A 144,179-nucleotide genomic window follows, 5' to 3' on the forward strand; every position below is an offset into this window, starting at 1 on the left:
AGAGCGTCCGAAGGAAAACAGTCATGTAGAGGGCTGCCGACAGTGGGGTTTGAACCCACCATCTCCTGAATACTAGCTTACAGCTACATGAGCCAAACCACGCAGTCAACTCACTCGATCTAAAATAAATTACAGTTTAGTGTTTGACTGTATTCAAATTATGATTACGGAGAGCGTGCATTCACTTCATGACAACCCATACTCTTGTACAAAAGATATAGGAAAAAAATTGTGTAGCTGCTGCCTTAGACTTCAACTTCTGTATTTGAATGATTTCTCTATGTATATATTTTTAGCCCATGAGGTAATGGAAATTTTGCGTTCTTGTTTAACTATTTACAGTATAGAATTTGGTTACTCTAACTACATTATTTACAGTCTAGAGTTTGGCTACTAAAATATAAATGAAGTACACTGTCGATAGCGAAGCGAATCAGGTAATCGGATTGAAAGATAAACTTTGTAATGAATTACGTTCCATTAGATAGTGTGCGAACTGATTGACGTCAGCTGTACAAAGCAGGGTCACACGGTACGGAATTTTAAAACCTGACCCGGTACGACTTGATGCGAGCTCGACATTAGTATTTCAGGTATAGAAGTTTCATCTTGTACCAAGTAGTAATTCGTACAAGCCTGATACAGTTTCGTGACTTAATTCAATGAACTTTATGTAAAATTCGGATCCAAATGACATGTTTGCATTGTAAACATTGTTGCTGGAAAACGCTTTGTTAGTTACAGGATACTGTACATTTGCTAATCTTAGACTCAATTACAATGACACTCGCTTCCACACGCGCTGCTTGAATACAGGAATCAGACTGTTTCCATACACCTAAACTTACAGGACTGATAAACCAGTAAGTCTGCACGTTTTAAAATAAATTAGCACTTATATAGTTTAATTTTTTGTTGAAATTCTGTTCAAAATACTGTGAATATGTTCAAATAAATAAATTTCATTGTTTCGAAGCGTGGGCATGTGAGCTGGCATAAAAACACACGGTACTATCGTGAATCCACGGTGATCAGCATTCGTTTAGATGTATCTCCCGACAGGACTTTTACGTTTGAACACAACCAAAATGTAGCATTTTAATTTGAATTCTCGCCTGTAATCCCTTACTGATAACTCTGATAACCAGTGTTGTTTCCTTTCGCGACCGAGCTCGATAGTTGCAGTCGCTTAAGTACGGCCAGTATCCAGTATTCGGGAGATAGTGGGATTGAACCCCACTGTCGGCAGCCCTAAAGATGGTTTCCGTCGTTTCCCATTTTCACACCAGGCAAATGCTGGGGCTGTACCTTAAATAAGGCCACGGCCGCTTCCTTCCCACTTGTAGGCTTTCCTGTCCCATCGTCGCCATAAGACCTATCTGTGTCGGTTGCACGTAAAGCAACATGTAATAAAATGTTTCCTTTCGTAGAAGACCTTTGTTTAGAAGTTAAAACTCACAGCATGTGAGAACAATGTTTGCCAAAACCGTCAAACCACAATCCACAATACAGGGCGATGATGAAATAACTATATCACTAATGAATAGAGGAAATATACCATTCCAAATCCTTTCGAATTCACACCAGTCTAAAAAAAAAAAAAAAAATCTTTGGGCATCGGCCGTTACCAGCACGGGCGTTAGAAAACGGAACCAATTAATAATGCGATTTAAAATCTGGAAACCAACTTGGATTTAGTATCTATAACGAAAGAAGGATATATTTTTCAGATAGAATTTGACCGTGTAAACATCATATTAAGGTTCTTCCACCACTTCTCTGGGGTTGGGTATATGGTTGAATTGTATTTCTGTATTCGAATCAAAATACATTTCGCCGGGCTGAGTGGCTCAGACGGTTAAGGCGTTGGCCTTCTAACCCCAACTTGGCAGGTTCGATCCTCGCTCAGTCCGGTGGTATTTGAAGGTGCTCAAATACGACAGCCTCGTGTCGGTAGATTTACTGGCACGTAAAAGAACTCCTGCGGGACTAAATTCCGGCACCTCGGCGTCTCCGAAGACCGTAAAAGTAGTTAGTGGGACGTACAGCAAATAATATTATTATTAAAATACATTTCAGGGGCCAGATTGTTATTCATTAAAGTTACAGGTCAACATCTTTCTATTTTTAAGCGCAGTCTTTGAAATGTTAAGCTTGTATAAATTGCTTTATGACGAATGTTCATCGTAGCGTCTTCCTCACTTCCCATTCAGCAGACGCGCTGAGACGGTGTTGTAAGCCTCTTTAATCCAACACATCAACTTGCGCGAATACCATCCTCTTAATGAATGTTCCCTCTTAGAAGTGTCTGGGGCTATGGATTTGTAATACCACTAACGACCATGTGACTAGAACACAGTTCTTTTCATACCGGAATGATAAACGAGCCCATTCTCAGCCAGTTTTTATTCAATGTTCTTCTCTCGCCTGTCACGAGGATCCGAGTAAGTTAATATTTGGAGCAATAATTTATTTCAAATTTATCAAACCGAGCTTTATGTTCAAAGAATGGGTTCTGACTGAATTCTGTTCGCGGTGATGAAAATAGAATTGTTCTGAAAAGCGGTACAAAAATATAGGGAGATGTTTTATTGGCATTTAGGAACGAAAATGAATTATTGAAGTATTGGATTTCGACATGCTCTTCTAATATTTTTGTTTCACTTCGTGTCTCTGTGTTCATTTTATTAATTATGCTATTGTTTTCAATGTCATCTATTGTGTTTTCTCATCAGCGGGGGATTTCTGCGTAGGAAGGAAATATATGTACTGTGATGTCGGGTTGACATTCAGGTGTTGTATCTTGCTTTCATAACCGACCTTGGAGATTGATGACCCATAGTCCCGTATAATAATAACAATAATAATAATAATAATAATAATAATAATAATAATAATAATAATAATAATAATAATAATAATAAGACATGTTCACCCCCTTTGCGGGAGATGCGGAATCAAATTTATACAGGAGTTAAAGAATAGAATAAAAATCAGTACACGTAATGGCATGTTAAAATCTTGTTTCCCACCGAAATACTGGTATCCAGCGTCAGTTAAAACCAGTCACAGTTGAAGATTTAGCAAACACATATTATTATCAGTGCTCCCTCGTAGATTAGTTGTACAGAGTCGGGCTTCGGATCCCGATTTGCTGTTTCTTTCACATCGCAACGACTTAGACAGATCTTCCGGCGATGATGGAGTAGGACGCGGCGAGAACTGAACCATGGCCTTAATTAAGATACAGCCCCAGCATTTGCATGGTAAGAAAATGTCACACCATCTTCAGGAATGCCGATAGTGGGACTCGAACCTACTATCTCCCGAATCCAAGGTATTTATACCCCTCGAAATGCGTAGCCAACTCGCTGGTCCGGATCCCAAGATAGGGAGTTCAAACTCGACAGAATTAATCGAAAGAGGGTGCAAGAAATTCTATTTCCACCACTCTATGTCGGATGGTGTTGATAAGTAAAAGGATATCTGGTGACACAATTGGTGTTTACCCCTTAAAATTAAAATTCACGAGGGGAAGCCTTAGCTCTGGAGTCACCGATGTCGTTCAGACTTCGGAAGGTTGATCTACTGTACGCTAAAAATAAAAGATACGTGACCTAGACTTTGTGCCATTCGCCCTCATTTAACAAAAAAAAAAATGGCCTTTTAAATTCATCAGACAGTATACCTGATGGCAATTTGCTTCTGAGTAGCTGTAGCACTGTTGGCCCAGTGGTCTGCATCTCTTGATTTCCACGCGAACGTCTCGAGTTCGGGGCACTCCAGCGCTTCGTTCTTACCTGATCCTTCTCCCTTTTCCTTTAACATTGTTTCTTCCTTCACGCGGACTTGGAAATGCTCACATTAAATATAAGGTGTATCATACACTCGTTTATTATCGCCCGGTCTTGCCATTCGTGCCCTTACAAATCTTTGCTTTTTCTGTTATTGTGATAACCACTGATGCAGATACTGTGCGAAAAGAGATGGAGAAAGAAAGAAAGAGAGAGAGACACTTTATATTTTACAAGAAAAAATAGATGTATATTGATACAGTTAAAGTAGTGACCACCAAATTAGGCGGGTCAGATAAATTGCGCTGTTGCTAAGGTTACGTAGCAACCAGCGAAGTCATGTCTAATATTGAACACATCATTTCGGAGCGCGAGGCAGTTCGTTCTCTTTCAAGCGCTTGATGTTACCTCCTACAATGATGCAAAACAAATTGTACAAGCTTCAGGAAAGGCTGCTGATTTCAGAGGTATAAGTATTTTACACATAATCATTAAAGTAATTATTAAGAATAATAAACCTGAACAAGTAAATTTAAATCCGTAAAATCATCTATTGACCTTTTCAGTAAGCGGTCACGTTTTTGTTTCTTCAACCAATACAGTGTTGACTGCGGGACATACGTAGAAAATCGTATAACTTAAATTTTTTTATCTGGAAAATTATTTCCCTGGGTCTTTTAGATTTACTGGAAAATGGCCCATGAAGTGGCCATATAAATGTTGCTAGGTGAGGTCGTTCGGATCGCACGCGCCAGCGCAGGACACAGGACACGATAAGTACCAGGTGTATGCATACGTCTTTTCCGGTTTCACTAAGAGATGGCGCCAGCGAACAGTACGCAGCATACGAATTTGACACATACGTCAGTTTGTTCGTCTGACATTAACCTACCAACACACACAACTTGAGTCCGCAAAACAACTAGCGTCTGTGTTGTGTCGTTCCGTGATCATGTCGACATTTGTGCCTGAAAAAGAACATTTGCGGCACGCATTGCTTTCCTTATTTAATCAAAAGTAAAAGGCTGTGGAAAATCATCGTTTGATGGTAGAAACATAATATGGTGAACATGCTCCATTGGTTAGAGCATGCGAGACTTGGTTTTGACAACTTAAACGTGGTGATATCAGTGTGAAAGACAGTGCGATACTGGATGATGACCCAACTCAAACTCAACAGCAATTGGCACAAGCATTAAATGTATCACAAGAAGCCATCAACAGACGTTTGACCGAGCTCGATAGCTGCAGTCGCTTAAGTGCGGCAAGTATCCAGTAATCGGGAGATAGTGGGTTCGAGCCCTACTGTCGGCAGCCCTGAAGATGGTTTTCCGTGGTTTCCCATTTTCACACCCGGCAAATGCTGGGGCTGTACCTTAATTAAGGCCACGGCCGCTTCCTTCCCATTCCTAGGCCTTTCCTATCCCATCGTCGCCGTAAGACCTATCTGTGTCGGTGCGACGTAAAGAAAAAAAAACAACAACAAAAACCAGATATTTGCTAGCAATGGGGAAGATCAATAAACTCGGTAAATGGGTCCCACACGATTTGAATGAACGGTAAATGGAAAATCGCAAAGTCTCCTGTGATATGCTAATTCAACGCCACGAAAGAAAATCATTTCTGCACCGCATTGTGACGGGTGACAAAAATAGATTTATTTTGAAAACCTAAAGCGGAGAAAATCGTGACTGTCACCTGGCGAAACCTGTCCTTAAACAACAAGGCCAAATCGCTGGTGGATCCAGAGCGGCATTGTGTATTATGAACTCTTAAAGCCCGGCAAAACCGTTAATGTACAACACTATCGCCAACAAATGATTAATTTAAATCACGCCTTGATCGAAAGACGACCGGAATGGACCAGAAGACATGGCAAAGTGATGGTGTTGCACGACAATGCGCCGTCTCACACAGCAAAACCAGTGAAAAACACCTTGAAAGTCACGCACTCGCAGAGCACTTCAACAATTTCGAGGAAGTTGGAAAATGGCTCGACGAACGGCTTGCCGCAAAAGACAAGCAGTTTTTTCTGGCATGGTATTCATAACTTACCTGAAAGATGGGCGAAGTGTGTAGAAGACGATGGCCAATATTTTGAATAAACAAATTACTTGAACATTACGTGTTTTTCTTGCCACAAAAGCAGGCAAAAACGTATGCATACACCTGGTACTTTTGGATTAGGCCTACGCATTGCTCTCTATTAGTTTTATTAAAATATTTATATTTGTTTATGGTTTACAATATAACTTTAAATACTTGAATACTATATATTGGACTGCGTCATACAGAAAAGAAAACTAATTTAAAGAATACTTGACCTGGAGCGGACCGGCTTCGACTAGACAACACTGCATGGTCAGCGTTGCGAATCCATGCTCAGAGGTAAGCGACTTTCGATCATTTGTCGCTTCGCCGTTCCCATATCTAGCAAGAGCACAGTTTTCCTCCCCCTCCCCCTAATTCAGTGGCCCAAGTTTAGTATTTAATCTGCACATTTCGTAACAGTAAGTCCACAAAGAAAATGGACTGTCATAAGTTAGACGAAAAAGGAAATTGAAGAAAAAAAGAAAAGTAAAAATTAGACGCCCACGCGGAACTGAGCGACGCTGACCACCAGAACAGCGGTGCTACATACGCTCATACCCAAATTGCCAACATGTATGCAGGGTGTTAAAGGAGCCATTTTTTCATTAAATAAGGGTCAATGGTACACACCCTCGAACACGTATCTGTTTACTTTTGACGTAGAACATCCGATTCTCCGCCATCTCGTAGATTAAAACGTAACGTCAAAATTGACGCACAGGCAGCCAATATGGAGTAATATCAGAATGCGTGAACACAGTGTTTGATATCATACAAATTAAATAATAGTAAATAACATTGTTGCATAAATAAATTAATAACATAATAATCATAATTTGTCATCATCTGTCGCTATATGTTGTCTATTGACACAGGGTAGAATAATATATCATTTTCACTGATATATCGGTCTGTATCGTGATGGAGGGAGTACGAAAGCTGCTGCGGTAAGGATAGTGACGAGTAGACTAATAACATTCAGGGCATGACCAGTGCCTATGAATACTGTAGTAATAGCGTCAGTGATATTGCAGTAGCATTCCCTGGATCATTAAGGGAAGCAACAACGAATCCATTACTGCACTTTATTGGAATTATCTCTTCAGCAGAGTGGTGGTGTAATCACTTGACTGCCAACACGAGTGTCCTGGGTTCAAATAACGGAGACCTCGGATGAGATTGTAAGTAGAACTAGTGCGTATCGGAAGGGTATCTATCTGTCCTTTTAACTCCCAGAAAATATCCAATCTGAAACTGAGCGGTTCACCACCCTCACCTAAACATGGAAAGACTGTATTAAGGAAAGTGTGAGGGAAGAACTGTTTTCATTTTAAAGCAATGAAATTGCTATTGCTGCAGTCAGGATAGCCCAACACAAATCGAGACACGCCTGATCTGAAACTGACCCTCAGCTATCTTAGAAGTGGCTTCCCATTCCAACTTCTCGAAAGCACCGAACAGTTTATCTTTATCAAGGCTGATTCCTTTCAATCCAAGTCCCAGTTATTTAACACTAACTGTGTTATACATCATGGACAGGAAGGATCATATTTCCACACGAACCAGATGAAATGGATATAAATTCAGAGCATCCCATATAGGTGTTGAAAAGGAGAAACAGAAGGCTCATTGAAGAACCTCTTTAAAAAAAAGCGGGTTTTGTGTTATGTTTTCTGACGCACAGAAAAAATGGTATCCCATAGAATGGTAGATCCATGCCTCTCTCACCCGCTGCCGATAGAACAACTAGGCGAGTTAGTCGAATCATGACGAACTTCAGGTCAGTTACTGGTTTCCTCCACAGCAAAGAAGTCCTATACGGCTTGTTTACACCGTAAACCGTAGTATATGTCAAAATCTCTAGCAATTAAAGGGAAAGAAATAACTGTTATTATTATTATTATTATTGTTATTATTATTATTAGTCTATTATTATTATTATTATTATTATTATTATTATTATTATTATTATTATTATTATTATTTAATTTTTGAATAGATAGTAGATAACGACGAAGAATTACGTTTAATCCACTCCAATATTTCTTATCAAATTATAAGCTATTTGCTTTACGTCGCACCGACACAGATAGGTCTTATGGCGACGATGGGATAGGAAAGGCCTAGGAGTAGGAAGGAAGCGGCCGTGGCCTTAATTAAGGTACATCCCCAGCATTTGCTTGGTGTGAAAATGGGAAACAATGGAAAACCATCTTCAGGGCTGCCGACAGTGTGTTCGAACCCACTATCTCCCGGATGCAAGCTCACATCTGCGCGATCCTAACCGTGCGGCCAACTCGCCCGGTAATCAAATTATAAGAAACATATGTATTCTGCTTTGTCATTTTTTTCTAGTATCCGTTCAAAGATCTGAAGTGGATACGTGCATATACATTATCGCAGAGAATGTGTGTGTGGACTTCATGCTTGACGTACGACTTTATTATTGCATGCTATATCCTTCGTAATATATTGCATTAAAATGTAATTTCATTTCGTTGTTAACGATATTATTTTTACCACTGTGAGCATTTCTATTTTCAGATGTTTTGATAAGGTTGGTGGCGTGGCTTATCTTCCTCTGTTTTCTTTCCCCCAGCCATCGTGTGTATTTTCTTTTCTCTCTGGCGCGCATGTTGTTAATCTCTTGTTTCTGTCACAATTGACTATTGTTAAGTGAGTGCTCCAGAAGATAACCGGATATGAAACAGTACGTCGATACAGGAAATACAAAAACTCGACGCGCACGCATTGCGAGCTTGTATTGAATTCAATCTGCGGTATCAATGCTCGCCGGTGGCTCTGGAGAGTTGGGTGGAGCAGTTAGAACAGCCACTGTGGGTGGGGGGAGGATAGGTACTGTAATCCAGCTTCACTTAACTCTCGCTTCCTTTGAGGAACTATGTTCAACAAAGTATTGATTTACATACGCTCAAATTTCTCTTCGTGTTCCACAATACCGTGTTATACACGGATAATTTACTGAAAGACTTCAATTGGCAGGGTCAAATTTAGTTTGGTGGGAATCTTGTAATCTGCTTGCTCATGATTGCTTGCAAGATTCGGAAGAAGTTTTGCGGTGTAATAGGTTTGACAGACATATATAGTTTGCTGCGAAGATTATTTCTTAAAAAGAGAGTCAAGAGGATTGAATACCTGTTTGGGCACAAAAAATTATAGGAAATGGATCATTTCAAAAAGGTCTACCGTGACTGCCTGTTCTCCCAAGTTAGTGGTGAAATGAGTCAGGGCAATTTAAGGGTTAAGAAATCTAATTCCGAGAGTTTATCTCAAAATGGTAGTATAATGAAAAATCGGATCGGGGTGTAGCAAAGCTAATGTTCAACTTGCTGACATCTCAGTTCCCTCAGGCGCTTACGCCTTATGAGATATACAGTATATGACTATTATAGTGCCTCACCAGCTACTGGCTTGGCTTCTCCTTACACGAGGTGGACTCCTGCTTACCTTTCCAAACTGCCTTTTTCATCTTTGGCCTTTTCCGATGATACGGTCTAGCGAATCTTACACTTCACTCCTTTCCTCTCTCTACCGGAAATCTACAGTATTCTTTACCATAATCCTGGCTAATAAATTCTGCCCTTTTAACACTAGAATCAACACGAGGGCAAAATAGTATCACTCTCTTTGAATCCAAGGATTTATTGAATCGTAATGGGGAGTTTTAATTCACTTACAAAGAATATTTACTCAGTGCTTGATACCGATGGACCAATAGAGATGTTCCGGATTGCTGTTACGAGTGTAAGTGAAATGTTGCAGGAGGATAGTCAAGGCCAACTTCATTTCTCCACTCCCGACAAATCACCGCGGTCCTCTTTGTCATCGTTACCTGAAGTGTCATTTCTGCCTGTTGCCGTAACGTAATCATCTGACGCGACGCCTTAAATAAAATTATTTCACATAGAGTTTTACTGTTGCTACTGGTGTAGCTGTATGCTTGCGTACGGGAAGTGATGGGTTCAAACCTCGTCAAGGCAGCCACCATGGTATCCCATGCCATGGCTGTACCTTAATTAAGGCCATAGCTGTTACCTCCCCAGTCCTACTCCTTTGCACAGCAATCTCAAAAGTTAAAAGTCCTTCGCTAATTAATTGTTCATAGAGTGAGTAAGACTATAGCTTTTCAACGTTGGACCTGCAGCATCTGCTGCTATTTTACTTAAATATTGTCTGCGAGTATAAAATACTGATGCGTTTTTTCCTCCTCCAAATTTCATCATAATCATCATCTCTGACGGCGAGGGCGGGCCACCTAGAAGGTAAAGCCTTCTCCCTGGCCAGGAGATTGGGTTGAGGTGATGTGCGGGATTGTGGAGGTGGGATATACGGACTGTAATGTAAAGTAGGTGTTGGTAGAGGTTATCGACTTCAGAGTTAAGTGTTTTTACAATTCTTTTTCTTTTTAAAAATTGTATTTTGTTTTACAGGGTATCCTAGTTATTTGGGTACAGGGGAATGAGTTACTCGTAGTTGTTGTATGGGTTATCAATCTATCTTTTGATGCTGCGCCCATGCCACCCTATCATGTGCTAACCTTTCCATTTCTCAGCAACTACTACGTCGTATATTTACTCGAATATGTTTGTCGTATTTATACCTTGGTCTACCCCTGCCATTTTTACTACCTACAGTTCTCTCAAAAACTTAGGTTCTGAACAAGGTCTGGGTGTCAACCCGGCAACGCCGTGCGGTACCATATGGTACCAGTGCGCCTTATTTCAGATTTTCTCATGCTGATCATTACTCGCGACGTAAATATGACAACTCCGCTTTTGAATGTCAAGGTGATACTCCCTACAGTGCCTGAAATCAATGTAGGGTTTTATTTTGAGCGTTTGTTTGCGAGAACTACTGCTTGGAATTTGAGATCGTGTTGAGAGGAATAAAAATGACTGCTCGTCTACGGTAAGTTGCTTTATTTTATTTATAAATTTTCACAATACAATTTTTATCGCGTGGTTTATTATCTTGAAATATCAGTCCATGATTGAAATAACAAGCGATTGGTCAGCATTTCTGTGTTAGCCGTTATGACACTATTTAGTCTGTTGGTACCGTATGGTACCGTACGGCGCTTACCGTACCTCTCTGTCCTTTTTCTCCTCCATGGTTCTAAGGGCGATTTTAAAGAAACAATTCATACTGTAGTTGCCAATAATGATTTATATGTGTCATTAAATTGTATAATTGTGGATTTTACTAGAAAATGTCCACGTTATAACACACGTGGCGAGCGCGATGTATCGCGTCCAATGATACGTGAACTTCATTCGAGTGGCTTGACGCTTGAAGAGGTGCTACATGTTATTGAAGAAGAGGATACTGATGCTGAAGCCATATACATTGAACCGCCGGAATGTAATGTATTATCTGATGAAGATCCGGCTGAGGAAAACGAGGGAGTCTCGCAGAAAACCTTACTGAAAGTGAACTCCGAGCACCAGCTGAAGTAGTGCTGAGCGAGTAAATTCCGCACAGGAGTAGAGAATCCATGTCCGATAATGATTAATAGCCCGCGAAGAGAGAAAATCATCACCTCGTACACCAGCTGTCCGGATGGCGGATAACCTAGTTCCCACAACAATCCATTACCCTAGTGCTAAATGTTCCAATTTACGAAATATGATGCTGCCCGAAATATTTTGAGTTTAATTTTAACGATGAAATTATGAATTTCTTGTGCTCTGAAGCGAGCAAGAATGCGCTTTTTAAATATGAAGAAGATCCTAAAGTAACCACCGAAGAAATGAAAGTATTCGTCATGACTTTACTTCTCAGTGGCTATGTGCAAGTGCCGCCATCAGAACTAGGAAGGTGCAAGATATGTAACACTATATATATGGGTGGTATTTTGAAGAGAAATAAATACAGTTGTTCACGCTTCTTTTCTTTTTATATTATCTGACACTTTGAGATTCAATGACCTACATCACTATATCGTTCCAACAAACCAACGCCGGCGCTGCGCGGCCGCAGGTTTCGAATCCCGCGGCCGCAAAGAACGCGTCCAATGTAGTGTGGCCGTCTGTGTGAACTACTTTTTGCCAGTCTGAACTAGTGAAAAGTGGGAATAGGTTAATAAAACCTGAAGTCTATAATAGTATCATTCCAATTTCCTAAAGATATGTCTCGTCTGACCTAATATTATTTTTCGGAATTTCCAAAGGGATGTCACAAATGAACCTATAAACACAGTTTTTTCTTTAATTTATTACTAAGTAATTTTAAGCGATATTCTGTGACAATATTAAGCATAAAATGTTATGGTATTCGAAGGAGGTAACAATTTCTACGTTTCACCCAAAAGGTATGTCAAGGGCCGTGCGGTACCATACGGTACCAGGCCCTCATTTAGAAACCAATCATCCAATTTTTAGAAACATGACTTTTAAGTGGTCTATAGGATGTGAATGCTGGGAATATTAAACAAAAATTTTAAAGCAAGAAAATTGAGAACTCCGGCGCTCCCGGGTTAAGATGTGTCCTTTCATTCTATCCCTTCTTCTGGTGAAATTTCGACAAGTCATCTCCTCTCTTGAATTCGATTCAGTATCTCTTCATTCGTGATTCGATCTACCCATCTCACTTTCAGTATTCTTCTATAACACCACATTTCATTCAAAAGCTTCTCCTTCTTCCTGAGTTAGTTATCGACCATATTTTCACTTCCATACATGCCACACTCCAGACGAAAGCAAAAACGGCTTTCTAATCACTATATGAATGCTCGAAGTGAGCAAATTTCTTTTCTTAACTTGTGCTAGTCTGCATTTTATGTCCTCCTTACTACTGCCCCACGAACCTACTACGCTGGCGTAGCAGGGAGAGAGGTGATATGGCGGATAGAGGGGCCCTAACCGGCTTGCTGACGGACTTGAGGGAAATAAAATGCCTTCCGCGGACCAAACACACAACCTGCTGTGGGTGGGGGACGCAGACGAAGAATACACCCACGGTATCCCATGCCTGTCATAAGAGGTGACGAAAAGGGGCGACCAAGGGATGATTGAATTAGAACCATGAAACTACTTGCGATTAGTACCACCACGCGGGAAACACCTTGGCTGCTTTTACTTGCGCGTAGTACCACTATGTCAGGTACACAAATAGGTTTGTGATTAATAGCAACAGAGTTCGTTGCCGGCTTTTACAGTACCTGTGATTAGTACCACTTTGGGAGCGACACCATGGTTCTGTCTTGCCTATGTTTAGTACCCACTATATGAGGAACACCACGAGATATCGCGAGTCCCTGTGGTCAGTATACTTGCGTGATGAACGACATAGGTTTGCGTTGCCTGTAAATGGCGCCGCAATGTGCGAAACCCCATAGGTCTGTATTACATGTGCGAATTTCATTACCTGTGAGTAGTACCATACTGTGTGGAATACCGCGAGTCTGTGCTACTTTTGATTAGTACCGCAATATGACAAATACCATGGTTCTACATTCCTAGCGATAATTACCATTATGAGGGGCCGATGACTTGGGTTTGGACCCCTTTAGACTAAAAGCATCATCGATTCAGTATTATGCTATAGACGCAGTCCCTTGGTCAGTAATACTATTATTTCACGTTAGTTTCTGTGAATGCGAGACATTGCCTTTCGGATCAACTGATTGTTTTAAATTCATATCCATCAATTCATTCTTCGTCCTCACGTTTTGAATTATGATCAGTGGAGGATTTTGGACTTTTAATTTGTCATTCCATTTCGTATCATTTCGTATCATTAATGGCCGATGACCTAGATGTTAGGCTTCTTTAAACATCAACAACAATCATCATCACCATCATCATCATCATCAGTTATTCCACTACCTAAGTAACAGTACTCACCTACTTCCTTTAAGACGTAATTTCCTAATCTAATATTTCCTGCATCACCTGTCTTCATTACTTTTGCTTTGGATTTACTTATTTTAATCGTGTGTTCCTTCGTCAAGGCTGTGCCCATACCAGTGAGCAATTTCTCCAGATATCTGGAGACTCAGATAAAATAATTATATAATCGGCAAATCTCACGGGTTTTCATTTTCTTGATCGCCTGTTGTGTGTGTGTAAACATGACAAGGAGACACTCGTAGCAATATTCATATTTACAAATAACAGATTTACGAAGAACACTTCAAAGTCAGAAAGAAACAACCAATTAAAAGAGGGAATGAATTTCTTGAATTAAAAGAAAAGGCGAAAAAGGAAAGAAGGAAAGAAATGATTTCCGTATTTATTGCAAAGCAGATTTTCTTTACTGCTTGCAAAGGCATCTCGCGGTAAGGTGGAACAAACTATATTCTGAGTTTAGAGCTTGTTACAATAATATGAGAATAGTTCATCATGTATTATATATTATCGATTTGGAATGGTCTTACAATACATCCCAGTAGCATGATATAAATAGGACGTTCTCTGCGCGCCGTGGGGGGTGATACATTAACTGGAAATAGATTCATCATGACGTAAGCAAGCATTTTGCAATTCCCGTGATTATAGCGGGAAACACCAACGCCATATTTATACCGAAATATTGCCAAGGGAGTCTAGAGGGAAAAAAAAAAGAAAAAACATTCTAAATTATTGAACTCCATTGTATGCGCATCAAAGAATAATCCCACACACACATTATCAGTATGCAGCTTTCAACTGAAAATTCATGTACATTTACACTACATAAACACAGTATTAATGACACATTATTCGTGTAAATGGGCTTATTTACATGTGACTATTGTTCACCAACATTGCAATAATAATAATAATAATAATAATAATAATAATAATAATAATAATAATAATACGGTCATCTGAAAAGAATGGATGGAAGAAAGTTAACTAAAGAAATTTTTCACTTTTTTGATTCAAACCCGAAAACCACAATTCCCTGGTTTAGAGATACCAAAGAAGACCTGCAAATGCTACATATCTTAGCTGAAGACACCGTTAACAGAGATCTCTTCCGCAAGAAAATATTGACGAACGGGCTAAACCGAGACGAGCAACCGAAGAGAAGACACGGTGCCCCTTGGACAGAGGAGCGTAAGCAGGCCCACTCACAAAGAATGAGGGAAATTTGGGCTCTAAAGAAGGCCAAGTTCAGTGTCAAATGCAACAAGACTTAACGTGGTCCTTGATGGCCCCAGCGAATTATATATATATAATATGTCCGCAGTGAGCGATCATGTTACCATATTAATTGAATTATCATCTTATTAAATATATGAACCGGGCTCGAAAATTATTATTTACTCAGAATATCAATACAAATGAGCTCCGTAATTGAGGCAACTCCTCATGAATCACTCGGTATGTTTTGCTATAACCCCGCATCATTACAGGTTGTCGTTTCACTAAGTTGGTTCAGAAGGTGAAGAGAGAACGACAAACAAGATGTCACCTTGGGGCGATGCTTGTTAGTGTGTCTGGAGAAACAAGTGTGATACATTGACGTCAGCTTCCATCTGCTTGAGAAATGAATTAAATATATCTGGTGCTGCTTCAAACGTGACGAGAGTCGATATTCAGATTGACTATTAACACCAGACGGAACGAGAGAACGGATTATCGTCAGATAAAGTCGGAGACTTACAGGTTTAGTATTCAGATATTCCAGGGATATATTATAGCGGTCTGATTGATGGCTGTCTGTTGTTCACTAGAATGTACTTTGTGCTAAGTGCTACGGTACACTGTTTCCCTTTGTCAAAGAAATATTTGTGAAGTTGGTGTTAGGGATACTGCATAATGTGGTGCCCAAGCTTTACAGTTTATGCCTTCTCAATACACATTGCTTTCTTTCTAATTCAGTTTACCGGTTTAAATGAACATGTTATAATAAACTGAAGTTCATAAACAAATAAACAAACAAACAAACAAACAAACAAATCCCATGGCAATATACCCCTGACGGACCTTGGTCTACCAAGGCCTGCAGACTACGAGGTGACGCATGATCATTGCGATGAATCCTCTCGCCCGTTATTCTTGGTTTATAGACCGGGGTCGCCTTCTCACCGTCAGATAGCTCCTCAATTGTAATCATGTAGGCTGTGAGTGGACCTTGAAACAACCCTCAGGACTAGGTAAAATCCCTAACCTGACCGGGAATCGAACCTGGGGCCTCTGGGTGAGAAACAGGCACGCTACCACCAAACCGCGGGGCCGGCATACTGAAGTTCATATATGCCTAAAAACGTCCTTAATTGATTACTCTATCTGAATATTGCATCGTGTCTGTGGAGCAATGTCACGCCATCGCTTGAAGAGTAGGGTGGCGGTGGGAGTTGTCTCTGGTTGTTGTATTACGTAGCGTCGTGCGCCACCTCCAACAGAGTGAGACTTGTTGTTGTTGTTGCTATTGGCTTTACGTCGCACCGACACAGTAGGTCTTATGGCGACGATGGGACAAGAATGGGCTAGGAGTGGGAAGGAAGCGGCCGTGGCCTTAATTAAGGTACAGCCCCAGCATTTGCCTGGTGTGAAAATGGGAAACCACGGAAAACCATCTTCAGGGATGCCGACAGTGGGATTCGAACCCACTATCTCCCGAATACTGGATACTGGCACAGAGTGAGACTCTCGCTATGATATATATTTTGCGTCGTCTCTGCTAAAACTTCTTTCTCATCTTCTGCTGGTTCATTCCACATTTCAATGATTGATTCGTTTGTAAGTTCATACTGCACATCACTCTTCATCCATTCGGTAACTTCGATTTTACTATAATAGCATCTTTACATCCGAGAAAGATCTGACAAATTTGGTATGTCATTATCATTGCGGTCGTCGGTGTTACTGTCAGACACGTGATTCTTCTAACCCATACAGTAGAACGTCCTTCATGGTTATATCTTGGAGGAAGTTCGTGATGTTTTCCTCACGTTCTGTTGCTTCCAGGAGTGAAAGTAGCAGGCAATGCCGATATACAGTATATATTTATACATTCCAAAACGCCCTGATCCATAGGTTGCATCAAACTTATTACGTTAGGAGGCAACAATAAAGCACAAATTCCATCACATACTAGTCTCTGTTCATCTGGATGTGGCCCTACGTTGTCTGCTTTAATAGGCAGACCCTTCTTTCTCAAAAACGCTTTAGTGTCAGGCACGACGACAAACACGCGCGTAATGAGGGGAGTCACAGTACAATGACATGGCGGGAATAAGCAGGGAATGAAATGCTGTAGAAAAGTCATTGTAAATTTGCGAAAATAAAATTCAACTAATGCTCGGATTTAACGGAGCCTCGGATTTCCGAGACTCTACTGTATAAGGTTAAACTGACCGCCTCTCGTTAATAACACTGTCTCTTCCGCTGCCACTCTCTTCTTGACTACGTAGCAATGTTGTAAATCTGTCCACGAGTTGTGTAACAGAAACTAAACCAATGGGCCTTGATCTACCATGCGACCAACTAATACGTGGCCAGCGCAACGAATCCACTGGGCCCTTATTCCTGGCATTGTAGACCGGAGCCGCTTTTTCACCGTAAGTTGGTTCGATACTTGTTCTCGCGTAGGCTGAACGGACCTCGAACTAGCACTCAGATCCAGCTAATATCCGTGGCTCGGCCGATAATCGAAGCCGGGTCCAGCTCTCTACCCGTAGACCGCGGGTCGGCTTGACGTGAGCAGCAGCTTGTAATAGTACACCTTAAGCTGTACCTCTCTTGAAGTAACTTTTCTTCCTTTTTTAAAAAAAAATTATTGTCAGTGTGATCATCATACGTGATCCAGGGTTCAAACACACATACAGAAATATATTCTTGGAAAAGGAGCTAATCTTGTCCAGCTTCAGTCTTGGTTTCATAACTATATAGAAAACGCTGCGTATTCGTACTGTTTGATTTGTGTTGCTTCCGCTTCGGCGAACAAAATAATATTAAAGGCAATCGGAAATCGAAGTAAGGTTCTGATCCATTCTCCATCTTTCTCTTCTGCACCGGAAGACGGCGAGCAAGCCTTATACGTATTTTCTTTTTCCCGCAGTGCTTGTGGGATGTAAACAATTGAAGCTGGGCTGAGCTTCGCTGGGAATCCCCAGCTCTGCACCACTGTATAGGCTAAGCTAAAAGAAAAGTAGCCAGAATTTCTTCCGTTTCCTTTAAAAGAGAGTCCTTGTTTTGGTAAACTTTGTTTGCTTATGGGTAACAGGTCCTTGCATACCTTTATTTAAGTGAAGTCTTAAGCACGTTGCACACACGATCAAATTTTTCGTCAAGTTTTTAAAATTAATTAGTTTATGCTTTTTTTTCGATCAAACTGATGGATGATGATCTTTCAGATGTTCGATCTAATAGTTCCTGTACAATGTAACAAAAGCAGTGGTATTAAACAGTCTTTCAGGACAGGAGAACAGTTTTCGTGACAGAGCTACATTGTAAACAAATATCCGTGGTAACATAATTTTTAAAACCTTTGAAGAAGAATGTATATTTATTGTGTACAGTCGAATGTTATGGTAAGCATTTTATGCGTGGTCTATGGCAAAGCCAGTTTGCATCAAACAATCATTCAGAACTGGAGAATAGGCCAGAGTTCTGTTTTAAATAAATATGTGGGGTGTAAGTTGGATTCACGAAGTTATTAATCAGTGAATATTGAAATACTAGACATATATATGCATGTTGTTAAGTCCCTTCCTTAAAAGAAATACGAGAATGACAGAAATGGAGTGTTACGAGATTTGGCGCCGAATACGAGCCGAATATGTATCGATGGTGACAACATTAGTAGTAAGATGATGATGATGATGATGATTACTATTATTATTAACAACAATCAGACAGTCAGTAATTATGCCCTCTAAAGTCTGCAGATATAGATGATAACTGAAATAGTTCCTCGTGACACAGCCGTGAAATTTCATGATGGAGAGATTGAGAGTCTACGAAGACTCTTTTTTTAACTTCTAATGGTCACGTTCCTGTAAATCAGCGACTGAAGTCACGTAGCAGCTTTCCCAGGTCTTCAAAAGATCTGAAATCAACTCCCAGAAGCAGAAGCGAGCACTTACATAATTTGAACGCTATGGTCGTTTTCACACTCTCAGTACACCCTGCTAGAAAACGCAGACCATCTTTCGCGTCTGTGAAAAGTTACCATCAAATATACCTCTATCACAGCAGATTTTTAACCAAGTGATCATGTGCAGAATTAGCATAATGATACGCCTTCGCAGTAAAAATTGGAACTGGTCATATCCGAGCCATAATTATTGTTTTATCTTCAGTAAATCAGTCAATTGTACGATACTGTATAGAAGAAGAAACAGAAAGTACACGCATACATACACGCATACATACATGCATACATACATACATACATACATACATACATACATACATAAATACATACATACATATTCTTTCATTATAGACTCATGCCTTTCAGCGTGGAATCTGCAAGCCTCTGTGAATTTACTAAATGCCGCCACAAGCCTCTATTTGTAACTAGCCCTGTGGCCTCGTTTAGTTCTGTAGTTGTCTTTAAATAATTAGAAAGCAAGTCGAACCATCCTCATCCTGCTCTCCCTCTACTTCTGTTACCATCCATGGTGGAGTTCATTATTCTTCTAGGTAACCTAACCTCCTACATTCGCGACATGACCCCACGACCAAAGCCGGTTTATGCGTACAAGTTCGTCAACCGAGTTCATTCCTAACTTTATCTCATCACCTAGTACCCTCCTGTCATAGTTCCCATCTGTACCACCGATCATTCTCGCTACTTACATGCATGTTACTTCTAACATGGATATCCTTAGCCTCCAAGCTTTCACTCTCTTGAAGCAAATTTGGTCTTAAAACAGACCGGTGTAAATATACTCGTTCGGGAGCGGACTACTTTCTTACAGAATATTGTTGATCTCAACTGCGAGCTCACTGCGTTAGCTTTGCTGCACCTTGATTCAATCTCACTTTCTATACTACCATCCTGAAAGACCTGCTGAAATTTTGTATTCCTAACCTGACATTCACTTGGAGAGACTAATTTTCATATCATACTAGTTGCACCAGTTTTCAAGTTTGAGGATATTCACGCTTTCAGCACAATCTGCCATTAAGACCAAGTCTTCGGCATAGGCCAAACTATTTACTTCGTTTTCAGCTAACTGAATACCTTTCAGTAGATGTTCCATGTAATTTATGAACAACGAAGGTGAAAGATTACAGCCTTGTCTAACCCTTGTAAGTATCTTGAACGAAGAACTCATTCTGCCATCAATTGTTACTGTGCCCAATAGTCAACATAAATGCCTTTAATTGCTTTGAATAATCTTCCCTTAAAACTATAGTCCTCCAGTACGGCGAATAACATCCCCCTAGTTACTCTGTATTATACCTCTCTAAATCTAGGAAACATAAACATAACTGTCTATTCCTCTCACAGCATTTTTCAATTATATGGCGCATACTAAAACTATGATCCTGACAGCCCCTCTGTGGTCTGAAACCACACTGGTTTTCTTCGAAACTCTCAGCAACTGAAAACACCCTACATGTCAAAATGCCAGTGAACACCTTGCCTGGCATACCTCGATAGCTCTTGCATTTCTTGCTGCTTCCCTGCTTATAGATAGGTGCAGGTACTGCTTTCGTCCAGTACCTTACTTATTACTCTGTGAACCCATTTCATCCCTGCCTTCTCATTACATTTCACCATTACAGGTCTAAATCTATTCCTGCTACTTTGCCAACGACGGTAGTCGTATTGAAACACGGGATCCCATGAGATCTTCGAAGTTAGGCAACATTGGGCGTGGTCAAGATTTAGATGCGTTGTCACGCGCTGTTGGTGGGGATAAGGGAAAGGAGAAGCGGAAAGGAACTGGCTACCCTACCGTACGGCAACTCCGACTCAGGTACACCTCTGTGGAAGTTCGGACCTGCCTTCGGGTAGAATAAACCCTTACCTTTTCATCTGCTACTTCATTACAGAGGAGTTTATTTCCCATCCTTTCCACTTCCTCAAGCGTAATTTCACCAACACCATTGTCCTCCTCCCGGTGAGACCGGTTGCTTGCTACGTCACCAGAGACATGTTCAAAATATTCCTTCCACCTGTCGTTTTCCTTTTTCTCTCCCGTTCTAACAGTCGTTATTAGTTATTACTGTCCAGGTTATGACCGAATTCTTCCCACGACTTCTTCTTGGATTCAACAGTAATTTGTTTCGAACTGTTTCTTTCATCTACGCTCAATTCCCTGCCTGCATCAGTCCTTGTTTGGAGCCATTCCTGACACGCCTGCCTTTTACTTTTATAAGCTGCCCTCTCTTCATCATTCCCCAAGCTGTCCTTGCTGTTTCTACTATAGCATCTCTATGCCACCCATTATCTTTCTGTATCTTGAACCTGCTTTCTGTCTATTGTTTGGAACTTTTCACTAATCATATACGTATACCTCTGTCTACCACTGTATATTCGTCCTGGAGATTTTATATCCTTATTCATCTGCAGACAGGTTTAACATTCTATGTCCTAGATGTAGAGATACTCAGTTAACTACAGATCAGATAGTGGTCTGTATCACAGAAAACTCACACATTCCTAACAAATTTCCTGAATTCAAAGTCGGTTAAATAATCTGTTATGGATCTGGTGCTTTATGCTTGAAGAATGTATTCGTAAGTGCTAAACCCATACCAGCACAGAAGTCCAGCAAACGCTTCCCATCCCCATTAGCTTCCATATCTTCCCCACATTTACCAATCATCCTTTCGTATCCTTCAGTTCTATTTCTAGTTCTCGCATTGAAATCGTCCATTAGCACTATCCTATCCTTGATGTTGACCCTGACTACAATGTTACTCAATGTTTCATTAACACTTGTCAACTTCATTCTCGTATCCACCCTCACATGGTGAATACACGGAGACATTTCTCGCCCTATGTCCTGCAGCTACCAAATCTACCCATATCATTCGCTCATTTATATGCCTAATAGAAAATTTATGATGCGTGCAATAGTATTCCTGACGAACAATCCTACCCCACACTTTGCCCTTCCCTTTTTAACACCCATCGTTTACACTTTATAATCTCATATCTCTTCCTCGTTATCTCCCCTTATCCGAATGTCATTTACTCCTAGCACGTCCAGGTGCATCCTATTTGCTGACTCAGTCAGTTCTATTTTCTTTCTTTCTTTCTTTCATAAACCCCATTAATATTGATAGTTCCCCATCGAATTCGATTTGATTCTCGAAGTTGTTTACAAAGAGTCCCTCACCTGCCGAATGCAAATGGAAATCCGTTACTCCCATACGTCCGAGGCTTGCTTTAAATGTTCTGAACTCGATAAATTCTGTGAAGGAGGATGCTACCCTACTTACACATAGTCCCAGTGAGGATATCTCCTCTAACGGGTCTTAGCCGTCTGAGCACTAGGAGGGCCATGACTCAGAATATGTCCGAGATGCCCACTCATATTCCATAGCAACTAGTATCCCGACTCTCAGGACTATTTGCTAGGCCACTCAGCCGTTACCCATGGTTCGCGCACTAGGACGTGACTGCAGTTAACTCACACCATGAACTATAAAAGTATTCTAGAAATAAAAGAAATCTAAAAATAATTTCTGCCCATTCTCCTTAAAAGGAAATAACTTTTGAATTCTGAGTGTTATTTAACCTGAAAAGAACTTTCCGGCGGCTTTTTTTTTGGTGACAGGGCCGAATAAAGTGAATTTAGCAATTTACATGTTGTTACCGAGGAGCAAAGTTTACGATTTACGTATCGATGTTTATGCTTCCAGTATAGAAATTAAGTAAAAGTAATCTGTTTTGTATTTAGTGGTGAAGACGACATCTAGGATGAGATAAGGTAACTCCATGATATCAAGTAATGTCGTGATAGTTTGCATTTCCTTTATCACGGTGTAGCTTGAAACACGAATGTCTCCAAACTCCATCACACCAGAAGGCAGAAGAATGCAGGACTCCTACAAGGTGGCAAGTACCCTCTGTGGGTGCCTGTGTGAGATTTTACAGAATCCACTATGAAAGTTTGAAGTGTCAGCACACCTTTTCTTTGTAGTGAAAGCAGTTTTGTGCATTTTAGTACATTACTAGCAGTTTCCCGCTGGCTCCGCCCGCATTGTACAAAGTATGGTGTTGTTCGTTACTATCCTCACGGATGTATTTGCACAGTTTCGAGTTAATGAAATAAAGCACATGATCTGCTGTGGTAATAGAATAGAATATTATGTCAACAAAACACTAGAAGGTACATCACACAAAGAAATTGAATTAAACGTTCCTTGGAACAACACTACGCGCCGAACTGTTAAAAAGTCCTTCAAAGATCTTCGTCATGGAGACAAGTGTAGTCATAACTTTTCTCAGAATCTAGCAATTTAAGTAGTTATTGCCTCAAAAGAAAGCGCTTGATCCACTGAGTGTTTTTAGACCAAAACGAACTGCGTACCTCAATTAGAACGAAAGATTTAATTTCTTCAATGAGAAAAAAAATGTTGAAGAAATGGGACGTCAAATTGAATGTGCACTCATAACTTTCCTCAGAATCAACCAATTTGAATGGTTAAAAGCCGAAATTAAAGAGCTTGATACACTCAGTGTTCTTAGGCCAAAATGGACTCCATACCTCAGTTAGAACCAAAAATATGATTGCTTCAAAGAGAGAAAAAAATTAAAAAATTAAATAATTTGAGGAAGGCGGAAGTTAAGTGATTTATACTACCTGATGATAAATTTGTGCATGAATACCTTTCAGTTTAAAAAAGAATGAAGGAAATCGACCGGATAGAATGGCCGGACTGACTGACTTTAGTTTTCATAAAAAAAAAATTAATATATAGATTAAGAGCAGTCTTAACGTGAAAGTTCGATTTTAACAATCGTTATAGGTAAGATACTAATAATTTAGATTTTAAAGTTACAAACAAATTGTGCTACAGGGTAGAGGTCAATGAGCTTAGCAATACGATTGTTTGTCTTAGGTTTACATATGATTATGGCGCTCAAGAAGAGTAAAGCGGCTCTGAAGTTATTAAATACTGTAAGCGGTGAGTTTGGTTAAGAACGAAGGCTGGACAGTTTACAAAGCTAGTAAACACGCTCAAGGATTATTGTGTTAAATTCTTAGCTGATCCTCAGAGTGCCACCATTGCTAAAATTGGAAAGCCTTTTGTCATGCCGTCTGAACTCGAAATTAAAATAGTGAATTATGTTACAACATTGCAATCTTTGCGTTTTGGACTTAGAGCTAACCAAGCCAGAACAGGCCATCAACGTCAGGAATGAAATTCACAACGTGGATCAAGCCGGAAGCCAAGTCTCGAAATAATGTTAACGGCAACTGTGGGGCATGTGGATCTTTTTATGCAGATAACGTCAGAAAGAAAAACGGGGCCAAGTGGATGAAATGCAAGTTTTGTCATGTTTGGTACCATGAAAAGTGTCAAAAAATGATAGACAAAGTGTATTTTATGTGCAATGTGTGCGAGATTTCTGACGACAGTGACTAAAACGGGCATTTCTATTATTCGTTTTATTTTAAAATATATAGGCCCTAAACTGTAATAAATCATAACTGCAACATAAGAAGCTGAAGGATAATTAAAATTAATATGCAGACCTATTTTATATTACAGACAAGTTTCTATTATGATGGAGCACGGTTCTTTGTGAGCATTTGTTGTCATGGAGTTACTTGAACCCTATCACGGATCAATCACTCAATCAATCAATCAATACTGATCTGCATTTAGGGCAGTCGCCCAGGTGGCAGATTCCCTACCTGTTGTTTTCTTAGCCTTTTCCTACATGATTTCAAAGAAATTGGAAATTTATTCAAGTCTCCCTCAGTAAATTATTCCAATCCCTAACTCCCCTTCCTATAAATGAATATTTGCCCCAGTTTGTCCTCTTGAATTCCAACTTTGTCTTCATATTGTGATCTTTCCTACTTTTAAAGACGCCACTCAAACTTATTCTTCTACTAATGTCATTCCACGCCATCTCGCCGCTGACAGCTCGGAACATACCAGTTAGTCGAGCAGCTCGTCTTCTTTCTCTCAATTTTTCCCAGTTCAAACTTTGCAACAATTTTGTAATGCTACTCTTTTGTCAGAAATCACTCAGAACAAATCGAGCTGTTTTTCTTTGGATTTTTTCCAATTCTTGAATCAGGTAATCCTGGTGAGGGTCCCATACACTGGAACCATACTCTAGTTGGGGTCTTACCAAAGACTTATATTCCCTCTCCTTTACATCCTTACTACAACACCAAAACACCCTCATAAGCATGTGCAGAGATCTGTACCCTTTATTTACAATCCCATTTATGTGATTACCCCAATGAAGATCTTTCCTTATATTAACACCTAGATACTTACAATGATCCCCAAAAGGAACTTTCACCCCATCAACGCAGTAATTAAAACTGATAGGACTTTTCCTATTTGTAAAACTCACAACCTGACTTTTAACCCCGTTTATCAACATACCATCGCCTGCTGTCCATCTCACAACATTATCGAGGTCACGCTGCAGTTGCTCACAATCTTGTAACTTATTTATTACTCTGTAGAGAACACCATCATCTGCAAAAAGCCTTACCTCCTATTCCACTCCTTTACTCATATCATTTATATGTATAAGAAACATAAAGGTCCGATAATACTGCCTTGAGGAATTCCCCTCTTAATTATTACAGGGTCAGATAAAGCTTCACCTACTCTAATTCTCTGAGATCTGTTTTCTAGAAATACGGTATAGTAACCCATTCAGTCACTCTTTTGTCTAGTTCAATTGCACTCATTTTTGCCAGTAGTCTCCCATGATCCACCCTATCAAATGCTTTAGACAGGTCTATCGCGATACAGTCCATTTGACCTCCAGAATCCAAGATATCTGCTATATCTTGCTGGAATCCTACAAGTTGAGCTTTAGTGGGATAACCTTTCCTGAAACCGATCTGCCGTCCATCGAACCAGTTATTAATTTCACAAACATGACTTAACTAGCATATCATGGAGTTGCCTATTTTCAATCGTAAATTTTGTAAATAAATTCTTGGTGTTAAATATTTGAAAATAAAAATCCACAGCCTGACCGGGTCAGGAATGGAATGAATGAAGCCCCCATCTAGCGGTGAGGATATGAATTGTGCCTGCTGCCGAAGCCCGTCGCTCTCCGCTGGGGCAATGATTGTTGAACGACAGATGGAATGAAATGATATTGGAGAATGTTGCTGGAATTAATTATGACATAGAAAATCGGAGTACCCGGAGAAAAACCTGTCCTACCTCCGCTTTGATTAAAGATTTGGCGTTTCTCAAAATTTTAATCGCAGTGTGCCCCAACACTATCCCTCTCTCAACTGAAGTGTGATTATCCCCGTGACACAAAATTTTAGTAAACAGAATCAGTAAAACCTTGGTATCACTGAGTTACCTTACTTTACCCTAACTATCTGACACACGAAGGCGTTATTATAATCTTACATCTTGGTTGGCTCTCTTCCTCCAACACGTTCAGCCTCGCCAATCTCGAAATAGATCATTACACCTTGTCCCACATCCCTGTGTTATCCAACGAAAAGCCTTACTACTGCAGTTTATGATTCTCTTAATATTTTAGTTCCTATCTCCTCTTCCAAAATTAAAGTAGTATGTGGATTTTCTGACATGTTAACTCTTTCTTCCTGTTGATAATCTGGCCAGAACTTAAGTACGATATTACTGCATTTTATTGGCATTGCAAAATTACTGCAGCTGTATGCTAGATTTTCATCCTGTAATTTCTTCATTTTCATTAAAATACTGTATATCCGTTTATGTGGATGTGTTGTTTCTTTTTTATTGCTCAGCCCTTGTTTTACATTGCCTTAATCTATACTATGTCATGACACCTATAAGTCCGAGTCTCTCTCAATTCAGGCCAAGTTAAAACATTACTGCACAGTGGTTAGAACAGAGTGCCTTTATGGAGCAGAAACCTTGACGAGGATGGCTGACCCAGTCCTTGAAAAAAGAGAAAGAAGATTCTTGCGAAAAATCTTAGGCCCTAGAAAGTCGACGAGTGACCCAAACACATTCCGGTTAAGATTGAATTTGGAGCTCTACAAGACAGTAGAAAGAATCACGACTGTGATGAGAAAAAGGAGACTGACGTTTTATGGACATATCAAAAGAATGAACCCTGAGAGATTGACCAACAGGATACTTCTTCTGCAGGAAAGGTGGAAAAAACAACCGGGATGGCTTACACACGTGCACAATGACTTGGCAGAAATAGGTATCAAGGAGGAGGATATAAAAGAAAGGACATCATTTAGGAAGAAGGTTGCGGGATTGAGGGATGCGTCTGAAGAGCAACATGCGATGCCACGGAACATCTCGGTGGAAGAACGAGCAAGAAGAAGTCAAAGACTCAAGAATCTTTGGCGAGAGTGTAAAGAGAAGGGTATCAGTCTGCGTGACAGAAGGAAGATTGTGTAAACGTGGCCCACAGGTGGCCGTATCGATTAATAATAATAATAATAATAATAATAATAATAATAATAATAATAATAATAATAATAATAATAATAATATCCTTTTAATTGCTATACCGAGTGACTTGCCCTCACGGTACATATCCTCTAGCTGTAGCTTACAATCGGAAGATGATAGGTTCGAGCACCACTCTCAGCAGTCCTAATTAAGAGTTTCTACGCTTGTCCACTTTCACACTGTGCAAAATTTGGGGCTGTAACTTTGTTAAAGACATGGGTCCTACCTTCACAGTCCTAGAACTTCATCATTCTGTGGCATCGGAAGTCTGCCTGTGTTAGAGCAACACCAAAAGGCTCGCAAATAATGTTACTATTATTAAGTGATTTAATAAAAGTTGGATGGTAAAATACGGGGACTCTCTGGCTACGAACGTACGGCGACGACGTAAACATTTTTATACTTCATGCAAGTAAAAAATTAAACGCATATCAAGCTTTGGTAATAGAAAGTTGATTCTTGTTTTATTTGGATAGTATCGGTGTGTGGATGTGAAACATGGGCTAGAGAGGAGAGCAAGAAAGAAAGAAAGAAAGAAAGAAAGAAAGAAAGAAAGAAAGAAAGAAAGAAAAGAAACAAACAAACCAACAAAGAAGTAGTTTAGGAAATTTATGTTTGTGGAATATTATTTTACCGAGAAATACTAAATAACTTTGATCTCTTTGAAATTAGAGAGAAAACAAAATATTGGCGAATTATTATAAGAAGGGAAAACGGTTTGACATGACTTCTCAGACATCCAAGATTTGATCAGATTTGAAAGGAAATGTCTGCGTAAAGTGTGTTAACTAGGTGACGAAGAGTGCATATAGCAAATATGATAACATTGTTATAGTAAATGTGATCTGTTTTATAAATACCCACATAGAGAAAGCAACACATTAACAGGATAGAGTAGCATTGAGTCTTGTATCAACCATTCATTGTACTGATGACGCAAATATTATTCCGCCTAAATCATGTCTGAAACATCATCTTCCGCCGCTTTTCCTACACTCTTGTGGGATGGCGGGTGCGAACTGTGTTGCACAGGGCAACTTGGCTTTGTTTTACGGTCGGATACCCTTCTTGACGCCAACTCTATGTGAAGGGATTTTTTCACCATTGCGTGATACTGTGGTGGTTGGTGGTGTGATATTTTGTGTGTATATGAAGAGGAGTGTATTGGGACTAATAGAAAAACCAAGTTCCCGAGTCAGAGGAATTAATCACACACGATTAAAATCCCCAACTCTGAAGGGAATCGTATTCCAGTCCGTCTATACCGAAGACCTCAACGCTAAGCATTCAGCCTAGGAGCCGGACAAAATTATTCTTGAAATATTCTAAATAATTGAAACAAAATGGATTGGTGAAGAGAGAGCTGAGAATAAATTATTTTGGAAATTACTTGAGCTAAACGAAATATTTTAACTCTCTTTCTCCGGACAGTCTGATAGTTAAAAAGTAGGCATGAAGATGTATTGGTATTTCTTTCTTACTTTAGTTTGTGTATGGACACAAATCGTTTGTGTATAAAGAAGATTCCTCCTGTAACTGTGATCCAGTATTCAGATTCCTCTCCGGTGTGCGATCCCACATCCCGCTTGTCATGTATCATCATCATTCATACAACAGTTTCCGGTCGTGCTGCCGGGCCCCTATCTGTTCCGGTCCTCTGGGTTGAAGAACTCCCGTCGCAATTGTCTGTGTGTAATTAAAATTAATTAGGCTAGTCATGACGTCATAATTAATGGCCTTCCTACCTCTTCTACTGAAAAAAAAACATTATAGCGTTTATGAATTTGTCAAATCATTATTTCTATGAGTCATTGCCCTTAAGAGTGCTCGTCGCAGTTGTGATCCTTGCGTTACCCTTGTACTTGTTTCAGTTTGCCCTACGTACAAGTGATGTGATCAATTTATTTTATTTCATAAGAAGTCGAATTTCATGTTTACGATTTCAAAATAATGTAGAACTTCGGGATCGTAAGTAAGGCACTGAGCCTTTATCAGTATAAATATATAACAGCAAAAACATTTTTCGATGCATGTAAAACAGTTAAATACCAGACGGCTACAGTGCGTCACGTGGGCGAGTCAGTGAATCCATCGACTGATTCTTGAATGATACCTATTATTTCATGGATGCGTCGGCTGTTTGAATTGTGGGCCCTGAACTGTACTGGACATAATCTCTTCATCTCAGTATTATTGTAATACAAATTAATTCAGAATAGTATAAAATATTGTACGTTACGAAGACAGAAGTGTTTCACTTATTCGTTTCTTAGCTCATACATAAAGCCCTACTTGTAGCCCTTGTAAGTTGACTTTATTTCATCTTGAATGCGGTAGTAGTTCTGAAATATTGGGATCTCACGATTCACAAAGTTACGGGAACATCGGAAATGGTCAAATGACTGACACAGGGAAGGGAAGGGAAGGGAAGGGAAGGGAAGGGAAGGGCGATCCACATTAGAACGGTACAGGTTTCGATTGTTGGTATTACAACTATTTCTCGAGAATGCATCATGCTTTGAGTTGCTTGACATTGTATCGAAGTATAAGATACTCATTTAGTACCCATATCATATATAGGCTATTAGTACGATGGGGTCGCCACTCCCAAAGTGATTTAGTAATGACTGATAGATGCTATGAAATGAGAATGGAGAGTGTTGCCGGAATGAAAGATGTCAGGGAAAACCGAAGTACCCGGAGAAAAACCTGTCCCGCCTCCGCTTTGTCCAGCACAAATCTCACATGAAGTGGCCGGGATTTTAACCGCAGTATCAAGCGGTGAGAGGCCGATGCGCTGCCGTCTGTGCCACGGAGGCTCTTACTCATTTAGTAAATACGACAATGATCTTTTCTAGAACGGAGGAAAGGAAATGGAATGTGCGGCAAGAAGGAAGTATGGAACTTAACAATATTTAAATACCTAGATACCTAAAATAATAGTTATTACCCAGGCTTATAACGTTTGGGAGAGAACATGAACACAATGCAATAACGGAATCATCCACTCATCAGTTAATTTTTTTTTTAAACTGCAATTTAGAAATTGGGTGTCAATCGCTAATAGGTTTAATTATAATGTTTAATGTAATAATAGATAAACAAATAGTAATAAGGAAAAGTATGCATGTATCAAAACAAAATTAGATTACACTAAATGATTACCCTCTCCCCAGCTTCAGGCGATTCGAAATTAGGGGATGGAAGTATTCTGTGTTGTTCAATTCTAAATTTAAATATGGGAATAGTAGGTATATTGCATCCTTAAATCACTCGATCCACATTGTGTCCATTTGACGTCATGCACATCAACCTCTGTTGGTCGTAACCTTACCGCTTAAATTGATAAACAAAATTCGGGTGTAGTAGTTGATGCATTCATTAAAATAATTGAGGTTTTCCTTTTGTGCACGTAATAACGACTGCCCAGCCTCCTCCTCCTTCAATCTTACCTCTTTCCCTTAATACTCGTATTTCGTTTTAGCCCTGTGGTTTCTTGTTTTGCTATTAGAATCAGGGATTTATACTTCTAGTCTTATATTTCTTGCTTATGCATTTTCGATATAAATTGCAGTGCAATCTTCTGCATCTTGTTAAGAGAAATGGGTGATATTTACTTTTGGGACAGGAGGTACAGGAACCTATCATCATTCAACTATATTTCGTTTCCTTTAATATTGTGACTGAACGCTTACTTACGTGAATATTCAGGATATTCATGGATAAAAGCATATTTATCTGTAATCCATTCCGAGTCAGACAGGCAGGAAGATATTCCAATACGGGCATTCTCCAGTCGTTTCTTTATCGTGTTTCTTTTCGACACATTCATGCACTTCACTTTATGTGGAAGGCAGGGAAGAATGTGATCTATTGCGAGAGAAGTCGCGTGGCACGAGAGAACCGGCAAGTTGTTATCCTTCTCTGTTTGTATAGTCTATTACTTACAGGCTTAAACTGTGGGGAACTTCATTTTTAATGTCTTGCTCTATGGGTCACGGGTCCGATATTTCTCGTTGTTAATTGTGGTAGTGATTGTTGTTTCAAGGTAAAATTAAACGAGATATTCATCTCCTCTATCATAAGTCTTGTCCCATTCAAAATCATTGACAACATTATACAGTGTTAAACACTTCTGTGCATGTATGTTTTAAAACATTCTGGGGATATTCTTATAAAAAGGAAATGTCATTCTATTATTAGTAAACTGTTTTTTCCACGTATATATTCGTGTTTGATAAATATTTGTCTTGCGCCCAACAGACTGAACACTTCAAGGTTATTTTATTCTAACCATAAAAGACAGATATAATATTAATAATAATAATAATAATAATAATCATAATAATAATAATCATATTAAAAAGGTGACAGAACAGACATGAATAACTACAGAGGGATTTCCGAGCACGCCCTAGGAGGTGCTGGATTTCCCTCCTTCAAGTCACCTACAAGATCCTCTCAGCATGTTTATTTCGAAGAACACAAGAACAGCTCGAACATAGGATCGGTGAGTACCAAGCGGGCGTCCGACCAGGACGTTTCTTGCGCTGAACAGATCCCTAATTTGAAAACGACACTGAAATATAAGGCAACCCGAAATTGTCCGATCACTTGCATGCTCTTCAAACACAAGAAGGCCTACGACGTGGTCGACCGACAGTCCCTGTTTAACATCCAAGAAGAATAGGGACTTGACCCAAAGACATTAAGCCTCATAAAGCAAACATTCACTGATACAAAATCAGCAGTGAAATTCATGGGCAAAATATCAAATTATTTTGAGATTAAGACCCGCGTCCGACAAGGCGACGGACTGTCACCACTCTTTTTCACCCTCGTCCTGGATAAAGACATTAGAGAACGACAGAAAGAACTAAAAAGTCAGAACCACTGGAAACCCACTCAACTCGAATGAACAAAAGTCTACATCAAGAACCGTGTGAATTCACCGTTCGGTTAGGTTCGCGCAGCTGTGAGCTTGTATTCGGGAATTAATGGGTTTGAATCTCATCGTACCGGGGGAGTTGGCCTTGCGATTAGGGGCGCACGGCTGTGAGCTTGCATCCGGGAGATAGTGGATTCGAATCCGACTATCGGCAGCACTGAAGATGGTTTTCCGTGGTTTCCCATTTTCACACCAGGCAAATGCTGGGGCTGTATACCTTCATTAAGCCCATGGCCGCATTCTTCCCACTCCCAGCCTTTCCTATCCCATCATTGCCATAAGGCCAACCTGTGTCGGTGCGACGTAAAGCAACTAGCAAAAAAAGAAAAAGAATCTCCTCGTCGGCAGCCCTGAAGATGATTTTCCGTGGTTTCCCTTTTATACCAGGCAAATTCTGGGACTGTGCCTTAACTAAGGCCACGGACGCTATCTTCCCAGTTCTAGCCCTTTCCTATCCTTCCGTCGCCTAAAACATTGTGTGTTAGAGCGACGCTAAACAAGTAGGAAAAAGTACATCAAGATCATTTGCTTGGCTTTCGCATACGACTAATGGACAATGAAATCACAGCAATCAAACATATAGAAGGAATGCTCTGAAAAAGCTGGGCTACAAGTCTCATTCGAGAAAACAGAGTTCATTTCCACTGGATTCCACATTCAGAAACTATAGACGAAATACGGACAGATAAAATGGGCTCCACATTTCAATCTCCTATGAGGTCCTAGAACCAACCAACAGGATTAGAAAAGGAAACATAAAATGTCCGCTACAAAACCTCAAAGGATCATATGAAAGAAAACGGGACATTTACAACAAAATGTGCATGTCTGCACTAACAAAGATCAGACCCTTACAATACAGTGATCATACCTGAAATACTGTACGCGAGCGAAACGCTGACTCTCAACAGAAAATGAGATCCGGAGAACACCTTGAAGCAAGAACGAAATATCATAAAGAAAATTCTTGCTAAAATACAAAAGCAAAACGGAAGACGGATACTGGTTGAAATATCGGGAAGTAACAGAGGAACTGTCCAGTCTGGCAGCAGACATCCGAAAACGAAGATTAACATTCTATGGACACGTTCAAAGACATCCAACAACAAGGCTTAGACTCAAGACATGACGTGCCGGTATACAAGAAAATTGAAGAGCACACAATGGATTCAACAAGTCAAAAAGAACTTGGAGGAAATCCAGATAGATACATCTGACATACTAGACAGAATCTGAAAGTCAAAAGGTAAACAGATGGGTAGTACAGTCAGAGAATGAAATTCCCAAGGGACCAGGAACCAAGTAGACTGAAGAAGGGAAGAGATCCCAAAAGAGGAATTCAGAGCCCTATGGAAGATTAGAAAGGCGAATCATAAAAGCACTGCGTGATCCAACAGGGTACATTCGCAAATAATAATAATAATAATAATAATAATAATAATAATAATACAGTAGAGTCTCGATTATCCGACCTAAACGGGACCTGGAGTATGTCGGGTCACCGAAATGTCGGATAATAGAGAACAACTTTGAAAATGAACTGAAACAAACAGGAAGGCTGTACTCTAGTACTAAAACAATGACATGTTTTACGGTACTCTATTTATTGAATTATCAATTCAATTGTGCAGTACATGGAGTATTGAACGAACATTCCAGATGACTTACGAAAAGAAACTTTTCTCCACAGATATTAAGCTGCCTAATGCCGTACGGTTTTTTCCACCGAACAAGCCACCCAGCACCGGCAGGAAAATTAGGGTCCCCTTCATTAAACTCCTTCTGGAAATACACAGCCTTTTCCTGCAGAATGGGGCCAGATATTGGCAGGCCGTTTTCACGGTGTTGAGGTAACCAAATAAATAGTGCTTCACTTACTTTTTCGTACTAACATTTTTCATTCCTTCTCTGCTCTGGTAGAGAACCACTTTTAAATTTCTTCCCTCTGTTTTCCCAGTCTCCCACTGTAACACATCCAATACCATAATCTGAAGCCACATTTTGAAGAATTTCCCCTTTGTCCAGTCTCTTTAATGCACTCAACTTGTCTTCCATAGAAACAATCACTTTCTTCCATTTACTTGCTATACTCATAGAGGATATGAAAACTATAACATCCGCACCCAAACAATACTACAATGAACAATGACTGAAGACTCACTGCACCTGTCCTTGAGAAAAAAAAACCTGTCCTACCGCCAGCGGTCAGGCCAATGTTTGTCCCATGGTTGCACCCTCCACAGCGGATGTGCCTGAATTTAGTCTCCACCAAAAGTTCAAATTAAGTCTACCAGTGTCGGATAACACGGAATGTCGGATAAGCGAAGGTCGGATGAGCGAGACTCTACTGATAATATAATAATAATAATAATAATATTGGTTTTACGTCAAACTATTTATACTTAGCGAAGCTAGGAGTTGGTCCGTGCCAGGGCATCTACCGACTCGAGGCTGACGTATTTCACTACGGTACATTCAAATACGTCCGCCTCTGTGGTGTAGTGGTTAGTGTGATTAGCTCCCAACCCCGGAGGCCCGGGTTCGATTCCCGGCTCTGCCACGAAATTTGAAAAGTGGTGCGAGGGCTGGAACGGGGTCCATTCAGCCTCGGGAGGTCAACTGAGTAGAGGTGGGCTCGATTCCTACCTTAGCCATCCTGAAAGTGGTTTTCCGTGGTTTCGCACTTCTCCTCCAGGCAAATGCCGGGATGTTACCTAACTTAAGGCCACGGCCGCTTCCTTCCTTCTTCCCATCCCCCCCCCCCCCCCCGCAAGGCCACTGTTCATCATAGCAGGTGCGGCTGACTGGGCGAGGTTCTGGGCATCCTCCCCAGTTGTATCCCCCGACCCAGAGTCTGAAGCTCCAGGACACTGCCCGTGAGGCGGTAGAGGTGGGATCCCTCGCTGAGTCCGAGGGAAAAGCCAACCCTGTAGGGTAAAAAGATTAAGAAGAAGAAGAGACATTGAAATACCACTGGACTGAGCCGGGTTGAACCCAATCAAATTGGGCTCAAGAAAAGGCCAACATTCCACCGTCTGAGTTAGTCTACAAAGAATGTAACTATCGTAAAAAAGAAAGAGAAGGGCTTTGAGACACGTAAACCTGATAAATAACCCGAGGGTTCTAATACCAGTGAGATAGGAAGGAAACATGACTTGACCAACGGACGTTGGCTAAGAAGTATGAAAATGAGGAGTCTGACTCGAATAACTAGATTAATTGCCAGACTCAGCTAGGAACCTCGTGGTTACCACTCCACGTTCTTCAGTTGAGAACCCTTGTGTTGGTTTTCTTGTTGAATTTTTTCCTTGCTACTCGGTTAACGTCGCACTAACATGCGGACGACTTTAGGCGACGGAGGTATTATTATTATTATTATTATTATTATTATTATTATTATTATTATTGTACGGGGCGAGTTTCCCTTGCGGTTAGGGGCGCGCAGCTGTGAGCTTGCATCCGGGAGATAGTAGGTTCGGTTTTTTTAATTTGTTTTACGTCGCACCGACACAGATAGGTCTTACGGCGACGATAGGGTAGGAAAGGAATAGAAAGTGGAAGCGAGCGGCCGTGGCCTTAATTAAGGTACAGCTCCGGCATTTGCCTGGTGTGGAAATGGGAAACCACGGAAAACCATCTTCAGGGCTGCCGACAGTAGGGCTCGAACCCACTATCTCCAGATTACTGGACACTGACCGCACTTAAGCGACTGCAGCTATCGAGCTCGGTGATAGTAGGTTCGAACCGCACTGTCGGCAGCTCTGAAGATGGTTTTCCATAGTTTCCCATTTTCACACCAGGCAAATGCTGGGGCTGTACCTTAATAAAGGCTACCGCTGCTTCTCATCCCTAGGCCTTTCCTATCCCATCGTCGCCATGAGACCTATCTGTGTCGGTGCGACGTAAAGCAAATATTAATGTATATTATTAGTATTATCATCATTGGGTGTCACGTGAAAGAATATGCTAATAATGAACTAGGACATGCGAAAACTATCAATAATTTAGTGATATTTTTAGTTTCTTCTTCATCGTTTCCCTCCTCCTCCCCCTTCCCCGCACCATATCAACATAATTAATTTTGAAACCACCCTCTTGTGTTTTCTTGGGTATTCGATCAAGAACATATAAAGCTCAGCCGCTTTTGTGGACTGCAATAACAGAGGAGAAGGGCAGATACTTGTGGTACGAACCCGGCTCTCGACAACTCGAGTGAAGAGAATAGGAAGCCCTTCCTCGTTCTTGTGTTAACAAGTCCCTACACATCTGTCCTTGTCTATCTCCTGACGTGAAGAAAACGATATACTCGCTGGGGGAGACGTTGAAGACGGACGGACACTGCATCTCAGGTTAGGTCCTCGACACAACGAAAGAGCTTTTATAAACCACAAGAGAAGGCTTTTGAGTGTAAAGTTTGAGAACACAGAAATTAAACCCATTCTTGTTTCCAGGCTTGAACTGATATTCCTAGTTTTGTATTTTGTATAGTACAAATCGCGGTAACCTAATCTTATCTGTATTCTTAAATCCGTATATGGATCAGGGGTAGAATGTCGGCCTTCAGATTTCTGATCACTCTTTTTCAAACCCGACAAAGGTAGTTGTATTTTTGAAGGACGAAAAAAAATTCTAACGATGCTTTATGTCGTACGATGTCGACATGTAAAAGATCTGTGCTGACACATTCGATGTTTATCCGACAAAGTTAATTAAAACTAATTAAAACACATGGTAGATGAGGCCATGATGATGATGGTAATAATAATAAAATTCATAATACATTAATAATTTATTATTATTATTATTATTATTATTATTATTATTATTATTATTATTATTATTATTATTAGAGTAGCGCCTCATTAATCCGGACCCCATTAGTCCAGACTTCGCTTAATCCGGACAGCTGTTTAATAATAATACAAGAATGCAATTACAGAAAGCTCTGAGACGGATGAATATGACCAGGATGAAGTAGATAGTATTATTAACCCTAAGCTAAATCTTAGTGAAATTAAGACCATCTAAACATTGTCATTAAATATATGAAAAGGTAACAACGATGAAAACATTATCTGCATACTGCGAATATTTGAGGCATCTGCGTGAGTTACTGAGTTAATTTATTAAATTAATTAATGTCAATGATAACAAAAATCACCAGTTAGACGAAGAATACACCCACGGTATCCCCTGCCTGTCGTAGGAGGCGACTAAAAGGGGCGACCAAAGGATGATTGTATTAGAACCATGAAACTACTTGTGATTAGTACCACCACGCGGGGAACACCATGGCTCGCTTTTACTTGCGCGTAGTACCACTATGTTAGGTACACAATAGGTTTCTGATTAGTAGCAACAGAGTGCGTCGCCGGCTTTTACAGTGCCTGTGATTGGTACCACTTTGGGAGCGACGTACGTGATGAACACCATAGGTTTGCATTGCCTGTAAATGGCGCCGCAATGTGCGAAACACCATAGGTCTGTATTACATATGCGAATTTCATTACCTGTGAACAGTACCATAATGTGTGGAATACCGCGAGTTTACGCTACTTTTGATTAGTACCGCAACATGACAAATGCCATGGTTATACATTCCCAGCGATAAGTACCATTGTGGTGGGCCTCCCTTAGACTACAAGCATCATCGATTCAGTATTATGCTATAGAAGCAGTCCCTTGGTCAGTAATACTATTGTTTTACGTCAGTTTCTGTGAATGTGAGGCTTTGCGGATCGGATCCACGGATTGTTTTAAATTCATATCCATCCGTTCATTCTTCGTCCTCACGTTTTGAATTCCGGTCAGTGGAGGATTTTGGACTTTTAATTTGCCATTCCATTTCGTCCCATTTAGTGCCATTAGGGGCCGATGACCTAGATGTTGGACCCCTTTAAACAACAAGTATCATCATCAGTTGCTTCAAACCAGCGTGTCAAGTGTGGCCAGTGAATGTGTGCTTTGATTGCCATGTTCTAATTCTGTATTTCACTTGTTATTCTGTATTTTGTAGAGCCTAATACCGAACTGCATTAGATCTTGTATATTAAATAATCTTTGTATTTCTTAAATTTAGAATACTGTACTGAACACGCCCTTCTTACTGAACAGGGTGTTTAAATACGTACCTTGGCTCATTTCATAAGTTGTTTTGTTTAATCCGGACTTTCAATAATTCGGACAACCTAGAGCCTCAGTTAGTCCGCATTAATGAGGTTCTACTGTAATATCATCATCATTATCATCATCATCATCTGCGTTTTGCGTGGGCTGAAATAGCGCAACACCTCAGCTGCTGTCTTTCCACCCGGACCGCTGAGATTCAAATCCCGATGGATTATTGGGTGGAATTTTCACGTGTTATGTAATGTAGCGTTAGAAAGTGCACCCTTCCTTAACACCAATGCCCAAAGGGCCGCCCCGATTCTAATTGTGGCCCAACGCGGATGGGAATTTTAAAATGCAAAACCATGTCCCTTAGGTTCGGATTTGACGTAAAGCTTGAAGGTCCGTAGCTATGAACATGGTATCAACTAACTGTCGCGTAGAAGTACAAAATTGTTTGCTTTTTTTAAAACAAAAAATGAGTCCGTGTAGGTCCACTGACCCACGAAATAATTGAGAAAAGCTGAAGAAGTTTAAGTAGTATTACTGTTGAGGTCTCAAAATCGTCTTAGTTGCTGTCTTTGAATGTCCCTCGCATTTAATATTTTATCAGATTTAATTTTAACTATTAAAGTATACTAAAAACAGTGTGGATCCCCACAACAGACATAATATCTATTGCGTCAATTGTTTCTGAGAAAGGTGCGCCTTCCTGGAACTTATACAATAGACTCCCATGCACTCAGTCAGTGCATTTAAAATCGACATGTTGTGAAGACAATGTTATCAGGGAGAATATTCGTATTTTAAGATGCAAATTGTCTAAAATCCTGAGACTTTTTAAAACCTACGTATTGGTTCTACAGTTATCAAGAGCCATTGATTCTTAGCAATCCTCCTTATTCTTTCGGTGAGTGATGACTAGGGCTCGCAAGTTGAAGACCTGTAAATTGCCTAAAGAAGACCTGTAGTAAAAATATCCAAAAATGAATCAAAAACTGGAAAAAGGATATAAAATGCGATCCAAATTCATTCATAATTTTATATTTATTTAATGACGGAGTATGATATTATAAAGTGCAAAATTCTGGTGATATGCAAAATAGAGTGCAAAAATATATGAGTGAAATACTTCTTCTTGCAGATATTATATAGTTTTAGATTAACAATTAAAAAAATAATTCCTCGTTTGTTAAAAAAGTACTAGCGGAATTTAGAATAAAATGTTTTATCCACCTGGAATTAATTCAGCGAACCCGCAATGGACATCCTGGAAAAAAGAAATTGAAATTAGTATAACTGGAATCATATTTGGCTTAACCACACTAGGGTGGCATAAACACAATTTCTCCTTTCAATATTTCACTTATCTTGCACATAATTTGATACCCCTGGGTTTATTTATTTATTTATTTATTTATTTATTTATTTATTTATTTATTTATTTATTTATTTATTTATTTATTTATTTATTTACTTTAATGTAATGAGCCATGAAAACCTACGTTCGTTAGAGAGTTTGGAAGGTTGAAAATGAGGAGGTTGGCGCAAATAAGTTTGAGCCTTTTTTTGTTATTTGTTTTACGTCGCACCGACACAGGCAGGTCTTGTGGCGACGATGAGGCTGTGGAGGAAGCGACCATTGCCTTAATTATTTTTCATCTTCAGGGCTACCGGCAGTGAGGTTCGAACCCACTGTTTCCCGAATGCAAGCTCGCCGCTAAGTGACGCAAACCGCGCAGCCATCTTGCTCGGTGTAAGTGTAAGCAGTGTCAGACTCAGCTATGGGACACCAACTCACACTCCAAAGTTGAAAGCCCCCCATGTAACAGACAGATGATACCATGGATGTATTCAACGTCCCTCTCTTTTCTTGCAATATACTTCTTATTCTTTAGGCTAATATCTTGGCATTCTCATGTTTATCATCATTATGTGCCAGGATTCTCGAAATAAATATTGTTACTAATTGGGAACCTCTTTGCCCTCTAACTATCTGAATGTTTAGTTATAAGGAAGATCAGCAACTGTAAGACAGATGTCACAAGGAGAGATTCTGCTCATTTGTGGAAACATGCCAAGTGACGACGGTGCGTAAGGCTCATAAGAGAGCATTGGCCGCACATGCTAGCACACTATCTACCGTGCTAAATGACTCTTGATATCAACAGATCGTATGATACTTGGGGTTGTTACCCTGAGGATTTCGTTCACTTCGACACACGGAAATACTCAGCACTACTGCATGACTGTGATCCACTCCGACTGCGGTCGTGCTAGACACGTTTGCACGTACAGCACATGTCACGATTCAGTCTTTGGTTTGTAACACGTCATTACTGCGGTGGTTTCAGAATAAAGAGCATTTCTATGACTGCCATCCAGGAGGAACACCTGTACATTTCTTAGAACATAGTACAAATCCTCGGGTGTTCTTCATCTTCGTGTCAATCAGTCTGTGTAAGTCTCTAAAAAAAAAAAAAAAAAAAAGCGTTACATATTATAATCAGACCTCGGGTGTTAGGTAAATACCTGTTCTGTTCCTCATGGAATATATGAAAGTAAATTAGTGTATACACGATTTATATAATTATATGGCCAAAAATGATAAACCTGTAGTTCTGCACCTACAAATACCTAAATTGATGTTAGAACCTATGTTTACCTATTTTACATATTTTGAACAAAAATGTCTTATCTCTTAAAAATAAGTGCCCGGCTCCATGGCTAAATGGTCAGCGTACTGGCCTTTGGTCACAGGGGTCCCGGGTTCGATTCCCGGCCGGGGCGGGAATTTTAATCATCATTGGTTAATTTCCCTGGCACGGGGGCTGGGTGTATGTGTTGTCTTCATCATCATTTCATCCTCATCACGACGAGCAGGTCGCCTACGGGAGTCAAATCAAAAGACCTGCATCTGGCGAGCCAAACCCGTCCTGGGATCTCCCGGCACTAAAAGCCATACGCCTCTCATTTTTTTCTTAAAAATAAGTGAACATTTATGTACAACCTTCTTCTTCTTCTACAGCTTTTTCCCACACATGTAAGGTCGCGGGTACGACCTGTGACACACATGTGGATTTGGCCCTGTTTTATGGCCGGTTGCCCTTCCTAAAGCCAATCCTATGATTTTACGTACAAAAATAATTGTTCATATTCAACTGTTCCTCAAGTATGTTTTTCACTCCAGCCTCAAACTATAGTTGTTGCAGATAGAAAAACCAAAAAATCTGGAAATAGTGAAAGAACACGTCCTGGAAGTGCCGGGCATTGTCTTTAAAGATTGGTTCATGTTAGGTTGGTAACCTCCAACAGTGAATACCAGACGCTGAAAAGCTTTGAAGTGGAATTATTTGAAGTCTTGCCTGTTGTGTTTGTGTTTTTGCCAGTATGCCGACAATATCAGCAGCCAAGTCGTCATTAATTCGACAGTGGATACGAGAATTTCCCGTTTTCTCTACAGACGGCGGGATTCTCCTTTATGACATACTGGCATTTGTGCTGTTGTTTGCACGGGAATTTGCAATGGATTACCTGTTTCCGTTATGAATGTATGCGAAGTAACTTGTCTCTATTCATGCGTTTAATACGACGTATTAAACTGATAGTTGTCTCCGCAATCACGTGGCAGTAACGTAAAGTGCAATAAGGCTGAACAAAGTCGAGAGAGAATGAGGAAGATTTCCGAATTTATTGTACGGTACAGTTACCGCTCGGAAGTTGTGCGACATTCTCCCTGTGCTTCTCAGTTACGTGTTGTGTGTCGCTTGTCACTACGAAGACTCGCTTATGATACCTCCCTATTATCTACTCTATCCTAAAGAATAAAATGGCTTTTTTCTTCTTCCCGTTAACCCACATTGAAGTGACATGCACGATGTGTCCCACGGGACTTGGACTAAAAATCGCATTTTTCGTACATAGAAGCATAAACGAACGGAAGCAACATATTCTTAAACGTTTGGTATATACACTCTTTTTATAGACCAAACGAAGACGTTAACAAAGATATTTGAAAATAATCTTCCTGCACTAACTCCATGAGGCGACCTTGAAGTCATATGCACCTGATAACACAATCCCGAATGGGTAGATTCCAAATACTTAGTTTGGTTGTTTATATATATTCAGTAGTTTTCCAGTTTTAGGAACACAAGCAGACATACAGACTGATAAGAAAGTGACAAGTCCTTTACATGAAAATTATCACTTATAAAACTATCACAAGGAAATCGTATTTATATAATGGATGTATAGGTAGGTGAGCCTTACAATTTTATGTATATAGATGATGTCATTCATAAGAGATTGGTATTTCCTCATATTTCCTCCGTGTTCAGTTACTTTCAGTGGGATTAATATCTAAGCCGGGCAAAAATTGTGCATCCTCTAATTTTCTCCGGTTATGGGTCCTTCAAATCACTATCCATCACTTCCTCAAAATCCTGCAGGTTTCGAAAACTATTTCTTCTGCAGTTTAACGTACAGCAGATGTTCTACCAGAGGTTTAGGTCATGAAACACATAATGTGGCTGAGTTCTCACACGACTGTGTTAACGACAGGATATCTGTGATTAGCAGGACAATTTTTCCAGTTCACTCTTCCTAAGATTTCTGAGTTTCCGTGCTGCTTGATTCTACCCAGACTCGTTCAGTTAGACAGCATGGACATCTCGGTAGACAAAATCATTTACTGAAGTTGAGCATGTTTTTCGAGTTTGTTTCTTTCACACTCTCATTGACCAGAGTGCTCGAGCAGGCGGCTTTGAACGAGCCTCGACTTCGAAATACTGAGCGAGACCCATCTCTTATGAATGAGTTTGAACAAGTCTACACGTGGTTTTGCACAGCTCCAATGTACAGTCACTCAAAATAATAATGAACGCATGCTATTGTATACGGTGCTCGCAGGTACACCTTTCTCAGAAACAACCGAACCAGTAGATATAATGTTTGTCGTGGGAATTCTTAGGGTTTGTATCTACGTGGCAGGCGAATTATATTTCGAGAATAATTAAGCCTGATAAAGTAATAAATGCCAGGAACGTATAATACCAAGCGCTATTTCCTTTTGAGCGATTATACATGTATGCTTTGTTTCTTTTGACAGTGTATATTGTTCGTAACATAATGACTGAATACATTCTATTCTCTTGTATTCTACCTCCATATACATAATGATGGTAAGCTTTTGTCCCGCAAGGCAGTATTATAATCAGGAAACAGTGAAGTGTAATACTACTACTACTACTACTACTACTACTACTACTACTACTACTACTACTACTACTACTACTACTACTACTACTACTACTACTACTACTACTACTACTACTACTACTACTACTACTACTACTACTACTACTACTACTACTACTACTACTACTACTACTACTACTACTACTACTACTACTACTACTACTACTACTACTACTACTACTACTACTACTACTACTACTACTACTACTACTACTACTACTACTACTACTACTACTACTACTACTACTACTACTACTACTACTACTACTACTACTACTACTACTACTACTACTACTACTACTACTACTACTACTACTACTACTACTACTACTACTACTACTACTACTACTACTACTACTACTACTACTACTACTACTACTGAGAACAACAAGTCTTCTGCACATCAGATCAGATGTCCATCTGACAATAGCCCCAAAGGGCCATGGTCTATCAAGCGACCGCTGCTCAGCCCTAAGGCCTGCAAATTACGAGGTGTCGTGTGGCCGGCACGACCAATCATCTCGGCTGTTATTCTTGGCTTTCTATACCGGGGCCACCATTTCACCGTCAGATAGCTTCCTTAATATTGTAATCACGTAGGCTGAGTGGACCTCGAACCAGCCCTCAGATCCAGGTAAAAATCCCCGGCCTAGCCGGGAATCGAACCCGAGGCCTCCGGTTAAGAGGCAGGCATGCTACCCTTACACCGCAGGGCCGGCCACTGGACAAAATTGTACATCTCATTTTTCGTCATCTGCTTAGTGTTCTCACTTTCGCAACTCGGTGTGCTGACCACTGAGTAGGCTAAGCCTGTAGTGCAGAGCCTCTCAGGGTGCATGCACCGGTGCATTGCACGGCGTAAAGTGCAAAAGACGACTTCGCCAAGTTGACCAGAGTGCAGACCCCAACTGCTCTCTCTATTTCCGTGCGCCTGTCTCGCTCGCTCGACCTGTCTCCCCTTTCCTCACTAGCTCCTCAGCGCTCTGCCATCTGAACAGAGCTGAAACGAGCTTACCCGAGCCACCCCAAGATAAAACGCTGGTCCGAACCGAGCCGAGTCGGACCGATGCAGGATGCACAGAACCTCTGCGCCTAGGTTTGCACGTGTGAGATTTTGGGCGTTTGGGAGGCCCTGCTGTAGTGTTACGTCGTAGCGATATAAACCGAATCGTTAGAATTGGCTCACAATCCAACTTATGTAGTCAACTGAAAATAATAGCCCCATTATAGTTTCGGTACGGTATGTAAATTTTAATGGATCACAAGCCCAAGATTTTAAATACCGGTACTGACAGAAGCATGCCTGACAGCTCATCCTGCCCTGCTGTAGTGAAGATAAAAATGAATCATCAGCATTCACTCACAATCCCGCGTTCAACTAGAAATAACAGACAATGCCTTATTATTATTATTATTATTATTATTATTATTATTATTATTATTATTATTATTATTATTATTATCATTATTGAAAGCAACGGGAAACAACCTCACTCCTCATTTCTCTAGTACGCCTCTTCAGTGACACCTAGGCCATCTATGACAGCTAATGGTGAACCTGTTGAGGATCCAACCAGCCTTCGGGCTGAATACCCAACACACACATTATTATTATTATTATTATTATTAGTATTATTATTATTATTATTATTATTATTATTATTATTATTATTATTATTATTATTATTATTATTATTATTATTATTATTATTGAAATCAATTTCTAGAAATGTTGTCTTTTCGGTACCCATGTAAATTCAACAGTTCACGAATCCAAGATTTTCGTTGCCGCTACTGATCCATTATCATACTGACAAGAGGTCATTAGGCTTCTGACAGCTCATTCTGCCCACCGATGTATCACCCACCGTACAACGCTGTGCAGTTCATTCTCTCTCTTGTGGATTTATTCAAGAGTTATCGGCAATCTCTCGGTAATGTACTACTACACATTTGCAATGCAAAACCATGTCCCTTAGGTTCGGATTTGACGTAAAGCTTGAAGGTCCGTAGCTATGAACATGGTATCAACTAACTGTCGCGTAGAAGTACAAAATTGTTTGCTTTTTTTAAAACAAAAAATGAGTCCGTGTAGGTCCACTGACCCACGAAATAATTGAGAAAAGCTGAAGAAGTTTAAGTAGTATTACTGTTGAGGTCTCAAAATCGTCTTAGTTGCTGTCTTTGAATGTCCCTCGCATTTAATATTTTATCAGATTTAATTTTAACTATTAAAGTATACTAAAAACAGTGTGGATCCCCACAACAGACATAATATCTATTGCGTCAATTGTTTCTGAGAAAGGTGCGCCTTCCTGGAACTTATACAATAGACTCCCATGCACTCAGTCAGTGCATTTAAAATCGACATGTTGTGAAGACAATGTTATCAGGGAGAATATTCGTATTTTAAGATGCAAATTGTCTAAAATCCTGAGACTTTTTAAAACCTACGTATTGGTTCTACAGTTATCAAGAGCCATTGATTCTTAGCAATCCTCCTTATTCTTTCGGTGAGTGATGACTAGGGCTCGCAAGTTGAAGACCTGTAAATTGCCTAAAGAAGACCTGTAGTAAAAATATCCAAAAATGAATCAAAAACTGGAAAAAGGATATAAAATGCGATCCAAATTCATTCATAATTTTATATTTATTTAATGACGGAGTATGATATTATAAAGTGCAAAATTCTGGTGATATGCAAAATAGAGTGCAAAAATATATGAGTGAAATACTTCTTGCAGATATTATATAGTTTTAGATTAACAATTAAAAAAATAATTCCTCGTTTGTTAAAAAAGTACTAGCGGAATTTAGAATAAAATGTTTTATCCACCTGGAATTAATTCAGCGAACCCGCAATGGACATCCTGGAAAAAAGAAATTGAAATTAGTATAACTGGAATCATATTTGGCTTAACCACACTAGGGTGGCATAAACAAAATTTCTCCTTTCAATATTTCACTTATCTTGCACATAATTTGATACCCCTGGGTTTATTTATTTATTTATTTATTTATTTATTTATTTATTTATTTATTTATTTATTTATTTATTTATTTATTTACTTTAATGTAATGAGCCATGAAAACCTACGTTCGTTAGAGAGTTTGGAAGGTTGAAAATGAGGAGGTTGGCGCAAATAAGTTTGAGCCTTTTTTTGTTATTTGTTTTACGTCGCACCGACACAGGCAGGTCTTGTGGCGACGATGAGGCTGTGGAGGAAGCGACCATTGCCTTAATTATTTTTCATCTTCAGGGCTACCGGCAGTGAGGTTCGAACCCACTGTTTCCCGAATGCAAGCTCGCCGCTAAGTGACGCAAACCGCGCAGCCATCTTGCTCGGTGTAAGTGTAAGCAGTGTCAGACTCAGCTATGGGACACCAACTCACACTCCAAAGTTGAAAGCCCCCCATGTAACAGACAGATGATACCATGGATGTATTCAACGTCCCTCTCTTTTCTTGCAATATACTTCTTATTCTTTAGGCTAATATCTTGGCATTCTCATGTTTATCATCATTATGTGCCAGGATTCTCGAAATAAATATTGTTACTAATTGGGAACCTCTTTGCCCTCTAACTATCTGAATGTTTAGTTATAAGGAAGATCAGCAACTGTAAGACAGATGTCACAAGGAGAGATTCTGCTCATTTGTGGAAACATGCCAAGTGACGACGGTGCGTAAGGCTCATAAGAGAGCATTGGCCGCACATGCTAGCACACTATCTACCGTGCTAAATGACTCTTGATATCAACAGATCGTATGATACTTGGGGTTGTTACCCTGAGGATTTCGTTCACTTCGACACACGGAAATACTCAGCACTACTGCATGACTGTGATCCACTCCGACTGCGGTCGTGCTAGACACGTTTGCACGTACAGCACATGTCACGATTCAGTCTTTGGTTTGTAACACGTCATTACTGCGGTGGTTTCAGAATAAAGAGCATTTCTATGACTGCCATCCAGGAGGAACACCTGTACATTTCTTAGAACATAGTACAAATCCTCGGGTGTTCTTCATCTTCGTGTCAATCAGTCTGTGTAAGTCTCTAAAAAAAAAAAAAAAAAAAAGCGTTACATATTATAACCAGACCTCGGGTGTTAGGTAAATACCTGTTCTGTTCCTCATGGAATATATGAAAGTAAATTAGTGTATACACGATTTATATAATTATATGGCCAAAAATGATAAACCTGTAGTTCTGCACCTACAAATACCTAAATTGATGTTAGAACCTATGTTTACCTATTTTACATATTTTGAACAAAAATGTCTTATCTCTTAAAAATAAGTGCCCGGCTCCATGGCTAAATGGTCAGCGTACTGGCCTTTGGTCACAGGGGTCCCGGGTTCGATTCCCGGCCGGGGCGGGAATTTTAATCATCATTGGTTAATTTCCCTGGCACGGGGGCTGGGTGTATGTGTTGTCTTCATCATCATTTCATCCTCATCACGACGAGCAGGTCGCCTACGGGAGTCAAATCAAAAGACCTGCATCTGGCGAGCCAAACCCGTCCTGGGATCTCCCGGCACTAAAAGCCATACGCCTCTCATTTTTTTCTTAAAAATAAGTGAACATTTATGTACAACCTTCTTCTTCTTCTACAGCTTTTTCCCACACATGTAAGGTCGCGGGTACGACCTGTGACACACATGTGGATTTGGCCCTGTTTTATGGCCGGTTGCCCTTCCTAAAGCCAATCCTATGATTTTACGTACAAAAATAATTGTTCATATTCAACTGTTCCTCAAGTATGTTTTTCACTCCAGCCTCAAACTATAGTTGTTGCAGATAGAAAAACCAAAAAATCTGGAAATAGTGAAAGAACACGTCCTGGAAGTGCCGGGCATTGTCTTTAAAGATTGGTTCATGTTAGGTTGGTAACCTCCAACAGTGAATACCAGACGCTGAAAAGCTTTGAAGTGGAATTATTTGAAGTCTTGCCTGTTGTGTTTGTGTTTTTGCCAGTATGCCGACAATATCAGCAGCCAAGTCGTCATTAATTCGACAGTGGATACGAGAATTTCCCGTTTTCTCTACAGACGGCGGGATTCTCCTTTATGACATACTGGCATTTGTGCTGTTGTTTGCACGGGAATTTGCAATGGATTACCTGTTTCCGTTATGAATGTATGCGAAGTAACTTGTCTCTATTCATGCGTTTAATACGACGTATTAAACTGATAGTTGTCTCCGCAATCACGTGGCAGTAACGTAAAGTGCAATAAGGCTGAACAAAGTCGAGAGAGAATGAGGAAGATTTCCGAATTTATTGTACGGTACAGTTACCGCTCGGAAGTTGTGCGACATTCTCCCTGTGCTTCTCAGTTACGTGTTGTGTGTCGCTTGTCACTACGAAGACTCGCTTATGATACCTCCCTATTATCTACTCTATCCTAAAGAATAAAATGGCTTTTTTCTTCTTCCCGTTAACCCACATTGAAGTGACATGCACGATGTGTCCCACGGGACTTGGACTAAAAATCGCATTTTTCGTACATAGAAGCATAAACGAACGGAAGCAACATATTCTTAAACGTTTGGTATATACACTCTTTTTATAGACCAAACGAAGACGTTAACAAAGATATTTGAAAATAATCTTCCTGCACTAACTCCATGAGGCGACCTTGAAGTCATATGCACCTGATAACACAATCCCGAATGGGTAGATTCCAAATACTTAGTTTGGTTGTTTATATATATTCAGTAGTTTTCCAGTTTTAGGAACACAAGCAGACATACAGACTGATAAGAAAGTGACAAGTCCTTTACATGAAAATTATCACTTATAAAACTATCACAAGGAAATCGTATTTATATAATGGATGTATAGGTAGGTGAGCCTTACAATTTTATGTATATAGATGATGTCATTCATAAGAGATTGGTATTTCCTCATATTTCCTCCGTGTTCAGTTACTTTCAGTGGGATTAATATCTAAGCCGGGCAAAAATTGTGCATCCTCTAATTTTCTCCGGTTATGGGTCCTTCAAATCACTATCCATCACTTCCTCAAAATCCTGCAGGTTTCGAAAACTATTTCTTCTGCAGTTTAACGTACAGCAGATGTTCTACCAGAGGTTTAGGTCATGAAACACATAATGTGGCTGAGTTCTCACACGACTGTGTTAACGACAGGATATCTGTGATTAGCAGGACAATTTTTCCAGTTCACTCTTCCTAAGATTTCTGAGTTTCCGTGCTGCTTGATTCTACCCAGACTCGTTCAGTTAGACAGCATGGACATCTCGGTAGACAAAATCATTTACTGAAGTTGAGCATGTTTTTCGAGTTTGTTTCTTTCACACTCTCATTGACCAGAGTGCTCGAGCAGGCGGCTTTGAACGAGCCTCGACTTCGAAATACTGAGCGAGACCCATCTCTTATGAATGAGTTTGAACAAGTCTACACGTGGTTTTGCACAGCTCCAATGTACAGTCACTCAAAATAATAATGAACGCATGCTATTGTATACGGTGCTCGCAGGTACACCTTTCTCAGAAACAACCGAACCAGTAGATATAATGTTTGTCGTGGGAATTCTTAGGGTTTGTATCTACGTGGCAGGCGAATTATATTTCGAGAATAATTAAGCCTGATAAAGTAATAAATGCCAGGAACGTATAATACCAAGCGCTATTTCCTTTTGAGCGATTATACATGTATGCTTTGTTTCTTTTGACAGTGTATATTGTTCGTAACATAATGACTGAATACATTCTATTCTCTTGTATTCTACCTCCATATACATAATGATGGTAAGCTTTTGTCCCGCAAGGCAGTATTATAATCAGGAAACAGTGAAGTGTAATACTACTACTACTACTACTACTACTACTACTACTACTACTACTACTACTACTACTACTACTACTACTACTACTACTACTACTACTACTACTACTACTACTACTACTACTACTACTACTACTACTACTACTACTACTACTACTACTACTACTACTACTACTACTACTACTACTACTACTACTACTACTACTACTACTACTACTACTACTACTACTACTACTACTACTACTACTACTACTACTACTACTACTACTACTACTACTACTACTACTACTACTACTACTACTACTACTACTACTACTACTACTACTACTACTACTACTACTACTACTACTACTACTACTACTACTACTACTACTACTACTACTACTACTACTACTACTACTACTACTACTACTACTACTACTACTACTACTACTACTACTACTACTACTACTACTGAGAACAACAAGTCTTCTGCACATCAGATCAGATGTCCATCTGACAATAGCCCCAAAGGGCCATGGTCTATCAAGCGACCGCTGCTCAGCCCTAAGGCCTGCAAATTACGAGGTGTCGTGTGGCCGGCACGACCAATCATCTCGGCTGTTATTCTTGGCTTTCTATACCGGGGCCACCATTTCACCGTCAGATAGCTTCCTTAATATTGTAATCACGTAGGCTGAGTGGACCTCGAACCAGCCCTCAGATCCAGGTAAAAATCCCCGGCCTAGCCGGGAATCGAACCCGAGGCCTCCGGTTAAGAGGCAGGCATGCTACCCTTACACCGCAGGGCCGGCCACTGGACAAAATTGTACATCTCATTTTTCGTCATCTGCTTAGTGTTCTCACTTTCGCAACTCGGTGTGCTGACCACTGAGTAGGCTAAGCCTGTAGTGCAGAGCCTCTCAGGGTGCATGCACCGGTGCATTGCACGGCGTAAAGTGCAAAAGACGACTTCGCCAAGTTGACCAGAGTGCAGACCCCAACTGCTCTCTCTATTTCCGTGCGCCTGTCTCGCTCGCTCGACCTGTCTCCCCTTTCCTCACTAGCTCCTCAGCGCTCTGCCATCTGAACAGAGCTGAAACGAGCTTACCCGAGCCACCCCAAGATAAAACGCTGGTCCGAACCGAGCCGAGTCGGACCGATGCAGGATGCACAGAACCTCTGCGCCTAGGTTTGCACGTGTGAGATTTTGGGCGTTTGGGAGGCCCTGCTGTAGTGTTACGTCGTAGCGATATAAACCGAATCGTTAGAATTGGCTCACAATCCAACTTATGTAGTCAACTGAAAATAATAGCCCCATTATAGTTTCGGTACGGTATGTAAATTTTAATGGATCACAAGCCCAAGATTTTAAATACCGGTACTGACAGAAGCATGCCTGACAGCTCATCCTGCCCTGCTGTAGTGAAGATAAAAATGAATCATCAGCATTCACTCACAATCCCGCGTTCAACTAGAAATAACAGACAATGCCTTATTATTATTATTATTATTATTATTATTATTATTATTATTATTATTATTATTATTATTATTATCATTATTGAAAGCAACGGGAAACAACCTCACTCCTCATTTCTCTAGTACGCCTCTTCAGTGACACCTAGGCCATCTATGACAGCTAATGGTGAACCTGTTGAGGATCCAACCAGCCTTCGGGCTGAATACCCAACACACACATTATTATTATTATTATTATTATTAGTATTATTATTATTATTATTATTATTATTATTATTATTATTATTATTATTATTATTATTATTATTATTATTATTATTATTATTATTATTATTATTATTATTGAAATCAATTTCTAGAAATGTTGTCTTTTCGGTACCCATGTAAATTCAACAGTTCACGAATCCAAGATTTTCGTTGCCGCTACTGATCCATTATCATACTGACAAGAGGTCATTAGGCTTCTGACAGCTCATTCTGCCCACCGATGTATCACCCACCGTACAACGCTGTGCAGTTCATTCTCTCTCTTGTGGATTTATTCAAGAGTTATCGGCAATCTCTCGGTAATGTACTACTACACATTTTCTACAACTAAGCATTTTTTAACAAGTTAACTGGGTGGTGCGCTGACACACTGGATTTATATTTAAACTGTTAATAAATGGAATTAAATTGAGGGTAACATTCGATGATATGGCGTGGAAGCTTTTGAATCGTCACAATGGCTTTCTCGCAAAAGCCGGGGCAACGCGAATTAATCACGACAGCCGCATGATGTAACAATACTGTTACTGCTTTTGAAACATGCTAACAACTTCTTTTGTGTCTGCTTGACAATCCTTTATATGACTTCATTCCGTTCTTTTTCAAGATGGGAAGAATGGAAGTAATTTACTATTTTCTTTTTGTATATTCCATGCTCTCGGATAGTCATTTATGGAGTCTATAAAACGTTTAATTTAAGAAGTACAACGGATTACAAACGTTGAAGACCATAGTTATCCTATATATGGCGCTTTCTGCTAGAAACGGCGAACATTAACTGTTTGAATATCGCGTAATTTTTCAGATCAATCAATCAATCAATCAATCAATCAATCAGTCACTACTGATCTGCATGCAGGGCAGTCGCCCAGGTGGCAGATTCCCTGTCTGTTGTTTTCCTAGCCTTTTCTTAAATGATTGCAAAGAAACTGGAAATTTATCGAACATCTCCCTTAGTAAGTTATTCCAATCCCTAACTCCCCTTCCTATAAACGAATATTTGCCCCAATTTGTCCTCTTGAATTCCAACTTTATCTTCATATTGTGATCTTTCCTACTTTTAACGACACCATCCAAACTTATTCGTCTACTGATGACCTCTCACGCCATCTCTCCACTGACAGCTCGGAACATACCACTTAGTCGAGCAGCTCGTCTCCTTTCTACCAAGTCTTCCCAGCCCAAACTTTGCAACATTTTTGTAACGCTACTCTTTTGTCGGAAATCGCTCAGAACAAATCGAGCTGCTTTTCTTTGGATTTTTTCCATTTCCTGAATCAAGTAATCCTGGTAAAGGTCCCATACACTGGAACCATACTCAAGTTGAGGTCTCACCAGAGACAAATATGCTCTCTCCTTTACATCCTTACTACAACCCCTAAATACTCTCATAACCATGTGCAGAGATCTGTACCATTTATTTACAAACATATTTATGTAATTACCCCAATGAAGATCTTTCCTTAAATTTATACCTAGGTATTTACAATGATCCCCAAAGGGAACTTTCACCCCATCAACCCCATAAGGTTCTACCTTATACATAGCGTACATGTTATTTTCATATATACCTTGTATTTGTCAAAATGTTATTTCATTGTAAATCATTGTGTGTGTGTGTGTGTGTGTGTGTGTGTGTGTGTGTGTGTGTGTGTGTGTGTGTGTGTGTGTGTATGTATGTATGTATGTGTGTATGTATGTAATACAAAAAAATGTAACTTTTGATTGTTATAAAAAGGAGTGTCACTCTCTTGCGTAATATGATATTTTAAGGTAAACTCTTCCATTTTCTTTTTAAAATATTCCTATTTAAGGCTTTAATGAATTACTATGTAATTTGCCAGTCTTACATAAGTTGACTACTGTAAAAGTCTTCCCAGCCTTAGTCTAGCTAATTGTACTGTATATAGATTCAATTCGGTTCTCTCCCTCATGTTTCTCTGCCGAGAGTACTGTGACTTTATGTCTCAGTGACGTGCTGCACACTGCTCGGGATTCGGAACGTGGTCACCCTGGTGAGAAGTCAGTGGTGATGTAATTCGGCTTTCACGCCCGTGGTGTGTCCTCGGTTGTTATCAAGATAGGTGTTGGTAACACCGTGGACACAGCACGGAAGTAATAAACATAATTTTAACCAACAACAATAAGTTTCCAACGGTGACCATGGTCTTAGATTGTACCTTAACTTCGCTCACTTGGTAATAAGCGAGGTCGAAAGGACTAGGAAGTGCCTACGTCAGTGTTAGAAGTCATGGACTCGTACGAATCTAGGATACTCTTGTTAAGGATGCACCTTGGTAATGGGTGAAAGTAACTTTACGAACACTTTTGATGAGAACGTGTATTGGTTGGGGTGCTGTTTACGACAGGTGTCATAATAATAATAATAATAATAATAATAATAATAATAATAATAATAATAATAATAATAATAATAATAATAATAATAACGGCGAATGGCCTCCGGAGAGGCCTGGTGCAGGTCTTTGGTTTGATGCTCGTAGGTGACCTGCGCATCGTGATGAGAATGAAATGATGATGAAGACGGCACATACACCCAGTCCCCGTAGCAGGGGAATTAACCAATTATGGTTAAAATTGCCGACCCTGTCGGGAATCGAACGCGGGACCCCTGTGACCAAAGGCCAGCACGTTAACCATTTAGTCATGGAGCCGGACTTTACGACAGGTGTGTAGAGGACATTTGAGTGTGCAAATATTATTAATATAACGGGGAATTTAACCCATAATTAAGCCATAACGCAAAATTATTGAATTAAATTATAGTATATTATTATTATTATTATTATTATTATTATTATTATTATTATTATTATTATTATTATTAACTCTTAAAGCTAATTTGAAGTGAATTGCAATATTTTCCTATTTTAACAAGCATATATTTAAGAATGTCTTACCGAGCGAGTTGGCCGTGCGGTTAGGGACGCGCTGCTGTGAGCTTGCATTCGGGAGAGAGTGGGCTCGGCAGCCCTGAAGATGGATTTCTGTGGTTTCTCATTTTCACACCAGGCAAATGCTGGGGCTGTACCTTAATAAAGGCCACGGCCGCTTCCTTCACTCCTAACATTCCCTGCCCCATCGACGCCATGAAACCTATCTGTGTCTGTGCGACGTAATGCCAATTGTAAAAAGAAGTCTTGACACTTCCAGAGCAGAATGTTATTTTCACTGAATTGAATAAATGCTTTATACACGTAGTACGGGTGTTATGTACTTGTGAGTGAACTGATTGGCACGTCGTCGGACTTGCAATCTACAGGTTTGCATTTCGTGATCAGAGTTTTAAGGTTTAAAAACCAGGACTGTAGGGTGATTAACACATATATATCCATGCCAAAAGTTCAGATTATACATATTTAAAGATTTAAAAACGTAAATTATTTGCAATACTCGGGGGAAAATGAACCTAACTCAGGAAGAAGTAAACTAATTTATGAATCTACTTCTCCCTTGCAGATTTAGGCTACTTCGAACTTCGAAGGAAAATTGTAAAAGTTACTTCATTTAATCCTAATCTATCGCTTTGTTAAAATATTCTCTGAATAAATAAATAAATAAATAAATAAATAAATAAATAAATAAATAATGTTTTACATGAGTCACCTTTGGTTTCTTTTATTCTTTATCGGTAAATAACATGTTCTAAATCACTTTGTTTAGTTAGGCCTAGCATGTACTTCGTCCGGCCTTTTGTCCAGGAGAATCGTGGGTTCGACTCCTGGCCGGGTCGGGGATTTTAACTTCCATCAGTTAATTCCCCTGGCTCGGGGGTTGTTCACCTTTAGAATTCATCTTGGGTAATGCCCCATCTTCGGAGTCGCGCAGGTCGCCTATATGGTGTCAACTCGAAAGACCTGCACCAGGCTTGTCCGTCGGCCACACGCCATTTTTTTCCCCATGTCTTTTAAATAAATTTTGGATTCTATTCCATCTTCCTCGCAGGGATACAATTTGTGAGCGTGATTTGGTGACGAGTATCTACTGTATCTGAGTATGGCCTTGCTTTCTTTTATCATATACGACCTTTTTTCGTCAGACCTAAATGGCATTAGGTTCATGAGGCCTTCATAACTCCTCCTTTTCTCTAATCGATACCTTCCTTCTTCGAAAAGCAGGACTTGTTCCCCTGTCTATGATTTCTGTTAAAAAGGAGCTACTAAACCTTCTTTCTTTACCTTAGAGGAGCAGCTACCCCCAATCCGTTGGCATGTATATTTTGTGTATGAGATTTCGGCAGTGGTCATCTCATATGGAGCAGAACAATGGGAATATCAGGTATCGTAGCCATAGCCACGCGACCTTCAGTTTTTTACTTATAATCCGAACTACTAGGAGGTGACTTTTCATTTCAAGAATCTCACATGTGTTGGCCGGGATTCGAACCGTAGCTGAATTATTGAGAAGCCAGTGATAATGGGACTCTGCCACCACGTCCCTTAGGTTGAAGCAATGTTAGACTGAACTAAGGACCTGCAGTCATCTCAGTGTGTAAATATCTTGGGTGAGCAGGAGAGATTCCAGACATTAGGTTTATGCAGTGCTGGATTGGTTTAAGAATCTGTATAGTTCTCGTTATGTTTCTCTTGTACTTTGTGCCCAAAGTTCCAATCTCGCTGGCCGGGACTAGTTTTATCTGGGATTAGTACTATGCATTGATAAACTTCGACTTCATTCTTTGGCCCAGTCCAAACCTAGAATCATGTTACTTACATCATTTGCTTTTCGGAGTGAAGTATCTGATACTGCTACTGTCGGTTCGGAATCTCCAACCTGGTATTTCCTTGCGCGGACGAATTATACATACTCCTGGCATTCATTAAGGGAGCACTCCAGTAGCCCTGCTCGTCTGCTTTATGAATGAGCAGTGAATGAATGACTGAATGCCAAAGAAAACGCCACTGTGATCCGAGTTTAATCTGCGTGAAAGATTTTAATTACAGAGGCTCTAATTAGAGAACCATACCCTGTGCCGGTCAGACGGATCGATCTGCTTCAACTACAGTACACAAATAACTTTAAATCCACTGTGTCGTTAACTTCATATTCAAATTGGAAAGCTAGGCGAAACTATTGTTAAATATGTATTACGAACCGTGTAAACGTAGAAGCTGAGGAGAACGTTATAAAATGTAAAAGTCTGCTTTTTTCTCACTCGGGTGAGAACTTCGTCGCATAAATTGACTTGGATCACGACAGTGACCATTCAGTGATCACACGGGACAAATTTATATATTTAAAGTAATAATATAAGGATTTTCGAAATAAAATTAGTCAAGGTTTTGTTAGTTAAACGAGTCATCACAAGGAAAAATTAACCCCGCAGAGGCGAAATATGTAGCCTATTCTCTACCTGTGATATGAGATGGCTGAAAGGGGAACCCCCGAGGGGTTTGCATCTTGGGAGCGTGGGTTGGATACCACAGGGCCTCTAGCTGAGTTTGGTATTGCTTCCATTTACTTGTTCCAGGCTCCTCACGTTCATCTTTCTTGTCTGACCTCCTTTGGTCTCCTCTTGTTTTCTTCCAACCCCGACTGTATTAGGTTTACGAGGCCAAGGGAGTCCCTTCCGTTCGTTCTGCCAATTTTTAAATGGATCAGACAGCTTCCAAATTTCTTCTGATTATTGTTAATGGAGGATGATTGCTCAATTGTAGTTCCTCTTAAAACATAAATCACCACCGCCAGAATTTGGTCGTTAAACTGTGAATTTTGTATGTTTGTGTATATTGCACCCATAACGCGACCATCAAAAGGGCACAATGTGTTGTATATTGGTTAGCTGTTTTGTGTTATTTGTTGCTTAATGATGAGGATAATAATAATTATAATATATAATTTCAGTGGAAATTAATCATGACCTAATAACTCCGATTACTAGTCAGCTTATATCAAACACATACTTTCCAGGCGCTGCATAAACCTTTCTCAGTTATAACGTCACATATTGCAACGGGTAATTCCGTACGTTGAGAACAAGCCGCCAAGTTGAAGTGCGTTAACTACCATACGTCTTATGATGAAGAATCTATTTGGTCACAACCAACATCACTTTTTGGTAGATAGACTGCTCCTTAGGTCTCTCGGATGAGGAAGGCCTTTGTGTATGTGTGTATTAAGTATGACGCATGTTAGTGCGTGTGTAGAGGGGTCTGTTCTGTTATCACACTGAACCGCTTGCTGACGCCGCATGAAGTTGTTTGACTATGCAAATGAGTCCAGGTAACAGATACTACGTACGTGTTCCAAGACGTAGGCAAGGCCACTTAGCTGCTTTGTGTTCGTGCGGTATTGCTATTGACGTAATAGGAAAGTGGCTTCAGAGCAGTGTAAATAGTACTTTGCTTTTTTGAAAAAAAGGTGCGTTGTAGTTTCTTTCTGCTAGTATCACAGCAGAACATTTTTACATAGGTTTTCGATCAATTTCATCGCTGGTTGCTCGATGACATCTGCAGTGCCAACTTCAGCTGAATATCCGAAACAACTAACATTGCTGAAGTTGCTGATAATCTCGTTTTTTCCTTCTAAAAACAAAAATTATGACAACTTCAACAAGGAAGATTTTGGTTTGATGGTGTTAATTGTTTTAAGAGGATGTGCAACTGGGCAACCATTCTCTCTCAAGGGACGAAAATTGAAGAGGTTCGACCGTTCGAAAAATGAGGATATTGCCAAAAGAAAGGAAAGGGCTTCGAAGTTACAGGACATATGAACGGGAATGTCAGCCCCTTTAAATGAATGATGACTAATATCTCGTAGATTGATGATGTCGAGTCATGATACAAGAATGAAAAACATTGTCTCGGAAATATAAATCTGAGGGATATAAAAGAGCCGGACCCGAGGTGTAAGGGTAGCGTGCCTGCCACTTAACGCGGAGGCCCCGGGCTCGATTCCCTGTCAGGTCTGGAATTTTTACCTGAATCTGAGGGCTGTTTAGAGGTCCATCCAGCCTCCGTAATTACAATTAAGGAGTTTTCTGACAGTGAGATGGCAGCCCCCGTCTAGGAAGCCGAGAATAACGGCCGAGAGGATCCGTCGTGCTAGTCACATGACACCTCATAATCTGTTAGCCTTCGGGTTGAGCAGTGGTCGCTTGGTAGGCCGTGGCCTTTTAGAGTTGTTGCGCCATGGAGTTTGAACACCACTGCGCTACTGCACTGCTTGACTTTCATGACCGGGTCTGCTGTCTCTCAAACACATCAGCTCCTCGCGAGGCTGAGTTACCCTCGCTCCTGCTGTTGGCTCAGAATTGAAATCCTAGGACTAGATGGGAATTGAATCTGGGACTTATGATTAAGAGACAGGGACGCTTCCTCTTCACAATGAAGTTGGCCTCTTAACCAAATGGGAGTGTTGAATGTATTCATTATAAAGAAAAACGAGTCTCTTTTATCCAAAGATAATAACTAATAGTGAGCCTCTTTCATGTGGGTTCCCCGATCAAGGTAAGTCACTACAGGGGTGCAAAGTAAATTTCGAATACATTCTTTCCCAAGAAAACAAACTGCAGAATTTTTGTTGAACCGCACTAGCGCACCTATATAAAAATGTTATGGCCTATTTACGTACAATTATTCAGTAGCTTAGAAAATTGAAAGTTATTACAATATATGTTTCTAGTGCCTTACAATGACCTGGTCGTTCCTATCACTGATGATGAGGCATCCCGAGCAGGAGTTCGTTTGCGGTAGGGTGGCCACTTCCTTTTCGCTCCTCCTCTCGCCAACAGCACGTGAAATACTCATCCAAGATTGGCCACGCTCAATGTTAACCAGAGATCTCACAGGATCCGGTGTTTCGAACGGTGTCAGCTCACGACGACGTTCCATGTTACACCTGTCACATGCACAGCCACTGCTCACAAGGTCTATACAACTGCCGCTGGCACAGGGGGCGTGTGGTGCGCAGACAACGCATTAGTGCTCCGCTATCCCATGACATTTGCTCAGTTAGTGTATTCTGCATCCTTCCTTAGGGCATTAAGTTGAGCGTGGCAGCTACCTTTGATGGTTCTTGGAACCACTTTTGAAGTTATAAGCAGTAGTTGTGTCCCGCTGTTTATCTCTTTCATGTTGTTGTGTCATTGTTGTTTAACGAATTTGTCCGACGTCATACTTTCCTGTTCACGGAGGTAGATACCGTTCGTAGTCTGTTCCATTAAGACTGTATTTACAACGTGTGGCCTCTCATTATGTGTTTTGAGGATTACCGCTAGTAAAGCATGTAAGATACACATTGCGAGCTAAGCGTAATCTTCCTCGCACCCTGCTGCACTGTTCATTCCGATTTAAGCTCGCTCACCTCAGAAGGCTTGTTCTGCTTGTACAGAACCAACTTTGCTATTTCTCCATAAGCCCTGCTTTTGCGTCTGAGCTTAATGATTAGAATAAACATCTTTTAAAATTAAAAGCTGTATGCTAATTGTATCGGACCTCGATCATTCAGTATTTATCTATCTATCTATCTATCTATCTATCTATCTATCTATCTATCTATCTATCTATCTATCTATCTTTCTATCTATCTATCCACGCGAGCAAGTTGGCTGTTATCGGTCATCATGTACAAATACAAGGCAGACAGAGAACAGCCAATGAAATCAGAGGCTTTGATGTAGCAAATTAAAACATGTAGGTCTGCATTTAGATTAGCCAGGCTGAGTGGCTCAGACGGTTGAAGCGCTGCATTTCTAATCCCAACTTGGTAGGTTCGATTCTGTCTCAGTCCGGTGGTATTTTAAGGTGCCCAAATACTGTCAGCCTCGTATTGGTAGATTTACTGACACGTAAAAGATATCCTGTGGGACTAAATTCCGGCACCTCGGCGTCACCGAAAACCGTAAAGGTAGCTACTGGGACATTAAGTTAATAACATTAAATCTTCTTCTTCTTCACTTCTTCGTAAGGTCACAGGTGTACTGTGTAGCCAGCTCTATGTATACTGATGTAGTCTGTATTGCATTTTTCTGTTGTAATTGGTACTAAAGTGTGTTGTATGTAAATAAAGATAGGGTCCTATCTAGGATTATTTCTGATGTTGAAGATGGCAGCCCCGAGCAAGAGGAATTAACCAAATAAAGGTTAAAATCTCCGACTTCACTGGAAGTGAAACCTGGAATCTCTTGGATAAAATGCCAGTATGCTAACCAGTTGGCCATGTAGCAGAACATTATTACAGTAGATTGAACGGTACAGTGATTTACTACTTGCCTAGCATTATAGTTACAACACCATCACATAGATATTTATACACACTTACCGGGATACTGAAGAGAGTGGCTACCACTTTCACAATATCTTCCTACAAGTACATAGATACACATTTCACCTGATTTGCACTGTTTAGATTCTAACTATTGGATTGCACAATTTAAAAACAGTGCCTCCATAGACTGCGAATGGAGTGATTTCATAGAGCGGTGTGCGCAAATGACTGGTCATCAGCCAGGGGGCGCTGCAGTTGTGACACAATGTTGTATTGTCCGGTTTATAAAAATGGAGCTTGTGCGGTGATTGATAATGCTTGAATATGACATTAAATATTTAGAGTCCCACCCTCACCCCCACTAAGAATTTCTCTGATTGTGTGTTCAATTTACATAGTAATTTCTGCCCACACCCTTTTGCATAACTAAACAATAGGTACGTGTAAAATAGTAGTCCGGATAATTGATTTAATAGTCGCATAAACAAAGCCTTGTTTATTGTATAATACATACATATTTGAACCGATTTACGAATGGAAGAACATTGAACTAATCGTGCGATAATTGAGTTGAACCTGTAACCGTACTTAACTCTTCAGGCAAGCGTATTATTGTAGTATTTATGTTGATGTTATGTGAAACCATACTTGTTTGTATTTAATTAAATATTATCGTACTTCCGTGTGCATTTGTCAGATTCTACACTTTTGTTTGTTTGTCTGCGTAAGTGGGTAACCACGTATTAGCGCATATTATGGTCGTGAAAATTATTCTCATCACTCACGAAGAAGAGGATGATGTACAAACGAATCGATAAACATGAGGTTAAGGTAGGCCTATAGCTTTGTATAATCCTCCCCGTGTTGTATTTCTGCATTCGCAATAGGGAACATGCATGATCCGGGGTTTTAATTTAAAATATGCTAATCTGATTCAAAATTTCATGCAGAATTCAAAAATGTGATCAGAATGTACAAAAAATAACTCCAAACATGATAAAAATCTACGAAAATGTCACGTCACGCAAGTACGCGATCTCATTGGTCTGACGTCATCGTACAGGTTGACTGAATTAGCAGACGAAATAACACGTAGTGCGCTGTGAGAAGCAGGATACACTTCGCGTATTTCTACTTTACGTTAGTGTCTAGTATTATTAAATTCGAGGTCTATACATCGGATAATAATCTGCGTGGTATATCTTAGACTTAAAATGAATCCTGCGCAGACAGTGAGACAGAAAACTTATAAATGGTGTAGAGTTCCGATGTGCAATAGCACATCGCATACCATACCAAACAAATTGTTTATACATGTTCCAAAGACGCTAAAACTAGGGAGAAATGGATTTTGGCGAGCCGGAGAAATGCTGGTGATATATCGGGAAAGTCTACAGTGTATTTTTTTGAAGATTTTAACGTAAGATGAATTTGTTTGAATTTTCAAATCACTTTTCCATGTCCGCTGTTCTAGTGGTAAAACTTTAAATTTTAATGTATGATGCTTTATTTAAATGCTTCAATTACATCTTGGAATATGAAAGTAATAAACAGTGCATTAAATAATGCTGATTATTAAAGTATTCTCCAAACCTAACCTATGTTTTGGGTGATCCATGTCAAGATAATAAATCAAAGGGGTTATGAACCATTTTGACAGCTCTAATTCTACCAATATATCTTGGCATGGGACAGTTATGTATGTCTTTATTAATGAGCTTAATTGGTAAAGAAATTTAGGCTATATCTAAATACTCTATAAAGCAACAAAGCATAGGCGTGTACATCATGAAAGGAAACAACGTGAATTTAACAAATGTATAACTCTACACAAAACCAATGCTTGTTTGTTGGGGTCTTATAAGTTAACAATGCTCAATTATAATAATTATCATAATATTAATGAAATAAATACCATAATTGCACACAGGTGAAAATAGTGATGTAGGTGTTTAAAATATTATCCAACTTAGCCTAAGTTTTAGGTTATACAAGCCAAGTCAATAAACCGAAGGGTAAAAATACCGCGCGAGTTGGCCGTGCGGTTAGGAGCGCGCAGCTGTGAGCTCGCATCAGGGAGATAGAAGGTTTTGAACCCCACTTCTGGCAGCCCTGAAGATGGTTTTCCGTGGTTTCCCATTTTCACACCAGACAAATGCTGAGGCTGTACCTAAGGCCACGGCCGCTTTGTTCCCATTCCTAGGCCTTTCCTGTCCCATCGTCGCCATAAGACCTATATGTGACGGTGTGACGTAAAGCAAACAGCAAAAACAAAAAAAAAAGTAAAAGTCACAGCACCCAAAGACATTCCTGTATTGAGCGACTAAAATGTCACCAGGACACTTTTCTTTCCTGATATGCTCAGCTTGTTAAAAGCCAAATGCAATTAATGTTATTGGCTTCACGCCCCGCTAACTACTTCTACGATTTTCGGAGACGCCGATGTGCAGGAATTTAGTCCGGCAGGAGTTCTTTTACGTGCCAGTAAATCTACCGACACGAGGCTGACGTATTTGAGCACCTTCAACTACCACCGGACTGAACCAGGATCGAACCTGCCAAGTTGGGGTCAGAAGGCCAACACCTCAACCGTCTGAACCACTCAGCCCAACTTGTGAAAACTAGATGAAGTCATGTTTATCTTTATCATGTTTAACTTTTTCCCTCCACAAAGATATTTAATTCTCTTTCATGGGCCCCGGAAGTGGGTAGGCCAGTTGCCCCAACCATAAATATATTTTTTTTTTCAGAAATGATAGATTATAGACCTACAGTACTATGATCTTTCTTTCTTTCCTTCTTTCTTTCTTTCTTAATCAGTTTATCCTTCAGGGTTGGTTTTCTCTCGGACTCAGCGAGGGATTTCACCTCTACCACTTCAAGGGCAGTGTCCTGGAACATGAGACTTTGAGTATGGTGATGAAACTGGTGAGGAGGGCCATTACCTCGCCCAGGCGGCCTCACCTGTTATGCTCAACAGGGGTCTTGTTGGAGGATGGGAGGATCGGAAGGGATAGACAAGGAAGAGGGAAGGAAACGGCCGTGGCCTTAGGTGCCTGGAGGAGAAGTAGGAAAATACGAAAAACCACTTCGAGGATGGCTGAGGTGCGATTCGAAACCCTTCTACTAAGTTGACCTCCCGAGGCTGAGTAGACCCCGTTCCAACCCTCGTACTATTTGTTTTCAACTTTCATGGCAGAGCCGGGAATCGAAACCGGGCCTCCGGGAGTGGCACACATTAACCAATACATCACAGAAGCGGAGGACTAGTACTATAATGCTACCTATATGTTTATGTTAGTGCTGAAATCCGATTTCTTACTTTACTAATGCTGAAAGCCCGAAAATGTAATGTTATTCTTTAATAGGGGAATCAGTCTAGAAGGAAATGTTGAAAGTGATGTGATATCTATCCAGGTTCGTTGTTATCCTAATACTATGGGTTACAGTACATTGCACGTATATAAAAGACGCCACTTACGAACTTGCTTGTTATCCGCTAATTTCTGCGGCCACAAAAGTCACATTTTTCAAGAATGATGACATCTACACATGGTAGATTGTCTGACTGTGCTGTTTTGAACCTTTCTTCTGACATTTCGAAGTTATTCGCGATCATGAATAATAAACAATCGGCTTTTAGCAACGACTGATGCACAACGGCTGGTAGAGCTCCATGCGGTACTGGATCGTGACGTCACAGCGCGCCGCTTACGTCAGAGGCCGTTTCACTCGCCTAGCGGAAAGGCACTATTAAATATTTTTTTAATGGTATAAAACAAGGCAACATACCACAATGTAATACGTTTACGTACTATTTCATTGGTGTACTTTTCAAAAAAAGTATTTTTGAAATTGATGCATGTTCCCAATTGGAAATAAGTGAGAATTTTAATTTTTTAATTTAAAAATATAACTCCAATTCGAAATATTTGTTCCCTAATTTTCCTGGGGAAAATGATACAAAATGAAGGAACTGAAAATTAGTAATCCTCTGAATCATTGAATTGCGGGGGTGATTATTTGGCTGATTTCCCCATTAAACAAGACCACCCACCACCACTATATTACATTCAGTTCGGCAAACAGCGCCGAGCATGGCTATTATTATTATTATTTTGACAAGCGAATGAGCCACTAAGGATCACGCTACAACTTAATTTCTTTCTCTTCGTGCGAAGTTTTCTCTGTATCCAATACTCCTTCATGCGTTTACTGACCTGCTTCCGTTGTTCATCTGTCCAGGCTCTTCCGGTTTTCTTAGTTCATCCTGCGGCTTGAACACCTTCCAAATTCTTCACTGTGTTCCTAAACGTATTCCTTTCTAACAGATGGACTTCCGAGATGCTTAACCTTTCCATATCCTTCTTCGTTTCTTTAATTCATGCTGTATTGGTCTTTTTTCTCCAGAAGTAATCAAATATCAGTTTGGTAAGTGTGTTTGCTTTCAATCTGTACAGATGTCCAAGAAACGCCAGCCTCCTTTTCTTCATGGTCTCTGAGATTCTTTCCACCATCTGATAAACTTCTTTGTTGCTCCGAAGTTTCCATCCGCTTTCAGTTTGGACAGCTCCCATATTTTTTCTGAGGATTCTTCTTTCCAGGACCTCTAGCTTCTCCAGCTTGTAATTCATAGATAGGCATTCACTGGCATACATGCATTCTGTTTTGACCTCGGCATTATAATGTTTTTATTTGGAATTGCAGGATAAGCAGTTCTTCTTGTAGATGTTTTTGTCAAACTGTATGCTCTCTCCATTTTTGACATCCGATTTTCAACTGAAGCTTTTTCTAGTCCATTCTCCTGTACCGTCTCACCAAGGTACTTGAACTTCTCGACCCTTTCTATCCGTCCTTTCTCTGTTTCCAGGAATGTTGGTCAGTCTTTGATGGTCGTCATGAATTTGGTCTTTTCTGCTGAGGGCCGATATAGTTCAAATGCTAATCATTTCTTCAGAACATACTAATGCACATGTCCTGTGAATATGAACTTCCTATCTCTAGTCTTTCAAGGTGTTCTGTTTTTTATGAACATGAGTGTATTATTATTATTATTATTATTATTATTATTATTATTATTATTATTAAGAAATTGAAAATAAAGTTGCCTTTGTACTACTTTCGACTCTGAATAGATTTTCATTTTTTGAAACTTCCTATACTCTTTTTACGCTTTATTAGAAAGAACATATCTTAATATCTGAGGGAGAATTTTTCATGTATGTTGGGGACGTGCAGTGTCGATGGCGCTGTCCTAATTAGAGGTAATTTGAACACTCATTTGTCATTGGGAACAAGCGCTCTACGATGTTACCGAGAAACTTTGCCGTTGTAGACTGTGAGATTCGGAGCCAGTGCACTAACTCAAGTCTTAAAAGATCTCTTTCAGTTACAACCTGCTGCATATTCCTGCCACATTCGTCTGGGGCGATGGAATATTAACTTGAGTAGAAGTGATTAAGAAATCCTAGATGTGAAGAATATGTATATATGTACTGCTTTTTCTTTCTCCAGTGGAAACTTCTTATGCAGTCATCGTGATTTTAGGACGGCCTTCAGCGGCATAAGGTGACTGTCTAATCCTGTAATCCAGAAGAGAGTACAGGTCGTTTGACGACGGCTACACATCTAGGAAGATAATTTCCGAATAAGAGGCATTGTTTGTGAAGCAATTTGTTAGTAATTCGTGTATACACTGATATTTATTCCACTCACGTTTTCAGAACTTTGGTATGGAGGGGGTTGATATGAAGAGGGTTGGAGTGCTCCAGCCATAGAGTACTTCAGGGCCAGTAAGTAGGGATCGCGTATAATTTTTGTCCACCTCTGGTCTGAACTAAACAACACATGAGCTGGGTGGGTAGCATAGTTGTTAGACTCCGTTGTAATGGAGTTTTCCCCAGGAAAGAGGTCCCTTAATATGCGAACAAATATCCAGAGACGTGTAATTTGCATTTAGCTCTCCTAAATGCTATCTGACAGTTTACACAGCCAATCATGATAAAATTAAGGGGAAACTACGACAATTTCTACCATATGCATTGATCTGGATCAAGAAAACTCTAAAACTATTTCAAGCTCGATTGTCAGTATAAATTAAACTTGTGTGTGTCCCAGGAAACAGCTGTACTTAACTCGTCAATCTGCGGTGTCTTATAAATAGGAATTAAAGGAAGTGTTGCTCTTAATGGTTGTCTAGTCGGACAGATGTGAGGATATGAGCAATCAATCCTCCCAGTATGAATACTCAATGTCTGTGTTCGTGAGTACACCTGTGATGCTTTCTGGGGTAGGTTTTTTTAAAATATTCTTGGGAAATATCATACTTCCTGTCTAGGAAGCAAGACAGCTTTGTCCACAAATGGCGGTTGAAATGTTGAAAACAAGTTCCACAGGTATGTGATTCACCGTTGTTTTTATTTTCAAAATGTCAACAACGCATGTTTTGGAAGGTACCAGAAGGACAGTTTGGTCAATATTATGATGACATAACAAAATATGACACAAAGATTTTCAGAGCATCAAACAAACACACTCCAACCATTGGAGTAGTATGAGGTTCCCGTTATCTGTGCAGTAAAGTGTTTTGTAGGTTTGAAAATATTTTTAGTATAGCCTACTCGTCACATGCGGCGTGAGCGGACAATGATTGAATGCCTATTGAGCATTTGATATTACCGGTTAACTTTCCAAATAGCAATTGTTTATTGCGGAAATGTTAAAAAACTATTTTCAAAATTTTTCAAATAATTTTATAACGTTTGTTAGTTACTCATAGTAGAGAATAGCGATACAATTTAAAAGAAAAGATACTGCATTTCATTGTGGACAGCTTTCTCAGCTAGGTTTAAGTTGAAAGGTTCGATACTATGTTATAAAAATGTAATGATGTCCCATGGACCCTTAAGTTATCATTACGTACTTCAGCTATATGGTCCTATTCTGAACTAACATCATCTTTTCTACAAAACTGCATGTCACCCTCATGTCTTCACCATTCTCACCTGCTACACTTTCCTCGAAAACCAACTGAATAAATCCTGGGTGTTTGAAGATGTGCCCAACGAATTTATCTCTTCATTTGTGATCCGATCTACCCACCTCTTCTTCAACACTTTGCTGTTGCTCATATTTCATAGCCGCACATTCCCTTTCTTCTGCTTCAGTTAATTGTTCACGTTTCACTGCTATACAGAGCCACGCTCCACACTAAAGTCTACAGAAAACCTTTCTAACACGCATATCTATGTTTGAGGTAGGACCGAGCTCGATAGCTGCAGTCGCTTAAGTGCGGCCAGTATCCAGTATTCGGGACATAGCGGGTTTGAACCCCATTGTCGGCAGCCCTGAGGGTGGTTTTCCGTGGTTTCCCCATTTTCACGCAAAGCAAATGCTGGGGCTGTGCCTTAATTAAGTCCACGGCTGCTTCCTTCCCACTCCTAACCGTTTCCTCTCCCATCGTCGCTATAAAACCTATCTGTGTCGGTGCAACGTAAAGCAACTTGTAAAAAAAAATTGAGGTAGGCAAATTTGTTTCCGTAAGGAAATTAGAGTTTATGCCCCCTTTACTTGCGACATCACTGGTTATTCTACTTCTCAAGTAAAAGTATTCATTTTTATTCATTTATAATTCATTTGCAACTCTGGTATTTTCTGTTTCACCTGAATAATACATCTTGGAATGGCGTAGATAAATAAATAAATAAATAAATAAATAAATAAATAAATAAATAAATAAATAAATAAATAAATATACTCGGGGAATGAAGCTCATATTGGCAGCTGTCCTATGTGGGGATAATGTTTGTTTTCTCTCCACTTCTGCTAAAGAGGACCCTATATATCAACTACATGCATATAATTACCTCCAAATACAGTCTGTAAACAGCATCTAACACTTGTGCAGGTTTCAACTAACAGTTCTCTTCATGATTTTTAAAATATACAGTCAGCCAGCTAATTCATATTGGCATTTTCCCCGAAAACCGTAGAAGTGGTTACTGGGACGTAAGACCAATAACATTATTATTATTATTATTATTATTATTATTATTATTATTATTATTATTATTATTATTATTATTGCCGGCCCCGTGGTGTAGGAGTAGCGTGCCTGCCTCTTACCCGGTGGCCATGGGTTCGAATCCCAGCCAGGCCAGGGATTTTTACCTGGATCTGAGGGCTGGTTCGAGGTTAACTCAGCCTACGTGATTATAATTGAGGAGCTATCTGACGGTGAGATAGCGGCCCCAGTCTAGAAAACCAAGAATAACGGCCGAGAGAATTTGTCGTCCTGACCACACGACAACTCGTAATCTGCACGCCTTCGGGCTGAGCAGTGGTCGCTTGGTAGGCCAAGTTCCTTCAGGGCTGTAGATGCATGGGGTTAGGCTAGGTTATTATTATTATTATTATTATTATTATTATTATTATTATTATTATTATTACATTGGCAATATGACGGATGACAACACAATGTTGGGGACGGACTCAAGCTCATACGGAAGAGAGTGGGTTCGAATACCACTGTTGGCAGCCCTGACGATGTTTCCATAGTTTTCCAATTTCACGCAAAGACTATGCTGGGGCTATACCCTAATTGACAAGGCCGCTTCCTTCCCACTCCTAGCCCTTTCCTATCCCATCGTCGCCATAAAAACTATCTGTGTCGGTGCGGCGTAAAACTCAGGCTAATGCCCCTTGACCCTAGATACATCCTCTTCGGAAGTGTTAATACAGCTGTCGCACTGTATTTTTGCTCTCAACACTGGCTTTGTGATATACTGTAAGCTCTGCTCTTCTACTTGACCGGCTCTCCTCTCGCTCTGGTCTATCTTCTCTTCCACTCGACTGCTCCTGTGGCAGGGTGCACAGCCCGACAACACAATTAGTGAGTAACGTCTTCATACCATGTATCTACCTCTCTCCTTTCGACTAAAGCTTGGTATTCAAATCAGTTAAGTCTCCGCTCTACACAGTGTGAATTTGTAGTGGAACTCTGTCAAAGCGACATTTGTAATAGTGTTCTTACCCTAGTCACTTTTATGTTGTCGGCAATCAGGCTGACAAGTAAATGCACGCAATTGCCACTCTCCGATTTTAAAAGGAACTATGCATATCGACAGTGCTGTGAAAAATATTTGACATGTAGGTTATTCTTTAATTACACAATGTTAAGTGTGGAAATTACCCCTTGTATGTATGAAACATAGTGTTTGTCGAGCGTAACAAGAATGAGTGGGATGATTTAAAGGCACAGTAACATGAAAGGACCTGGTAACTTACACTGAGTAATCTCGGAATCAAACCGGTTACCATTGGAGCCGGAACACGTAAGATCTAGATCCTAACCAACAACTCTAAGGATGCTGCACTTGCTGTTCAATCCCTACACATAGTCGCTTAGGTGCGGCCAGTATCCAGTATTCGGGAGATAGTAGGTTCGAACCCCATTGTCGGCAGCCCTGAAAATGGTTTTCCGTGGTTTCCCATTTTCATACCAGGCAAATGCTGGGGCTGTACCTTAATTAAGGCCACGGCCGCTTCCTTCCCTGTCCCATCGTCGCCATAAGACCTGTCTGTGTCGGTGCGACGTAAAGCAACTAGCAAAAAAAGAAAGAAAAAAGAAAGCATTCCCTACACGAGACAGCGGCGAAGACACGGCTACAAATATCATACAAAAAGACCAAGAATTTTGAGAGTGAGCATCCCGGGAAAGCCCCTTTGATGACCATCTATGGAAAGATCGGAGAAGTCAGTCGATTCTGGTATCTTTGTGAATGGGTCCACCCAATTAGTATAGACGGAACGTCCTTCTTAGACGGGTGTGCCAAACTCCACGCAGTATAGGCCTACCAACTGTTGCAAAACCGTTACAAGTAATGGATTTCGAAGAACGCCAAAATATTGCCATTTCAAAACTATTGTCAGACCCCAGTTCATACATGCTACAGAGACCTTAGTGATGGGCAGGAAAAGCACCATAGAAGTAGAAAGACGTATTCTCCGGAAATTCATGATCCAAGAGAGCTATGGAACCTATCGACTGAAAGTGAATTCTGAACTGTACCAACAGTTGGAAACAGCTAACACTAGCATGCGACTTAGACGTCTGAAGTTTGATGGGCATTTTCTGAGAATGGACAACGGCAGACTTACGAAGACGATCTTCTCACTCATCAAAAGCTATAAGACTGGAAACATGTGGCTCAATGGAAAAAAAAAAAAAAAAAAGCTTCTGCTGAGATTTCTGATATCGATGACTCGTGGTCTCCTCTACCAAAAGTTGTTAAATCTCGCAAACCTCTTTCGCAGGAAAGAAACGAAAATCAAATAGCAGGGCTCAAGAGTTATTGAAGACGAAAGCTAGCATCCAAAAAAAAGCTCTCCCTACCGGGCTTAAATCGTCAATAATAATAATTATTTTTATGAAAGAGCACAAGAAAAAAGGTAATCGCTCTTAATTACAGTTATCTGCGAAATATTTTGCTCAATTACTATAATAAATTACTGTTCAAACAAGTAATCAGTAAAATTACAATACAAAACGCTAGTCTCAAGGAAATCACTGACATGGGACTGAAATTATTGATAATACAGGAACATTTATTTTTTCAGAGGATTGCAGGTCGTTTGGGCTGTGAGCCTGTCTCTCGACAAGCACTTTGCCGTAATGTGGCCAGCGCTCCTCCGGCACTGAGTCATAATGTTTTGGCATAAGATTTCGTGTACTTTATGAATGTATTATATATATACACACGCTAACGTAACGAAAATGGCATTGGAACAATATACTGAGCACTAAACACGTGATCACTTGACTAAACTGAAATTTACGCTGATAAAGCTCTCAGCAGACTGCAAAGGAGAGGAACTTGTGGCAGCGAGAAGCGCATCACGGCTAAGTGCTTGACGGGAGACAGGTTCGCAGCGCTGGTGACCGGCGAGCGACAATCTCCTGAACAGTTTTAAAAAGTATCTGTACAATGTTTTGTTTGTTCAGCATAGAGACAGTAAGTGGCTATCATCACTAGCTGAGACTAAACGTGATACCGTGGAACTTTCGAAATAATCTTTTCCCACATCTGTGACGTAGCGGGTGCGACCTGTGTCACACATGTGGATTTGTCCCTGTTTTACGCCCGGATGGCCTTCCTGACGCCAACCCTATATGGAGGGATGTAATCACCATTGCGTGTTTCTGAGGTGGTTGGTAGTGTAGTACGGTGTCTGAATATGAAGATGTTAGGATAAACACAAACACCCAGTCCCCGACCCAGAAGAATTGATCGGACACGATTACAATCCCCGACCCGGCCGGGAATCGAACACGGGGCCCTCAGAACCGAAGGCCTCAACGCTGACCATTCAGCCAACGAGTCGAACAAAGAATAACTATTACACGTAAAAATTACTAAGAATGTAACCGTTACAAGTAATTCTGTTACTTCTAGTCAGTCACTTCCCAACTTAGAGGTAGAACGCCGAATGCATGTTAATGGTGATTATAGATTTGTTTTGCTAGTAGTTAACGTCGCACTAACAAGTCGTAGACCGGGCGAGTTGGCCGGGTGGTTAGGGGCGCGCAGCTGTGAGCTTGCATCCGGGAGATAGTGGGTTCAAAACCCACTGTCAGCAGCCCTGAAGATGGTTTTCCGTGGTTTCCCATTTTCACACCAGGCAGATGCTGGGGCTGTACTTTATTTAAAGGCAACGGCCGCTTCCTTCCCACTCCTAGGCCTTTCCTATCCCATCGTCGCCATAAGACCTATCTCTGTCAGTGCGACGTAAAGCCACTAGCAAAAAAAAAAGTGGCAGGTTTTCGGCGACGCAAGAATAGGAAGGTAGCGTCCATGGCCTTAATTAAGGTACAGCCCAAGCATTTACCTGGTGTGAAAGTGGGGAAACCACAGTAGTTCCCGAATGCAAGCTCATAGCTGCGCGGCGCTAACCGCACGACCAACTCGCTCGATGGTTATAGTTTTAAAGGGAAGAATAACTAAGGAACCATCCTCTCTTAACACTAATGAGAAAGGAAGGAGGGAAAGGTCCGACTATACGCAGAACGAACGTATTGATAGAAGAAAGCGAAGGGCCACGAAGGGCATGAAATCTAACCGTCGAGATTGGAAGATAACAATAGTTGACCAAGGGATGATGATAGGGATGATGATGATGATGTTTAAGGGGCCTAACATCGAAGGTCATCGGCCCCTAATGAAACGAGGTGGATGACATGGTATATGAAGTTAAAATTTTAAAACGTATCCACTGATTAGAGTTAAAAGAATGGTGATGAAAAAAATGAGTATGAGATTAAAGCAATCAGTGGATCTAATTCGCAATGCCTTATTTTCTAATAAAATAAAAAATACAGGAGACAAAGGAATAAGGCATTGCTTGGTAGTACATATATATATATATATATGCATAATTCACGTTAGATGTTAAAATAACACATTAAAATACGCAACACAAACTAAAATAAAGTCAATAGGATAAAAGCGCAATTGACACAAATACACTAGGACAAAGGACATCATTACACACGATGACCACTATCCCTCATAAAGCGGATGACGAGGTTTGACCGAGGGTGGACAGATACTAAGGTGAAAGTGAGAAGCCTGGCCGTAATAAGTAGAAGCAATGTTAGCTTCTTAATAAGGACCCCGTGGTCGCTACACCACGCTCCCAAGTAGGAACGACGGATGACATAAGCATGGGACAAACCATAGGACGAACAAGGGTAACATCTATCTGTGTTCTTCTGTACACTGCTCTCCCGAATGATTTCATTTCTCCAGTTCTGCAGAATCTAGCAATGAGTGCCATTATACTTGTCTGCGGTACCTACCAGAGAGAATAATTTGATGATGTATGCTGCCAGAGGAAAGTCATTAAATAATAATATATACTAGCTGCATCCATATATCTGTTCATTAATTTTTAACATATTGTAATATTCCGATAAACACGAGAACGCTGTCTCAAACAATGTTCATCCTTTATGTGAGAAGTAGTCGCCATATTGGATCCGACATTCGGAATGTTGCCCATTTGACCTCCGATTTTGTTTCAGAGTCATCAAGCACCTTCATAGAGCATTTTGCGATTTTAATTATTCGTTCAAGCCTACAATGGGTAGTTTTCAGCATTATCATACAATGCCGACATAACGAAATACATATCGAATATTTTTCATAGCTCTGTGGTTATACAAAGTTTTATTAAAATCAGGGAATGACAGTTATGTAGCTGCCTTTGTGAGACAGCTCAGTGAAATAATCAGACCTGTCGTAGCTCACACCAAAAGATATTGTGCTCTCTTTTTTCCCCCGACTTCTGCCCGTATATTACTGCTGTTCTTCAGTAGGATTCGTAACAGATTTTGTCGTTGAGTTTCTGAAATTACTCAGAAGTTGAGATGTCTCAGTTCGATGGTTTAACTGCACGAGACTTTGAGGCGAGACTATTTTCTTTGATATGAAGTAGAGCGGGATAATTTGGGAGAAGATAGTTCACACCAGGTTTATGAGACAGCAGCACGAGAAAGAAACAAATGAGACTGAGAATTATATTCATTAGCGAAAAGGGTTGTTAAAGGCAAGGAAAAAGAATCAGGAAATTAAAATGGAATCTTTCTCCGGAAGCCGGCGGGAAAAGAAAGAGAGAACAAACAAAACTTCTGTTGCTGCATAATGATAAACCTGTAGGCCCGCTTGTCTGTCAAGAGGTTCGTTACAGTTTGACAACTCAATTTGCCAGGCGTACTTGGCTTTCAGACTGCCAATCGGTGTAGGAGCTGAATCATAGTGTACGTTATAGCTTAATAAAGGGAGCAATGGTTGTCATTCTTTTTATGATTGTGATCACCACCTACACGTAATACTAAGTAAACCATGAAATCGAATAGCTGTAATATACATAAATGAAATAAAGATTTTAGCATGAACTTTGATCAGAATTTTAATTTATAAGTGTAATCACCACCAAACCCTAATTCCTCTTTCTATAAGTGTTTGTCCACATTTGTCCTTTTTAATTCCAACTTGCAAACTTATGCGTTATACAAATTGATCCTCTTAAAGAATGGCCATAGAAATATTTACGATTGTACACTAGTGTCCAAAAGTTAAGCACAAGTTACGAGTAAGCAGGGCGACAGTAAATAGACCGCAAATTACACGACATATGCACCTACCAACCTTACGTGTTCGCTCTGTGTAGGAAAGGAGTGTTCTCTGCTTTGACTAGCGGCGTAACCGCGAGGTAAACACAGCCACTGCCTGCGCCCCATATTCCCCCAGTCGTGTTTGCCCTGTTATAGTGTGCGTGGTGAACGTGACAACATAATGGCACAACGACGCCATTTGGACCCCGTTTTGCAGGGTAGAATACTCGGCCGCCTGGAAGCAGGCCAAGACACAAACCGAAGTGCCGTATCCTTGAATGTGCCACAATGTGTCATTTTCAGGCTTGGGAGACGATTTCGAGACACAGGAGATGTTAGTCTTACGTCAGTACTAGGGCGACCAAGGATAATCACCCCACAGCAGGACCGATATCTGGACTTAACCGCCCGACGAAATCGGAGTGCACCTGAAAGGCAATTGTCGGCGGAGCATGCAGGCGTCTCAGGGGTTGCCGTTCCCCGGCAAACTGTGTACCGGAGGCTCGAAACAGCAGGGCTGTTTGCCCGTCGTCCAGCGGTGTGCGTCCCGCTCACTCCAGCACAGAGACGGACACCTTAACTGTGTTTACTGTGGAGCCATCAACATCGAAACTGGACCTTGAATGAATGGAGGCATGTACTCTTCACAGATGAGTCCCGCTTCAGTTTGCAGAACGATTCCCGTCGCACATTAATCTGGAGAGAACCGGGTAGCCGGTACAATCAGAGGAACATCGTGGAACGGGACCAGTATGGTGGTGGTGGCGTCATGGTGTGGAGCGGCATCATGTTGAATGGCCGTACGGACCTGCACATCTTCATGGGTGGTCCGAGGAACACTGTTAACGCTCGGAGATACAGGGATGAGGTACTGAGACCACATGTTCGAATCTTCAAAGGTGCGGTTAGTCCAGACTTCCTCTTAATGGACGATAATGTCCGACCGCACCGCGCTGCTCTGGTGGATGACTTTCTGGCTGGGGAAGACATTCATCGCATGGACTGGCCAGCGAGGTCTGCGGATATGAATCCTACAGAACATGCCTGGGATGCATTGGGGTGGCGAATTGCATCCCGTCAGCCTCCACCAAGGACCCTCCAAGACCGTCGCATTGCCCTTTCGGAGGAATCGACCGCCATTTGTCAGTAGATTTACTGGCACGTAAAAGAACTGCTGCGAGACTAAATTCTGGCACCTCGGCGTCTCCGAAAACCGTCAAACGTAGTTAGTGGGCCTTATATTTATTAAAGATCTTAGACTGTCAAGAAGTCTGTCACCGAGTCAGGTGACCAGCAGATAATGGAGCGATGATGCTTAACTTTATTCAGTGGGTTCTTTGTCTCTCATGTTGACCCTAGCCGGATGACCAGTAGGTGAGTAATTGAGCTACACTTTGTCAGCGTGACGACTTCCTCAGCGATGATGCTTGGCTCTTTTGAATGGACCTTAATTAAGGTCACGGATATTTCCTTCCCATTCCTAGCACTTATCCCGTCGTTGCCGGGAACCTCTCTCAGTTAGTACGACGTTAAAACACTGGCGAAGACCGGCTCCGTATCTAAATGGTTAGTGTGCTGGCCTTTGGTCACTGGGATCCTGGGTTCGTTTCCCGGCCGGGTCGGTTATTTTAACTTTGTCTGATTTAATTTCTCCGGCTTGGGGGCTGGGTGTTTGTGTTCGTCTTAAACGTATAAGTTCAATTCATCAAAGTCGATTCCTAATTAATAATCAGAAACGTACAAAATTGTAGCTGGCTAAATGGTCAATATGAGCGAAATCCAACATTTAAATTAATAAATTTAAAATATTACTATAAAATAAAAACACTGGTGAACAATAAATCTTGACTGGTTTCCCTGTGTCTTATCAACAGATGTGCTCGCAAGTCTGAGTGAATCCTATTCTAATTGTTAGACTAGGATTGATATTGTTAGATTACCTGGCTAACGAATACAGGGCTTCCAGATAGGAGTTACAGAACTCATAACTACAGTAGATTTCTGTCTAGTCCATGGCCGAGTGACCAGTGTCTTGGCCTTCGATCCTCGGCGCCTTGGGTTCAACTCCAGATTGTTTCGTGGGACTTTAATCTTTAACGGTTCCTTGGGCTCGGGAACTGAGTGTTTATGGTGTTCATAACATTCCTGCAACTCATATATCACACTCAAAACTATTCTACACCACAGCAACACGCAGTTTCCCCATGCACAACAGAGTCCACCCACCTGGATTGGGCGGTCTGCTTACACGGGCTGCATTCGGCTGTAATTATAGGCCTATAGTAATTAAGAATTTCTAAAAATGTCACTGCCTGTAATTGAATGATTTATGTTTTGAGGAATCGCGTTTCTAGATCAAAATATTATGCCATATATTGTGCAATTTCAAGGATTGGACAGACAAAGAACATTTTGGTCAAAGCTTCGTTTTAATATTGTTTCTCTCCGTGTGTGTGGTTGCTGTTTAATTGAATTTCGCAGAACCATTTACCCGAATACTTGTTAATTTCTGTTAGCTTTTATTGGAATCGTCCTCCAACCTGTAGTAAATATTCTTGGAATGAGAGTCGTTCTCGTTATGGCTGCTGGAATTGTCAAGTTTAAAATGTTCTTTGAAGTCACTCGCGTGACTGGAGCACGTGTTGTTGAGACTCGACGGACTTCCTCAACATTCTTCATGTATAGCAGGTGGGCTGGCTAGGTTCGAACGTAACATTCCAATCAGCCCACTGCTCGTTTGACAGTGAACTTTAACCCCGACATAGATCTGACTACCACACCCGGTTACACTCAGAGACGCAGTAGTAATGTTACTAGCTTTAAGATTAAATCCGAGTTGGTTAGCTGTATATGAATGCAGATGATACTGTGGTGTTTAGTTAACGGGATTTGACTAATTACGTGTATGAAGGGAAGGCGGGGAGGGGGGGGGGCGTTGCTTGATTAACTCAGTGACTCTAACCAGATGACCGAAGTTGTAATTTCACTTGATTATAGAAAAGTCATGCGGCAACAAGAAAAGGCACCCGGTAATTATTCAAATGAACCAGGACATCTTCAGCGAATACAGAAATTACTGGGATAAGCTGAAGAAATGTAAATGTTCACTACAGTATATATTTATGCAGAAATGATCACCATTATATGGCAGTTTCATTAATATATATTGCTATAAGATGTGTTCAGATCATTTAACTTTCTAGTTACTGCTAATAAAAGAAGCTAATTCTTATACTTTCCCCGCGATTCTCGCAACTTACATGGAAGAGAAGAGAGAAAGCTAGACTTATAGGATTATATAGAACCTATACGGCAGCATTGGGGGAAATACGTGAGAGGCTTCATTTGGAAAATCATTGTATCGGTAGGGCTGACCACACAAGTATAACATTAGACAGGATTTTAGCAGAAGCGATTGGGGTAAATTTTCATTCTTTAGGAAGGGAGTGAAGGAGCGGAACAGTTTTCCAGTGGAAGTGTTTGATTCTTTTCCAAAGTCTGTACAGATATTCAAGAAAAGAATAATCAGAAACAGGGAAAAGAAGTGAAATGTTAGAGGGCATTCGACCTGTGCAGGTTATTGTAAGTAAAGATTTTTTTGAATAAATTAATTCCGTCCCCATATCTATGGAGATTGGACAGCCGAAGTAGGATACTGCCTGTAGGGGTGAAGTACAGTGGGGACTTCGAGGGCCCTGGGACCGCTACAGTAGTTGTGAAGGCCCTACAGGAACTCGGATGATCTGTGTGTTTAATAGAAACATTGTTAGTGTAAATTATATAATACTGTATTTTAGGAAAATAACTTAATTTCGTTTTAATTTAAAATTTAGTGCTTGATAATAATGTATTTTCGTGTATCGTTTGCCACCGAGGTAGACACCGTATTTGCAAATAAAGTGAATTTGATTCGATTTAAACCCTTCCATTTGTAGGTCTCCGATCTGATTGAGATTGGGTACGACGACCTTGGTAGGAATGTTTTATTAAGCCATATCAAAATTAGATGCCCAGTCGTGTATTTAGTACCGGTTTTGAGGTGTCAAAGTTTGCTCGTTTAAGCACCGCATAGACCGGAGCGAGCGGCGGGAAGCAGGTAGAGGCGCCGTGGCTGGTCAGTTCATATGCCACGCTCTCACTCTATCTCTCTCATATACACCTTACTTCCCCAGCCTCGGCTTCCCGTAACTCACTCCAGTCTATGCGGTGCTCGAATGAGCAAATTTTGACACCCCAAAACATGTGCTAAATATAGGATTGGGCATCTAATTTTGATATGGGGACTTAAACCACGTCTGGTTAATTCCTCTGGCTCAGGGTTAGATGTTCGCGTTTGTCTCAATACAAATCTCTTCAAAGACATCGCACTACGCTACCTGTCACCACAGAAACAGTGAATACATCCCTTCACATGCGGTCTGCGTCAGAGAAAGCATCCGTCCGTCCACATCTGCGATACAAAAAAACACCACAGGTGCTACTGACAAGGAAACCCTTTCATCTGTAAGTCTCCGATCTGATTGAAATTTCTTAGTGACATAAGATAAATGGTGGACTCCCTCAGGGCTCTGTATTGGCCCCTCTTCTATTCAACCTGTACACATATGACCTTCCAGTAACCAAATCCAGAAAACTCATTTACGCAGATGACATCGCATTTGTCGCCCAACACCAACACTTCGATGAGTCTGACTCGATGCTTACATCAGACTTAAAAGATTCTAGACAGTTACTTTCATCAGAACAACCTTAGACCAAACCCTCACAAAACTTTTGTGTGTACCTTCCACTTGCGGAATAGAAGTGCTGGGTACAAACCAGCCATACCATTCAGAGGAGAGAATTTACAGTATTGTAGTAACCCAAAATACCTGGGAGTCACCGCTGACAGGTCCTTGATCTACAAGAATCACCTCTATAATGTGTCAGCCAAGATCAAGACCAGGAATAACATCCTTCAAAAGCTGGCAGGTACATCCTGGGGTGCTAATGCTCAAATCCTGAGATCCACTGCTCTTGCACTTTCTTATTCTGTCGCTGAATATTGCTGCTCTACCTGACTTAACAGTGCTCACACTGGATCAGTAGACTCCCAGCTGAACCAAGCAATGCGTATCATTACAGGATGCATCCGACCAACTAACACACACTGGCTTCCCACCTTAAGCCACATACCACCCCCATCCCTAAGAAGATTACAGTCACTGCTTAACTTATGGCAGAAAATAGAAAATAATCCTCACCTCCCTATTCATTCTGACATAGCAGCTTCTCCAGCTAAACGACTGAAATCTAGACACACTTTTTGGCGTACTGCAATGAATCTACAGGACACCTCCTTTAATGTTTCGGACGCCTGGAAAGAAGAATTGCAACAGCGATCCTCGTTACCACATCATCACATCATTGAGAACCCCTGCAAGTGCCCAGATGATTTTTCCCTTCCCAGACGGCAGTGGAAGACGCTTAAACCGAATTAGGACCGGCCAAGATACATGTGGAGCAACTCTCTTCAAATGGGGATGGAAGACATCACCGCAATATGACTGCGGAGAAGAGGAGCAGACTGTGGATCACATTGCATTTGAGTGTCCTTTGCGTGGTTATAGAGGCTTTGTGTAGGACTTACACTGTGTCTCAAGCGAAGCTCTCTTCTGGCTCTCAGCTATTGACATGGAACTTTAGTTATGAACTTGATATGGTAGTTGTACATATTGTATATAATATTCTATTCATCATACGCTAAATAAATAAAATAAATAAATAAATAAATAAATAAATAAATAAATAAATAAATAAATAAATAAATAAATCTATCTATCTATCTATCTATCTATCTATCTATCTATCTATCTATCTATCTATCCTATCTATCTATCTATCTATCTATGCGTCGTGTCACCGAAAACCGTCGAAGTGTTGGTGCAACGTTAAACCTCTAACAAAAAGGAAAAAGGAAAGATGTGTACTGTATTACAGTGTTTACATCGTCATCTTACCAAACGTATGGCGCAGACGGCTAGCCATTGTCTTTCTGTTTTCAAGGTAGGGGCGATCGATCATGGCTAAGATCGATGGCCCTTGAAGGTATTTACATTCTACAAGTCCATGTCAGTTTATTAATTTTTGAATAGTAAAATATATTTTATATATTAACTACTGATAATTTAGAATTTTAGATAATTTTGATTTTAATCGAGAGGGAGGAATCTTGCACTGTCTCGATGGTTGGTGGTGAATGTGTTTGTGGCAGCTTTTGACGAGTTACAGGTATAGACTATGTAGAGATGAGAAGAGTGATGAGTTTCGATTCTTCTTTCAATTGCATAACATGTTTTAAGTTTTGTCAGCGAGATTTCGTCTAGGCTTATCCATGTGTTGTTGTTCAATGTTCATGTTAGCCGATGATTTGTAATTGTTAATATTTTCCTATATTGTTGCCAGTAGATAGGACGAGAAGAATTATAAGTTCTAGTACACACTGGAAGTGTCAGAATTGGAAGTCATTCACCTAGCCGATTCTGAAAGCACGAAAAGGTCGGCTGGTCTTGTCACGCAAACTCAAGCTGACATTCACGGTATATTCACTTATAAATAAACAACGAGCATAATGATTCGTGCACTGACCTTCGGCTCCCAAGGTTCATTATGCCGTCTTCCTGCTGAAAGCTTTACAAATCATGTAATGTTTTGTTTGGCTCAGTGGTGACTCTTGGTATTTTAGATAAGTAGGATGAAGCTGTGGAGAGTGCGACGTAATTACGTTATTCCAGGTCTGTCGCAAAATGTGACTAAAAGAGAAAGTCGCTGTAGTTCACCCCGTTACAGTGCACACGTACGGACGATAAAAGTACAGTATATACTGTAGAACATTGCAATGGCAACATCGGTTCCAGCAACACCTCGTCTATAGCGTCAGGTATCCTGTGGTAATAACATAATCCTCACAAGGTAAGTGTTTTCCAGCCTTGCTAAATACGACAAACATATATGCGCCTACCTCATATAACGTCATTTTGCCTCACTTGTCAGTTTGGATTAGAATTTCCACTGTGCGTAAAGAAAACTGAAGATAATGCCTATGACAATGTGAGCTGCTTAGAAAAATAGACTAATATTCTGAATCAATGTGCCTACGAAGGTTATGCAGTAGTGGACGATGACCTTGTTACAACGGAGGCACAAACGGACGACGGTATTGTAGGTGAAGTTAAGAATAAGGGCTACAGTGACGGTAAACTAGAAGAAGAAGAAAGTATATCTCAACGGCGAGTGATGCTTTAGAAGCCAAAAATGTTTTGAACATGCTCTACAACGCCACGGGAATGTACCTTAGTTTTGCACTTAGAAATGGCGTATGGCTTTTAGTGCCGGGATGTGTCCGAGGACTTCGGCTCGCCAGATGCAGGTCTTTTGACGTAGGCGACCTGCGCGTCGTGATGAGGATGAAATGATTATGAAGACGACACACACACCCAGTCCCCGTGCCAGGGAAATTAACCAATTATGGTTAAAATTCCCGACCCCGCCGGGAATCGAACCCTGTGACCAAAAGCCAACACGCTAACCATTTAGCCATGGAGCCGGACAGTTATTCACTTTAATGTCGCGTGTAATACTAATACTGTCGAAACCGGTTATAAAACGACTCCGCAGGGATCGCCATTTAATGGTCATTATAGTCCCACAAACTGGTTTTTTTTTTCAAACAATGTCACATCTGTATATTTTAGGATTCACACTTACATGGTTAATTAACAGGATAATTTACACTTCAAAAAGCATAAGTGAAATAAATACTATTTGTAATACGGTATTCGTGGAGTGGTACAGATAGGGATTTTTCTTTTAATGTTTAAACAGTACGCGCGGTAATAACATGTCAGCAGAATATAAAATAATAAGTCAGGAAATAAGTAGCAACAATATAAATTGATCCATAATGTCGCACACGGTATTCGATAATAAATGAGATGAAAAAAATTAAATGGCGTATGGCTTTTAGTGCCGGAAGTGTCCGAGGACGATTTCGGCTTGCCATATGCAGGTCTTTTGAATTGATTCCCGTAGGTGACCTGCGCGTCGTGATGGGTTTGAAATGATTATGAAGACGACAGATACACCAAGCCCCCGTGCCAGCGAAATTAACCAATTATGGTTAAAATTTGCGACCCTGACGGGAATCGAACCCGGGACCCCATTGACCAAAAGCCAGCAGGCTAACCATTCAGCCATGCAGCCGGATGTTCTCTCTGTACTTCAAAGTTGTAGAAATCGTTGAGTATGATACAGCCAATTGCTTGGCGACGATGACATTTGTTTCCCCATTTTATAATTACCATATTAAGTATGACTTTCTTCAATATTAAACACTTTACCTTTCTTTTCGACATCTTCACAGCGATGCTTACCTTGATTTGAAATCTACAGTCTACTGCAGGGCCTCTCAGGGTGCATGCGCTTGGTGCATGCACTGTGCACGGTGCAAAAGACGACTTCCCTTGGTTGACCAGAGTGCAGACCCCCCACTCCTCGATTTGGAGCAATAGCGCTGTCTCTCTCTTTCCTCACGCCTGTCTCGCTCGCTCCCCCTGTCTCCCTCTACCGCAATCGCTCCGTAGCGCTCTAAATACGAGCTGACTTGAGCCGAGTAGAGCCGAGCTTAGCCGAGTAGACGTAGCGTTGGTCCGAGGTGAACCGAGAGGGACCGATGCGCAGTGCACGCAGCTCTTGCGCCTCGATTTGCACGCGTGAGATATTGGGCGTTTGAGAGGCCCTGATCTACTGCAAACAAGAATTTGAAAATAAAGCTTTACATTGTTGTCAGCAATCCCTAAACACGTAACAAACAAGAATCAACATTACACGTTACAGTAGATACATTTCTCCGAAATTGTGGAAAAAAAAATGCCGTCTTTTACCATATGTTGTAAAAAGCGTTGTCGTACAAAGCAATATCTTAAATACAGTGTTTATATAGAATTTAGACGCGACTGTTAGATTTCGCCGTTATATCCAATACGTCGTTAAAAGCGATGTCGCAATAAACGGTTTCGACTGTATGTCTGTCTGTTAGGTCATCAGCCCAGAGGCTGGTTGGATCCTCAAATAGCACCACCAGAGGCTGTGCAGTTATAGGGAAACTGCAAAAACCAATGGCAGAGCCCAAATGAGGCGTACTAGGCAAGATGAGGAGTGAGGTAGTTTGCCGTTGCTTTCCTCACTGGACCAGAAGGCGCCACTGCAGCACGACTGATCCTATGAGCAACACCTTTCATAACACTCGACACCAGTTGTGCCCCAAGTGTCATTACTCAGCACCACCCATACCCCAGCAGCTTCCATATTGTCACAGCCATGGATGAGACTGGGACTTCGGTGGAAGCTACACTTTGCTCTGGTCTGTGCCAAGAGACGGATACAAAAATACTGCATCCATCAAGAAATGGCAACAGGCGGATTCGACTGTATACAAATCTAATATAACACTAGTTAAATTTTGTTTCATATCATTTTCCACTTCGCTCGACTGATAGCATAAATCTCGGTTACAACGAACACTCGTTTATAACGACAGGTCCCTTGAATGTCGTTCTAACCAAGTTCTACTGCACCTAATGGGAAACTCATAGTTAAACTATAACTACTTCTAAGGTTCGGTATATACTGTTCTGAGCAGCAATGTCATCATTAGATACACAAATATAGTTTCCAATGACGCCCCAAGTTACAACAGTGGAGATGCCTTTACTGTTTCCTGTCCATGATAGCAATTCTGACGGACACTGAAAAAAAAATCGACTGTTGGATGAAAATAAAACTTTGTCTACTGAGATAATCTCTTTCCCTTGAGAGCTAGCAAGTTCTGAGCCTTTTCAAGACGAGTGAGCTTGTTAATTTGGTTGGCTGTTGTTCAAGCCGCACGTAGCGACTTGCAGAAAAACTGAACAATACACTAATTAAGACACAGCTGCTCATCCTGTCTTAGCACTGTCTAACTTCTCCGTTATGTGAACTTTGCCTCTTGAACAACTCCGCAGTAATTAGAGGTAATTAGTTACAACTCTTGCGTAATTTTTCAGCTAAATTATGTTCGATAAAACCATACAATGATCTGATCTCAATTCAGAAATCTCTTGTCTGGGAGACTCGTAGGTATTCATTAAGATATCTGTTCGGCAGACAGGGGAGAATACTAATGAATGTGAATATCAGACTACCGTTGCGAAGAGAATTATGTTCAAATCCCTCTCTTGGCTATCCTAGAAGAGGTTTCTCCATCTTAGTTCCAGGTGAATGTTGGGTTGGTACCTAGTTTTTAAGTCATGGCCACTTTTCCTAATGAATGGCTCTTTCTGACATTGCCCCTACTAATCAATCTTGTCTTCTCCCTACAGTAATATCAGATTTTGTTGTGTAGATGTTGTTCCTTTCTATTCGTTGTTGACAGCATGGCCCATGGCTGTGCTCAATAGATAAGTTGATTGTTCCTAAGTATTCATTTGGTAATGGAGTTTCCTCTATGTTTACAGGTAAGTTGACGTGCTGTTGAGTGTGTGGCCTGGCTCTTCAGGGAGGTGAGTCAATATTATTATAGTGTCTACAGTAATTGACCTGTCCAACACAGGTCGATCTTCTTGCATATCGCTGTTCACGAACGATGCACACTTGGAGACTTCGAGACTTCGAGACTTCGAGAACTTTTGTTACCGAGCGAGTTGGCCGTGCGGCTAGAATCGCGCAGCTGTGAGCTTGCATTCGGGAGGTAATGGGTTCTAATCCCACCATCGGCAGCCCTGATGTGTTAGTGCGACGTTAAACAAGTAGCGGAGCTTCAGTTGCTTTAGTGTGGAAACTGATTCCTCATTTCAGATGTGATCTCCTAATTCCATATTGTGTGGTTTCCCATTTTCACACCAGGCAAATGCTGGGACTGTACCTTAATTAAGGCCACGGCCGCTTCCTTCCAACTCCTAGGCCTTCCCTATCCCATCGTCGCCATAAGACCTATCTGTGTCGGTGCGACGTAAAGCCCCTAGCAAAAAAAAAAAAAAATCCATATTGTATAAGCTTAAGTTCATATTAGAACACTTGGAAGAGGAAAAAGTCCCGATATAACCCGAGGTGACCGTGCTGAAAATACAGCTATGATGTCTCTCAACTATCATGCTCCTTGTTTGTTTGTTTTGCTGGTGGTTTAACGTCGCACCAACACACAGAAGATTTTCGGCGACAGAAGGATAGGAAAGAAGCAGCCGTGGTATTAAGTAAGGTACAGCCCTATCATTTGCTTGATGTGAAAGTAGGAAAACACAGAGAACAGTGGGATTGAAATCTACCATTTCCCGTTGCAGGCTCACAGCTACGTGTTGCGAACCGTGGAAGAGCTGTTTCTGATTCACGGTACAAATGTTACATTAATTGTATAGATTTACCTCATTGCAAACACGGCTTCCGAATTACATTCTCTGCATTAGAAGGATATACGAGTGATCATAACTCAATGTGCCTCATTTAAGGGCATGTCCCTGTTGAATTCTATATACTGTATATATTGAACCCATCATACAGAAGTACTGGTTCAGCCTGCGGAGGCAAGTCTATAGTTACGAACTTTAGACGGCGATTTATGTGATAACACAAGGAGCACTAGCCACCACCCTCTGAAGCAACGAATTAAACTTTCTCCAAGGAACTGTTATTTTTATGTGTGCCACATGGTACGGTGCGCCGACTTGGAAGCATTTCCATCAGCTGTTGTTACATCCCTACCAGGAGTAAAATAGTTCTTCAGTGCAATTAGTGAACTTGGCAATTATGCTTTAATCTGGCTAAAATAGTTATGCTTTTTATCACGAGAGTTTAATCCTTATGTTAACAAATAGGTGGAGCATCTTGTCTTTGAATGTGGATTGGATGAGCAACCGTCGCATTCTCTGAACTGTATGCGAGCTCTGAGAAAGTTAGTACTTCGCATTAATTTTTGTTTTATTAGAGAATTCTGAAGAGTACATAATATAATTAAATTGTGTTTACCATATACGTACTTATATGGGCATTTGCACTTTTTAAATAAATGATTGCTTGACTAAGGAAAAATGAAGGTACAAGGCGTGGTGTAATACGGGAAATCTCGCAGTGCGGGGAAGTTCCGAGCCGCTTACACAACCAGGCTTGTCAGTGTGGTGGACGACGAGGTTCTGAGCGTAGTTCGAGCCGGCCTTGGGCTGCTCAACTCTGAGCCGGCTGGAGTCAGTTTTCTCCGCGAGCAGAAGGAACGTGCTCTCAATTCTGCGTCTGTCCTGGCCAGAGAGAAGGCGCTACCTTCTGATTGACCCGCCCCCCTCCCCGGGGAGGGGAGTGAAAACTTTTCCTAGGTCCTAGGTCTGCAAATGCTTCTGTGAGCCAAAGCATCGCGGCCAGGTCGAAATAAAATGTTCTTATGCTAATCGACATTTGACGGACACATTCTATTTTATGGGGCCCGAAGAATGGGGATCGCTTAAAGAAAAGATGTGAAAGAGGATGCACTGTAGGCTGATAACAAGGAAACGTAGAGTTACTACTAACTTGAAATCCTGAGAATGCACATAATTCATAAATAGACAATATACCTGAATGAAAAACTGAAAAGAAAGAGACAACTAGAAAATAATAGGTTCTGTTAAAGGAGATAATATTTTCAATTTTCTGTACAAAACATTGAACATTGTTCAGAAATAATAATGGCGTATGGCCTCCGGAGAGACCTGGTGTGGGTCTTTTTTCTCGTAGACGGCCTATTAGGTGACCTGCATGCCTGTGGAGATGAGTGCCCTACCTAGGATGATTTCGAATGCTGAATATATCACACACGCCCAGCCCCAGAGCCACTGGAATAATAGACGGAGAAAAAGAAGAGAACCAGACAAGATGATTAGAACTTGAGAGGGCAGTAAAAGCAAGGTTCCCTGCCGGGAATCGAAACCGGGACCCTCTGGACCAAAGACCAGCACGCTAACCATTTAGCCATGGAGCCGGACGGTTCAAAACTATACGAGCTACAAAAGACAATTTAAAAATTAGTCAAAAAGTTAAGGGAAATAAAAAGCACGAACCTGTATTGAGCTGGAAACGGACAACGAAGATGTATTTCATGTCTTGAAATTGTGTGACCTACTCTGCTCAGTAAATTATTAAAATCAGTAGGTGGCATCCCTGTAAAATTTCATACTGACCACACGCTTTGGAACTTTATGTCCAATATTAACTCAGACCCACTCTGTTTTTGTACAGCTCAGCGCGCCAACACCGGCGGGGTTTCTTTTCCTTACTTAAATAGGCTATTATCATAACTGAGCCGCTTTCTACCATCACATCAAGCAGAGTTTCGTGTTCAGAAGGCATCTTTGAATGGAAACAACACACAAACTGATCCTGCTCGCGAGCAAGTGGCTCCAGCAGTGCTCATGAGAGGATCGGGCATTATTTTCTTTTCACGGCTCATGAGCCGCTCGACTCGCAAGTCCTTAAGGTGTTGCATCGGCAGTCAGTGAGTCAACATTAAGTGTGAAAGAAATGGAGCGAGAGGTAGGACCATCACGTGTTGTGATGTACATAAGATAAAAACTGCTCAGAAGGTATCACAGGCGACTGTGCTCAATAAATCAAGTGAACAGAATCCAGATTTAGCACTAAAAGAGGTAGAGAAACTAAGTGCAGAGTTGTGTGGTGTATCGGCCCGTTTCGTCCATAACGTGCGGATACAGCTTAGAAAAAGAGATAAATTAATAACCGCAGATAACTGGAAGGCTTGCATTCGGCACACCACGAAAGAAAACCTGATGTGGCAGCTGGAGGGCTTAGCAGGTGATGTCATGGAAAGGTTTTTCATAATAATAGCGTTCAGAATCGCAGCGTTTCATCACACATTGACAGTAATAAGACTGGAAGGGGGGTACATCGTGCGATATGGAAGGAATTGGGCCTCTTCAGGACGATTAGCAGGGACTTTCTTACTTTTGTTATGACTGGAGATGACTGTTATGATTGTCTTTTTGAGTTTTTCTTTTCTTTTCGATAGTTGTTGTTATACGATTATTTAAAATTCAGGTCGACATGTTCAGTCGTGGTGAATCAGGATAGGAAATCTCCAAGATAAGCGATATAAATTTCAACTTGAATGTTAGGTATTTGGTTTATTGATGAAAATAAAATGGCGTATGGCTTGTAGTGCCGGGAGTGTCCGAGAACAAGTTCGGTTCGCCAGGTGCAGATCTTTTGATTTGACTCCCGTAGGCGACCTGCGCGTCGTGATGGGGATGAAAATGATGACGAAGACGACACATACACCCAGCCCCCGTGTCAGCGAAATTAACCAATGATGGTTAAAATTCCCAACCCTGCCGGGAATCGAACCCGAAACCCCTGCGACCAAAGGCCAGCACGCTAATCATTTAGCCATGCAGCCGGACGGCTTATTGATATTATTGAAGGGTTAAAGTGTACTGGAGGGGTGGGGGAGAGGATTTCAGCCAGTTGTCCTACTGCACATCTTCCTACATGTGTAAATTTTCTGCTGTACCCTAAGCTTTTTTTTTGTATAATATTCCGACATAAATAAAATAAATAACGTAATCGTTTCTCATACTTCAGTATAAGATATCCCTTTAAACTCCTTCGTTTAGTTTCAAAAAGTTCAAAACCTGTTCTGCACCCACCTTCAGTATTGTACACAAATATGTTTAGTCAGAAGTCCAAATCTTTGCACTGTTGTTGTATATGATGCCGAGCGCTGTACATCCGAACACGACTCTTTGACGGCAGGGTCGTAACTAATGGCCTCGCAGAACCCGCCGTGCGGTGAGGCTCACGGGCTCAGGGGTCCCACAAAGCCATTCTATAGTATACCTGTAGTGCAGTACACCTGAATACGCAATTCCGTTTATATCTATAGAAATACTATTGTAACGACCGTGTGTCTGTACATTGACTACTTTGGCAAAATTTTCGTTCAGTTATCCGTTTCAGGTGTAATAATGATCATCATCGGCATACTTTTTAGCTTTAGTTTTCTGAAAGTCCTCATTTTTACACACCTCCGCCCCCCCCCCCCCTCCTTCCAAAGCAAGATTGCGGCACAATCAGCCAGACGAGCTAGAATATTGAAATTTGGCAATATTATATGTTTTAGCCTGTAACCGACGGAAAGCCTCCAAGATCTTGAAATATTTCACTTTTTCCCACCAAAAATATTGAAATATTGAGGCAAATTTAATGTCGGTTCAGACCTTTGTTTCGAGGTATTTTGTGGCTAAACAGTACGCCGTGTCACAAAACGGATGGTACATTCTCCGTTCAATTGGGGTGATCTACAACTTTGGTCCTATGACGTTGATGCAGTTTGGTGAATCCCCGATGTGTGTATTAACTAGCAGCTGGGCTGGGATGGGACATGCGTGCACAAGCACAAAAATATCAACACAGTGAACACGATTTTCAGTCAGTGTTGCCCGATCTGCCGAGGTAATTCCCCGCAATCAGTGCAGATTGTAGGCTGGGATTGTAGCTGTCACATAAGTACTGTGCGACAAACCCATATTTCACCCTATTCAACGTTTATAACTCAATCTTACCCATAAATCGATGAGATAGGAGAAAATATCATAAGACCGGCCATTTAGACCGCTAAATGAAACGTCTTACGGTGCAATCCGTTCGTAAATATGACGTATCGTTTAGCAGCAGTTAATCTGTAAATGAAGCTTTGCAATATTGTAATTATGCATGTATTTCGTATGTCGATCTATTCATTGAAGTAGATTTGTAGCGATGTAGAAAGAGTGTGTCTGCCATTATAATTAATATTTTACAAATCGATAGTGACTCAGCAGGAGAGCGTCTGTTATTGTAATCATTACTCTCCACATCGACTTCGACGGGCAGTAGGAGTGGAATACTTCTTGAACTCCTGTGTAACTGACATTAGTAAGGAGGGACTACCATTGTAATGAATAATTCCCTACTTGATTTGACTGGCAGAAGTCAGGGGAGCTTGCAATTTTGTTCAAAACTCCTCTAACCGATTGTGTTTGGGAGTAGGCGGGTATGCACGCCATTATAAACAAATTACCCATCCAAAATGTGACTGGTATTGGCATAGTGGCCTTTTATTATAATGGAAACTCACCAACTCGGTGTGAATGACATTAAGAAAAGGGGCCTGCCATTATAATGAAGACAGCACACCTCAGTTTTGAATCTCAGCAGGGAAGGTGCCTGCCGTTATAATAAAAACTCCACAACTGTAATATGTGTGGAAGTAGGAAAGGGGGTCTGCCATTGTAACGAAAACTCCCCAACTCGATTGTAGCAAAATTGTTACGTATTGTGATATATGCGAATCCGGCGTGTCGGTTGAAAATTTAAGTGAGAATGCAGCCCAAAGTCAGAGAAATGCAGTGCAGTGACAGTTCATCACAGAGTGATTTTTAAATTTATGTTAGTGACATTTCACAACAACGAAGTGATTTTGAAACTGATAGAGCGGAAAATATAATTGAAACTGATCGTGGCCGGAACTGCGGTGAGTTAGATATTTGGAAATAAAAGTATCTTATCTGTCTACTCTAAAAGAACTCGTCGAAATTCTGATAGTAAAAAACTCGGTCATTGCTAGTAGTGTAACTGACTTGTGTACAGTGCTACAACTTTATCTCGCTTACCAGTCACAACAGCATCCGCCGAGCGATCGTTCAGCGAACTAAACCGTATAAAATCATACCTCTGCAGTACCATGTCACAGAGGAGGTTAAGTTCATTGGCTTTATTGTCCATTGAGAGTAATGAAATGTGGAAAATTTGGCTAATGAGTTTCTGTCAACGAAACAACGACGCTTCGGAAACTTATGATTGACGCCACTTCTGGTGAGTTTCATTTTGTTATAATATATGTCTAGTATGTATGATTAACGGAGGAAACATCATTCTCGCACTACTTTATGTCAGAATTTGAGGAATAGGGCCCAAAATAGCACTTTGCTGAGGGGAGGGGTGGGGGAGTGGGTGCGTCCTCTCTTAGTTACGCCACTGATTGACGGGGTGGAGCATGATACTACACGCTCAGCAAATCACAACTCTTTCTTTGGTGGAGGTGTACAGGTACTATGTTTACATCAGGATTATACTGTCGTGATTTTTTTTTTCCTCTTGGACTTCGAATTAAAAATGGTCTATTGCACGTTGTTCAAGCCTTTTTAAAGTGGTGCCATGTAGGTGGTCTACCTACCTATTTCGATATTCCGGTGGTGCTGCTGTCTTGCAGCGAAAGTGAAATTATTCTAGTGGACGGATAGTACGGCTGAGTTGATTTAATTTAACTGGTTGACACCGAGTGCCCCTCCAGAGATCTTTTAACATCAAACAGTAATGGCATTGCGTACGAAGATGTTTGGCCGGTCTTCAGAAATCTACTACCTCAGTGGGATCGAACCCGTCGAACACTCTAATCCTCCGCGGATGTTGATACTAGTCATCTTTGAAGAAAGAACGTAGGATAACATTCTCTCATTATTAAACAATATATTCGCCGACGATACATAAACGGGGAACAATGTACGTACCTAGGTGTTAAGTTTAATATAAGGATTGATCTTCATTAGGGTAATCACATTAATGAGGTAATTAAGAAAGGTTACAGATCTCTTCACATGGTTATTAGAGTATTTAGGGATTGTAGTAAGGATGTAAAGGAGAGGGCGTATAAGTCTCTAGTAAGACCGCAGTTAGAGTATGGCTCTTGTGTAGGGGACCATCACCAGGAACACTTGATTCGAGAACTGGAAAATGTTGTAACCAAGGTTGAAATTTACAAACACAACTTTTATTTGCTTCACTTTATGATATTTACACAAATAACTGAAATTTATTTTGAAGCAAAAAGGAATATTGAATCTTGAGAAAAGTCTGTCTTTATACAATATGTACAGGTTTACAGTCTTTATATACACTTCTATCTTGAAAAGATAGTCTTTGTGAACTGACACGTTGATAGTCGAGAACTATCTGGCACACTAACATAAATGTCTTTGAGAGTCCTTGTTTGTTGAAGTGCCTGAATTCCTAAAAAGCAAGTTCAATTGATTGAAGAAATTCCACCTAGCGAAACTAAGGGAGCTTGCGTAAATTAGGGAAAGAAAATGGCTTGTAAAAGAATTACGGAACATAGGCAGTGGAAACAGGAAAGGGAGCGGTGACCAGAGGTGAAACCTCGTACTGCCAGAAATTCAGTCCACCTGGTCGAAGCACATTTTCAAGAGGAGTAGCCTCCGTGCTCGACGTAGGGTGTATTCTGGAGCTGGACACCGTGGCAAGTGGGCAAGTGAGCAGGCAGGGAGCTCCTATTTATAGTACACTCGATGGTCAGGCACGCGCACTGAGGGCTGCGCGTCGAAGCTAGCAGAATGATACACAGGCGCGCGTGCAGCTGGCTGTCGGAGCGAGAAAGGGAGCGCCGGACATACAACAGAAAAAATCAAAGGAAAACAGCACGATTTGTTTTGGGTGATTTCCGACAAAGAAGCAGTGTTACTAAAATGTTACAAACTGTGAGCTGGGAAGACTTGGCAGTGAGGAAACAAGATGCTCGACTATGTGGTATGTTTCGAGCTGTCAGTGGTAAGTTGGTGTGGAATGACACAGTAGAAGAATAAGTTTGAGTGGTGCTTTTAAAAGTAGGAAAGATCATAATTCAAGAGGACAGATTGGGGCAAATGTTAATGCTATAGGACGAGGAGTAAGTTATCAAGGGAAATGTTGATACGTTTTCAAGTTAGTTGAAAATATATTTTAAAAAACTGGGTAAACAATTACAAATAAATGTAAATACGAGGAAACAATTGAATGGGAATCTGCCATCTGGTTGACAGCCCTAAATGCATCTCATTGATTGATTGATTGATTGATTGATTGATTGATTGATTGATTGATTGATTGATTGATTGGGATTTTGCAAGAGGTTTTAGTACTGGGCTCTTTATATGGATGGCATGGAAATCGCGGGAAGACAGGTGCCCATAACTCATCCTCTACGTTTTTCAACTGCCACCTTAGGGTCAATAAACGTAGTCCATTTCAATCAGAAAACTAGAAAGTAATTTTTTAGGTTTTTCAAATCTGCTGACAAGTTGAATGGGATTGAATTAATTCAGTCGATGCATTTCTTTGTTATGAATTTTTGTATGGCATAGTTTGCAATTGAATGTGGTTTTTAGCTGTTCCCAAGCATTGTTAATATGTAGACAATGCCTTGAATTTAATCGCGTTACGGGTCGAGAGTCGTGCGGTAAGTGGGAAGGGAAGCTGCGCGAGAGAGAAATGCCGGAGGTTACCGAGCTGCGTGTCAGATACAATGAGACATAAGCGGCAAGGGCAGGGGAGAATTTAGCGTCGGTGTGAGAGAATCTAACTCAAAGAATGGGATGACATATGATCGTCACACCAAGAGCTACAATATATATGACGCGTAATCTTTTTTTCATGCACAGATAAGCTTAATGCCAAGGGGAGCAGGAAAAATGTATTACTAGAAATTTGTAGTTACGATATTTTATCAAAATGTCATAAATTTCCGTTTCTCTCAATATTAAATTCGATTCATCTCAATAAATTATATACTGACCCATAATTATTTAATAACTTGATGTAAGTGTAATTGAGTAGTATAACTTGGAAACACTTCTCTAAACTCGTGGGTAAATAGTGGAAATATCGACCTCGATTAATAGGTATTATTATTATTATTATTATTATTATTATTATTATTATTATTATTATTATTATTATTTACATAGTTATGTACGGACTTTATTTGGTATAAACCGTGGTCTATCATTTACTATTGGTGTGTTGTATGACCTGTCTTGTGTAACAAAACATGTGAGGTTATGTCACAATACGTCTGCTCTATGTACTGTATATTAATAAGATTTTATTTAATGTAAGAACATGTAATTAATAGTATATAATTTATTATTTCCTGCAAATGTGATGTGTAAGTCCGACTCGTTGGCTGAATGGTCTTCGGTTCAGAGGGTCCCAGATTCGATTCCCGGCTAGGTCGAGGATTTTAATCGCTTCTTACTAATTCTTATGGCTCGGGGACGGGGTTTATTTGTCCGTCCCAACACTCTCCTCATCATATTCAGACAACGTACCACACTACCAACTACCACAGAAATACACAATAGTGATTACATCCCTCCGTATAGGGTTGGCGTCAAAAAGGGCATCCGGCCGTAAAAAGGGCCAAATCCACATGTGCGACGCAGTTCGCAGGAAAAGAAGAAGGAGAAATATGATGTATAAATCCGATGTCGTGTTGTGCAACACAGGGTAAGATTCCAGAACAACGCACCTTTGTCATTTGAGTTTTATAGAATGTTCTATTTATTTGTAGATAGGTTATTGGAGACTCACAAAGATACGAGAAAACATGTTGTGTCATACTTTTCTAGAAGCCTGGCCAGTCAAGGTATATAAAGAGTCAGTCTTGGGAGTTGAGTTGAGTTGTTAGTAAGTGTGTGAACTCATGTTGCAAGTTTGTTGTGTTGGTAGTTGGTTGGCATGCAAATGTGTCAGTCTTCTTCTTCTTCTTCTTCTTCTTCTTCTTCTTCTTATTTTTGAGTCAATTCAGTCAGTTCATTAGTGTGTGTGTGTATATATAATTTGTAAATAAAACAGTGTTCACAATTGACAGCGTCTCCTGTGTGTGCCTTTGTAATTACGATAAACTCCACATAATTTACTTCAGCCCAGATCCAATTCTGGCGAGAGGTAGTGTTCACAGTTTCTGATATGGTCTAGAACAGGGTTTCCAAAGCATTTTGTCTCTGATGCCCGTTGAGCAATTCGCACGCATGCCTAAGGACCCCTTATCTACAAAACATCGTGTGTTGACTGGCTCGTAGCCCTGTGTTCATATCCAGCTGTCTACGCACAGCTGATATATGACGTGACTGGACTTGGGGGGAATTGAAGGTAAGGATTAGCTGTCCCAGGTATAGCAGCGCGCCGGACCCCCTACTGGCACAGAGACTTGTAAATAGGCAGTAATTAGTAAGTGTGGCCATTCATAGCTAAATAGACTTGTGTGTGTATATGTGTGTGTGTTTGTGTACGTTTATTGGGTCATCCTGACATAAATTAGAGTGAGAAAACAGACGGAGTTTTATTCGTAACAGTATTACTTCATATTTTCCTTGTAGGTATGCTTCATGAATGACTATTCTGGATGTACTGTACAGTCACGGTACGCTCTTGCGATATTTTAGTCGCTATTTATGAGATTTCATTAGGTGGGAAGGAAGGTTTGGCTGGCCACTGATCGAATTTTCCTCTTTCTAGGTCGTCGGTGTAATGTGCGAACGAGGTAGCTGGCTCAGATGATTTACCGGCTGTGGCGCTGGTGGGGGTAGGGGGTGCTCCCCGTGCGCTGTCTACCTGCATCCCCCCATCCATTATATTACCCTACATCTATTCAATTTACGTGGCCACCAGGGGAAGGTGGATTCTCTTTATAGGCTTTGCTTACAACCCTTTCTCTTGTAGATCCAGGGGTGAAACACGCGCCATCCCACACCACCTTATCATATTAGTAACCCTGCTGGCAAGCGGTAAATGCTATCCAGAAGAGAGCGTCGGAATTCCCATGTCATGGTTAGTGGTTGATCATTTCTTGGTAGTACGGCGGTTGGACGGCGAGAAATTAAGTTTTCTGTAACGCAGAGGGATAGCTGTATTACAACCAGGCATAAATTTAATTTAGAAACCGTCATTAAAACATTGAGAGAAAATATATCTCTCGACCTCCAGAGTCCTAAGGTTTCACTCGTACGTTATTCCAGTATAACATTAAAGCTTTTCAGTCAGTTGGAAAAACTAATTATAACGCATATAACACCTGTAGTGCCTCCGTGGCTCAGCCGGCAGCGCGCCGACCTCTCACCGGTGGGTTCCGTGGTTCAAATTGGCGGTCATTCCATGTAAGATGTGTGCTGGACAAAGCGGATGCGGGACAGGTTTTTATTCGGGTACTCCGATTTTCTCTGTCATCTTTCATTCCAGCAACACTCTCCAGTACCATTTCATTTCATCTGTCAGTCGGTAACCATTGCCCCAGAGGTTCGATCCCCACTGTTAGCTTTCTCTTTGACTGTGCCAGCTGAGAACAAGAAAAAACATCTTGTTGTGGCATGGCAGAAAAAAGAAAAGTAACCACTAAAATGTGGGGCAGTTGTGTATTAAGTCCCAATTTTTGTAAATTTTAAATTTATTTTACTACCTATTTCCTGAATATTAACTGCCTGTTTGCCTGCCTGTTTTCGCTCGGCTAAATGCCAGAACTTCCGTGCTCTTGTAATAATACGTAACTTGAATCCTACCAAATGCTGAGACTCATCTAGCGTAAGGTAAAGGAATGTGCTGGTAGCTAGTAGCTAGGACTGTACACTTCTGGGACGATGAAGGGTGTTTCTGAGTGAAAACTGATAGCTATGTGACCAAGCCGCGTAGCCAACTCGCTCAGTACAGACTCGTCACTCGACTTAAATCATAACTTCTTTATTACGATCCTTAAGAAATTCGTAGTGTTATTGGTGTAAAGATTTTATTTATTTCACAGGTGTAGTGTTGTGCTTTTGTTTGGGTTATCAGTCTGTACGCTGCTTTGATGCAGTTCTCTGTAACACCATATCCTGCACAATTCCTGTCCTCGCCGCTAGATGGGGCGTCATTCATTCCATTCCTGACGTGGTCAAACGACTGGAAACAGGCTGTGGATTTTTTAACATACCTGTACAAGCTTTAAGGTTACATTAAGTGTCTCTGAAAACCGTAAAAGTACAGTAGTTAGTGAGACGTAAAATCAATAACGGTCCGCCTCTGTGGTGTGGTGGTTAGTGTGATTAGCTGCCACTGCTAGAGGCCCGGGTTCGATTCCCGGCTCTGCCGCGAAATTTGAAAAGTGGCACGAGGGCTGAAACGGGGTCCACTCAGCCTCAGGAGGTCAACTGAGTAGAGGTGTGTTCCATTCCCACTTCAGCCATCCTGGAAGCGGTTTTCCGTGGTTTCCCACTTCTCCTCCAGGTAAATGCCGGGATGGTACCTAACTTAAGGCCACGGCCGCTTCCTTCTCTCTTCCTTGTCTATCCCTTCCAATCTTCCCATCCCCCCGCAAGGCCCCTGTTCAGCATAGCAGGTGAGGCTGCCTGAGCGAGGTACTGGTCCTCTTCCCTAGTTGTATACCCCGACCCAAAGTCTGACACTCCAGGACACTGCCCTTGAGGCGGCAGAGGTGGGATCCCTCGCTGAGTCCGAGAGAAAAGCCAACCCTGGAGGGTAAGCAGGTTACGAAAGAAAGAAAATCAATAACGTTAAATTTACATTAACTTAGTTGACAGTGGAAAGTGTGGCTTCCTTTTTAACGTTACTCTAATCTGAAAGTTTTAAATAGCAAATTTAACCCTTTATTGCATGAATTATGTTTTGTTTTCGTTTGGTGAAAAATTTTCAAGCTTTAATGTTCAGCTTACGTTCAGTGTTTTAGATCTATCAGCAATTCTGAACTGGGGCTAATAGCGTAACACTCGTAAGTGATGTGGATTGCCATAATAGGGTATATATACGATTTTTAATGATTTTACGCTAAGCTTTCACTGGCCATGGGTACGTATTGCAAGGCGCAAGTATACTTGCAAGACTTTAGGTCGGTAATGTCTTTGAGGTTGAGCCAGAGGTACTCCTGAAGACTACATATTAGAAAGATGATGTTGAAGCCTTTTGTTTGGAATGTAACATTGTACGGAAGTAAAACATAGTCAATAACTAGCTCAGAAAGAAGGAGAATATAAGGTTTTGAAATGTGGTGTTGCAGAAAAATGCTGATAGTGACGTGAGTAGATCGGATCACGAAAGAAGAGACACTGAATAGAGTTAGTAGAAGAGGAACTACTTGGCGGAGTCAGCCAAAAGAAGAGATGGATTGGGAGAACACATCCTGAGACACCCAAGACTTGTTCTGTTAGTTTTTGAGATGAGTGTAGGGGGTAAGAATTGGTGGGAGTGGACCAAGACGTGAACATGACAAACAGGTTAGAGTAAACATAGGATGTAGTAGCTTTGTAGAAGGGAAATGGTTCGTGCAGGATATGGTGTTAGAGAACTGCATCACAGCAGCGTATAGACTGATAACCCAAACAAAAGCACAACACTACACCTGTGAAATAAATCAAATCTCTACACCAATAACACTAAAATATCTTAAACATCGTAACAAAGAAGTTATATTTTAAGTCGAGTGTCGACTCCGTACTGAGCGAGTTGGCTACGCGGCTTGGTCACATAGCTGTCAGTTTTCATTAAAAAGACAGTAGGCTTGATCCCCACTGTTAGCGTTCTCCTTGACAGGAGGCTGACTGTGACAGCTGAGAACAAGGAAAAACATCTTGTGGAATGACACACACACAGAAAAAGTAACTACTAAAATGTGGGGAAGGGCAGTTGTGGATTAATTCCCAATTTTCGTGAATTTTAAATTTATTTTACTGCCTATTTCCTGAATATTAACTGCCTGTTTGCCTGACTATTTTCGCCAGATTAAATGCCAGAACTTCCGTGCTCTAGTAATTATACGTAACTTGAATCCTATCAAATGCTGAGCCCCATCAAGCGTAAGGTAAAGAAATGTGCTGGTAGCTAATAGCTAGGACTGTACACTTCTGGGACGATGAAGGGTGCTTATGAACGTTACTGGAGTGGAAATAATGGGAGAACGCGGAAATTATATAGAATACGTGTCCACGTGCAGTCACCAAGATTTGAACCCGGTATACCATGCTGAGAGAACAGCCTCCTATTTCTGAGCAACGGAGGACAAGTCTGACATTTCAAATGGCATATTGTTAACCAATCAGTACGCGGTTCGGTGAGTAAATATAGCAGTTACTGGATACCATTCTAACATGCCAAACATTGTATGTTCACAAATCGATGGTGTACAATGTTGAGTAGTTAGAGAGAGGAATAAAGTTACATGGTAAGTTCTATAACGCACAGATTCTGGCTGCATATAAAATTAATTTGGTGGTTGAATATGAGACTAGTTGAAGCGTATATACTGTACAAACACTTTACGAACCCTTCTCTTCCTGTTAGAGATAATGAAAAAAAAAAAGTACTTGTTCACTCTGACCGACAACAAAATTGCTCTTCCAAATCGAAAGACTTTAGAAAATTAAAAATTGTTGTAGGAGTATAAACTTCCTCCTATAGCTGAAACTTTTCGAATGGAGAGAACAGAGAAGACGCTTTCTTTTCTTTGAAAGTAACTGTTCTACGCCTCCTCAACGTCTCTAATGCTTGACTTACCCTCAGTCCCTTTTACGACGTCTTTTACCCTGACCGTAATCTGACCAGTGGCGAAAGTTTTCCTCTACCCTCTTTTGAAGGTCAATGTTTTGTCAAGAACGTGAAGGGAAGGTTCACGGGGAGGAACCGGAAGAATTTTCTGCTTACAGTATTTGCCGTCTGAAGTGAAGGGCACGTTCTCTGTCCCATCGTCCTCCTGTAATTTATGGGCTACCTGACATCCAAGGTTTGTTGACTTCTCCACACCATTTGCTACTACTGAAAGACCATCTGAGTCTTATGAACCAAAATAGATGTTGGACGAATAGACAGTTAGTTGGCTTCGTTAGAGGTGATACATGTTAGCATTTCAAACAAATAGATTTAGCGTTTTGTGTAATATTGTTAGCATGCAACGTTTTGTGAGGGAAGCGATCATTTCTCAAGAAGTATTTTCAAGTTTTCACAGCTTAAATACTAAAATATTGAAAAACACTGCCGGACAACTAAAATTAACTCAAATTAAAATGAATAATATTTTTTTTCCAGAATTGTGAAATTCTTTCCTTACGTACCGTCCATATCTGCTGTACAGCTGATTTAGTGCCGGGAGTGTCCGAGGACATGTTCGGCTCGCCAGGTGCAGGTCATTTGATTTGACTCCCGTAGGCGACCTGCGCGTCGTGATGAGGATGAAATGATGATGAAGACGACGCATACACCCAGCCCCCGTGCCAGCGAAATTAACCAATGATGGTTAAAATTCCCGATCCAGCCGGGAATCGAAGCCGGGACCAAAGGTCAGCACGCTAACGATTTAGCCATGGAGCCGGACTTCAGGATGATTCATTTAGAGAGATTTGTTCTTACAAATGCCTGTCCAGTACCGTGTCTTTGGCAAATTAGTTGTTATTTTTTTTAAATAGCCTACTGTTTCTTTTCGAGATCTCAGTAAATAACCCGCATTTGAAACTCGTATTAGGTATTCTTCCGTGGTTTTTCAGCCGAAATTTTCTCTCTCTCCCTCTCTCATGTGCACTGATTACTCTTTTAATGATTCTTCAGTAGTCTACGTCTCTCACATAATTTAGACATTACACTGAATATCTCATTAAACTTCTAACATTTGTAGTTCTTTGTTAGTTCGATGATGACATTTTCCGAACGGTGACCGAACAGTTTTTAAAATAAGATTCTCTTCTAAGTCAGCCCCGCGGTGTAGGGGTAGCGCGCATCTCTATTACCCGGAGGCCCCGGATTCGATTCCCGACCAGGTCAGGAATTTTATCAGAAGGCTAGAAGAGATTCTTAAAAAATCCAAAACTCCATGGCGCAGCAGCCCCGAAAAGCCTTGGCCTACCAAGCGACCGCTGCTCAGCGCAAAGACCTGCAGATTATGTGTCGTGTGATCGGTACGACGGATCATGTCGGTCGTTATTGTTGGCTTTCTAGACCGGGGCCGCTATCTCACCGTCAGATAGCTCCTAAATTGTAATCACGTAGGCTGAGTGGACCTGAAGCCAGACATCAGATCCAGATTTTAAAAGTACGAATATTGCTCAGATTTGGAAATAATAAGTGGAGATAAAGCTGGACAGAGAGCTGCAATCCCTAGAATTGACTTATCCGACAGAACACTTCCATTTTCTTTCAAGAGGCATCGATTTCCAGTTCGCTTGGCATTTTGTATCATGATCGGTAAACCTCAAGGGACGTGGAGGTCTCTATTTACCTCAGTCGGTTGTCCGCCATGGCCAGTTAAATGTTACAATGTAAACACAGTGATATTTGAAAGTTGCAATAGTGCCAAAAGGCAATTGTACAAGGAATGAACAGAGTAGGTGGCTGAGTGGTTTGGGTCGCGTAGCTACATGCGTTAGAGAGAACCCTACTGTCGGCAGCCCTGAAGATGGGTTTCCGTGGATTCCCATTTTCACAACAGGCATTACTTAATGAAAGCCACGCTCGCTTCCTTCGCACTTCTAAGCATTTCCTACCCCATCGTCGTCGTAAGACCTACCTATGTCTGTGCGACGTAAAGAAATATGTAAAAAAAAAATTAAGTACGAGGAATGTCGTATACAAGTAAAATCCTTCAATAAATGTCCCATTGACCGTCATGTCTTGACGGATTTCTGTTAATTGTCTTTTAAGTATGAAATACTCTTTAGGGCATATTTCGATGTTTAACCAGGATTGTGAAAAGCTACCTACTCTGTATACCGTTAGTGTCATCATAAGGTGATCCGCATGAGACGTTCTCTCGGCGGTATTCTAACTTCTGGCATTGTGACCTGGCTGCTTAGATTTTCGGTCTTTCTGCCGGGAGTGTTGAGAGCATTGTCAATGGCGGTGGTGCCCTGGCAGGGATATCGTAACATGTGTATTGTTGATGAACAAGTCACTCGGGTGGCGTCGAGTCGATAACCAGGAATATATTATTATTATTATTAGTAGTAGTAGTAGTAGTAGTAGTAGTAGTAAAACTGTATTCTATTGATATTGTCTCACAGTTTTGAAATAAATCAGGTTATATTGTGAAGACAATCTAAGGGTATGATTTAACGCAGTTATGATAGACGATGAATGACATGAAATGAATTTATTTATTGACTTGTTTTGTATGGCGTGGCTCAGGCTATGAAGCCTGCTGTTATGCTGTTATGGGAATTGTAATTTGATTACTGGCATAAAAGGTACGTTAGCATTATAGAGAACACTGGAATATAGTTCATGTAAGTTGTAAATGTGGCAGAGTTACTGAATCTAACATTTTTAATCACACCTACACAATTCCGTAGTTAGTCCAGAGATTGGTAAACTGGGAAGGAAAATGTCACCGTGTCGGTTACGCTATTTACACAATCTCCTTGGTTCGCCTTACAAAATTATGTCAGGGGTACAGTTTTTGCCTGAAATAATAAAAGTACAAAAGGTTAGGCATGTATTCTGTAAGAAGGAAGTGAGCTCCCAGACGAAACTATCTTTACATCGGTCTGTTTTCAGACCAACTTTGCTTTACGGGAGCGAAAGCTGGGTGGACTCAGGATATCTTATTCATAAGTTAGAAGTAACAGACATGAAATTAGCAAGAATGATTGCTGGTACAAACAGGTGGGAACAATAGCAGGAGGGTACTGGGAATGAGGAGATAAAGGCTAAGTTAGGAATGAACTCGATGGATAAAGCTGTACGCATAAACTGGCTTCGGTGGTGGGGTCATGTGAGGCGAATGGAGGAGGATAGGTTACCTAGGAGAATAATGGACTCTGCTATGGAGGGTAAGAGAAGTAGAGGTAGACCAAGACGACGATGGTTAGACTCGGTTTCTAACGATTTAAAGATAAGGGGTATAGAACTAAATGAGGCCAAACACTAGTTGCAAATCGAGGATTGTGGCGACGTTTAATAAATTCACAGAGGCTTGCAGACTGAACGCTGAAAGGCATAACAGTCTATAATGATAATGTATGTATGTAATGTAAGGTTAGGCATACAATGTTGAGACTTATAGCCTGGAGGTCTACCGTCTAGCAAAACATTAAAAGTGAATATTAGTAGCTTAGGGACCTCCATTTGACGAAACGTCTCCCCTTTACCTCTGCATATTAGTGTGAGTCCAGTTTTTCATGTCTAAAGTGACAATTAAAGTCTGAAACCGTTTGATCTGTTTGTGGATTAGTACATTTAAGCCAAGATTAGGGCAAATTATATCTCCAAAACAGGCTCAGATTTGCCATTTAGTCAACTTTCTCTCTGTACCTAGTTTTAACAACCGAGGCTCTAAGCTTACTTTTATTTAGTTGTAAGTTACAATATTGAAATGAAAATCCACAGCCTGTTTCCAGTCGTTCGACCGGGTCAGGGCAAAGCCGCACTAGGTCTATCTAGTCGGCTTTGGTCAGGGATGGAATGAATGAAGTCCCATCTAGCGGCGAGGATAGGAATTGTGTCGGCAGCCGAAGCCTGTCACACTCCTCTGAGGGGATGATTAATGACTGACAGATCTAATGAAATGATATTGGAGAGTGTTGCTGGAATGAAAGATGACAGGGAAGACCGGAGTACCCGGAGAAAAACTTGTCCCGCCTCCGCTTTGTTCAGCACAAATCTCACATGGAGTGACCGGGATTTGAACTGCGGAACGCAGCGGTCAGAGGCCGGCGCTCTGCCGGCAGAGCCACGGAGGCTCCACAATAATGATTACTTTTCCGTATTTTTGAATTAATAAAATAACTCTTTCATTTTCACATTTCATATGCAGTGATCATAGCGTTGATACCTGCATGATTAAATAAACTAATATATGATAATGATTGTATAACAGTAACTCTCATAATGGTTTCTTGTAATTATAAATTCTGATATTTACTGTGGGGGTACTTCACAAATATTGTAAGTCTAAGAGGGCACTCTTACAGAAAAGTTGAGAACTTGTTCAGATAATGTCTTTAGGGATCGTCTGCCAAATATATACATCACTTCGCCGTCGAAGACGTTGCCCAGGGTGCACCACGAGGAAGTAGATCTAAGTTTCACCCCAGGAGGAGGCGGTGGGAAGACTTCATCAAAAAACCTGCGTTGCTCTAACATACGAGAATGACTGTGACCAATATTGCGAAGTAACGGGATGTGTTTATCGTGTACCTGCCATTGCAAATATAAAAAAGTCTAGATAGTATGTTTTGTCCAGCAGTTCTCTTTATGGGCAACGTTTTCCTTACACGCTTTGGTCACCTTCCTTCCTTTCTTTTCTTCTTTCTTAATCCGTTTACCTTCCAGGGTTGGTTTTTCCATCGAACTCAGCGAGGGATCCCACCTCTACCACCTCAAGAGCAGTGTGCTTTAGCGTGAGGCTTTGGATCGGGGGATACAACTGGGAAGCAGGACCAGTACCTCGCCCAAGCAGACTCACCTGCTATGCTTAATAATGGCCTTGTGGGGGATGGGACGATCGGAAGGGATAGACAAGGAATGGGGAAGGAAGTGGCCGTGGCCTTAAGTTAGGTACCATCGGAGCATTTGCCTGGAGGAGAAGTGGCATACGACGGAAAACCACTTCGAGGATGGCTGAGGTGGAAATAGAAACCCCTCTACTCATTTGACCTCCGGAGACTAAGTGAACGCCGGACGTTCCAGCCCTCGTACCACATTTCAAATTTCCTAACAGATCCGGGAATCGAACCCGGACCTCCGGGGGGTGGCAGCTAATCACAATAACCACTACACCACAGAGGAGGACCTTTGGTCACCTACTGAAGAAAATATACTGTTTGTTTGTTACGACATCAGTCCCTACTAGTCTTATACGAAGTCGTTAGGCGGAAGTTAAAAACATTAATCTCTGAGCTACTTGAAGCAACATGCATACCAGAGTGATATTTTAAATTATACGTATGTGAAACATTTCCACACAGAAAAGAAAAAAGCGAACTAACACATAGAATGGAATATTCTCGTCTCCCAGTCGTTAACCCTCGGGGATTGCGTGTGCTTTATGTGCACAACCCTTTGTGTGTTGTAGACGTGAGAAATTTCACTTTCAGTATCACTTCCAGCTAAATCATATTTTAACAGCCACGGTGTTAGTTCGCCACTTCAAAGGAAACAAAGTTTGATCTCGAAAGATGATTTCTTATTTTGCAGTTTGGAAATGAGGTGTAGCAACTGAATGGTCGTATGCTTTTTATTTTTGACAAGGTTCTGTAGTTGATAGAAACACCCACGTAAAATGATCCGCATGTTATGAGAGAATTAGTATCATAATAATCTATCCGTGTGTTATAGAACGAGCGTATTTTCGTGTTTAACGTGCAATTTCCTGTTTTGTACATGCTGCAGTATGTAATAGGATTTCAGGATCACATTTTCATCTCTTCTTGCTCTCATTGTAGGAACGCATATAGTTATTCCTGAAGGGACTAACATTAATAATAATAATGTAAAACATTCAAGTACTCAGACTGTTGTATTTTTACATTTGGTTGATACATTCCTGGAAAATATCAACATTGTAATAAAATTGGCCGAAAATTGTTATATTAATAAATAAATAAATAAATAAATAAATAAATAAATAAATAAATAAATAAATAAACACAGAGTTTTAATATCTATTATTATTATTATTATTATTATTATTATTATTATTATTATTATTATTATTATTATTATTATTATTTGCTAGGGGATTTACGTCGCACCGACACAGATAGGTCTTATGGCGACGATGGGATAGGAAAGGCCTAGGAGTTGCAAGGAAGCGGCCGTGGCCTTAATTAAGGCACAGCCCCAGCATTTGCCTGGTGTAAAGATAGGAAACCACGGAAAACCAACTTCAGGGATCCCGATAGTGGGATTCGAACCTACTATCTCCCGGATGCAAGCTCACAGCCGCGATTATTATTATTATTATTATTATTATTATTATTATTAATTTCCCTTGATGATGCGGTGTCTCCTGAATCTGTGAGTCTAAGTTAGGAATGATATCAACAATCAGAAAAATGTTGACCTGTGTTCCCGCCCGCTCTTTGGACCCTGTCGTTATGATGCTTGTTTTATCAAGAAAATGGATTTCTCAACATCGTTCATTCGCTCTCAGGATAAAAAGATATCCATTGTATGAGTAGACACCTTCGTAACAGGTAAAGACGCTATCTATCTATAATAAGGGCTGGGGTGAGTAGCTCAAACTAGAACGTTGACCTTCTTAGCTCAAGTTAGTGGGTTCGATTTCGGCTCAGTCCTTTGGTATTTGAAGGTGCTCAAACACGTGTTGCCATATATTTTGACACGGAAAACAACTCCCTAAGCGTGAAGATTCAGGCACCTCGGCGACTCTGAAAATCGTAAAAGAAAGTAGATAATGGACGTAAAATCATTAACATTAACATTATTAACATTCATTATCTATATTGAGGCATATTTTATTGTAATTACATGATTAGAAAATTATTGAAAAATTGTACTGTATTCACTTCTTTTTTTTTTTTCTGTTTCTTAAGTTTATAGATCAACATCCTTTCATGGCCTCCTCAAGTTTGAACGTTTCTTACAGACTACAATATACTATATTCTTCGGAGTCGGTCTTAAACTACGTTTTCATCACTGACGCTTTGTTCTGAAGTAACGCATGCAGTTTGGAGTGACACTGTTGAACTGTCACAAAATTTTGTGCCGTGCCGTGCCTTGCTTGTGTGCTTTTATTGTCTAGTGTCCCCATTTAACAAAGAATATTCTCTTTTAGCAGAAATAAAGTAATGTGCTACTTCCACAAGTCTTATCTCCACGAATTGCCTCCGCTGTGGTATACAAAAGACTTACACACCACACCAACATGGGGTTGAGGAGGGAATAAAATTTGTCGTGTTCCGTGAAATACTGCCCCGCTCTGTGAGACCTGGAGCTGCGTGCGGATGTTCATTGTGTATCAAGAGATGGCCGAGGTTTGAGCACACGTGGGCTGAAGAAAACCAGCATTGTACACTTGGGTCTTGATTTATGATACTCTCTTCGTAATGTGCGTTGTTGAAAGAGAGAGGTAGGGAGGAAAAAACAGACCACTTCCGAGCGAAAACCCTTCCTAATTCTACCGCCAAAGAGGTTAAAATCCGACAGCGTAAACACATACTAAGCTCTCTACTTTTAAGACCATTGATATGTAACTGAACTCGGTGACCTGCCATACAAAGATTAGAGTGAAAAATCAAGAATAGCTTCATGCAGTCATTTGTCTTCAAGTTGTCTTCCTGACTCATGGAGGTTAAATGTTACTAACAATTTTTCAGCCACTATGACACATTTGCTTATATTAATTCTTAAGAGGTTATGGACAGTAGAGACCTGCGGAGATATACAAAATATTATCTTCATCCGCGCTTCCTTCGCCCGCATCCGCGAATATTGCAACTATTTAACTATAATGCATCCAAGGTATTGAAACGGATTGATCTATGAACATAATGCAATATGCCTGATACCTGACACCAGCGCCTCCTATAGGGGCAGGTGTATGATTGATTTCCTCTTGCGACAACTACCGATATATTGAATGGTTCTCTTTCGGCAAATTTGTTCCCTCCTTTCACCAATTGCGGGCAGGAGCCAGTTAGGATTGGTTCAGATTTGCGGCTTTATGGACTCAAAGCTCTTTTTACATCACCATTCTCCCATACTAATCTCAAGGGTTCAAGGGTCGCCTCACCACAAACAAAAATAACTGACTTGTCTAAATTTTTGGATTATACCTGAGTGAAAATCAACAAACGTCACTATTTAGGAATTGTCAGCAAAATTATTCCCACTGTCATAGAATTTGCATCCGGCAAAAAATAAAATGTGCGGATATCCGCGCATAGGGCTCTAGTTATGGTAGTTAATACCAGACAGACCTGATTTCATGAGTATTTTTTGCAGATGCTATTGCATATAGCCTATGTCTGAAAATGTTACGTGTGTTTCGACATACTATGGGAATAACAGTAGCGCTCAAAAATATTTTAAAAAATATTTGCACTTATGTATATTTATGTTATTACTGAACAATGAAGTGCGGAATGTATAAACAGTAAAATAAGGTACTTCACACATCAAAAACATTCACATGTTCGAGAAAATATTTCATGGCTCACAGATATTTTAACAGTCACCATAACGATTGTAATGTCATTTTTTAACGTGTGTACTGTGCTATTGTCCAACATTTAGTTGCATAACCATTATCAGCTACGACAGTCGTGCAGTTCTCGGCATTGTGTAAGTTAAGTTCTTCCTGATATCAGTCTGTCTGTCAGGTCGTCAGCCCAGAGGCTGGTTGAATCCCACTGGTCATCATTACTCACCACTGTCCATACCTCAGCAGTTTCCATAATTTCACAGCCATGGATGAGACAGGGACTACGGTGGAAGCTACATTATACTCTGGACAGTGCCAGACATCAGTAGATATAGTTTTCCATGCAGAACACAAAGTTTAAAAAAAAGGGAGCACAATACAGTTTACAGATATTCGTTATTTGTACCTTTGCGCAAAGCTAAGTAGGGCTGTCCTGTTCTTCTTTGATATTATTGTGTGGTATGGGACTATCAGGTCTCTTGAAGCCATATTTCGATACTTCCTGGAAGGGATGAGTTAGTCGGACTGGTGATCTACCGGCAGGTTTGCAGACGCGTTACGACCTCTGATTCTATTGTCCCTTCCCTCTGGTGTGTGTGTGTGAATTTTCTCGAAGGCGAAAATAGAACAAACGGGCGAGTTGGCCGTGTGGCTAGGAGCGCGCAGCTGTGAGCTCGTATCCGGGAGATGGTTTCGTACCCCACTGTTGGCAGCCCTGAAGATGGTTTCCCGTGGTTTCCCATTTTCACACCAGGCAAATGCTGGGGATGTACCTTAATTAAGGCCACGGCCTCTTCCTTCCCATTCCTAAGCCTTTCCTGACCGATCGTCGCCATACGACCTATCTGTGTCGGTGCGACGTAAAGTAAATATAGTAGAAACTAGAACACTCGTACTTTGACCGTACCCCGAAGATACTAGAACTTCATCACACTCAAATACAGATCTGATGATGCTCTTTCAAGAACGAAACCTGTCATTCTATTTTAATTAAGTTGTTTCTCTTCTCAAGTATAATACTGTTACCATTTTCTTTTTCAGGCATTTTAGAAATTTATTACTCAAAATTTGTTTCGGCAGACTGAGGAGTCGAAACTGATTTCATATATTACAAAAAAAAAAAAAAAAAAGAGGTTAGAGACATTGCAAATTTTACCATTAATACCCCAGTTCGTATCCTGATCCACACCCGTGGGACTTTTGAAGTGCACTTTTCTGTCCTTTTGACTCGTATTCTATGCTCAGTAAAACTTATGATGACAACCAGTTAAAACTCACGAGGGAACATATACATGTGTTACACTCGGATTCGGTTGAAATTTGGTAGGAATATTCGTGGGAGGCAGTAGAATGCTAAGATGAAAACTGCATGTGCCCAGCGCAAGTTTAAACGCCAAAATAGAACAAATAAATAGTCGTAAAATTAGAAGTACCGCGGGAGTCTCGGGGTGTGGCCGAGAGGTAGGGAGGAGCGAAGCAGCGGACGTGAACCAACCGGGCTGCATCGAGGTGCGCCAGCAGCCAGGTGGCGTATAGTTAGCGCGTTTCCCCTTAACTTCCCGCACAGATGTGCAAAATGTAAATATGAAAACAGCACATGAAACAAGCTTACAAAGGACGATGTTTGAACAACGAAGCTAATAAGGTTAGAAAAATTACAACGAGTACCGTAACAAGAACTCGGGCGTGAATTTTTCAAACCTTATTGGCATCGTTGTTCAAACATCGCCCTTTGTATACTTGTTTCATATGCTGTTTTTATATTTACGTTTGCACATCTGATCGGGAAGTTAAGGGAACGCGTTAACTATACGCCGCCTGGCTGCTGGCGCAGCTCGACACAGCCCGGTTGGCTCACGTCCGCTGCTTCGCTCCGCCCTACCTCTCCGCCAAACCCCGATACTCCCGCGGCACTTCTAATTTTACGACTACTTATTTGTTCTATTTTGGCGTTTAAACTTGCGCTGAGCACATGCAGTTTTCATCTTAGCATTCTACTGCCTCCCACGAATATTCCTACCAAATTTCAACCGAATCCGAGTGTAACACATGTATGTGTTCCCTCGTCAGTATTTGCTTGTTTGTAAATATTGTAGGTAAAAGGAATGGAAATAACTAGCAAATGTACCCGTGCTTCGCTACGGTATTCTACATTGTATACGGATATCGACGTAAATACTGTGCGTGCAGCAAATGAGATTGTTTTAAAATTGCATGTCTCTTAGCCTTATCCGAGAAATAGCATGGGGAGGTCCACATATGTTGTTTCCAATGTAAAGTGAGGGTTGCGGAGTTGTGATGATAACGCCAGGCTCACTTGCCTACTGCCATTCACAATCGAGTTGGCAAGTTTACATTATAATTGCAGGCCCCAATGCCTACTGCGCGGTCACAATCGATTTGGGGAGTTTTAGTTACAATGGCAGACCCATTTCCTACTTTCAGACAGGTTACAGTTGAGGAGTTTTTATTATAATACCAGGCAACTTCCCTACCACCAGTCAAAATTGAGTTGTGCAGTTATCATTATACTGACAGTCCATTTTTACTGCTGCTAGCCAGCTTACTGCCAGTCACACAGAATTAGTGAGTTTCCATGAAAATAGCAGGCCACAATGCCTAATGCTAGTCAAATTTTAGATTGGAACATTTGTTTATAATGGCGGGCACCCTGGCCTAGAGCCAAACACAATAGAGTAGGGGACTTTCGAACAAAACTGCATGATCCCTTGCCTTCTGCAAGACAAATCGAAAAGTGAATTATTCATTAAAATGGTAGGCCCTCCTTACTAATGCCAGTTACACAGGAGTCGGAGAAGGACCCCATTCCTACTGCCAGCAGTCAAAGTCGGTGTAGGGAGTACTGATTACAATAGCAGACACATCCTTTCTCGATCTCTACAAATCGACATCAATGAATATATATACAGATGGACATACGAAAGTATATGAATGTTTACAATATTGCAGACCTTCATTTACAGATTAACTGCTGCTAAACGGTACGTAATATCGACAAAGGATTGTACCGTAAGGCGCAGTATTTAGCGATCTAAATGTCTGGTCCTATGATATTTTCTCGCATCTAATCTATTCATGGGTCAGATTGAATCAAAAACGTTGAATAGGTTGAAATTTGTGTAAGAATATCTTACATTTCCATTACTTTTCGGATAATTATGTGGCATAGCATTTGGCTCACATATGGGTACTGGGTGGGCCAATGTTCGTGTAGAGTTTGATCATACTATCTTTCCTGTAAGTGATTGAAATTATGCACATGAGAAGAAAAGGTTTAGAAATTAATTTCCATTAAGGCAGGTAGATTTCCATAAAGTTTGGTTGTGTGTATTTAGAGGGAGTGCAAAATCACGGTTTCGGTTTCGTATAAACCCCCAATTAGTTCAGGGATTTAGAAACAATATTTGCCCTAAAACCTCCCCAAAGGACAGGTGGATTCTAAATATGAAGTTTGGTGGAAATATATCCAGTAGTTTTCAAGTTAGAGAAAGACAAACAGACCAACAAACAAAGAAACAAACAAACAAACTAACTAACTAACTAACAGACACCAAGGAAACCTACCCCTGGACAGATGGATGCTATATATAAAATTTGGTTCAAATATCTTGTTAGTTTTCAAGTTGTAAGAAGTACGCTTTACACGCACCCGCTGGGATTTGTACCGAAAAACGGTCCGTTAATGATATATCCCTTACTAAATCCTGTTATCGAAATGATGCAGATGAGAAAAAAAGGTTTAGAAATTCATTTTCATTAAGGCAGGTTGATTTCCATTAAGTTCGGTTGTGTATACTTTGAGGGAGTGCAAAATCACGGTTTCGGTTTCGTAAAAATCCCCACTCAGTTCAGGGATTTAGAAACGATATTTGAGCTAAAACCTACCCAAGGAGAGGTGGATTCTAAATATGAAGTTTGGTGGAAACATATCCAGTAGTTTTCAAGTTATAGAAGGACAGACAAACAGACAAACAGACACCAAAGATAAAAATGATGCAGATGGTCATTATTACACCTGAAACGGATAACTGTACGGAAATTTCGCCAAAATCAATGTACAGACACACGGTCGTTACGCTTTTATTTTTTGCGCTAAAACCTACCCAAGGACAGGTGGATTCTAAATATGAAGTTTGGTGGAAATATATCCAGTAGTTTTCAAGTTATAGAAGGACAGACAAACAGACAAACAGACAAACAAACAGACAAACGGACACCAAAGCTAAAAATGATGCAGATGGTCATAATTACAGGTGAAACGGATAACTGTACGGAAATTTCGCCAAAATAATCAATGTACAGACACACGGTCGTTACGATTTAATTTATATAGATGACGGATAGGCATGAGCACGTTGAAAAGTGCAGACTTCCACTTCGAGATTCATATCTCCTAAACGGTTTATGATATTAAGAAACGGTTTGCGCCATCAGACGCCTCATTTATCGCTCTACATGTTTGTTTCTGAACCATTTCCTCGTATCTCCCATATTAAGGGGGTAAATTGAGATCAAATTTTGAATAGGGTGAAATTTGGGTGCATTTTTAACATTTTACATTACTTTTTGCCTACTTATGTATAAGCTAAAATCATGAAATTTGGTACACATATGTCCCTTAATCGTGCCAATGTGCGCACACAACGTGATGATCCTATCATTCTTATAAGTGTGTCAAACAATGAAATATACTTGTAAAAATCACCAAATTTACGAACAATCCAGAAATACGGCCAAATTTAACGTATAAGGGAGAGAGATACGACAAAATGTCACAGGACCAAAGTTGTAGATCACTCCGAATTGAAGGGACATTGTGCCATCCGTTTTGTGATACGACTTACCGTTTAGCCAAAAAATAGCTCAAAAGGAATGTCTGCACAGTCATTAAAATTGCCTCCATATTTCGATATCTTTGGGGGGTAAAAAGTGAAAAATTTGAACATCTTGGAATTTTCCCGTCGGTTAGGGACCAAAAGCTATAATTTCACCAAATTTCAATTGTCTACTTCGTCCGGCAGGTTGTGCCGCCATTTTGATTTGGGGGGATAGGGGATAAAAATGAGGAAATTCTCGAAAATTTTTAAGCCCACGAAACCTATAGGTTATCGTTTTGGATATACTATACGACTGTGTTCTTATGCTGAGCCCAAAATTTGAGCCCCCCCAGCGTGCCCCCTTCAGGGAATTTTGAGAATTTCCGATTTTTCTAGGGATCCTGGGGTCATCAGTTTCCTCCGTACCAAGTTTCAAATTTCTGAGATTTATGGAAGTGCCTCATTAATTCACGTCTTTTTTCATTTTTAAATATTTATATATACATCGCTCCAGCCCGACTTGCTTTTATATATATAGATGACAGATAAGCATGAGCACGTTGAAAAGTGCAGACTTCCACTTCGAGATTCATATCTCCTAAACGGTTTATGATATTAAGAAACGGTTTGCGCCATCAGACGCCTCATTTATCGCTCTACATGTTTGTTTCCAAACCATTTAATCGTATCTCCCATATTAAGGGGGTAAATTGAGATCAAATTTTGAATAGGGTGAAATTTGGGTGCATTTTTAACATTTTACATTACTTTTTGCCTACTTATGTATAAGCTAGAATCATGAAATTTGGTACACACATGTCCCTTAATCGTGCCAATGTGCGCACACAACGTGATGATCCTATCATTCTTATAAGTGTGTCAAACAATGAAATATACTTGTAAAAATCACCAAATTTACGAACAATCCAGAAATACGGCCAAATTTAACGTATAAGGGAGAGAGATACGACAAAATGTCACAGGACCAAAGTTGTAGATCACTCCGAATTGAAGGGACATTGTGCCATCCGTTTTGTGATACGACTTACCGTTTAGCCAAAAAATAGCTCAAAAGGAATGTCTGCACAGTCATTAAAATTACCTATATATTTCGATATCTGTGGGGGGTAAAAAGTGAAAAATTTGAACATCTTGGAATTTTCCCGTCGGTTAGGGACCAAAAGCTATAATTTCACCAAATTTCAATTGTCTACTTCGTCCGGCAGGTTGTGCCGCCATTTTGATTTGGGGGGATAGGGGATAAAAATGAGGAAATTCTCGAAAATTTTTAAGCCCACGAAACCTATAGGTTATCGTTTTGGATATACTATACGACTGTGTTCTTATGCTGAGCCCAAAATTTGAGCCCCCCCAGCGTGCCCCCTTCAGGGAATTTTGAGAATTTCCGATTTTTCTAGGGATCCTGGGGTCATCAGTTTCCTCCGTACAAAGTTTCAAATTTCTGAGATTTCTGGAAGTGCCTCATTAATTCACGTCTTTTTTCATTTTTAAATATTTATATATACATCGCTCCAGCCCGACTTGCTTTTATATATATAGATATAGACTAAGTACTTATTTTGAATAATTTACTTAATTACTCTTATTTCACGTAGCTTATATTTGAAATAGCCGAAGTGTTGTGAGAATTTGAGAATAATAATTTGCCTGCTGTCATTTCTTGATGGATACAGTACTTTTGCATCCATCTCTTGGCACAGGCCAGAGTAAAGTGCAGCTTCCACCGAAGTCCCAGTCTCATCCATGGCTGTGACAATATGGAAGTTGCTGGGGTATGGGTAGTGCTCAGTAATGACATTCAGAGCACGACTAGTGCATCTGAGTGTTATGAAAGGTGCTGCTCATAGGGTTAGTCGTGCTGCAATAGCACTTTCTGACCCAGTGAGGAAAGCAATGGCAAACTACCTCACTCCTCACCTTGCCTAGTACGCCTCATTTTGGTGCTGCCATTGGTTTTTTTGGGGTTTTCTTATAACCGCATAACCTTTGGTGGTGCTATTTGAGGATCCAACCAGCCTCTGGGCTGATGACATAACAGACAATGCTACTTACTGGAAGCGGATTCTGATGCAGAATTAGAATGGATAGTAATCCTCTTCAATGAGCTCTCTGAATCGTGTTGCTCGCACAAAGGTTCCGTAGAAACCGGGCGAGTTGGCCGTGCGCGTAGAGGCGTGCGGCTGTGAGCTTGCATCCGGGAGATAGTAGGTTCGAATCCCACTATCGGCAGCCCTGAAGATGGTTTTCCGTGGTTTCCCATTTTCACACCAGGCAAATGCTGGGGCTGTACCTTAATTAAGGCCACGGCCGATTCCTTCCAACTCCTAGGCCTTTCCTATCCCATCGTCGCCATAAGACCTATCTGTGTCGGTGCGACATAAAACACTTAGCAAAAAAAAAAAAAAAAAAAGGTTCCGTAGAAAGATTTGCATACAGTAGGTGCTTGAAAGGTTTTATTTCTAACTTTCATGCAGTCTTTTCCAGTGGATGTTGCACCTAGGAAATTTGCACAGAAGAAACCAGTTTATCTTGTAACGTGCTGTAATCCAGAGCCTTTTTATTGGTGTCGTTATCCGTATGTTTTGCACACATATTATTGAGCTAATACTGGGATATGGCGCGTTCATGGCTGTCTAAGGGCAAACCCCATACATTATTGATACGGCAAGTGAAGAAGATCAACGGTGGCATAATCGATTAATCGCCCTCTGAAGTCGGTGGCAATTTACGATATTTAAATATGATACATCCTTGTCGCTGGCTTCCAGCACATTAAAGAACTCCTGCAGGACAACATTCAGTCATCCTATAGTGTATTAAAATCTATTCCAATTCGAGAACCGTTAAAACAAATGCCATTTCTAGAAAAATCACTTATGGCCATTGGAGGCCACGTTAAATAACTTTATGGGAAGCCTCTTCTGCAGCACTGAACAGCTGTGTTCTTTATCTGGCTGCATATCTTCTTTCCTCTGTCCATTTTCTGTTTTTCTTCAGTTTTTCAAGGAAGCCCTTGAAGTTGTTGATCTGTGGTCTGTATCGTTCTCGATCTGAGACCAACCATGCCATCGAAGGAGTTGACCGTACAGTTAGTGTCGAGCAGATGTTTCGGGAGATAGTGTGTTCGAACCCCACTGTCGGCAACCCTGAAGATGGTTTTCTGTTATTTCCCATTTTCACACGAGACAAATACTGGGTCTGTCCTTAATTAAGGCCATGGCCGCTTCCTTCCCACTCCTAGGTCTTTCCTATCCCATCGTCGCCGTAAGACCTATCTGCGTCGGTGCAACGTAAAGCCACATGCTACTTGTTTTTTTCCTAACCACGTGATTTCAATGTGGGTCTGCCTCATACATTTAGAAACAAAATTTCCTCTGGGTTAAGGAAGAAAATGCTTACACTTTCGTACTTTGCTAGTTTGCTTCTCGTAAGGAATACTACCTGATAATGTACATTCCGAATTAATAGTGCCACTGGTAATACTGTCCGAATCATCGACAATGATACCTATTTTGTCAGCAGTCATTAATGCTGGAGAATATATAGTACTGTACCGTCAATTTTATATGTTCTGTTAGTACTTCATATATTTTCGAGTGTCTACTCTACTAGTAAGAAAGTGATCACTGATCAGTTTATTAATATATTCTGTTAATACGTTTTCAATAGTCTAGTAGAAGTACGCAAATGAAGAATTTATACTATCTCCTAGTATACCTTCATTAAGGGGAAAACCGTCTTTAGCCGTAATTTTTCCGGGTCGCTTTTGAAGACACATTTTACTGTATTATTAAAATAATTTGTTAAGTGATTCTCACTTTCAGAATGTCTTTGGTTATTCCGTAGCTCTTTTCCCCTCTTCTCATATCCTTTGCAGGTCTTTTATACTCAGCGTTCTTCTCAGATTACGTTATTTCCTTACACGAATAAAGGTTCTCCATCTTTTAAGTGCAGAGTGGTTGTTGATTGGCAGGTTTGAGCACTCCGCGAGGAAATTTAATTTACCCCGTCATAAGCACTACTTAGCCTCCAGCGACGAGGTCTGATCTTGCAACCTCTGGAGATAGAAAGACCTTGGCAGGAGATGTTGCTTACGTCAGCTGCCACTCGCCGCGTGTCCCTAGCTAAAGAACGGCTCTCAGGGTCATGCCTGGCTTCAAACGGACTCTCGGTCAATAATCCAAGCATTTCATTATACATATTCTATGACAAAAGAAGACGCGTGATCCTGCTTACTTGAACTCTTCAAAGTGCTGAAATGTAATGTTCGTAACGTAATGAGAAGTGTTAACACAGTTTGCCATTGCATTAACTGATGTGTATAAATTTCAAAGTCAGCTTTTTTTTTTTTGAGATTTCATTCCGCTTTTGGCGTTTTTTTCTTTGTTTGAAAAACAATGCGCGAATTAATGTCTGTTTGTATGCTTATGACAGGAAAACTTCTTCTTTATCAGTTTACCCTCCAGGTTCGGTTTTTCCCTCGGACTCAGTGAGGGATCCCACCTCTACCGCCTCAAGGGCAGTGTCCTGTAGCTTCATACTCTGTGTCGGGGATACAATTGGGGAGGATGACCAGTACCTCGCTCAGGCAGGCTCACCTGCTATGCTGAATGGGAAGATTGGAAGGGATAGACAAGGAAGAGGGAAGGGAGCGGCCGTGGCCTTAAGTGAGGTACCATCGCGGCATTTGCCTGGGGGAGAAGTGGGGAAACCACGGAAAACCACTTTCATGATGGCTGAGGTGAGAATCGAACCCACCTCTACTTATTTGACCTACCGAGGCTGAGTGGACCCCGTTCCAGACCTCGTACCACTTTTCAAATTTCGTGGCAGAGCCGGGAATCGAACACGGGCCTCCGAGGGTGGCAGCTAATCACACTAACCACTACACCACAGAGCCGGACTAACAGGAAAACTGCTGGATATATTTCCATCCAACTTCAATTCAACAATATTTATGTACTCATTTCGAAATCGGTGAATGTACTGGGGATATTCAGGAAGCATGACTTAAAAAAATTCCAAACATCTCCGTTGACCTTAGGTTTATAAAGACATGTTGTGGAATAGTAAAGTAAACTTGTGTCCTCATCCCGAGGTGGACGCAGCTCTTTTCAGGCACACACCCAATGGAGGTGAGCTGCATGTGCTATTTCAACCACATACCAGCCTTCCTTCTAATCTTAAATTTCTGGCAGTACCGGGACTCGAACCCGGGCCACCGAGGACGGCAGCTAATAACACTAACCGTTACGCTACGGAGGTGGACGTGTTGTGGAATATAAAAGTATTTAAAAGTAATTCAAAGCAACTTTTATGTTCATTAAAAATTTCTGTATTTGGAATGTTAGAATAACTCCGGGACGACCAAAATGTGTAACAACAATCAGATTACAGTGTTATCGAAACAGACTTTCAACGTATTAGGTCGTGTTACGTACATGCAGTACGTGTTGAAGAGATGTTAAGTCATCATCATCATCATCATCTGTTTACCCTCCAGGTTCGGTTTTTCCCTCGGACGTAGCGAGGGATCCCACCTCTACCGCCTCAAGGGCAGTGTCCTGGAGCTTCAGACTCTTGGTCGGGGGATACAACTGGGGAGTATGACCAGTACCTCGCCCAGGCGGCCTCACCTGCTATGCTGAAAAGGGGCCTTGTGGAGGGATGGGAAGATTGGAAGGGATAGGCAAGGAAGAGGGAAGGAAGCGGCCGTGGCCTTAAGTTAGGTACCATCCCGGCATTCGCCTGGAGGAGAAGTGGGAAACCACGGAAAACCACTTCCAGGATGGCTAAGGTAGGAATCGAACCCACCTCTACTCAGTTGACCTCCCGAGGCTGAGTGGACCCCGTTCCAGCCCTCGTACCACTTTTCAAATTTTGTGGCAGAGCCGGGAATCGAACCCGGACCTCCGGGGGTGGCAGCTAATCACGCTAACCACTACACCACAGAGGCGGAGTGATGTTAAGTACAGAACAAAAATGGCCAGCATGACACCGGTGGGATCCGAACCCACAACTTCCCGATTTCGCGTCGGTTGCTCTTATAAACCCAGACCGAGCGCAGGGTGTTTGTACTCTGCACTACAGCAGCTGCCTCAGCCCAACTTACGTCGCGCGCGGCCGCCCTGCTTTAAGCGTATATAATTTTATATGAAATCTTGTCTTATAAAAGATGCTGGAAGTGTCATCCTTCATAACGAGGGACTTCATAAACACCACTTAAATTTTCTGCACACCAATAACGGGATTCATGGCTGTTCACACGACCATTAAGATGAAACTAGGCCGCATCCGAAAAGAACACAAACTGTCGCTCTAACAAACGATTATTCATAGATGCAAGATACAGCAGGTTTTAAATAGTGGGCCCGTGTAAACCTGTACGGTTTGATGTGTAACAGATTTGTAGCTCTATGTGCAGAAGATACCGAAACCCCTACTAGTTTGCGCTAATTTTGTGAGTGATTTGATCGGTGACCGTTCAAATTTCGCACCAATGTCATCTATCTTTTCCTCTTTTAAATTTGTTCGTGTGCGCGCATGTTTTTTATTGAACACTGAGCCAGTAGTTTCGAATGTATTTACAATTACGTGTATCTGTGCTCATGAAGGCGGCACGTCACCAGGAAATTGCTGAACAAAAATGCATCCCGTACCTGTGGGGCCGACTTGTACTAAAAATAACTTTTACATACGAAAATACGGTATTGAAATGCTAACTGTCTCACCATGTTAGCAGCTGAGTTTCAAACTGGCTACTGCTGCTAGGTTGAACACGTGGACGCTCCTTGCAAGATCAAGAACTATGCGCGCGCCTCGCGTATAGCTGCTTACGTCTCCGAGAAAAAAAAACCGCTGCTGGACGGTCTGGATTTATAAGAGAGACCTTGTACATCCATGCATCATAAGCGAAATAATCCAGCATTGGTTAATTTTGAATTATTGGTATTTGGTTCCCTGGCGAAATGTCACTTCAGTCAGTCATTCACTTTAGAAAACCGTCTCAGAATTGCGGCCCGCAGGCTGCATGTGGCCCGGCAAGTACTAGTTTCCAGCCCGCAACTTATTCATAATTTGTCATAATCACAAAAGCACACCAGAACTGTTTCTGTGGATCAGTGGTAGAGCTTCGTCCTCCAGATCCGATGATAGCATTTCAAATCCGGCAGAGGTAGTCGGATTTGTTAAGGGCGGAATAAAATCCTTGCGATACTCCATGTCTTATGATGACGACAGGTAAAAGATCTCTGATGACACATTTGGTGTTTACCCGACAAAATTAATTAAAAACTCAGCCACAGACGCCCAGACTGTGCCATCTTCTAGGCCTAGAGTAAAACGGAACGTCGAAATTCACGAGCAGACAGCCAGATGACGTCAGTATAAAATGTCTGCACACATTTAGCTGAGGCCATATTATTATTATTATTATTATTATTATTATTATTATTATTATTAGAGCCTCCATGGCTCAGGCGGCAGCGCGCCGGCCTCTCACCAGTGGATTCCGTGGTTCAAATCCCGGTCACTCCATGTGAGATTTGTGCTGGACAAAGTGGAGGCGGAACAGGTTTTTCTCCGGGTACTTCGGTTTTCCCTGTCATCCTTCATTCAGCAACACTCTCCAATATGATTTAATTTCATCTGTCAGTCATTAATCATTGCTCCAGAGGAGTGTGACGTGCTTCCGCAACCTGCACAGTTCCTATCCTCGCCGCTAGATGGGGCATCATTAATTCCGTTCCTTACCCGATCGACTGACTGGAAACAGGCTGTGGATAATTTTTTTCTTTCTTGAAGGTTATTTTGGATTGTGGTCAACCGTCTGCTCACATGCCCCGCAGTCATTTGCTGGAGAGGTTCTGAGTCCCCCTTTGCACAATAAGGCATGACATCAAGTAGGATCTCTACACGAGTAGAAGTATCACACTGGCCCTGGTTATGAAACAGAATTCACACTTTCTATGCACAAGGGACTGTTGACCGCAGTGCTCCAAGCCCCCTTCATAAAACCGTCACCGCAATAATATCGTTAACAAAACAGCGGCCACAATTCGAATCCCGAACAATGCATGTCTGATTTAAAAAATGTAAAGTCACGTCCATGTGGTTCGGATTCGACGTATTATTGCAGGTCCCGTGGCTTTGATTGCGATATCAACAGTCACGTATAACTAAAAGTTTGGTTTCTTAAAAAAAGAATAGGAGTAACAACAACTCTGATCTTGGCTCCAGCTACTTCGCTGAATGTTCTGCGTACTAGCATTCTTTCCAGAGGGCCCCAAGTTCGATTCTCGGCCAGAACGAGGTTTTTAATTGCATCTGGTTAATTTATTTCCCTCTGGATGTTAGTTACAACACCCTCCTATCCTCGCCGCTAGATGGGGCATCATTCATTCCATTCCTTACCCGGTCGACTGACTTTCTTTCTTAAAGGGTATTTTGGATTGTGGTCAACCGTCTGTTCACATGCCCCGCAGCCATATGCTGGAGAGGTTCATGTAGAGGCATGATTTTTTCGCACTAATTTATCTTCGATTTCGCGAAAAGGAAACTAAATTTCCCATTAATCCTTTCCTAAATTTATTAATTTAAAGTTTAATTCGTAAGATTTGTGAATTATTTATTTGAAAGATAAATAAAAAAAAGCAATATTGATAATCATTCATTATTCCTTATGTAACCTTGATTAGAACTGTAATATAGTCACAATCAAGATTACATAACATATTACCCTTTCATTCTACACGGCCATAGCATTAAGGGATTTTATGGTATATTAATACGAAGAGATACTTCTGTCGAAATGAGAAATGCTTATTTCGTCTTCTGTTCCCTTCACACGCGCGATATTGGAACAAGATCGTTATTTTTCATGAATTTCGCTGCATTTTCGCACTTATGGCAAAATAAGTAAATTTCGATTTAATCTGGCCTTGTGATATTGGAACACCATTTCAAGATCGTTATAATAATTTCGCTGCATTTTCGCACTTACGGCAAGATAAGTAAATTTCGCCTAAATCTGGCCTTGTGATATTGATTTCAAAATCGTTATTTTTCACGAATTTTGCTGCATTTTCGCGCTTACGGCAAAATAAGTAAATTTCGCTTTAATCTGGCCTTGTGATATTGGAACACGATTTCAAGATCGTTATTTTTCATGAATTTCGCTGCATTTTCGCACTTACGGCAAAATAAGTAACTTTCACTTTAATCTGGCCTTGTGATATTGATTTCAAAATCGTTATTTTTCATGAATTTCGCTGCATTTTTGCGCTTACGGCAAAATAAGTAAATTTCGCTTTAATCTGGCCTTGTGATATTGGAACCCGATTTCAAGATAGTTATTTTTCATGAATTTCGCTGCATTTTCGCACTTACGGCAAAATAAGTAAATTTCGCTTTAATTCGCTGTAATTCCCAAAAACAAAAGCACTAATTTCTGAACCCAAATCGTAGATATTTGAAAATCGCTTCAAAATAATTGTTTTTCGCGTTTCTTGTTAATGCGAAAACATCATGCCTGTATATATATAGGCCTACACAACACGTCACACTACCAACCGCCACAGAATACGCAATAGTGAGTACATTCCTCCACATAGGGTTGATATCAGGAAGGACACCCGGTTGTAAAATTGGACCAGATTCACACATATCGCTGGCCCTAGCAAATTGAGATAAAGGCCAGAAAGAAGAAGAAATCAGGTATTGCTTACGAAATCCTTCGTCTGAACGTCTAAATATGTTTATAATGTTCTGATAGAATCCAGTAGCAGTGGTCACTGATTACTTGATACGCGTGTTGGAGAGGAACTTCCCGCTAAGACCGTACAATAGTCCAGACGACAGAGGAAAGAACTAGGTGCCTTCTGGGCAGAGCGCGACGTGCCCTGGAACTGCCGGTTGGTAATGAAACTCGAACAACTTTGCGGCACTCTGCAGCGGCCGGGAATGCCTCGCGGGTCATTCTACCTCTTTGGAGAAACTTTACCCATCTCGTACGTCACAGGAAACTGAAAAGGATCTACTGACTCGCAAATGCGAGAAGAAATTGAAGTAAAAATAGAACACTGATCTCAGTGTCAGTAAAAGTACAAAATAACGGGGGGCTGACAGCATAATATACTGTAAGCCACTTTAGTGTTTCGGTGTGGACCTTCATGGGTGTAAAACACTGACTCACAAAATAAATCATGCACCAAGAAGGAATTGCGGGAATTGCATGAAACCTGATGTGGGTTATTGCAACATTAATGTACGTAAATTAGGCTATAGTTTATTCCTAACATTATTATGTACGTAAATTATTACAGTATAAGAGCAAAATAATAATTTTAATGCGAAACACTGACCACCTGCAGTGAAGCTCTATTATCCTGTTGGTCCAGCTTGGATACAGGCTGTATTATGGGCGGGCATGGGGAGCGTACAGGTTTCATTTGGTACCTATCCTGAGGCACATCTGTCCATATTTGCTACAACTGGTTCTCTATATGGTGTAAACTCCTCGGTTGCTGAAGATGGCGTCCCAGGTCGTCTTAGACATGTTCCATTAGTAACAAATCTGGGGATCGGGAAGGTCACGACAGTGTGACAAAGTTCCAGAGACATTCCGGTGACATCCTTGCTGTGTGCGGCCAAGCATTATCTGCTGGAATAGAGCGCTTGGAAACCCTCGTATAAGTGGCGATATTTGCCTAAAGGGCGTTCAGCATACATCGCTGCGCTGTTATTCACTCTCGTACACTACGGGGGTCGCATGTGATCCCACCCCAGACTATCACACTAACAGTGGGGACGGTGTGTCGCGCCATAGCAAACGCAGGGTTGAGGCGCGCGTCACAAGGTCTGTAGACACGAACACGGCTATCGACAGAACACAAAGAGGACGTTGATCCATCACTGAAGTCAAGCCGGTTCCAGCCAGGATTCTAGTTTCCGACACCACTGTAAATGGAGGCGACGGTGGATGGGTGCTAGTAGCAGGACTCATACTGGGCGCCGTGAGACCAAATTCCCCTTCAGCTAAACATTAGCAGGGCCTGTCAGTGTGCATGCGCCTGGTTGACCAGAGTGCAGACCCCCACTCCTCGATTTGGAGCAATAGCGCTGTCTCTCTCTTTCCCCACGCCTGTCTCGCTTTTATATATATATATAGACTTTTGATTTATACTGATATTTTCTTATTTTTCTCATTCTTTCCTTGTTTTCGTTGCATTTTCTGCTGAAGGACGACACACACACACACCCAGTCCTCGAGCCAGGGGATATAACCAATTAAGGTTAAAATCACGAGCCGGTCGGGAATCGAATCCGGGGCTCCTCGAACCAAAGGCCAGCACGCTAACCATTCAGCCATGGAGCCGGACTAAGCTCGCTCCCCCTGTCTCCCTCTTCCTCACTTGCTCCGTAGCGCTCCAAATCCTAGCTGAGTTGAGCCGAGCTTAGCCGAGTAGCCCAGAGATGAATCGTTGGTCCGAGCCGAGCCGAGCCGAGCGGGACCGATGCACTGTGCACAGGAACTCTGCGCCGCTCTTTGCACGCGTGAGAATTTGGGGTTTGAGAGGCCCTGCATTAGATGGCGGGATGGCGGACGACGTAACAGTTTGATCTGCACGTGCTTCTCGGTAGATCCCACCAAACAAACTCCTTGTCAGGTGCAAGCCCACCTTTACATCTCCGGTGGTGAAGATCCGGACGTTTTGAGGTGCGGCTGGAATGAGAACATTCTGTGTATGCCTTCCAGAAGATTCACGAGAAACACGCCGAAGAGAACAATAGAGGGAGGAGGCCGTCACTGTGCCCTCCAACTGGGAGCTCTGGAGTTCTTTCCAGGAAAAACCGAAAGGGGTTACAGACAGAGGGCTGTTACGTGACATTGTTGTTATTATTATTAAACTGGTATGTTTAGGGGTTTTGCTGTACGAAATAGACAAACTGTAGCGAATATTTACGTTTTGCGAATACTTCACTGTGAGTCCTCTGAGGTGAAACTGAATCATGACTACGACTCTGTTAATCTGAGCCATGAAGGCAGCTATTTAAAGGTTTTCATCTTGCGTTATAGTGTGCAGTGGAAGCATCAAGTACATAGTTGATCGTAGCTCCTTGCAGACATTCAAGTATTCCTGATAAACTACTGTAAAACGCAGCACGTGACTCTTATTCGCCTTTGTTAATGGAAAGTATGTTTAAAAATTAACGATCCTGTATTTTAATGACCTCTAGCCTGTATTTCGCAAAAAGGAGGGGGGGGGGATCTCTTATTTTACTAGCACTTCCTTTAACAGGGATTTTCTCCTACAACCAAAGATAAAAAGGAAGAAATAAGGTATAAAAAGTGGGGTTAAGAAAGGGTTGAAGGAAGATTTACACGAAGCACTAAAAGAAATTCTGCGGTGTGGAGGTGGAGGAGGTAGTACTAGGGGTAATGCAAGTTTTTTTGCGTTTCGTTTTAGGTCGCCATTTCAGAGAGAAAGTAACAAGCTGGGGATGCTTTTAGATGGAATTTTGGAGGTGAATTCAGGAATAAAAAGAGAAGAAATACATAAGAGAAATGAAAAGAGAAGAGAGAGAACGGATGAGACTGGAGAAGAGGAGATGGGGTGGGAATGCAAGAATTAATGGAGTTGTTTCCTGAAGCTCTGTTCACCATGCGCAACTCTCTGCTACAGCACCAAACAGCAGTGTGACCTATCACCATGGTAGCAGCAAAAGCTAAGAAGATTCCGGAGATTTGGAAGCCGAATTTTTAACGATGATCTGGTAAAAACACTTTTAAATGTTAGTGTGGTGGATTTTCTTCCTCCTTAACATTACATTAAAAAACATTTTAAATCATTCTTGACGCAGGGGAATTTTTGAAACTTTCGCGTTCGCAGCTCGTTTTAACTTGACGTACAATTATTTCAGATGAAGAAGTGTCTGAGAATGAACTTATGAATGTACATGAATACTAAACTTATCTCCACAAATCATGTTGCAGTCAGATATCAACAATCAACATTTTGAGTTACATCTTAGCTTCCTGCCATTAACTAGAGTGTATTCGTTTACTATACGCTATCAAAGGAAGCCATGCTAGTGGTTGACTGATCCTGATCACTCTTGTTAGATAGCGAAACGTTCACTATCCCCTGCCTGTCGTAAGAGGCGACTAAAAGGGGCGCCCAAGGGATGATGGTATTACAACTATGAAACTACTTGTGATTAGTACCACCACGCGGGGAACACCATGGGTCGCTTTTACTTGCGCGTAGTACCACATTGTTAGGTACCAAGTAGGTTTTTGATTAGTAGCCGGCTTCTACAGTACCTGTGATTAGTACCACTTCAGGAGCGACACCATGGTTCTGGCTTGCCTATGATTAGTACCCACTATATGAGGAACACCACGGGGTAGTGCGAGTCCCTGTAGTTAGCACACGTATGTGATGAACACCATAGCTTTGCGTTGCCTGTAAATGGCGCCGCAATGTGCAAAACACCATAGGTCTGTATTCCATGTGCGAATTTCATTACCTGTGAGTAGTACCATACTGTGTGGAATGCCGCGAGTCTACGCTAGTTTTGATAGTACCGCAACATGACAAACACCAAGGTTCTACTTTGATGACTTGGATTTTGGACCCCTTTAGACTAAAAGCATAATCGATTCAGTATTGTGCTATAGACGCAGTCCGTTGGTCAGTAATACTATTGTTTCACGTCAGTTTCTGTGAATGCAAGACGTTGCGGGTCAGTTCCACGGATTGTTTTAAATTCATATCCATCCGTTCATACTTCGTCCTCTCGTTCTGAATTCTGGTCAGTGGAGGATTTTAGACTTTTAATTTGTCATTCCATTTCGTACCATTAGGGTCCAATGACCTAGATGTTAGGCCCTTTAAACAACAAGGATCATCATCAAGATTGGCGCACAAACTGCCCTCTTTACAGGAAAAATTGAAATCTCATCTCCGCTGGCTGGAGGAGGTCCATGAAGACATGTGGGTAAGTGTTACAAGACCAGACGACATAATGGAGAGAACCATCTTTAGGAGGAAAGTTGCGGGGTTGAGTGGTGATCCAGAGAAAGAACCTGCTAAGCCGCGAAACATCTCGGTGGAAGAACGTCAGAAAAAGAGCGTGAGGTTGCAAAACGAAAAAGGTGTAAGACTAAGAAAGAGAGGCAGGTGGTTTGTGTAACCGTAATCCACAGTTAGCTGTATCGATGTAAATAATAATGAATAGTAATTTGATTTGATTCATCTCCAATACATGTGGAAACATTTATTAAAGTACCATACATAAACTTTGCAATTATTTACACCTGAAAAGCACTTTGTGTTTAGCAGGCGGTGGAATTGTTAGGTGTTTTTATATATTGTTGCAATCCTCCTTCCTATTTACAGCCTTATTCATTAAGAGTTCTACTATAGCTCATTCCACGTTAAGAGAGCAGTAATGCTCTTATGGACGTACAAGGAGTGAACACACCCCTTTGAAACACCCATAATTCCTCGCGATTAACGGATATTATACTGTACTTTGTAACGTAATATGAAAGGCAGATAAAAAGGATGAGGCATTTTTGCACGTGAGTTATTAAAATAACTTTTTCATAAATACATTTGTAGGGAGAAAGCACAATGGCGGGCACAGCCATCGCTTCGTTGACTTCCTTCCTTCATTTTCCTTCTGTGTTGCTCTGGTACAAGCCTCGTGTTACTCCCTCATTCTATGAACCGTGGGAACTCACTTCTGTAAATAAGTCATCTACAGTATTTATTTGTTGCGTGTGAGATTTCAAGCTTTAAATCAGTGCGTAATTGTCTTGTCATGAGTGAGAGTTATGCGATAAGTCTTCCTGTGTCATTTCTTTCTTTACCTTTAATACTGTGATCTTTTGTAGTCATCTACAGTATTTATTTGTTGCGTTTCTTTTCTAGCCTTTATTGCCTGTAGAAATGCAATTAAATGCTTCCCTCACCCCTCGATCCCATAAAAATGTCTATTTTCTCCCCCAATTTGCCTTACACTTCAATTCTAAGGTGTTTTATGTGCCGTTGTTCACCCCTGATTCTGTACAAACCAAAAACAGCCCCTGTAAACGCCACGCCCCCTTTAATTCATAACAATAATTTGTAGCTTAGTTTCTTCCGCTTTTTGTCTTGAACTTAAATGCTGAATTTCACGAATTTATGTTGCGCCGTTTCTCCCGTGATGGTATTGAGCAGAACCGTTCGACATTGTAACCCTGTCGTCATAAAAGCAATACTGTTTTCTTAACATGCAATGAGCTATATTACATTGTCTGTCTATCTGTCAGCCTAGAGGCTGGTTAGATCCTCAAACAGCACCACCAAAGGTTATGCGTTTATATGGAATCAGTCAAAACCGATGGCAGTGCAAAAAAAATGAGCCATACAAGGCAAGATGAGGAGTGAGGTGGTTGGCCATTGCTTTCCTCACTGTGTCAGAAAGTGCAATTGTAGCACGAAAGACGCTATGAGCAGCACTTTTCCTAACACTCAGTCGTGCTCCGAATATCAATACTCAGCACCACTCTACCCCAGCAGCTTCCATATTGTCACAGTCATGGATGAGACTGCTGGGTGGAAGCTTAACTTTGCTGCGGCTTGTGCCAAGAGACGGTTGCAAAAGTACTGCATCCTTCAAGAAATGATAACAGGCGGGACTATCACATTAGCATAATAATATTGTACATATGGTCATTTTGATCTTGTGTTGCGAGTTTTATAACAGGAATCTAAATGAAATCCAGAAATATATAATTCAGTGTAGAGATACTTGTTATGGTGGAATTTCAACTTATAAGTGAATATTTAAATTGCAATATTATTTTCAGTGAACCAGAGTTTCGCATGTTTTATAGGTGTTACTTTTTTCTTAAGGGGCTGCCTGGCCGAGGCGGTAAAGGCGTGCTCGGTTCGCCCGGAAGGACGTGGGTTCGAATCCCCGTCAGGAAGTCGTAAACTTTAAGAAACGAGATTTCCACTTCCGGAGGTGCATATGGCCCTGAGGTTCACTCAGCCTACACCAAAAATGAGTACCAGGTTAATTCCTGGGGGCAAAGGCGGCCGAGCGTAAAGCTAACCACTGTACCCCATCGCGTGCCGAGGTTAACAATGGTGGAAGCCTTTACCTTCCACTCCTCCAAGGGCCTTCATGGCCTGTACCGAGGTGACTTGGCTTTTTTTTTTTTTACTTTTTTCTTGTGTATAATTTATGAGGGCAATTTTTCAAAAAAACTTAGCAACTACAACTTCTACTGTTCTAGAGCCATATTTATTATGATATCTGCTGATTTGATAATAACCTCTATACCTCAGTTTTGTTCCATATCCCGGGCAGAGTGGCTCAGACGGTTGAGGCGCTGGCTCTTTGACCCCAACTTGGCAGGTTCGATCCTGTATCAGTTCGGTGGTATTTGAAGGTGCTCGTTTACGTCAGTCTCGTTTCGGTAGATTTACTGGCACATAAAAAAATCTCCTGCGGGACTAAATTTTGGCACCTCGGCGTCTCCGGAAACCGTAAAGGTAGTTAGTGGGACGTAAAGCAAATGACATTATTATTGTTGTTCCATGTGCATCTTTTTGTAATTTTATAAGATGATATCAGTCAGTTCAGTGGCTTCTAGTATTTTTTTAAAATTATATAATGATACATATAAAGCGGTTTGACGTGCAAGAACCTTTCCATGTGGTAAAATAATAATAATAATAATAATAATAATAATAATAATAATAATAATAATAATAATAACAATGGCGAGTTGGCTTTAGGATGCAGGTCGTGTAACTGTAAGCTTGCATTAAGAGGGGGCGGGTTTGAAGCACACCTTCAGCAGCCCTGTAGATGATTTTCTATCCTTTCCGTGGTTACCCATTTTCACACCAGGCAAATGCTGGGGCTGTACCTTAATTAAGGCCACGGCCGCTTCCTTCCGCCATTTGAGTGATCTGTTACCAATTTCGACGTTTCGCTTTTTCTGCCATCTCATAGTGAAAGAAAAATTCTTCAGTATGACGTCTAAGGCTGTGTACTGTAGTTTATTGTGGCTCTAACATAGCAAAAGACATAAAATGGTGTGCCCAGATTTTTGCTCACTCCCCTCAAAAATTGGCTTCCTCTGCCGGGGCTGAACCCGCGAACTTAGGATTCTGAGTCGGACATTACCACTGATCCGTCACGGCAGCTATTTTGTCATTATAATGTGTGTTACTAGAATTCATATTGCATAAACAATACTGCTGATTAATTTAGTAATTGAATGGTGGTTCACTAATGTCTATTGTTGAGAGTTGTATGTATGTGTTGTGGTGGACTGTTGTTGTTGTACATATGTTCCGAGTCACAGGGCAAATTGCATTTGACTGAACCCGAGGCTGAGCCTCTGCCAACCGCAACAGCCTGGGTAACATCATTTCGTCCAGGTACGGGCACATCCTGGAAACTGCAACTTGTTTAAAGTTCAAGATTACCCTAATCATTCTGCCGTTGTGCTCATTACATTGTTTTCTCCTCCCTAGGGCCTCCAGCTGGATGATAGAGCAGATGTAAATTCTGTTCTTCCTGAGACCTTGTGCTGTGGATAGTTTTTTTTTTTTTTTTTTTTTTTTTTGCTAGTTGTTTTACGTCGCACCGACACAGATAGGTCTTATGGCGACGATGGGACAGGGAAGGGCTAGGAGTGGGAAGGAAGCGGCCGTGGCCTTAATTAAGGTACAGCCCCAGCATTTGCTTGGTGTGAAAATGGGAAACCACGGAAAACCATTTTCAGGGCTGCCGAGAGTGGGGTTCGAACCTACTATCTCCCGAATACTGGACACTGGCCGCACTTAAGCGACTGCAGCTATCGAGCTCGGTGCTGTGGATAGTCACTGTTGGCCAGACAGTACGCTATACTTTACATCATCATCATCATCATCATCATCATCATCATCATCTTCTTCTTCTTCTTCTTCTTCTTCTTCTCGTTCCGTAATGAAGATCGAGGTCTCTCGGGATATTTTCTCTGTAAGAGTTTCCATCCTTCGCAGGGTTGCTTGTATGAAAGATGTTCTGGTTTCATGCTTTATGCAGTCTGACGAACTTCTCAAGACTACCTTCTCCACTTCGTATGACGTGACCAAGAATTGGGGAATTGTTCATTGGTAAACTCCTGGGACCGGGCGAATTGGGCGGGCGGTTAGGGGCGCGCAGCTGTGGACTTGCATCCGGGAGATAGTCTGTTCGAACCCCACTGTCGGCAGCCCTGAAGATGGTTTTCCGTGGTTTACCATGTTCACACCAGGCAAATGCAGGGGTTATACCTTACTGAAGGTCACGGCTGCTTCCTTCCCATTCCTAGGCTTTTCCTCTCCCATCGTCGCAATAAGACCTATCTAGGTCGGTACGACGTAAAGCAAATAGCAAAGAAAACAAAAAACCTGCTGAGAGCGTGATATTACTGTTCAGCTCCTTGATTATGAACTCGTTATCACGAAATGCTATCTAAGGGATCTCCAGCACCACGTCTCAAACGGGTTTATCTTTCTGAGATCTACAGCTCATAAAATCCACATTTCAGTACCGTGGAAGAGGATAGAGAATGCTGGAGTCTGGACTAATCTCATTCTTAAGCTTTACTGAAACGGACGATCTTTACAAATAAGATGGCTGATTCATTATGTTCTTGGTATGTCGATTCTTCTCGTGATATCCACTTCGCAGCTGTTGTTGCTAGTTGTAAAACATATCTAGAACTGCTTCCATCTGTATGAAGGTACTGAATATATTCGGTTTTCCAGCCCTATGAACTATTGTCAATTTATCATCACTCTCAGGTAATTAATTGAATGGTGTGTTACCTCCGAAGGGACCTGGTGCAGGTCTTTCGAGTTGACGCCGTAAAGGCGACCTGCGCGTCTATGTGGAAGGGGACCTGCCTTTGATGAGTTCTAGTGGTGAAGACGGCACACATACCCAGCCCCCGAGCCATTGGAATTAACCAATGAAGGTTAATATCTCCAACCCGGCCGGGAATCGAACCGGGACCTTCTGGACCAAAGGCAGGCGCGCTGACCATTTAGCCATGGAGCCGTACACTCTCAGGTAACAAGAGACAAAGAAATGACTATTCTTAACCCCATGAATTGGCGTACATAACTAGACTGTCTTAGCGGTGAAAGCGACAACGCATGTGATTAACAGCCGAATCGACTTATGGTCTAATCTCGGAAGACTATAGTATATCCAGCTCGGTGGTGGTGGTGATGATGATGATTGTTGCTTTAGGAGAAAAACAGCTATATTAATCAGCCCTTTACTTTGTAGAATGTGCCCTGGATAACGTTGTGGATTTCAAACTAAGTTGGAGGTTTAGTCTTCTTGTAAACTCCATGTCGTTATAGAATAACTAGCAAATGTACCCTGCTCCGCCACTGTATTCTACCTTATATACGGATTTCTACGTAAATAACTGTACACCCAGTGAGTAAGATTATATTAAATTGCATGTCTCTTACCGCTAGCCGAGAAACACCATTAGGAGGTCCCCACACGTTGTTTCCGGCGTAAGGTACGCGTTGGGGACTTTGGTGATAATGGCAGATCACGTTTCCTACTGCCATTCACGTTGTTTCCGGCGTAAGGTACGCGTTGGGGACTTTGGTGATAATGGCAGGCCACATTTTCTACTGCCATTCACGTTGTTTCCGGCGTAAGGTACGCGATGGGGACTTTGGTGATAATAGCAGATCACGTTTCCAACTGCCATTCACAATCGAGTTCGGGAGTTTCTACTATAACGGCAGGCTCACTTGCCTACTGTCATTTACAATCGTCATGCAGAAACGAGTTGGAGAGCAGCTCCATCTAACGTATAAGAGCTCGAGATACGACAAAAAATCATAGGACCAAAGTTGTAGATCTCTCCATATTATGCTATCTGTTTTGTGATACGATTTACCGTTCAACCACTAATTACCTTTAAACGAAGATCTGCACCGTCATTAAACTTGCCTCCATATTTAAATATGTTTCGTGGCCAAAAAGTTACATATTTGAACAAATTGAACATTTTCCTCAAAGGACAGTGTGTCCAGGTTTCGGGATTAGCACTCGCATACGTACGGAGAAATTAAGAAAGAAAATAATACAGTTAAGAAAGTGGACATTAATTGAAAATGGGATAATAACTGAGGACAGCTGGATAGGACATACATGTAAATACCAAGTGGATGTATTGTAAGACTGAAATGTCCCTTATTAAATTGTGATGATATGAGTTAGGGATTTAAGAAAGCGATAACAGAGGATAAATTTATGCGCAGGGTTTCTTAGGTAAACAGATAAGAAGATGACTTATTGTGATATTACTTAAGTCTTAAGAATGATGTGAAATAATGGGCTACACTCTGCGGTACAGTTGAAATATTAACAGCCACTCTTAGTGCTATTCGAAGACGATTGTAACCTCCAACGGTATTCCGTAAATATCCCGCAGAATGGCAGCTTGACGTCTCTCTCGCCTTCTACCCAAAGAACAACCACAAGTTTACAGGAATGATGACGAACATGGCAATATGTTACTTCCCTGATGACAGGCAGTCAAAGACGTTGCCATGGTAACCTGCAGGTTCGGTGTCGGTCCGTTGGTCCCTCAGTGCAGAGCATGAGACCCGCAGAAAATAATAATTTTCTTCGTCATTTCAAGAGTAAGCAAAATCATGTACACAACAAAAGTTGTTTATAATGATGGAACGTTTCACATATAGTCTACGTATTTTTACAGAAAATCAATAGTATAAGAGAAAATTGAAAAGAACCTATTCCGGTCTTGCTGTAAACCTCCAGTCTGTTCAGTGGTTTTTAAATCTTAAGCATATCTAAACCTGATCCTGAATGAGTATACTCTAAATATGAAGTTTGGTCGAGATCTCTCCAGCCATTTCGCCGTGATGGTGGAACAGAGGGACAAACAGACACGAAAGCTAAAAACCACTGATACGGTCTTGAGTTGACTTAGAACAGATAAATATCTGAAAAATTGGCAAAACAAACGCAATTACAGACAGCGGACCCCCTATAACTTTATTTATATAGATTATTGGACATAATCCTCCATTTTCCATCGTGTGCAAAATTAACACTGGAAATTTTTGACGATTGAGATTCCTGAATTTTATTTCTACCTATCTCAATCGGAAGTCATATTTTTTATTGTATGGCGTATGGTGTTACAGAATAATATTGTGGGTAAAATGCGTAGATCGGTCTACAAATACAGAGAAGCTGTATCATGTTGGTTGGAGAAATTTGACCAACAGAACGATTGATAGGATATATCGTGAGGCACTCAGGGTTTGATCAGTTGTTTCTTAAGGAAAATATAGGAGACAAGAATGGATTTCAGGTGGAGACCAAACAATGAGTATAACAAACTGATTACAACAGATCAGATGTAGGATAAAATAGTTATGTAGAAGTCCAGTCTGCGCCCAATAAAACAATTTGATAGAATATAAAAATATGTACTAAAGCAGCAGGAACATATCTACCATGGGCTAGCAACTCCTCAGACATGGCAGTTTCACTGTTCTAGCTGAGTCAGGCAGTGCCTAACTTCCACTAGATACCTGTATTTTATCATTCCTATCCGACCCCTCTAAGGCAATTCTTGCTTTTTTCCTACCCTGCGGTATGGTGAGTTACTTAGGAATCTTTAATTTTTTCCCGGAAATTAAGCAACTAGAAACACTACTATGCTGCACCCTGATATTGAGGAAGGTACAATTAAAAAAGAAAAGGACAAAGACAAAGTCACCTCCGTACAGGCCATGAAAGCCCTTGGAGAAGTGGAAGGTAAAGGCTTCCACCATTGGTAACCGCGGCACGTGATGGGGTGGAGTGGTGAGATCTACGCCTGGCTGCCTTTGCCCCCAGGAATTAACCTGGTACTCATTTATGGGGTAGGCTGAGTGAACCTCAGCGCCATATGCAAGGTAGGGACAATTAGATAATAATAAAAACAATCAGTAGTTACATTTATAATAAGAAATTATGAATTCAGAATATTTTTGTGTCATTCTAGGAATATTTATTTGTAAATGCAGCGTTTTTGATCTTTGAACATCACTGATCTGATCTGATATCTTCGCGACTCCCTGAGAGCCCGCAATGGGGCACCCACTGGTTTGATGAATGGTGGGACCGCCTACCAGTTACGGTCCTGTGTCCCATTTTTATTGGTTTTCCATCTGGAAATGATTATACTACTTGTGATTCCTTTGCGATATCCTTCAGTTTTTCCATCAATACTGAACCTTTGAACTGCCAAATATATCGACATCTTTACATGAATTTGAGTTCACAGTGAAAAATAAATATATTAACTGTCAATGGGGTAATAGGAATGGTAAAATGAGATTTTTTACGTCGCACCTACACAGATAGGTCTTATTGCGACGAAGGGATAGGAAAGGGCTAGAAGTGGGAAGGAAGCGAACGTGGCCTTAATTAAGGTACAGCCTGGTGTAAAAATGGGAAACTACGGAAACTCATCTTCAGGGCTGCCGACATTGGGGTTCGAACCCTCTACCTTCCGAATGTAAGCTGACAGCTACGTGACGCACACCACGTGGCCACTTGCTCGGTGAGATAGATATTAAAACACTCTGAACTAGATGTCGATTGTGACTGACATTGATAAGATGACGAAACGAATTAATGCATTCTTTAAAAAATCGACATGTTGTGTCGGAAAATACACTTCAGGAAATGGCCATCCATTTCACCGACATTCACAGATAAACAAGCAAGCTTGTAGAGCCACAGGGCATCTTGTTCTATGCGGAATCCGATTTTGCATGTAAAAATTCGACATGGATTAGGTGGGTTTCGAACCGCAGTCGCCTTGATGGGAAGTCAGTGAAAATGTCACTCGGCTATCACGCCACCGGCTTTCAGATATAAAATATTTACCAAATCTCAGTAATATTGCTGGTTGATATATAAATTAAATAAATATTATACTGACTAAAATATATTAACTTTCCTCTTACAAGTTAGTAGGGATTTTTCTGTCGTTCGTTTCCTTGTTAGCTTTTTTCTTTTGAATGGCATCTATAGCATATTTTCCTGCACCGATCGAGTTGGCTTTGTTATTCAGGCCGTGCAGCTCTTAGTTTGCATTCCGAATATGGTGGGTTCGAGTCCCAGTTCTGAAGATAGTTTTCCGTGGTTTCCTGTTCTCACACCAGGAAAGTTTTGGGGCTGTACTTTAATTCAGGATACGATATGGTGGGGTCGAATCCCGGTTCTAAAGATAGTTTTCCGTGGTTTCCCATTTTCTCACCAGGAAAGTTTTGGTGCTGTACTTCAATTAAGGATACGTTCTTTTCCTTGCCAGTCCTAGCTATTTCCTATCCGGTCGTCGCCAAAGTACCTGTTAGAATAGGGGCGACGTTAGAACTACTAGCATACGTAGCATAGGCTACCTTTTTCAGCAATAGTTATGAAGGAAAATAATGAATATGCAAGAAGTTAGTAAAGACGTACCCAATGGAACCGGTTCTCTGGCATATGCTGGAATGTGAAAAAAAAAAAAAAAAAAAAAAAAACGATGTTTGAAATGTACAGAAAGTCATTTACACTCGACATTGTAAAATTATATTCCAGAAATACTAGCCGGTAGCAAGATGGTATACTAAACACTTAATTACACTGACTGACAGTGACAATGCAACACCAAGGAGGAGTGGTTCGAAAGGGATGAAAGTTGGGGAAAAAACAGAGACGGCACGGATGAATAATTGATGTTTATTTCAAACCGATATGCAGGTTACACAATGCGCACGGCATCGACTCAGTAGGATGTAGGACCACCGCGAGCGGCGATGCACGCAGAAACACGTCGAGGTACAGAGTCAATAAGAGTGCGGATGGTGTCCTGAGGGATGGTTCTCCATTCTCTGTCAACCATTTGCCACAGTTGGTCGTCCGTACGAGGCTGGGGCAGTGTTTACAAACGGCGTCCAATGAGATCCCACACGTGTTCGATTGGTGAGAGATCCGGAGAGTACGCTGGCCACGGAAGCATCTGTACACCTCGTAGAGCCTGTTGGGAGATGCGAGCAGTGTGTGGGCGGGCATTATCCTGCTGAAACAGAGCATTGGGCAGCCCCTAAAGGTACGGGAGTGCCACCGGCCGCAGCACATGCTGCACGTAGCGGTGGGCATTTAACGTGCCTTGAATACGCACTAGAGGTGACGTGGAATCATACGCAATAGCGCCCCAAACCATGATGCCGCGTTGTCTAGCGGTAGAGCGCTCCACAGTTGCTGCCGGATTTGACCTTTCTCCACGCCGACGCCACACTCGTCTGCGGTGACTATCACTGACAGAACAGAAGCGTGACTCATTGGAGAACACGACGTTCCGCCATTCCCTCATCCAAGTCGCTCTAGCCCGGCACCATGCCAGGCGTGCACGTCTATGCTGTGGAGTCAATGGTAGTCTTCTGAGCGGACGCCGGGAGTGCAGGCCTCCTTCAACCAATCGACGGGAAATTGTTCTGGTCGATATTGGAACAGCCAGGGTGTCTTGCACATGCTGAAGAATGGCGGTTGACGTGGCGTGCGGGGCTGCCACCGCTTGGCGGCGGATGCGCCGATCCTCGCGTGCTGACGTCACTCGGGCTGCGCCTGGACCCCTGGCACGTGCCACATGTTCCTGCGCCAACCATCTTCGCCACAGGCGCTGCACCGTGGACACATCCCTATGGGTATCGGCTGCGATTTGACGAAGCGACCAACCTGCCCTTCTCAGCCCGATCACCATACCCCTCGTAAAGTCGTCTGTCTGCTGGAAATGCCTCCGTTGACGGCGGTCTGGCATTCTTAGCTATACACGTGTCCTGTGGCACACAACAGCACGTTCTGCATGACTGTCGGCTGAGAAATCACGGTACGAAGTGGGCCATTCGCCAACGCCGTGTCCCATTTATCGTTCGCTACGTGCGCAGCACAGCGGCGCATTTCACATCATGAGCATACCTCAGTGACGTCAGTCTACCCTGCAATTGGCATAAAGTTCTGACCACTCCTTCTTGGTGTTGCATTTGCTCTGTCAGTCAGTGTATTTAGAAAATATTTGGAGGTTTCCCTTGATTATAATATCCTGAGCACTTTCGTATGTTAGTTGAAAGAAATTTTCAATATTATTAGCGAAATTCCCGCCTTCAATGTAGTAATCCAAACCATTTGAAACAATTCTGAAAAGAATTTGGTATCCGGTTATTTAATATCTGCCAGGGGCGGTGCGTAGTATTATTGCAGGGTTGCACAACTCCCAATAATTTTGCACTTCATTTGCCGTCTTTTTCTTCTAACGTTTTAGTTTAATAAACCTAACATGTATTGAGAACTTCCTGACTGTCTGACTGAATTTACAAACATATAAAACTGCATTTAACTTGAAAAATCTGAATATCTGCATTTAAGATGGAAAATCTGAAAATTAACATTCATTAAATAAAATACACACTCGTCTGACCTTGTACTCACACTTACTTGTTACCTGCTTACTTACACATACGTTATTTGAAGGGCGCCAGCTGTCACTCAGTACAGCAATAATAGAATGAGACTCTTGACCATCTCTAAGGTGTGGGGTAATAAGCTTACTTTTGACAACATACCATATAAGTTCTGAGAAAAGGAGATTGGCGTTCGGTTTCCCCATTAATTTTGAGGTTAAGATATTTTACTGTCAATGAAATGAAACTCTGAATTCGTTTGATAGAACAATATATATTCTTTAAATAATATATCAAAAAATAGTGAGTCTTGTTGCGATAAAACAGATGAGAATATGAAATTATGACATTGCAACTGACAGAAACTAGGCATGAATTTGAATTCTTCTTGACCGGACATTTAACAATTTATACGAAATATTTCCCTCACTGATTCACTTGACTGTACCTTCAACACTTTTAGTGTAATTACGACGTAATCCATTGCTCTGGTGTTTACTGTAGATGTGTCACGCCTAACGTGGTGATACATCCTTGCGACTGCTTCTTCTCCATATTATCTGACTTCTTTGTAAGTCAATATGGTATGACCTCTTGGCAGGTCCAGGGTTGCCCTCTCTGACTCCTTGGTAAGCCTTGCGTCCGCGTCTTCCACTAAGTGACGGACCAACCATTTGGTCTCACTCTCTCAATGACCAATAATGGCTCACTGAGTCTTCACCATCTCTCGTTCACTGGCCAACTAAGGCCTCTTGATCTAGTAGACTACTTCACTGTACTGCATCCGTATAAGTAATGACTGACGCTACAATGTACACCCACCTTATATAAACGTTGGTTGACACAGCTACGTAATCTCCAGAAATAACAATGACATACTCCCACCTACGCGACAGATATTACATCCAGTGGTGAAATAGCCCCGCGGCGATGACACCGTGCGCGCATATTCTAAATAAATACAATGACGTAGCCATGGCTCGGCGATGACTTGGCAGAATCGCCACTAATATTGCACAATGCCCCAACGTCACATCCCATCTCTGATATATACTACAATTCTCACTGTACAGGTATTGAGTGTTATACTACACATACGTATATATGTGTATACATCTAAGTGCAATCTTGCAAGCAACAGGCAATTGCAAAATTGAATAAAACGGATAATTACAATAATAGTACAATATCACAGATAACATAATAATAATACTGACATAATAATAATAATAATAATAATAATAATAATAATAATAATAATAATAATAATACAGATAAAATCATACAATAATAAAAATACAGATATCATCTTGTAACGGGATTTGAACCGTTACAATTCGCCTCCCTCATAAATAAATCGAAGAACAAAGAATCGATTGATTTATGAACAAAATTATATATATAACACTGACACAGATAAACACTTTAAATGAGTATACAACAATAATTTTCTTTTTCAACATCCATACATTTTATAAAATATCACAAATATGAGAATTCTTCTCGCACATTGCCATCGTAGATAACTGTCCAGTGTCCCATTCTCTCTCTTTCTCTCATACAAATCACAAGAGTATAGCACTTGATTTAACACACACAAATAATTTTCAATCAATATACAACATTCTTCTCCTTTTTTTTTTAACATATCAAAATATTTTGTGAAATATCACTTATATGAGAACTTTTCTCGCATATGGTTATCGCAGATAACTGTCCAATGTCCTGTTCTCAGTTTTGTCACACAGAACATGACAATGTAGCACTTATTCTTCCAATGCACCAATACGACACTTGGTTCACACGCTAATTCATGTATGTTAATTTTATTTTGCCAGTTTCTTACAAAAATTTAATCATCTTACTCTTATTTCAACAAATCTCACGTGAAATACTCCTTTACATATATAATACTACAAATACCGACAATCTTCCCTTCCTGATCTATTAAAGAATATGCACACTTCCCGATACGGTTCACAAAAGTGAAATACCCCTGATACAAAATAATAACTTCAACATATTTCCCGCCTCTGCAGATGATGAAATGGAACTCTGAGTAGCACTCTGTCACTCAAACTGAATCAATTTTGCCCTTATAAACTTACATATCTCAATAAATCACATCCTACTTGGCAACAATAATTAAAGAATCAATACTATGGCTACAAGATGGTTCAATTATTCCGTAATCCAGCATAATGTTTATTTGTTCTTTGACTTCACTAGCACATTTAAGTGGAATGGGGTACTTACCTCCCACAAAAGATCAATGGTCATTTACTACAAATTTATGTTCATATACGTGTTCTTCCTCACTTACCACTAAATACCTCTCGATGCTTACCTAACATCGAACACAATTACTCCTCCTATAATTCACTCAAATTACCTCACGTCACTGCCTCATACCGACGATCCCTCAGATCCTGGTCGTTATAGACACCTGACACACTTCAACACATTTCCTCTCACTAGGAACACCTTCACTTACCTCTCATATATTTCAAAGAACACACGTCACCAACACACTTACCTCAGACCATCATAATTAACACGTACTTCTTTGCTAGTTTCCTCATAGAACAAACACACACTACCTAAATTAAAGTCTACTCTACTTCCATGAATTGCAACCAAGTTAGCTCCTAAAACAACTGAATACACAAGTTCTGGTACAACAAGGCGTAGCTGAAACTTACAATCATCTTTACTTATGATTGGTACCGCTATTATTTTATTTACTCACTTTGACTTACCCAACGGCTGTTATAAGATCTGATAGCACCTTCACTTACCTTCTTCATATCACAATTTCCATCATCGGAGTTATTCCCTCACTACTTACATCACATTCTCGGCATTACAAGTACTTACATCACTTACCAGAACACTTCTTACGTCTACCTTACTGCTACCATTAATTACTTCATTATCTACGACTACGTCATTACTTAAATATCTCACTTAACATTACTTAGGTCACAATCACACTATACTTAAATCTACTTTCACTACATAACTACTTATACTAAATACCTGTTCATTTTCTACCTTCAGCCTGTCCACTTACCGGTAACTTACCCGATTCCCTGTGAATCTGAAATAATCTGGCTCGATAACGACACCTTGATAACCTTCATATTCGGCTTATCATAATCCCTCTGATAACTCAAATCCGTACGCCTCCCATCTCCCGATTCTCTCTGATTACTCTTCTGACCTTCTCTCTCATAACTCAAATACATACGCCTCCCATCTTCCGATTCTCTCCGATTACTCTTCTGGCCTTCTCTCTCATAACTCAAATACATACGCCTCCCATCTTCCGATTCTCTCTGATTACTCTTCCGATCCTCTCTCTCACAAATCAAATCCATACGCCTCCCATCTTCCGATTCTCTCTGATTACTCTTCTGATCTTCTCTCTCATAACTCAAATACATACGCCTCCCATCTTCCGATTCTCTCTCGTTACTCTTCTGACCACTATCACCACCAACACAACTATTAATCCTCTGCTCATCATGATCACCCCCTCTCCTCTGATACACGGCTAACATTTTTCCCTCTCTCTCTACTATACTACTTTCCCCAGCTATCATGCGCTCTCTCTCGCGCGCACGCCCTAGCACACATTCCTACCAAAGCCTATCAATGAACACTTTAATCTCTTCTAAATTAGACATATTATTCCAGTATACTCGAAACCATATTCTACTTTCACCGATAAAAACATTCGACAAGATTTTCAGCACGTATTCCCATTCAATAACATTATTCCTCAACTTACTTGCAAACGTTTTCTCAACTAGTTTTACAAATTCTATAGTACTGAACTGTCTTCCAGAAAACTTGGTTAAATCACGATCCCTACTGAACAAACCACTCACTACTATCACCTCACCCGCCGACTTACCTCTACCTTTCTGCCGTATCCCTCCCTGGCAGTTCTCAACGTCTTCTTCTTCTTCTTCTTCTTCCGCTGCTCTCTCAGCATTCTCTTCCACTATTCTCACGTCTTCCTGCAATTCTTCCTCTCTCTTTCTCACCTGCTGTGATAGCGTTTCCTGTTCGTTCCGTAGTTCAGTGACCTCCACAAGTTTG

The sequence above is a fragment of the Anabrus simplex genome, chromosome 1 (genome assembly GCF_040414725.1).
Source record: "Anabrus simplex isolate iqAnaSimp1 chromosome 1, ASM4041472v1, whole genome shotgun sequence".
NCBI classification, from domain to species: domain Eukaryota; kingdom Metazoa; phylum Arthropoda; class Insecta; order Orthoptera; family Tettigoniidae; genus Anabrus; species Anabrus simplex.